This window comes from Somniosus microcephalus, chromosome 4, assembly GCF_052327205.1.
Source record: "Somniosus microcephalus isolate GS21.2 chromosome 4, FLI_Smic_1.0, whole genome shotgun sequence".
Taxonomy (NCBI): Eukaryota; Metazoa; Chordata; class Chondrichthyes; order Squaliformes; family Somniosidae; genus Somniosus; species Somniosus microcephalus.
Genome location: NC_140990.1, coordinates 145,321,524 through 145,465,702, shown reverse-complemented (window position 1 = coordinate 145,465,702; position 144,179 = coordinate 145,321,524). Strand labels below are relative to the sequence as shown.

Here is a 144,179-nt window from a genome sequence, read left to right as displayed (position 1 = left end):
TTGGATCCTTACCGGACTTCGCCTTGAGGGCCTCGTACAAGGGCTGCATAAGCAGAGCCACCTTAGGGACGAACCGGTGATAAAAATTGACCATCCCGAGGAACTCCTGTAGGGCCCTGATGGTCTGCGGGCGCGGGAAACATGTAACCGCCTCAACCTTCATCTGTAAGGGAATTGCGCCATCTGATGTGATGCGGTGGCCCAAGAAATCAATCCGCTGCAGGCCGAACTAGCACTTGGCCAGGTTGATAATCAAACCGTGTTGAATGAGACGTGTGAAGAGGTTGTGCAAATGACAGAAGTGCTCCTCTTTGCTAGGGCTGGTGATGAGGATGTCGTCAAGGTAGACGAAGAGGAATTTTAGGTGCCGAAGCATGGAGTACAGCAAGCACTGGAAAGCCTGTGCAGCGTTCTTCAAGCCAAATGGCATCCGCAGAAATTCGAACAGGCCGAATGGGGTGATGACTGCAGTTTTTGGGATTTCTTGCGGGTGCATGGGGACCTGGTGGTAACCGCGGGCGAGGTTGACTTTCGAAAAAAATGTATTTCCCGCCAAATGGGCCGAGAAATCTTGGATATGCGGGATCAGGTACCAATCAGGAGTAGTGGCGTCATTCAGGCATCGGTAGTCGCCGCATGGCCGCCATCCGCCGCCGGGCTTTGGAAAAGTGTGGAGCGGCAAAGACCAGGGGCTATTCGACCAGCGAATAATCCCCAGCCGCTCCATCGTGTCAAACTCCGCTTTTGCAGCTGCGAGATTGCTGGGTTCGTGTCGTCGGGCCCGTGCGTAAACTGGGGGGCCGGTGGTGGTGATGTGATGTTCTACACCATGGTTAGTAGCCGAGGAGGAGAAAGTGGGCCTGGTCAGATCTGGGAACTCTCCAAGGAGCCGAGTGAAGTCGTCTGGAGGTGGGAACGCACAGAAGGCTGTGCGCAGCATGGCGTTAACACAGTGGCATGGGATGGAGTGGAACGTGGCCGTTTTGAACAACCAGCGGCGCCTGACATCGACCAGGGGGCCGTTGGCGCACAAAAAATCCGCCCCAAGGATGGCCTGCGTGACTTTGGCTGTGATGAATTCCCAGTGGAAACGCTGGCCGCTGAAACACACCTGGACCCGCCGCCTTCCGAAGGTCTGAATGGCCACGCCATTAACTGCCGGGAGGGCGGGGCAGTGGTCCCCAGGTAGTATATCGAGATTTGACGCAGGTAGGATGCTATACTGTGCCCCGGTGTCGCAAAGGAAACATCGACCAGATAGGGAGTCGGTGATGAAGAGAAGCTTCCCTGAATCTCCAAAGGCCATCGCAGCTGCGGGACGCTCGTTAGACCAGGTCCTCTTTCGCCAGGGTGTCTGTAGATGTTTTTTCTGTGCGAAAAACTGCAGGGAGGGCGGCAGCATCTTGCTTTCGCGCCAAAACGGGCGTGGTAAAAGCAGGATCCTGCTGATTGAAGAGCTGGAGCAGCATCTGTGGGGGATGGGTGCCTCGTGGCTGCGCAGTGCTGTTGTGTCACCGTGAAGATCTTGTCCACTTCGGCAGCAAGCTCCACGCAGTCTGTGACTTTGGACCTGACTAGGGCAGCCTGAACTTGCTCTGGGAACATAAGAACATAAGAACATAAGAAATAGGAGCAGGAGTAGGCCAATCGGCCCCTCGAGCCTGCTCCGCCATTCAATAAAATCATGGCTGATCTGATCCTAACCGCCAATCCACTATCACAGAACCATCTCCTGAATCTAACCGAATTAGACACATGAAATAGGAGCAGGATCAGGCTACACGGCCCCTGGGCCCGCTCCGCTGCCCACAGGGCCATGACCGATCCGAACCTAGACTCATGTCCAAATTCATGCCCGCTCCCCGTAACCCTTAATTCCCTTTACTTCTAGGAAACTGTCTATTTCTGTTTTAAATTTATGTAATGATGTAGCTTCTACAGCTTTTTGGGGCAGCATATTCCATGGACCTACCACCCTCTGAGTGAAGTAGTTCCTCCTCATCTCAGTTATGAAAGAGCAGCCCCTTATTCTAAGACTATGCCCCCTAGTTCTAGTTTCACCCATCATCGGGAACATCTTCCCGGCATCCACCCGATCCGACCCCTTCACAATCTTATATGTTTCAATAAGATCGCCTCTCATTCTTCTGAACTCCAATGAGTAGAGTCCCAATCTACTCAACCTCTCATCATATGTCCATCCCCTCATCCCCGGGATTAACCGAGTGAACCTTCTTTGTACTGACTCGAGGGCAAGTATGTCCTTTCTTAAGTATGGACACCAAAACTGTACGCAGTATTCAAGGTGCGGCCTCACCAATACCTTGTGCAACTGAAGCAATACCTCCCTATTTTTATATTCTATCCCCCTAGCAATGAAAGTCAACATTCCATTGGCCTTCTTAATCACTTGCTGCACCTGCATACTAACCTTTTGAGTTTCGTGCACCAGGACCCCAGATCCCTTTGTACTTCAGTACTTTCCAGTTTCTTGCCATTAAGATAATAACTTGCTCTACGATTTTTCCTGCCAAAGTGCATAACCTCACACTTTCCAGTATTGTATTCCATCTGCCAAATCTCTGCCCACTTACTTAGCCTGTCGATGTCCCCTTGCAGGTTTTTTATGTCCTCCTCACTCACTACTTTCCCTCCCATCTTAGTATCATCTGCAAACTTTGATATATTACACTCGGTCCCCTCCTCCAAATCGTTAATATAGATTGTAAAGAGTTGGGGACCCAGCACTGACCCCTGCGGAACACCACTAGTTACTGATTGCCAGTCTGAGAATGAACCATTTATCCCAACTCTCTGCCTTCTGTTAGATAGCCAATCCTCTATCCATGCCAGAATATTACACCCAATCCCGTGATTTTTTATCTTAAGCAATAATCTTTTTTGTGGCACCTTGTCAAATGCCTTTTGGAAGTCTAAATACACTACGTCCACTGGTTCCCCTTGATCCACCCTATACGTTACTTCCTCAAAGAACTCCAGCAAATTTGTCAAACATGACTTCCCCTTCATAAAACCATGCTGAATTTGTCCTATTAAATTATGATTATCCAAATGTCCTGTTACTGTCTCCTTAATAATGGACTCCAAAATTATACCTACCACAGATGTTAGGCTAACCGGTCTATAGTTTCCAGCCTTCTGTCTACTGCCCTTTTTAAATAAGGGTGTTACATTAGCAGTTTTCCAGTCTGCTGGGACCTTTGCCGAGTCCAGGGAGTTTTGGAAAATTATTACCAATGCATCCACAATCCCTACCGCCACTTCCCTCAAGACCCTAGGATGTAAGCCATCAGGTCCAGGTGATTTATCCGCCTTGAGTCCCATTATTATACCGAGTACCACTTCCTTAGTGATTTTGATCGTGTTTAGCTCCTCCCCCCCTTTAGCCCCCTGTTTGTCCAGTGTTGGGATATTCTTAGTGTCTTCTACTGGAAAGACTGATGTAAAATATTCATTCAGTGTTTTTGCCATCTCCATATTTCCCACCATTAATTTCCCAGTCTCATCCGCTAAGGGACCAACATTTACTTTAGCCACCCTTTTTCTTTTTATATAACTATAAAAACTCTTACTGTCTGTTTTTATATTTTTTGCTAATTTACTTTCATAACCTATCTTCCCTTTCTTAATCAATCTTTTTGTTATTTTTTGCTGTCTTTTAAAGTTTTCCCAATCCTCTATCCTCCCACTAGATTTGGCTACCTTATATGCACTTGTTTTTATTCGAATACTATCCTTAATTTCTTTACTTAGCCACGGATTGCTGTCTTTTCTTTTACACCCTTTTCTTCTCAGTGGAACATATATTTTTTGGAAGTTGTAAAATAACTCCTTAAATGTACACCACTGATCATGTATCGTCTTACCCTTTAACCTATTTTCCCAATCCACTCTACTCAATTCCGCTCTCATACCTTCATAGTCTCCTTTATTCAAGCTTAGCACGCTTGTTTGAGATCCAACCTTCTCACCCTCTAATTGAATATGGAATTCAATCACTCATTCCAAGGGGATCCTTTACTAGGACATTTTTAATTAATCCCGTCTCATTACACAGGACCAGATCTAAAGTTGCTTGCCCCCTGGTCGGTTCAGTTACATACTGCTCAAGAAACCCATCCCTAGTACACTCAATGAACTCATCCTCAAGGCTGCTCTGCCCAATTTGATTTGTCCAATTAATATGATAGTTGAAATCCCCCATAATTATAGATGTTCCCTTATTACAAGCCTCAACTATTTCCTGATTGATGCTCCGTCCAACAGAGTTGCCACTGTTCGGAGGCCTATAGACTATGCCCACTAGTGTTTTTTTCCCCTTATTATTCCTTACCTCCACCCAAACTTTTGACCCGATATCATTTCTCTGTATTACAGTGATTCCTTCCTTTATTAACATAGCCACCCCACCTCCCCTTCCTTCCTGCCTGTCCTTCCTGATCGTTAAATAACCTGGTATGTTTAATTCCCAGGCATTGTCACCCTGCAGCCATGTTTCTGTAATGGCCACAAGATCATACCCATATGTAATTATTTGTGCCATTAATTCGTCTATTTTGTTACGAATGCTACGTGCATTCAGATAGAGAACTTTCAAAGATGTTTTGTGACACTTAGTTCCTGCTATTGCCCTTTTTATTACTTTACCTTTAACTCCATACCTTCTGCCCCTTCCTGACACGCTCTGGTTTTTAATTTCCCCACTGCTACCTCTGTCTATTACCTTCTCTGTTGTCATTTTTATTATTTGCTCTCTAGGAACCTCCCCCCACTAGTTAGTTTAAAGCCCTCTCTACAGCCCTAGTTATATGATCCACCAGCACTCTAGTCCCAGCACTGGCCAAGTGAAGCCCATCCCAATGGAACAGCTCCCTCCTGCCCCAGTACTGGTGCCAGTGTCCCAGGAAACAAAACCTATTTCTCCCACACCAGTCTTTGAGCCACGCATTTAACTCTCTAATTCTTATTTGTCCTAGCCAAATTCGCTCGTGGCTCAGGTAATAATCCACATATTACCCTTGTGGTTCTGCTTTTTAATTTGGCCCCTAGCTGCTCAAACTCCCTCAGCAGAACCTCCTTCCTTGTCCTATCTATGTCGTTGGTACCAACATGGACCACGACAACTGGATCCTCCCCCTCCCACTCCAAGTTTCTCTCCAGTCCAGAGGAAATGTCCTTAACCCTGGCACCGGGCAGGCAACACAGCCTTGGGACTCTCGCTCTCGGCTGCAAAGAACTCTATCTATCCCCCTAACGATACTAACCCTACCACTACAACATTTCTTTTAACTCCCCCCACTTGAATGGCCCCCTGCTCCCCGTTGCTGTGGCCAGGTTGCTCATCCTCCCTGCAGTCCCTGCTCCTGTCCCCACAGGGAGTAAGAGCCTCAAATCTGTTGGACAAGTGCAAGGGCTGCGGCTCCTCCAACACTACCTCCTGGATCCCCGTACCTGCCTCACTTCTAGTCACACCATCCTGACCCTGGCCACGGACTACATCTGAATTAATTAATCTAATTGGTGTGACTACCTCATGATACACAGAGTCCAGGTAACTCTCCCCCTCCCTCATGTGTCTCAGTGTTTGAAGCTCGGTCTCCAGCTCTTCAACACGGAGCCGGAGTTCCTCGAGCAGCCAACACTTACTGCAAATGTGATCACCGTGAGCATCAATGGAGTTCACCAGCTCCCACATATTGCAGGGAGTAGGCAGAGGAATAGCTCCCTGAAGAGGAAGCATTCTGGCTCGGACCGGAGGAGCATGAGCATCTGGCTCATAAGCTCGGACGGCTTGGAGTCCCTGAGGCTGGACATAGCGAGCAGCCAGCGGGTGCGCTCCGACTTCGTGAGCTGGAAGACCTGCAGCAACCGCGCCTTTAAGGTGTCATACTTGCGATCAGTAGACAGACTACCGAGTAGGTTGACGACCCGCAAGGCTGTGGTGCTGTCGAGGGTAGAGACCACATAATAATAACGGGTCTAATCCGCAACGATGTCCCTGATGGTGAACTGGGCTTCAGCCTGGATGAACCACGCAGCTGGTTGTTGCTCCCAGAACTGCGGTAGCTTCAAGGTAATGGCGTTCGTTTCCATGTTGATTATCTCCTGCGAAAACCATTCGCAAAAGTCGGGGTCACCAATGTAGTAATGTCTAGTTCCTATCCAAAGACTGAGGTCCACTCAGGCGCTCAAACAAAATGAAGTTTAATGGAAACTAACAGGTTTAAACAAGTAACTGCAGGAGAACATCGAGTGTAGTGTATTCAGTTCGGAGGCTCCATGAGGACTGCTGGCTGGTGGGGGATCACGTGATGTACGGTGTGACGTCACCGCGTTTACCCGCGCTGTTAAAGTAATCACGCTCTGTACAAGTAAACAGTATAAACAAAGATACAGACTCAGGCTGTAGCTAACATGTTGTTAAAGGGAATTATATACAAACGATCTGAGTCCTTTAGTGGCTCCGCCACACTGGAGAAATTATGGGACTGAGAGCCGATTAGTCCCCAGGGCATGATAATCTGCATCCCAGCGTACTAAAAGAAGTAACCATGGAAATGATGGATACATTGGTTGTCATCTTCCAAAATTCTATAGATTATGGAACAGCTCCTGCAGATTGGAGGGTGGCAAATGTAACCCCACTATTGAGAAAAGGAGGGTGAGAAAACAGGGAACTACAGACCGGTTAGCCTAACATCAGTAGTATGGAAAATGCTAGAGTCTATTATGAAGGATGTGCTAACAGGACGCTTAGAAAATATCAGCAGGACTAGACAAAGTCAACATGGATTTGTGAAAGGGAAATCGTGTTTGGCAAAACTACTGGAGTTTTTGAGGATGTAACTGGTAGACTAGATAAGGGAGAGTAAGTGGATGTGGTGTATTTGGATTTTCAGAAGGCCTTTGACAAATTCCCACATAAGAGGTTAGTGTGCAAAATTAAAGCACATGGGATTGGGGGTAATATACTAGCATGGATTCAAAATTGGTTAACAGACAGGAAACAGAGAGTAGGAATAAATGCGTCTTTTCAGGGTGGCAGGCGGTGATTAGTGGGGTACCGCAGGGATCAATGCGTGGGCCCCAGCTATTCACAATATATATCAATGATTTGGATGAGGGAACCAAATGTAATATGAGGAGAGATTGTGTCAACTAGGCCTCGAGTTTAGAAGAATGAGAGAATATTTCATTGAAACATATAAAATTCTGACAGAGCTAGACAGACTGGATGGAGGGAGGATGTTTCCCCTGGCTGTGTCATCTAGAACGACGGGTCCTCGTCTCAGGATACGGGGTAGGACATACAGGACTGAGATGAGGAGAGAGTTCTTTAGTCAGAGGGTGGTGAACCTGTGGAATTCTCTAGCACAAAAGGCTGTGGAGGCCAAGTCACTGAATATATTTAAGAAGGAGATAGATGCATTTCTAGACACAAAAGGCATCAGCGGTATGGGGAGAGAGCGGGAATATGGTATTGAGATAGAGGATCAGGCATGACCGTGTTGAATGGCGTAGCAGGCTGGAAGGGCCGAATGGTCTAATTGTGCTCCTATTTTTCTAAAATATTTACTAGAATGGTTCCATGGATGAAATAAATAAGTTACGTGAAGAGACTAGAGTAACTGGGATTGGTCTCCTTGGAGTAGAGAAGACCAGGAGGAGTTTTGATACAGGTGTTCAAAATTATGAATGACTTTGACAGACTAAAAAAGGAGAAACTGTTTCCAGTGACTGAAGGGTCGCTAACCAGAGGACACAGATTTAATGTAATTGGCAACGGAACCAGAGATGGCAGGAGGAACAATAATTTGTTTAGCGAGTAAGTATGATCTGGAATGCATTGCCTGAAATGGTAGTGGAAGTAGATTCAATAGAAACTTTCAAATAGAATTTGGATAAATACTTGAAAGGAGAACATTCGGAGAGCTACATGGAAAGAGCAGGCGGTTGGGACCGATTGGATAGCACTTTCATCGGCACGATGGGCCGAATAGCCAGCTGCTGTGCTGTATCAATCTACGATTCTATGATTCGTAACAAGTACAAAAATGATTAATGCCCAGAAGTGTTCCATTGCAGAAGTAACCTTTCTCCCACAAATGGGGGATTGTGTGTAACTGGGCCAGTTTGTGAGGCACAGTGTAAGAATATGAGCTTTTGAAGGTATTTTGAGGGATTAGCCATGGCAAGAGTTAAATGTCCCTAGGCTTTTCTCTGACAAGCTTCTTTCTGCAGAAATCATACTGCCTTTGATTCCTGCTGACTGAAGGTTCTGGGTGCGTCACAAGTTCCCTCTTTTATTATCTAAATACAAATGTTATTTGTTTTAAATTCACTTTGGGGATATGGGCGCCGCTGGCAAGGCCGGCATTTATTGTCCATCCCTAGTTGCCGTTGAGAAGGTGGTGGCGAGCTGCCTACTTGAACTGCTGCAGTCCGTGTGGTGAAGGTACTCCTACAGTGCTGTTAGGGTGGGAGTTCCAGGATTTTTCTATAAAGGCAAGGGAAAAGGACAGGGTAGGCTCAGAGCTTTCTGAGTTTTATCTCATTGGTTCCACATCTGTGGGAATGTGAAAATTAGTGAGCCATGGAATCATAATCAACTCTAAATCCATTGTTACTAATTTTCAGGATTAAGCTTTGCTAGACCGTAGTTTAATATTAAGAGTGCCAGTTTGTAGTTTTTATTAAGTTAGTATAGTTTTATTAATATAGCCTTCTTTCTCTTCTGTGAGGATTAGCAGAAATCATGTGAAAAATGAGACTCTAATTGGAAGCCCTTGTCATCAAGGTTGCGTCATCAACATGGAAACCAAGAACAGAAAGATCTTGTGCTAAGGAGATTACGGGGGCCCAAAGCCTGTGGTGGGAGGCAGAGCTTCCCGGGTTCTTGATTGGGTAGAATGCAGGGTTAAGGAAAATACATGATTAGATGGATCTTTCTGTAGTTCAGGTTCTGGGGGTATATCCCAGTGGGTTTGTGTCATTTTCAGACTAGACGGGCCAGGAAGGGCACTGATCCTGACAGGTGCAGATGCTCCTGTGAGTAGAAGGAACCAGGATTGGGCCACGCCTACTACCCAAAGGACAATGACGAGCAATTTCTGTTGCAGTAGAATGGACAAAACTGGACGCCACCGAGTTCTAAATGAAAACGCCGAATAGCTACAATGTGAGCTGAACACTGGAGTCACATTGCAATTTTCTGGTGTTTTTCCTTTAAACTTCTGCGGAAAGGAAATGTGCAGATGCTCCTGTGAGTAGAAGGAACCAGGATTGGGCCACGCCTACTACCCAAAGGACAATGACGAGCAATATAATTCTGTATCGTACTTTGTAAACTGCTGCTCCAATACTGGGTGTATTAAGTTTCACTTATGCTTAAATAAAGAAGGAAAGAAAGACTTGCATTTAGATAGTGCCTTGCACGACTATGGGACGTCCCAAAGCGCTTTACGGCCAATGAAGTACATTTTTGAAGTGTAGTCACTGTTGAAATGTGGGAAAACCATAACTGTTAACAATATGGAGCCACCTTCGAACCATTGAACAGACAGTCTAAAGGGGCTTCCATTTTCTCTTTGAACAGTTGCTACATGCTGATATCAAGTATTCTACATTTCCTTTCCGCAGAAGTTTAAAGGAAAAACACCAGAAAATTGCAATGTGACTCCAGTGTTCAGCTCACATTGTAGCTATTCGGCGTTTTCATTTAGAACTCGGTGGCGTCCAGTTTTGTCCATTCTACTGCAACAGAAATTGCTCGTCATTGTCCTTTGGGTAGTAGGCGTGGCCCAATCCTGGTTCCTTCTACTCACAGGAGCATCTGCACCTGTCAGGATCAGTGCCCTTCCTGGCCCGTCTAGTCTGAAAATGACACAAACCCACTGGGATATACCCCCAGAACCTGAACTACAGAAAGATCCATCTAATCATGTATTTTCCTTAACCCTGCATTCTACCCAATCAAGAACCCGGGAAGCTCTGCCTCCCACCACAGGCTTTGGGCCCCCGTAATCTCCTTAGCACAAGATCTTTCTGTTCTTGGTTTCCATGTTGATGACGCAACCTTGATGACAAGGGCTTCCAATTAGATTCTCATTTTTCACATGATTTCTGCTAATCCTCACAGAAGAGAAAGAAGGCTATATTAATAAAACTATACTAACTTAATAAAAACTACAAACTGGCACTCTTAATATTAAACTACGGTCTAGCAAAGCTTAATCCTGAAAATTAGTAACAATGGATTTAGAGTTGATTATGATTCCATGGCTCACTAATTTTCACATTCCCACAGATGTGGAACCAATGAGATAAAACTCAGAAAGCTCTGAGCCTACCCTGTCCTTTTCCCTTGCCTTTATAGAAAAATCCTGGAACTCCCACCCTAACAGCACTGTAGGAGTACCTTCACCACACGGACTGCAGCAGTTCAAGTAGGCAGCTCGCCACCACCTTCTCAACGGCAACTAGGGATGGACAATAAATGCCGGCCTTGCCAGCGGCGCCCATATCCCCAAAGTGAATTTAAAACAAATAACATTTGTATTTAGATAATAAAAGAGGGAACTTGTGACGCACCCAGAACCTTCAGTCAGCAGGAATCAAAGGCAGTATGATTTCTGCAGAAAGAAGCTTGTCAGAGAAAAGCCTAGGGACATTTAACTCTTGCCATGGCTAATCCCTCAAAATACCTTCAAAAGCTCATATTCTTACACTGTGCCTCACAAACTGGCCCAGTTACACACAATCCCCCATTTGTGGGAGAAAGGTTACTTCTGCAATGGAACACTTCTGGGCATTAATCATTTTTGTACTTGTTACGAATCATAGAATCGTAGATTGATACAGCACAGCAGCTGGCTATTCGGCCCATCGTGCCGATGAAAGTGCTATCCAATCGGTCCCAACCGCCTGCTCTTTCCATGTAGCTCTCCGAATGTTCTCCTTTCAAGTATTTATCCAAATTCTATTTGAAAGTTTCTATTGAATCTACTTCCACTACCATTTCAGGCAATGCATTCCAGATCATACTTACTCGCTAAACAAATTATTGTTCCTCCTGCCATCTCTGGTTCCGTTGCCAATTACATTAAATCTGTGTCCTCTGGTTAGCGACCCTTCAGTCACTGGAAACAGTTTCTCCTTTTTTAGTCTGTCAAAGTCATTCATAATTTTGAACACCTGTATCAAAACTCCTCCTGGTCTTCTCTACTCCAAGGAGACCAATCCCAGTTACTCTAGTCTCTTCACGTAACTTATTTATTTCATCCATGGAACCATTCTAGTAAATATTTTAGAAAAATAGGAGCACAATTAGACCATTCGGCCCTTCCAGCCTGCTACGCCATTCAACACGGTCATGCCTGATCCTCTATCTCAATACCATATTCCCGCTCTCTCCCCATACCGCTGATGCCTTTTGTGTCTAGAAATGCATCTATCTCCTTCTTAAATATATTCAGTGACTTGGCCTCCACAGCCTTTTGTGCTAGAGAATTCCACAGGTTCACCACCCTCTGACTAAAGAACTCTCTCCTCATCTCAGTCCTGTATGTCCTACCCCGTATCCTGAGACGAGGACCCGTCGTTCTAGATGACACAGCCAGGGGAAACATCCTCCCTCCATCCAGTCTGTCTAGCTCTGTCAGAATTTTATATGTTTCAATGAAATATTCTCTCATTCTTCTAAACTCGAGGCCTAGTTGACACAATCTCTCCTCATATTACATTTGGTTCCCTCATCCAAATCATTGATATATATTGTGAATAGCTGGGGCCCACGCATTGATCCCTGCGGTACCCCACTAATCACCGCCTGCCACCCTGAAAAGACGCATTTATTCCTACTCTCTGTTTCCTGTCTGTTAACCAATTTTGAATCCATGCTAGTATATTACCCCCAATCCCATGTGCTTTAATTTTGCACACTAACCTCTTATGTGGGAATTTGTCAAAGGCCTTCTGAAAATCCAAATACACCACATCCACTTACTCTCCCTTATCTAGTCTACCAGTTACATCCTCAAAAACTCCAGTAGTTTTGCCAAACACGATTTCCCTTTCACAAATCCATGTTGACTTTGTCTAGTCCCGCTGATATTTTCTAAGCGTCCTGTTAGCACATCCTTCATAATAGACTCTAGCATTTTCCATACTACTGATGTTAGGCTAACCGGTCTGTAGTTCCCTGTTTTCTCACCCTCCTTTTCTCAATAGTGGGGTTACATTTGCCACCCTCCAATCTGCAGGAGCTGTTCCATAATCTATAGAATTTTGGAAGATGACAACCAATGTATCCATCATTTCCATGGTTACTTCTTTTAGTACGCTGGGATGCAGATTATCATGCCCTGGGGACTAATCGGCTCTCAGTCCCATAATTTCTCCAGTGTGGCGGAGCCACTAAAGGACTCAGATCGTTTGTATATAATTCCCTTTAACAACATGTTAGCTACAGCCTGAGTCTGTATCTTTGTTTATACTGTTTACTTGTACAGAGCGTGATTACTTTAACAGCGCGGGTAAACGCGGTGACGTCACACCGTACATCACGTGATCCCCCACCAGCCAGCAGTCCTCATGGAGCCTCCGAACTGAATACACTACACTCGATGTTCTCCTGCAGTTACTTGTTTAAACCTGTTAGTTTCCATTAAACTTCATTTTGTTTGAGCGCCTGAGTGGACCTCAGTCTTTGGATAGGAACTAGACATTACTACATTGGTGACCCCGACTTTTGCGAATGGTTTTCGCAGGAGATAATCAACATGGAAACGAACGCCATTACCTTGAAGCTACCGCAGTTCTGGGAGCAACAACCAGCTGCGTGGTTCATCCAGGCTGAAGCCCAGTTCACCATCAGGGACATCGTTGCGGATTAGACCCGTTATTATTATGTGGTCTCTACCCTCGACAGCACCACAGCCTTGCGGGTCGTCAACCTACTCGGTAGTCTGTCTACTGATCGCAAGTATGACACCTTAAAGGCGCGGTTGCTGCAGGTCTTCCAGCTCACGAAGTCGGAGCGCACCCGCTGGCTGCTCGCTATGTCCAGCCTCAGGGACTCCAAGCCGTCCGAGCTTATGAGCCAGATGCTCATGCTCCTCCGGTCCGAGCCAGAATGCTTCCTCTTCAGGGAGCTATTCCTCTGCCTACTCCCTGCAATATGTGGGAGCTGGTGAACTCCATTGATGCTCACGGTGATCACATTTGCAGTAAGTGTTGGCTGCTCGAGGAACTCCGGCTCCGTGTTGAAGAGCTGGAGACCGAGCTTCAAACACTGAGACACATGAGGGAGGGGGAGAGTTACCTGGACTCTGTGTATCATGAGGTAGTCACACCAATTAGATTAATTAATTCAGATGTAGTCCGTGGCCAGGGTCAGGATGGTGTGACTAGAAGTGAGGCAGGTACGGGGATCCAGGAGGTAGTGTTGGAGGAGCCGCAGCCCTTGCACTTGTCCAACAGATTTGAGGCTCTTACTCCCTGTGGGGACAGGAGCAGGGACTGCAGGGAGGATGAGCAACCTGGCCACAGCAACGGGGAGCAGGGGGCCATTCAAGTGGGGGGAGTTAAAAGAAATGTTGTAGTGGTAGGGTTAGTATCGTTAGGGGGATAGATAGAGTTCTTTGCAGCCGAGAGCGAGAGTCCCAAGGCTGTGTTGCCTGCCCGGTGCCAGGGTTAAGGACATTTCCTCTGGACTGGAGAGAAACTTGGAGTGGGAGGGGGAGGATCCAGTTGTCGTGGTCCATGTTGGTACCAACGACATAGATAGGACAAGGAAGGAGGTTCTGCTGAGGGAGTTTGAGCAGCTAGGGGCCAAATTAAAAAGCAGAACCACAAGGGTAATATGTGGATTATTACCTGAGCCACGAGCGAATTTGGCTAGGACAAATAAGAATTAGAGAGTTAAATGCGTGGCTCAAAGACTGGTGTGGGAGAAATAGGTTTTGTTTCCTGGGACACTGGCACCAGTACTGGGGCAGGAGGGAGCTGTTCCATTGGGATGGGCTTCACTTGGCCAGTGCTGGGACTAGAGTGCTGGTGGATCATATAACTAGGGCTGTAGAGAGGGCTTTAAACTAACTAGTGGGGGGAGGTTCCTAGAGAGCAAATAATAAAAATGACAACAGAGAAGGTAATAGACAGAGGTAGCAGTGGGGAAATTAAAAACCAGAGCGTGTCAGGAAGGGGCAGAAGGTATGGAGTTAAAGGTAAAGTAATAAAAAGGGCAATAGCAGGAACTAAGTGTCACAAAACATCTTTGAAAGTTCTCTATCTGAATGCACGTAGCATTCGTAACAAAATAGACGAATTAATGGCACAAATAATTACATATGGGTATGATCTTGTGGCCATTACAGAAACATGGCTGCAGGGTGACAATGCCTGGGAATTAAACATACCAGGTTATTTAACGATCAGGAAGGACAGGCAGGAAGGAAGGGGAGGTGGGGTGGCTATGTTAATAAAGGAAGGAATCACTGTAATACAGAGAAATGATATCGGGTCAAAAGTTTGGGTGGAGGTAAGGAATAATAAGGGGAAAAAAACACTAGTGGGCATAGTCTATAGGCCTCCGAACAGTGGCAACTCTGTTGGACGGAGCATCAATCAGGAAATAGTTGAGGCTTGTAATAAGGGAACATCTATAATTATGGGGGATTTCAACTATCATATTAATTGGACAAATCAAATTGGGCAGAGCAGCCTTGAGGATGAGTTCATTGAGTGTACTAGGGATGGGTTTCTTGAGCAGTATGTAACTGAACCGACCAGGGGGCAAGCAACTTTAGATCTGGTCCTGTGTAATGAGACGGGATTAATTAAAAATGTCCTAGTAAAGGATCCCCTTGGAATGAGTGATTGAATTCCATATTCAATTAGAGGGTGAGAAGGTTGGATCTCAAACAAGCGTGCTAAGCTTGAATAAAGGAGACTATGAAGGTATGAGAGCGGAATTGAGTAGAGTGGATTGGGAAAATAGGTTAAAGGGTAAGACGATACATGATCAGTGGTGTACATTTAAGGAGTTATTTTACAACTTCCAAAAAATATATGTTCCACTGAGAAGAAAAGGGTGTAAAAGAAAAGACAGCAATCCGTGGCTAAGTAAAGAAATTAAGGATAGTATTCGAATAAAAACAAGTGCATATAAGGTAGCCAAATCTAGTGGGAGGATAGAGGATTGGGAAAACTTTAAAAGACAGCAAAAAATAACAAAAAGATTGATTAAGAAAGGGAAGATAGGTTATGAAAGTAAATTAGCAAAAAATATAAAAACAGACAGTAAGAGTTTTTATAGTTATATAAAAAGAAAAAGGGTGGCTAAAGTAAATGTTGGTCCCTTAGCGGATGAGACTGGGAAATTAATGGTGGGAAATATGGAGATGGCAAAAACACTGAATGAATATTTTACATCAGTCTTTCCAGTAGAAGACACTAAGAATATCCCAACACTGGACAAACAGGGGGCTAAAGGGGGGGAGGAGCTAAACACGATCAAAATCACTAAGGAAGTGGTACTCGGTATAATAATGGGACTCAAGGCGGATAAATCACCTGGACCTGATGGCTTACATCCTAGGGTCTTGAGGGAAGTGGCGGTAGGGATTGTGGATGCATTGGTAATAATTTTCCAAAACTCCCTGGACTCGGCAAAGGTCCCAGCAGACTGGAAAACTGCTAATGTAACACCCTTATTTAAAAAGGGCAGTAGACAGAAGGCTGGAAACTATAGACCGGTTAGCCTAACATCTGTGGTAGGTATAATTTTGGAGTCCATTATTAAGGAGACAGTAACAGGACATTTGGATAATCATAATTTAATAGGACAAATTCAGCATGGTTTTATGAAGGGGAAGTCATGTTTGACAAATTTGCTGGAGTTCTTTGAGGAAGTAACGTATAGGGTGGATCAAGGGGAACCAGTGGACGTAGTGTATTTAGACTTCCAAAAGGCATTTGACAAGGTGCCACAAAAAAGATTATTGCTTAAGATAAAAAATCACGGGATTGGGTGTAATATTCTGGCATGGATAGAGGATTGGCTATCTAAGAGAAGGCAGAGAGTTGGGATAAATGGTTCATTCTCAGACTGGCAATCAGTAACTAGTGGTGTTCCGCAGGGGTCAGTGCTGGGTCCCCAACTCTTTACAATCTATATTAACGATTTGGAGGAGGGGACCGAGTGTAATATATCAAAGTTTGCAGATGATACTAAGATGGGAGGGAAAGTAGTGAGTGAGGAGGACATAAAAAACCTGCAAGGGGACATCGACAGGCTAAGTAAGTGGGCAGAGATTTGGCAGATGGAATACAATACTGGAAAGTGTGAGGTTATGCACTTTGGCAGGAAAAATCGTAGAGCAAGTTATTATCTTAATGGCAAGAAACTGGAAAGTACTGAAGTACAAAGGGATCTGGGGGTCCTGGTGCACGAAACTCAAAAGGTTAGTATGCAGGTGCAGCAAGTGATTAAGAAGGCCAATGGAATGTTGACTTTCATTGCTAGGGGGATAGAATATAAAAATAGGGAGGTATTGCTTCAGTTGCACAAGGTATTGGTGAGGCCGCACCTGGAATACTGCGTACAGTTTTGGTGTCCATACTTAAGAAAGGACATACTTGCTCTCGAGTCAGTACAAAGAAGGTTCACTCGGTTAATCCCGGGGATGAGGGGATGGACATATGATGAGAGGTTGAGTAGATTGGGACTCTACTCATTGGAGTTCAGAAGAATGAGAGGCGATCTTATTGAAACATATAAGATTGTGAAGGGGTCGGATCGGGTGGATGCCGGGAAGATGTTCCCGATGATGGGTGAAACTAGAACTAGGGGGCATAGTCTTAGAATAAGGGGCTGCTCTTTCATAACTGAGATGAGGAGGAACTACTTCACTCAGAGGGTGGTAGGTCCATGGAATATGCTGCCCCAAAAAGCTGTAGAAGCTACATCATTACATAAATTTAAAACAGAAATAGACAGTTTCCTAGAAGTAAAGGGAATTAAGGGTTACGGGGAGCGGGCATGAATTTGGACATGAGTCTAGGTTCGGATCGGTCATGGCCCTGTGGGCAGCGGAGCGGGCCCAGGGGCCGTGTAGCCTGATCCTGCTCCTATTTCATGTGTCTAATTCGGTGTGGCGTGGCCATTCAGACCTTCGGAAGGCGGCGGGTCCAGGTGTGTTTCAGCGGCCAGCGTTTCCACTGGGAATTCATCACAGCCAAAGTCACGCAGGCCATCCTTGGGGCGGATTTTTTGTGCGCCAACGGCCCCCTGGTCGATGTCAGGCGCCGCTGGTTGTTCAAAACGGCCACGTTCCACTCCATCCCATGCCACTGTGTTAACGCCATGCTGCGCACAGCCTTCTGTGCGTTCCCACCTCCAGACGACTTCACTCGGCTCCTTGGAGAGTTCCCAGATCTGACCAGGCCCACTTTCTCCTCCTCGGCTACTAACCATGGTGTAGAACATCACATCACCACCACCGGCCCCCCAGTTTACGCACGGGCCCGACGACACGAACCCGGCAATCTCGCAGCTGCAAAAGCGGAGTTTGACACGATGGAGCGGCTGGGGATTATTCGCTGGTCGAATAGCCCCTGGTCTTTGCCGCTCCACACTTTTCCAAAGCCCGGCGGCGGATGGCGGCCATGCGGCGACTACCGATGCCTGAATGACGCCACTACTCCTGATTGGTACCTGATCCCGCATATCCAAGATTTCTCGGCCCATTTGGCGGGAAATACATTTTTTTCGAAAGTCAACCTCGCCCGCGGTTACCACCAGGTCCCCATGCACCCGCAAGAAATCCCAAAAACTGCAGTCATCACCCCATTCGGCCTGTTCGAATTTCTGCGGATGCCATTTGGCTTGAAGAACGCTGCACAGGCTTTCCAGTGCTTGATGGACTCCATGCTTCGGCACCTAAAATTCCTCTTCGTCTACCTTGACGACATCCTCATCACCAGCCCTAGCAAAGAGGAGCACTTCTGCCATTTGCACAACCTCTTCACACGTCTCATTCAACACGGTTTGATTATCAACCTGGCCAAGTGCTAGTTCGGCCTGCAGCGGATTGATTTCTTGGGCCACCGCATCACATCAGATGGCGCAATTCCCTTACAGATGAAGGGTGAGGCGGTTACATGTTTCCCGCGCCCGCAGACCATCAGGGCCCTACAGGAGTTCCTCGGGATGGTCAATTTTTATCACCGGTTCGTCCCTAAGGTGGCTCTGCTTATGCAGCCCTTGTACGAGGCCCTCAAGGCGAAGTCCGGTAAGGATCCAATCAGCGGATGGTCGAAATGGGCCGGGCATTGGTCGACAACAAAGGTGTCTTGGCCAATGCAACCATGCTGGTGCACCTGCTTCCAGGTGCCACCATTGCCCTAACCACCGACGCGTCAGACTACGTAATCGGCGCAGTGCAGGAACAGTGGGTGAATGGGACGTGGCAACTGCTGGCATTTTTCAGCTGTTAACTATAGTGAAACGAAAGAAAGTACAGCACTTTCGACCGGGAGTTGCTGGCCCTTTTTCTAGCCATCCGCCATTTCCGGTTCTTACTAGAGGGACGTCCGTTCACTGCTTGTGTGGACCACAAGCCATTAACGTAGACTATGGCCAAGACCGCTGAACCGTGGTCAACTCGGCAACAACGTCACCTGACGTTCATTTCAGAATTCACCACGGATATTCAGCATTTGTCCGGCAAAGACAACCTGGTGGCAGATTGCCTCTCCCGTGCGCCTGTGCATGCAGTCCAACTCGGAATCGACTATGCCCTCATGGCTGTGGATCAAGCCTTGGACCCAGACGTCCAAGCATACAGGACCAGACCCTCTAGCTTCCAAGCAGCTGATGTCAAATTCCATGCCACAGGCAACATGCTACTTTGCAACGTCTCCATGGGAGCTCCCCGCCCTATAGTTCCAGTCGCCTGGTGCTGAAAAGTATTCGACACCATACACGGGTTGTCACACCCTGGCATGAAGGCCTCGCAAAGGCTAATGTCATCAAAATTCTTCTGGAGGGGTATGCACCTGGATGTCCACGACTGGGCCAACACCTGCATCATCTGCCAAAAGGCCAAGGTACAGCATCATGTCAAAGCTCCATTGGCCACTTTCGCTGTCCCGGAGCATCGATTCGAGCATGTGAATGTGGACCTCGTGCTGCCGCTTCCACCTTCTCAAAGTTTTACATACATCCTCACAATGGTAGACCGCACCACTAGATGGCCAGAGGCAGTTTCTTTGGTTTCCACCTCTTTGGCAGACGTGGCCAGAGCTTTCATCTCCTCTTGGGTTGCTCATTTCAGGGTACCAGCGGACATCTCTTCCGATCGTGGACCGCAGTTTTCCTCTGAGCTCTGGAATGCTGTGGCTCAGGGGCTCAGCACCAAACTACATCGCACCACCGCCTACCATCCACAGGTGAACGGCCTGTGCGAGCGATTCCACAGCTAACTCAAAGCCGCTCTGCGGGCCAGTCTTTAAGGCACGGGATGGGTGGACAGACTTCCCTGGGTCCTTTTGGGTCTTCGTACAGTGCCAAAAGAATATTTACAATCGTCCTCGGCGGAACTTGTATATGGCCAACAACTACGAGTACCAGGGGATTTCCTCCCGTCTCCAACAGAGCCATGGTCCACATCCCATCAATTCGTCAGCCACCAGGAAGCGGCCAGATGTTTCGCTCCAGTGCCTACGTCGCATCACGGCTTATAGAGCTCCCACGTCCCAACTGAGCTGAAAAGCGCTGAGTACGTGTTTATCCGCCACGACGCTCACCGGGACCCACTCAAGCCTCCTTACACTGGTCCCTTCTGCATCATAGAGCCGGGAGACAAAACCTTTTTGGTCGATATCGGAGGTAAACCGGACCACATATCGGTTGACCAGCTGAAGCCGGCACACTTAGACCTGGACCGCCCAGTCGAAATCGCTCAACCACCAAAACGGGGCCGACTGCCCACAGTCACCATGCCAGATCCACCATAAGCACCCGACAGCTCAATCACCTGCCATCAGCTTCCACTCCAGGGTTACAGAAGTCGCTCGGACAGGCTTGTCAGTCCTCCTCGCTGTCTCACTTTTGCTGTTAAAGACAACTCTGGGGAGGCGCATGTGGCAGAGCCACAAAAGGACTCAGATCATTTGTATCTTAACAACATTTATCAACCCTTTAACAACATGTTATCTACAGCCTGAGTTTGTATCTTTGTTTATACAGTTTACTTGTACAGAGCGTGATTACTTTAACAGCACGGGTAAACACGATGACATCACGCTGTACATCACAAAATCCCCCACTGGCGGGAAGAACGTGATGACGTCATGACGTCAACCACGAGACCAGCCAGCAGTCCTCATGGAGCCTCCGAACTGAATAGACCTACACTCGATGTTCTCCTGCAGTTACTTGTTTAAACATGTTAGTTTCCATTAAACTTCGTTTAGTTTGAGCACCTGAGTGGACCTCAGTCTTTGGATAGGAACTAGACATTCCTATACCAGCACTCTTTTTTTTACTAATACTAATTTCCTTTAAACCCTCCTTCTCACTCGGTTCCCTAGCACTTCTGGGAAGTTATTTGTGTCCTCTTCCATGAAGTATTTGTTTAATTGCTCCACCATTGCCTTGTTCCCCATTATAAATCTCCTGTTTTTGACTGTAAGGGACCTACATTTGTTTAAACTAAACCTTTTCTTTTTACATACTTGTAGAAGCTTTTACAGTGCGCTTTTATGTTCCTTGAAAGTTTACTCTCATACTCTATTTTTTCCCTCTTAATCAATCTCTGGTCCTTTTTTGCTGAAGTCTAAACTGCTCCCAATCCTCATGCTTGCTACTTTTTCTGGCAACTTTATATGACGCCTCTGTGGATCTAATACTATCCTTAATTTCTTTTGTTAGCCATGTTTGGGCCGCTTTTCCTTTTGTGTTTTGTGCCTGAAAGGAAGGCATAACTGTTGCAATTCATGCATTCATTCATTAAATGTTAGCCATTGCCTATCCACCATCAAGCTTTTTAATGAAGCTCCCCAATCTATCACAGCCAACTCACTCCTCATACCTTCGTAGTTTCCTTTGTTTGGCTTTAGGATCCTAGTTTCGGATTTTCTGCACCCTCTCTAAGGCGTTGAGATCCTTTGTAAAGTCCGGTGCCCAGAATTCGCTACAATACTCCAGCTGGGCTTAAAACCAGTGTTTTATAAAAGATTAGCAGAACTCCCTTGCCTTGGTACCCTATGCCTCTACTGATAAAGCCAAGGATCCCGTATGCATTTTTAGTCGCCTCTTCAACATATTCTGCTAGCTAAAAGATCATTTCACCAATCTGTCTCTGTCCTCCTGAAGTCTGTTACTATCCTGATACAGAAATATAGACACACTTATATTTAACGGTTTCACTTGGTGGATTAGCAATACTACGGAACAAGAATAAAGCTACCAATAACAACAATGTAAGGCAGTTGCAGGTGTTAGCTCCTGGTCAGGTATCCTGTCTCGCCTAGATTTGGACATTTAACAAAGAGGGCGGTGCTATGCAAAGCTTTATCATCTCCTTGGGAACAAAAGGAGCTGAGCCATGGAAACAGTCATCAAGCTAAGGAGAGCAGCTTCTAAATAACTAACATATCACAACAACTGGTAGAATTGAAAGAATGCTAAGGCAATCAGAACTATGGAGGCCCACAAGGCCATAAGGAGACCTGTACATGCACGTTGTCCTACGCACACCTGAGAGGAAGAAATTGCTGTACAACCAAGATAAAGGATGATGGAGCAACAGGATGTGGCACCTCTGAAGCCGGTTATCACAGAGTCAGCATGAGGGTGGTATTCGTGACTAGGAGATAAGAATAACTTCGCATACATGCAGCCCTAGGTAGCCGAATAGCGTGAAGGTAGAACCTGTTTCCTTCAAAAGTTACAGCACTCGGAGCACTCGTGATACTGTAGAATGGTTGTATAAAAACAATACTGTTATTATTCAATTTATATTAAAGCTTGATGTTTAAAAGGCAAATGGCATTTTGGTCTTTATTGCAAGGGGGTTGGAGTATAAGAGTAAGGAAGTCTTGCTACAATTTTACAGGGCCTTGATGAGACCACACCTGGTGTACTGTGCACAGTTTTGGTCTCCTTATCTAAGGAAGGATATACTTGCCTTGGAGGCAGTACAACGAAGGTTCACTAGGTTGATTCCTGAGATGAGAGGGCTGTTCTATGATGAGAGATTGTGTAGAATGGGCCTATACTCTCTGGAGTTTAGAAGAATGAGAGGTGATCTCATTGAAACATATAAGGTTCTGAAGGGGATTGACAGGGTAGATGCTGAGAGGTTGTTTCCCATGGCTGGAGTGTCTAGAACTCGGGGGCATAGTCTCAGGGTAAGGGGTTTGCCATTTAACACCGAGATGAGGAGGAATTTCTTCACTCAGAGGGTTGTAAATCTTTGGAATTCTCTGCCCCAGAGAGCTGTGGATGCTGAGTCTTTCAGCATATTCAAGGCACAGATAGATAGATATTTGAACTCTAGGGGTATCAAGGGATATGCAGATCAGGCTGGAAAGTGGTGTTGAGCTCGATAAACAGCGATGATCTTATTGAATGGCGGAGCAGGCTCGAGGGGTCGAATGGCCTACATCTGCTCCTATTTCTTATATTCTTTATGTTCATAAAACCGCTCGGGCCAGGATCACATGGAAGTTATTGTTGCTGGACTCACAATCCTTTGCTGCTTGTAATGAGGATTTGAATTCGTAATAACCTAAGATACTGAGCTCACATGTGGAACAGGTTCGACTTCACAAGCAACAATTATCAGATGTGACTGTAAGTCTTGTCTTTTAAGTCCATTTTTAAACAGTATTGCATGCACTGTATGCTTAATGAACATAATACACATAGGCCCAGAAATTCGGGTCTCCACGGGTGAGTACGCACGGGGTACTCACCCATAGGCCCGATGGAAGTGCCGGTGTCCTGCATGTGCTGCGCATGCATGGGAAACCGGCACTTCCGTTCCTCTGAAAGCAGGGGTTCAGAGGTCGAACGCGTGCACAGGAGATGCTGCGCGTGCGCATCAAACTTAGTTTTTTTTTACAGGTTTGTCCATGAGGGTAAGTCTCCAGAATTTAGAAATGTAAAAAGCAGGCGTAAGTCCTGCTTTTTACAAGGTAGGTGTTGAATTAATTAAAATTAAAACACTTTTTCCACAGGTTTATTATTTTTAAATACTTTAAAGCAAGGTAAGTTTATTTTTAGCCCTGCTAGAAGATAAAATTATTTTTTTCAAAAATGTGTTATTCTTTAAAATAATTATTTCATGTAATTTATAGTTTATTTAAAAAATGTGACTAAAAAAAAAAATTATTTCAAGGTTTAGTGCTATTTTGGGGCCGTAGTATTTATAAGTCTTGACAGCACTTCCTGTCGAGACTTATGAATGGAGCATTCCCTGCTCCGATTGGCTCCCCATGGCCCATGTGATCCCAGGGGATGCATCGAACTGACTGCGCCCCTGGGATATGCAAGCACTGTGTGCCAGCAGCTGGACCAGGCCCCGGATCGGAATTCCATAGGAGCCCAGACCTCAACGGCTGGTGCACAAGGTAAGTGCAGATCGGGGGCCCACGAATGGCCCAGAAATTCGGGTCGAGGGCTTCCCGCGGGTGAAAACCCCCGACCTACACTTACCTATCGCACTGACATTTGAGGACTGGTCCTGCGTGGATATCTGCTCTGTGACCCGGTCCAGCTCCCAGCACGCTGTGCTTGCGTGATCCAGTGGCGTAGTTAGTTCGATGAGCCGGCTGGGATCACGTGAGCACTGGGCAACCAATCGGAGGCTGCAAAAGTTCATTCATGAGTTTGATAGTAAGAACTGTCAAGCTCATGAAAACTCAGGGCGCCCAAAACAGTACTTAAACTTCAAATAAAAGTTAAAAAAAATCCCACTAAATAAATGAACTATGAATAACTGTAAAAAACTATTTTAAACAATTAATCAAATTTTTGAAAAAAATAATTTTTTTAAAAGTCGGGCCTAAAACTACACTGACCTTACTGTAAACTCTTTAAAAATAATAAACCTGTGGAAAAAATTATTCTAAATTTTATTAATAGACCACTTACCTTTTAAAACTAAGGCCTAGAAATTCAGTTGCGTTCGCCAGCCGTTAACGCCATAAGAGGGGTAGATTTCCAGCGCTAGGCACTTAGCGCCCGGGCGCAGGCCGATCTGCGCCTACACCCAACTTCAGTTGACATTTAGCGCCGGCGCAAAGTGTTTGCGCCTGCTCAGCTGCGCGCGCAGCTTATGACATCATTTCGTCGTGCAACGCTGTTTGTGCACCCCAAACCGGAAATTCAGTGGCGCCCGCCCAATGTGGGCGTGGCGCTGTTAAGAACTGTGAACTGGAACGCCGCAGAGGCCCTGCGGGCCTTGGGGAGCGCTAATTAAAGGGCACTTAGACTGAACTATAAAGGCCAGCCATTTTGCTGCAATGACTTTAGTGCTTTGGATTTCTGGACAGAGACCAAGGAACAGACCTTACTGATTTGGGACAACATAGGAGAGGTATTTTTGGCATCTGGCCAGAGCTTTGAAATTAGACTCATTGTGATTTCACTGTTTGCAAGTTTATTATGGGGGCTGCATGGGGTTCCAACCCTCAGTTCCAGCATTATGTGCGAAGGGATCACAGACGCTGTGTGAGAGGGCCAGCCATGCCTAGACGCAAAGGGGCCATCAGGTGTCAGCAATGTAGGCCTTACCCACTCAGGGAATACCGGCAGCAGGTGTCCTATCTCACCATGACTGCCGCGCATTGTGTGAAGAGGCTGCGCTTCAGAAGGGAGGTGGTTGCAGAGATCTGCCAGCTGCTTCACAGAGATCTGCGTCCACAGCTGATGGGCAGGACGTCTCTGTCGGTGGAAGTGAAGGTCACAGTGGCTCTGAACTTTTATGCAACCGTCTCCTTCCAAGCCGCTGCTGGGGACATAGCGAACATCTCCCAGTTCGCCGTGCATCGCTGCATCCGGCAGGTCACCAATGCCCTTTTCGCAAGGAGACACCAATTCATCTCCTTCCCCATGACCCTAGAGAGGCAGGGGCAGCGTGCAGTCGGATTTGCCAGGATCGCCGACTTCCCCATTGTGCAGGGCGCCATTGACTGCACGCATGTGGCTATGCGGGCACCTATCAACAATGCCGAGGATTACCGCAACCGGAAGGGCTACCATTCCCTCAATGTACAGCTGGTGTGTGACCACAGGCAGCGCATCCTAGGTGTCAATGCCCGCTTTCCAGGAAGCAGCCACGATGCATTTATCCTGCGCCAGACTACTGTGGCTGACATGTTCGAGGCACAGCCTCCACCAAGGGGATGGCTTATTGGGGACAAGGGCTACCCTTTGTGTACATGGCTCATGACCCCGCTCCGCGCGCCCAGGACCCCTGCGGAGGAGGCATACAACGAAAGCCATCAAGCCACAAGGAACATCATAGAGCAAACGATTGGTGTCCTCAAGCAACGGTTCCACTGCCTGGATCGTTCCGGCGGATCTCTACAGTATTCGCCGGATAGAGTCTCCCAGTTCGTCGTTGTTTGCTGCATGCTGCACAACCTGGCTATCCGCAGGACTCAGGCACTGCCACCTCGCGTTGGACCACCAACTCAGGAGGACGAGCAGGAGGACCATGAGGAGGAGGAGGAGGAGGAGGAGGACCAGCCCAGGAGGGAGCCACAAGGTCCAAGGGCCGTCCGCCGGCGGCTTATTGAATGACACTTCTAGGACCCCTGTCAGGGAATGGCTTGTGGCAATGAACGCACCTGAATGCAGCTGCTCCGCAAGCCCTCAGCCGGTTAACACAACAACCACTTGAAACATGACACCTGGACAAGCTGAATAAATAAAAAGCTTTATTTAACAAACTCAGGGCACTTCCCACATGAAACAGAAAAACAGACAAGACCCCCAAAAAACAGTCAAAAACATATCTCACTCCCGCAAACTTGGGAGGAATAACAAAAATTGTCCTTCCAATTGGACTTCATCCTCGGCCTTACCAAAATAAGCCCCCCCCGTCAAGGACACAAACACCCCCTTATAAAAAAACATTTGCCTTCATCTTCGGCCTTACCAAAATAAGCACCCCCCCCGCAGAACACAAACACCCCCATAAAAAAAAAACAGTTGGCAACACACTCTACTTTGTGTGCCGAGAGGGCGAGTCCTTGTGCAGGCTTCTCCGGCCCCTGCCCGACCTGTTGCTCCGCCTCAACCTGGGCCCTGTGGGTGTTGCAAGGCTCGGGGAAGGCTCCTGAGGGGCACAATGCATGACGGCAGATGCCCTTGGGGGTTGGCCTAGACGAGGTCCGGCCCTGGAGGGGCCGGCTGCTGACTGCTGCAGCTGTGGCTGGCCAGCATCAGTCTCTCCAGCAGCTCGTCGCACCTTGGCTGGGGGAGTGGCATTGGCGGCTGCAGCAATGGGGGCAAGCTGGCTGATGCCAGGCGCTCGCTGGTCGCCAGAGACACTGGCACTCGGCCGGGCTGGCATTGCAGCAAGCGCAGCAATCTGGTGAAGGCCAGACCACTGTGCTGCAGCAGGGCGGCGGGTGCCCTGGCGATGCTTCCGTGACACAGCGAGTGTGGCAGAAGTGAGTGCGCAAACTGCCCTGGTCTGTGCCCGCATCAGATCAGCCAGTGTCTGGACGGCACCACTCATGAGCTCGCGACTCGCGTCCTGTGCTGCCGCGAGTTGGTCGACACCCCTGGCCTGTGCTGCCGCGAGTTGCTCGACACCCCTGGCCTGTGAGTCCCCGAAATTGGCCACACTATGAGCCAGGGACTCAATGGCCTGACGCAACTGTCCCACAACCCCCATGAACTCATTGTGGCGCCGCTCCAAGGCCGCGGACATTTCATCAAGGAGGCACACCTCCTGGGTGAGGACCGTCTCCGGACTGGAGGGCAGACTCTCCCTCTGGGGAGAAGGCCCCCGAGCTGCCCGACCCTTCCCACGTGCCTGGACGCCACTGGGCCCAGCAACTGCCCTCCCCTGCAAAACTTCCCCCCTCTGGGGAGAAGGCAGCCGTGCTGCCCGACCCTTCCCGCGTGCCTGGATGCCACTGGGCCCAGGAGCTACACCCCCCTGCAACACTTCCCCCTGGCTCTCCTCCAGGCAAGACGTGTCCCCTCCATTGCCATCCCCTGGCGCGGATGAGGGTTCCCCCGATGTGCCGCCTTCCTCTTGGTCCTCATCGTCCTCCTCTTCCGAGGGACTGGCACTCTCAGCTTCAGGGACCTCCTCCTCACCAGCTGAAAGCAGGAAGGCACAAGAGTAGCTTTAGAGTGAGGACAGGGCGTCAGCGAGGGAGGCATGAGTGGTGCTATTATGCGCATTGGTGGGACAGTGGCAAAGGATGTAGATCTGAAGCGCAAGGGGAACCAGAGAGGTCCAAACGGTCATGTCCTTACCATTGGGTCCCAGCACAGGGTCGGCATCTCCAATAGCAACGGGGCCAGTCACCCGGCCATGCATGAGTCGAGCCATGCTCTCCTCCAGCTGACTGAGCTCCTGGAACTGGGCACGGCCTCCCCCGGTGACAGTCTGGCTCTTCAAATTCCGCGCCAGCTTGGCCTGCAAGAGAAAGGACGGCCTCTAAGTACAGTGTGGTGCCCTGTTGTTGTGTGCACTGCCTCCCATGGTGGAATAGCTTGGCCAGTGTGGTGCCCTGTTGTTGTGTGCACTGCCTCCCATGGTGGAATAGCTTGGCCAGTGTGGTGCACTGTTGTTGTGTGCACTGCCTCCCATGGTCGATTAGCTTGGCCAGTGTGGTGCCCTGTTGTTGTGTGCACTGCCTCCCATGGTCGAATAGCTTGGGCTGTGTGTTAAGTGCAGAGAGTGCTATTGATGATCATGCCAGTGCCATAGCTGCGGGAGGAGGGCTGGCCATTAGGCCTTTGAGGTCCCTTTGCCCATAATGTGAGGTGCACATGCAAGGATGAGGAGGACACTGGAAAGGGTACTCACCCTGACCAACCGACTGAGGTCGTTGTACTTCTTGCAGCATTGGTCACCAGTCCTGGGGACATTGCTGTTGGCTGACACCCTCTGGGCGATTTCCCTCCAGGCTCTCCTGTACTGCCTCCTGGGAGCCTTCTCGCCACTGTCCGGGCACAAGATCTCTCTGTTCTTTTCCAAACCCTTAAGCAGCACCCTCAAAGCATGCTCTGAGAAGCGCTGCGCTCGTTCACGGGCCTTCTGCATGGCTTCAGGCGCTATTTGGGTCCACCAGCAGTGTTCAGGCCTAGCTGCAGGGCTCCACTATCCAGGGCGTGGCTGCAGACAAAGTCGGCCCTTCCCCCTTTAAGAGCTGGCCGGCGTCAGGGTGTCTGCTGTCAATCAAAACATGACCGCACCTGCGCTGCGCCCGGCCTCGGCGTTATCAGTTCGCACTGCCGGCTTAGCGCCTAAAGATAGGAGTGCAACGCCAGTTTCAGCGCTCGCCCAAACTCCTTGGCCAAAGCTACTGAATTTCGGCGAAGTGGCCTCCACTTTCCGGCGGGCGCTAACTTTAGCGCCCGCCTGACTTTACCGCCCCAAAAGTGGCTATACTGAATTTCTAGGCCTAAGTACTTACGTCTGCTTTTTTCACGCGTACAAACCGGAGGCCTTTACGCACGGGCAACTCTTTAAAAAAAACTGAATTTCAAAGGAGACAATGAAGGATTCATTCAGTTTCAACCTTGCCTCAGTGGCACCTCTAAGTCGGAAGGTTGCGGGTTGATTTCCCACTCTAGAGATTTGCGCACATGATTGAGGCGGACACTCCAGCGCAGTACTGAGGATGTGCTGCACTGTCGGAGGTGACATCTTCCAGAAGAAACTTAAATTAAGACCCCATCTCCTCTCTCGAGTGGATGTAAAAGATCCTATGGCACTATTCGAGAAATAGAGGGGCAGTTCTCCTGGTTTTCTGGTGTTTTATCTATTAAAAAGCATCAGCAAAAACATCTATTTTCAACCTTCTGGATTCAACATCGAGTTCAACAATTTCAGGTTAAAACCACTGCTTTCGTTTTATCGGAAAGCAGGAACTGGTAATGGAGTATAATTATGAAGTTTGCAGATGATACAAAATTGGCCATTGTGGGTGATAATGAATAAGAAGGCTGCAGACTGCAAGAAGATATCAATGGACTCGTCAGGTGGGCAGAACAGTAGCAAATGCAATTCAATCTGGAAAAGTGTGAGGTAATGTATTTGGAGAGGGCTATTAAGGCAAGGAAATACACTATACATGCTAGGACACTGAGAAGTGCAGAGGATCAGAGAGACCTTGGAGTGCATGTCCACAGATCCCTGAAGGTAGCAGGACAGGTAGATAAGGTGGTTAAGAAGGCATACAGGATACTTGCCTTTATTAGCATAGATTATAAGAGCAGGGAGATTATGCTTGAACTGTATAAAACACTAGGTAGGCCGCAGCTAGAATACTGCGTGCAGTTCTGCCACCACATTACAGGAAGGATGTGATTGCCCTAAAGGGGGTGCAAAGGAAATTTTCAAGGATGTTGCTTGAGCTGGAGAATTTTAGCTATGAGGAACGATGGATTAGGCTGGGTTGTTTCCTTTGGAACAGAGGATGCTGAGGGGAGACCTAATTTAGGTGTATAAAATTATGAGGGGCCTAGATAGAGTGGATAGGAAGGACCTATTTCTCTTAGCAGAGAGGTCAATAACCAGGGGGCATATATTTTAAGTAATTGGTGGAAGGTTTAGAGGGGAGTTGAGGAGAATTCTTTTCACTCAGAGGGTGCTAGGTTTCTGGAACTCACTGTTTGAAAGGGTGGTAGAGGCAGCTTTGTTAAAAACAACAGAAACCCTCATTACATTTAAAAAGTTACTTGGACATGCAATTGAAGAGCCGTCTCCTACACGGCTACAGACCAAGAGCTGGAAAGTGGGATTAGGCTGGATAGCTCTTTGTCGGCCGGCACGGACATGATGGGTCGAATGGCCTCCTTCAGTGCTGTAAATTTCTATGATTTTATGCTTAGCCGGAAGCCGACAGCCCGAGGCCTTTGGTCAGAAATCAGCAGCAAGAACAATTCGTGCGTTTCTTGTTCCGAGGCCGGAGCCTTTGGGGCCGATTGTTTTCCGAAGCGCTGGATGAAACTATCATTGTGGAATTTGGGTGTTTTCTTTTAAATTAAGAAACACCCATCCATTGTTATTAAAACAATGAAGTGAAACTGAGTGACGTGATCTGTTTGTTCAAATAACTGCAATTAACATAAATGGTGATTCGGACTATTTGTGTCACTGGAGGATTCCAACAAGTATAAATGAGGGACCATCGAATATTTCACACAGCAGATTCAGATTCTCGTCGACACTCGAAGCGAGCTGATAGAGGATCTGGAGAAAGGCTCGGACAAGTGACGGGGCCAGTCTACGCCATTTACTATCCTGTTCTCGCAGCTTTTGGTGTCCCGGGTAAGTCACTGCGATCACTGATTCATTTTACCGATCATTTTGAGCTGTCTCGCTGCTGTCGCCATGTAACTGGTGATGTAACGTGTGTCCTTGGTACAGAGTCCACCCATCTCTGCTATCGACTGCCCATTGCTTGTCTAAGGCGCTGTTTTAGATTTTTTTTTTAACTTTACATTCAAATATGATTAATATTATTTTAGGATTATTATTTTTCCCGTGTGTTTTAGGCCGAGTGCTGCCGGGAGATTCTAAATATGTCTTCCTGGTTTACAGTCTATTGGACAGGGAGTGGGGAAGGTCACCCGGCGGAACACACCGCTCGCCATCCATGTCCAACACCAACATTTTGAACTGTGTCTCACCTTACTCCGATTATTTTAATTGGACTGTGAGTGGGAAAGTTCACACGGCGGAACACACCGCTCGCCATCCATGTCCAAAACCAACATTTTTTACTGTGCCACACTTCATTCCGATCATTTTCATTAGACTGGTAGTGGGGAAGGCCACAGGGCGGAACACATCGCTCGCCATCCATGTCCAACACCAACATTTTGAACTGTGTCACACTTTACTCCGATCATTGTTATTAGACTGGTAGTGGGGAAGGTCACAGGGCGGAACACACCGCTCGCCATCCATGTCCAACACCAACACTTGGAACTGTGTCACACTTCACTCCGATCATTGTTATTAGACTGGTAGCGGGGAAGGTCACAGGGCGGTACCTACCGCTCGATCATTCGGTGGTTCCAGGACCGTACGCATTTACTGCCATCACCCACTCGGCAGCAGGGTCACTGCTTGTGGCTGATGATCAGCGGAATCACAAGAACTATCGAGGCTAATATCTCAACATCTTTTATATTTCGTTTATCCCCATTCATTTCTATTCAGTAAAAGTTCCAAGGAGCGGTCGCCTATTTAACCTGGGCTCAGTTTAAATCGTTTCCTCTTGGCTCTTCACGTCAATTATTTCACCTGGTTGTAACTACAGAATGTTGTAACCTATTTCAATGTAACCCAATATATCTCAGAAATCTGGGATAACTGTTTAGATTTTGAGTGTTGTGTTGGTTTTCCATTATTCGCGCCGTTACCACAGAATTTTAACTTTTTTCCAGTTTTCTTCCCTGCTCTGATGCAAAACCGAGCAGTTCCAATGGCGCCGACAGCTATCGGGTACCCGAGCCTTTCTCCCTACTAAGGTTATTTGTAGCATAATTGGTAGAGTGAAGGTGGAAATAAAGTCCCTGTAATCAGAGGGAGGAATCTCAGCCTGGAACTCCGGGATCTGAGTATCCAATCCAGGCTAACCCCCCATAACAGTAGAGTGTTGGTGGGACTACATTGTTATTTGTGTATTAAGACAGCAGCATCTCGGTATAGATCTCCGGGACTTGAGTTCAAATCTAGAGCGATCCTGCATAACAGTAGGGTGATGGTGGAAATACATTGTTAGTTGTGTATTGAGACAGCAGGATCTCAGTTTGGATCTGCGGGACTTGAATTCCCAATATAGGGCGAACCTCCATAACAATAGAGTGATGGTGGATATTGTAAAGTCTGTGGGTTGTTTTGTTAATTAATACACAGACTACCAGAGTAACTTAAAACAGGACTTTACTATTCAAAGGTCAGGGCGAATCTGCCCAATAAATCCTGACACAACACTTATATACTGGTGTGGTCACCGTCGGTATTACAGTATACAGAAGCCAAACAAAGTAGTGCCACACCTAAAATAGTTCTCTTAAAGGTGAACGGTTACATACAATAGTTCTCTTAAAGGTAGACGGGTACATACACTACAATCCTCCCTTTTTAGCTTACAACATACTTATTCCCCATTAAACATAACATATAATCAACTTCATGTAAAACAATTCACAGATATAGTCTCTGCGGAAAACAGTTCACAGATTCAGTCTCTGCGGGAACAGTTCACAGATTCAGTCTCTGGTCTTGACTCGGTCTGAACAACATCTCTGTGGTGTAGCCGGTTCACATTTCTAGTGTGACTCATCCAATAGTCTTTCCCTTGGCTTAACAGCTTGAACTTCCGTCCTGCTGAACCAGCAGTGCTGACTTTTACAAACAGCTGCACTGCCTTGGTGACTTTTCCTACTTTCCAACTGATTTGGCCCCCTTCGTAGGGCCCACGTGCATGATCTGATAGAAGTGATAATGATTTAGATGGTTATCGTCTTCTGCTTCGTCTTTTTCCTTTCTGCTTCTTGGAGACTCTCGGGGCTCCCTTATCCGCTGCCAGCTGCAGCGCCACCATCTCCCTATGTTCCTTAGGCTTTAAGTGCTTCATCCTGATTTCTGCACTTTGGCAGTTTTCATCACAAGCTGGGCAGACCAAGTCATCGTAATATTCCGTGTCACTCAACTGGTCATGGTAATATTCGGTGTCGTCCTGAGCTAGTCTAGCGAGAGGGCCTGCTACTTCTTCCTTACCCAACTGGACGTTAGCCGACTGTTGTTCCCTCCCTAGACATCTTTCCTGAAGAGACTTCTTCATGCGTTCATATTCATCCCGCTCTTCCTGGGTTTCCTGCCAATCCTTCACTAATGACCTCATTTGTGATTCCAATACTTCCCCTTCCATCGGGGATTGATTGATCGGGCTATTCAATCCTTCTACTGGAGCAGCTGTTTCAACATTCTGTAGTTCACATTGACGTGATTCAGCGTACTGTCGGCAGCCCCGTAAAATCTGTGTTGCAACCTCAACTATTCCCCAAACTTTTGAGAGCTCCGAACCCCTTCCCTTTGAAGATTGAAGCTCGTGTTCAAATGGTTCCCATTGCAGAGTCTTATCTCTCAGCATATGAAGGAGTTGGCTGACCGTTAACTCTTCCCCGGGGACCCTGTGGATCAGAGTCTTCTCCATTTCATCCACCTTTTCCTCCAATGCTTTCACCTTTTTTTCCTCTTGTACTTTGGCTTTAAGCGCTCGGAGAAGTTGTGCCTTGATGCTCTCTAGCTCATGTTCAGGGGCCATTCTTACAGTCTCTGTGTTTCTTACAGTTGCCTTTTCTTTCACTGAAAGAATTCCCAGTTGAATCTGTTCTTCAAGTTGTTGAACCTCGGTCATTGCCGCCTCTTATTTGTCTTGGGTTTCCTTCAATATTTTTATGAGTTCTTGGACATCTTGACTTTCATGTTCTGCCATGTCTTTCACCTCTAATTTCTCATCTATGGATGGAACTTCTACCGATGAGTCTGTCTTGGCCTTGAGCTCATCAAGAATTTCCTGCAGCCTTTGGGCTTCTTGCTCATGTTCAACCTTTAGTTGCTCATAAGCTTCCATTGAAACTAGCTTTTCGGAGGTTGCCGAGTTAACCCCCTCCAGGAATGTAGCCTGGGCCTGTTCATACTTTTCCTTCAACTTCTCAAACTCTGCTTGTAAGGGGTCGTAGAGAAGAACTGGAATAAAATCCTGGCTTCCTGAAGATTCCTCTTCATTTGCTTCTTTCTGCAAATATCCTAACTCCTGAACATCATAAGGGAGATGTGATCGGTGATTGGTCACGATGGCTCTATGGTCGCTCTCTGCTTGAGCTAGCTGCTTTTGTTGTCTTTCCAGATTCTCCCATTCGGTGTCATAGAACTTTTTCATTGTTTTCATCTCTTGTACGAGACGGTAACTCAATTGTTCTAATTGTTGTCGTAATTTGAAATAAAGTTGAGTCCGAGCTCGGTGTTCTTCTGTCATGGATATGTCCTTAAACTGAACAGACTCAGAATTCTCTGTCAAACTATGTTGTCGTTGTTCGGTGGAGATCTGTTCTGAAACTTTGTTCTTCTCTGGAGCATAAGCCTTTCTGCATGCCTTCGTTTTTCCAACCTTAGTCGGCAAGTCCATTTTAGCCTTGTCTTTCACATTTGGGTTGGTCTTATCGTCATCCGATTCAGAATCTGAGCTGATTGTCTGCACCGAGTCCTCACTCGTTATGGCTTTTAGATAGTGCCCTTCCATGTCTATTTTCTTGATCCACTCCCATCCTAGAAGTGGTGGTCCTCCCTCAGGTAGTACGTATAAGTTCATTCTTGGGTGTTCTTTACCCCTATCTCTCAGCTTGACTCTTATCTTTCCCATGGGGTATACTTTATGCCCTGTGTATGTCTGCAATACGAACTTGGTATCTCTTAAGGGTATATGTGAGAATAGCTGGTGGTAATCCCTTCGATTTATGACTGATAGAGCTGAGCCAGTGTCTAACTCCATTTTCACTTGGACTCCAGCTATTTTTAGCATGACCCAGATAGTTTGTAGGTCAGCTTCCTTACTCACATTGTGAATTCTCAGACTACCCAGCTCCTGGCCGTTTGGGTCTGAGTCCGAATTCTGTTCGTCTGAACTCTTCTCAGCCACCTTGTGTACCTTGTTGTACTTTTCCTGTGATGGCTTCCTTTGGTTGTTGGTCCTTTGGTTGTTGGTCTTCTTCCCTGACCGGCATACCTTAGCTATGTGACCCAGTTTGCCACATTTCCTACATTCCTGGTTCTTAAACCAGCATTGGTTCTGGTCGTGTGTGGTCTTCCCACAACGATAACATTTTGTTGTTGTCGAGGTAATTTGATCCACACTGAGTGCCGCTGTCTTTAGCTGCATTTCTGCAGTTCCCTTGGCTGCGGCTTCGTGCGATGCTGCAATAAGGACAGCCCTGTCAAGTGTAAGGTCGTTCTCTTCGAGTAGTCGCTTTTGCGTTTCTTCCTTTGCCAATCCGCACACGAACTTGTCTCGCAATGCCTCTGTCAGATCCCCTCCAAACTGGCAGTATTTCGCTAGTCTACGCAGTTCGACCAAGTATTCTGCGTTGCTTTCGTCTTTCCATTGCGTTCTCGCATAGAATTTGAATCGTTCCGCCAACATCAACGGTGTGGGGTTGAAGTGATCCTTCAGAACAGCCACAATATCATCGAAAGTCTGATCCGCCGGTTTAGCTGATGATAGTAGATGCTTCAAGGGCCCGTATGTCTTCGCGCCCATCGAGTTTAGCAAGGTTATAGCTTTGTCATCTTCTTCTATTTTATTGGCCTCACCATAGATCTCAATGCGTTCCACATACCTCGGAATTAAAATCGTTGATGTTACCACGCTTAGGCATCTTCCTCTCTTCCTGCTAAACGCCACGAATTATTTCTTTAAATTTTTTTTTTTCAAGATGGCGGTTCCCGCGAAAATGGCGGTTTCCCGCGCTTATCTTCCCTCCCCACCCACTTCAATGGCAGTTTCCTGCTTCTGTCTTCTTCCCCACCTAATGGCGGCTTCCCGCGTTTCTTCCCTGATGGGAGGGGTACACTTTCCCCACGGGCGACGGCCGCTGGCTTTCAGGTTCACAGCCTGCGCGTCGGCTTCAGTGCTTTCCCTTTTCTCGGCAGGGCAACCGGCGCTGGGTACACCCCATTGACGGTGAACAGTTTCAGCCGCTGGGCTGGCTCTTGCTCAGTTCCCCTTGCTCGGGCTCTGTCTCTCTCCTGCTCGCTCGGCTCTACCGGCGCTGGGTACACCCCGTTGATGGAGAACAGTTTCAGCCACTGGACTGGCTCTCGCTCAGTCTCCCTTGCTCGGGCTCTGTCTCTCTCCCGCTCGCTCGGCTCTACCGGTGCTGGGTACACCCCGTTGACGGAGAACAGTTTCAGCCGCTGGACTGGCTCTCGCTCAGTCTCCCTTGGTCGGCTCTGCCTCTCAGGCTCGCTCGGCTCCCAATCGCGCCTCCCAGCCCTCTCGCAGTCCGGTGCTTCCCTCCCCGGCTGTGGCTGAGTTTATCTCTTCCCGCGCCTACGTTCCCGGTCGCAGCGCTTCGTGGCTTCGGTCGCTGCCCGGCCTTCTTCGCCGGTTGCGGTCTAGCTGTCTCACGATGCCGTTGCTTCCCCCAGCCTGTCTGTACCGCGGCTTCCTTGCTCCACGCTGCCCCAGTCTCAGCGCCTCTGGACCCGACTTCTGTCCGGCTCCTTTCCCCCTTGACCGTGGTCGAGTGCACCGCCCTTATCCTCCGGTTATTCTTTTTACTTTCCCTTACTCACAGTCACCGTGGCCGCCTTGCTTCTCGTGCTGATCGGCTCACTCCTCACCGTGGCAGAAGGGACAGTCAGTGCCTGTTGCTGATGGAAGTCTTTGTCTCTAAATTCTTCCTCCTTTCTAGTTCTGCAGCCTCGAGTTTTCTCCCAGCAGAACGACGAGGGCGGTTGCCTCTTCTCGACGCTCGTTAACTGCTTCGGAAGTATTGTTGCCACAGGGTATGATCGGACTCGTCGCCACTGTAAAGTCTGTGGGTTGTTTAGTTAATTAATACACAGACTACCAGAGTAACTTAAAACAGGACTTTACTATTCGAAGGTCAGGGCGAATCTGCCCAATAAATCCTGTCACAACACTTATATACTGGTGTGGTCACCGTCGGTACTCCAGTATACAGAAGCCAAACAAAGTAGTGCCACACCTAAAATAGTTCTCTTAAAGGTGAACGGTTACATACAATAGTTCTCTTCAAGGTAGACGGGTACATACACTACAGATATACATTGTTACTTGTGTATTAAGACAGCAGGATGTCAAATTAAATCTCAGGGATTTGGGTTCCCAATCTAGAGCGATCCACAATAACAAGAGAATGGTGCTGGAAATATATTGTTATTTGTGTATTAAGACAACAGGATCGCAGTTTAGTTCTCTGGGATTTGGGATCCCAATCTAGGGCGAGCCTCCATAACAGTAGAGTGATGCTGGAAATACATTATTTGTGCATTAAGACAGAAGGATCTCAGTTTAAATCTCCGGGATCTCAGTTCCCAATCTAGGGCAATCCTCCATAACAATAGAGTGATGGTGGCAATACATTGGCCCAGAATTGGTGTCGGGGGCTTGCCGCGCGTGGAAGCCCCCGATCTGCACTCACCCTGCGCGCTGACATCTGAAGCCCGGGCCTGCTTGCATTTCCTGTCACAGGCCCGGTTCAGTACTGACCTGATCCAGCGGCGTAGTTAGTGCGATGTGCTTGGGATCAGCTGAGCAATGTACAACCAATCAGGGGAGGGGAAGGTTCTTTCATGAGTTTGAGAGTAAGAACTGTCAAACTCATGAAAACTACGGGGGCCCAAAACAATATTTAAACTTTAAATAAAAATTTAAAAAACATTCCAATCCTTAAATTAAGTATAAATAAGTTAAAAAAAATAATTTAAACAATAATTTTTTTTTTGAAAAAAATAAATTTGTAATAAAAAGGGTCTAAAACTAAACTTACCGTATTGTAGATGCTTTAAAATAATAAACCTGTGGGAAAAAAAATTCCAAATTGCACTAAAACACCACATACCTGTAAAAATAAATACTTACGTGTGCTTTTTACAAGCGTAAAGACCCAAGGCCTTTACACATGCGCAAATCCCCCAAAACAGAGGAAATCCAAGACGCACGCACTGCCCCCTACAGCGCACGCACTAGCCTCTTCAACTCTTGGGTTAGAGAGGAAATGCCGGTTTTCAGTGTTTGGGGAGGAATTACTGCCCCATTGTTATTTGTGTATTAAGATAGCAGGATTTCAGTTTCTATCTCTGGGTTTTGGGTTCACAATCTAGGGAGATCCTCCATAACAGGAGAGTGATGGTGGAAATACAGTGTTATTTGTGTATTAAGGCAACACAGTTTAATTCTTTGGGATTTGGGTTTCCAATCTAGGGCGAACCTCCATAACAAAAGAGTGATGGTGGTAATAAATTATTATTTGTGCTTTAAGACTGCAGGACCTCAGTTTACATTTCCCTCAATTGAAATCCCAATCTAGGGCGATCCTCCATAAAATAGAGTGATGGAGAAAATACATTGTTATTTTTGCATTAAGGCAGCAGGATCTCAGTTTAAATCAAGGGGATTTGGGTTCCCAATCTAGGGCGATCCTGCATAACAGTACAGTGAAGGTGGAAATATATTGTTATTTTTGCATTAAGACTGCAGAATCTCAGTTTAAATCACTGGGATTTGGTTTCCCAATCTAGGGCGATCCTCCATAACAGTAGAGTGATGGTGGAAATACATTGTTATTTGCTTATTAAGCCAGCAGGATCTCAGTTTACATCTACGGGATTTGGGTTCCCAAGCAAGGGCGGTCCTCCATAACAGTAGAGGGATGGTGGGGCTACAATATTATTTGTGTATTAATTCAGCAGGATCTCAGTGTACATCTCCGGGATTTGAGTTCAAATCTAGGGCAATTCCCCCTAACAATAGAGTGATTGTGGGGCTTAATATTTATTTTTGTATTAAGACAGCAGGATCTCAGAGTACATCTCCGGAATTTGAGATTCCAATCTAGGGCGATCCTCCATAACAATAGAGTGATGGTGGAAAGGCATTGTTATTTGTATATTAAGACAGCAGGATCTCTGTGTACATCTCCAGGATTTGAAAGCCCAAATTAGGGCGATGCTCTTTAACAATAGATTGATGGTGAAAATACATTGTTATTTGTGCGTTTAGACAGCAGGATCTCAGTGTACATCTCCGGGATTTGAAAGCCCAATCTAGGGCAATCCTCCTTAACAACAGGGTGATGATGAAAATACATTGTTATTAGTGTTTTAAGACAGCAGGGTCTCAGTTTAAATCTCTGGGAATTGGGGTCCCAATCTAGGGCGATCCTCCATCACAAGAGAGTGAAAGTGGAAGTACATTGTTATTTGTGTATTAAGATAGCAGGATAACAGATTAAATCTCTGGGATTTGAGTTCCCAATCTAGGGCGATACTCCATAACAGTAGAGTGATGGTGGAAATACATTGTTATGTGTGTATTATTTCAGCAGGATCTCAGTGTACATCTCCAGGATTTGAGTTCAAATCTAGGGCGATCCTCCACAACAGTAGAGTGATGGTGGAAATACATTATTGTTTGTGTATTGAGACAGCAGGATCTCAGTTTGGATCTGCGGGACTTGAATTCCCAATATAGGGCGAACCTCCATAACAATAGAGTGATGGTGGATATACATTGCTACTTGTGTATTAAGACAGCAGGATGTCAAATTAAGTCTCAGGGATTTGGGTTCCCAATCTAGAGCGATCCATCATAACAAGTGAATGATGCTGGAAATACATTGTTATTTGTGCATTAAGACAACAGGATCGCAGTTTAGTTCTCCGGGATTTGGGATCCCAATCTAGTGCGAGCCTGCATAACAGTAGAGTGATGCTGGAAATACATTGTTATTTGTGCATTAAGACAGAAGGATCTCAGTTTAAATCTCCGGGATCTCAGTTTCCAATCTAGTGGAATCCTCCATAACAATAGAGTGATGGTGGCAATACATTGTTATTTGTGCATTAAGACAAGAGGATTTCCGTTTCTATCTCTGGGATTTGGGTTCACAACCTAGGGCGATCCTCCATAACAGTAGAGTGATGGTGGAAATACATTGTTATTTGTGTATTAAGGCAACAGGATCTCAGTTTAAATCTTTGGGATTTGGGTTTCCAATCTAGGGCGAACCTCCATAACAAAAGAGTGATGGTGGTAATAAATTGTTTTTTATACATTAAGACTGCAGGATCTCAGTTTACATTTCCCAGAATTGAGATCCCAACCTAGGTCGATCCTCCATAACAATAGAGTGATGGAGAAAATACATTGTTATTTTTACATTAAGACAGCAGGATCTCAGTTTAAATCACGGGGATTTGTGTTCCCAATCTAGGGCGAACCTCCATAACAGTAGAGTGGTGGTGCAAATACATTGTTATTTGTGTATTAAGACAGCAGGATCTCAGTGTAAATCTCGGGGATTTGAAAGCCCAATCTAGGGCGATCCTCCAAAACAGTAGAGTGATGGTGGAAATTCATTGTGATTTGTGTATTATTTCAGCAGGATCTCAGTGTACATCTCCAGGATTTGATTTAAAATCTAGAGTGGTCCTCCCTAACAATAGAGTGATGGTGGGGCTTCATTGTGATTTCTGTATTAAGACAGAAGGATCTCAGTATAGATCTCGGGATTTGAGTTCCCAAACTTGGGCGATGCTCCATAACAATAGAGTGATGGTGGAAAGACGTTGTTATTTGTGTAATAAGACAACAGGATCTCAGTGTACATCTTCAGAATTTGAAAGCCCAATCTACGGCGATCCTTCTTAAAAACAGAATTATTGTGAAAATACATTGTTATCTGTGTATTATGACAACAGGATCACAGTTTAAATCTCTGGGATTTGAGCTCCCAATCTAGAGCGATCCTCCATAACAATAGAGTGATGGTGGAAATATACTGTTATTTGTGCATTAAGACAGCAGTATTTCGGTTTAAATCGCTGGGATTTGGGTTCCCAGACTAGGGTGATCCTCCATAACAGTAGAGTGATGGTGGATATACATTGTTACTTGTGTATTAAGACAGCAGGATGTCAAATGAAATCTCAGGGATTTGGGTTCCCAATCTACAGCGTTCCACAATAACAAGAGAATGATGCTGGAAATACATTGTTATTTGAGTATTAAGACAACAGGATTGCTGTTTAGATCTCTGGGATTTGGGATCCCAATCAAGGGCGAGCCTCCATAACAGTAGAGTGATGGTGGAAATACATTGTTATTTGTGTATTAAGGCAACAGGATCTCAGTTTAATTCTTTGGGATTTGGGTTTCCAATCTAGGGCGATCCTCCATAACAGTAGAGTGATGGTGGAAATTCATTCTTATTTGCGTATTAAGCCAGCAGGATCTCAGTTTAAATCTACGGGATTTGGGATCCTAAACTAGGGCGGTCCTGCATAACAGTAGAGTGATGGTGGGGCTACAATATTATTTATGTATTAATTCAGCAGGATCTCAGTGTACATCTCCGGGATTTGATTTCAAATCTAGGGCGATTCCCCCTAACAATAGAGTGATGGTGGGGCTTCATATTTATTTTTGTATTAAGACAGCAAGATCTCAGTGTAGACCTCCGGAATTTGAGTTTCCAATCTAGGGCGATCCTCCATAACAATAGAGTGATGGTGGAAAGGCATTGTTATTTGTATATTAAGACAGCAGGATCGCAGTGTACATCTCCAGGATTTAAAAGCCCAAATTAGGGCGATGCTCTTTAACAACAGATTGATGGTGAAAATACATTGTTTTTTGTGCATTAAGAAAGCAGGATCTCAGTGTACATCTCCGGGATTTGAAATCCCAATCTAGGGCGATCCTCCTTAACAACATGGTGATGATGAAAATACATTGTTATTGGTGTTTTAAGACAGCAGGGTGTCAGTTTAAATCAATGGGAATTGGGGTCCCAATCTAGGGCGATCCTCCATCACAAGAGAGTGATAGTGGAAATACATTGTTATTTGTGTATTAAGATAGCAGGATAGCAGATTAAATCTCTGGGATTTGAGTTCCCAATCTTGGGCGATCCTCCATAACAGTAGAGCGATGGTGGAAATACATTGTTATTTGTGTATTGAGACAGCAGGATATCAGTTTGGATCTGCGGGACTTGAATTCGCAATATAGGGCGAACCTCCATAACAATAGAGTGATGGTGGATATACATTGCTACTTGTGTATTAAGACAGCAGGATGTCAAATTAAACCTCAGGGATTTGGGTTCCCAATCTAGAGCGATCCACCATAACAAGTGAATGATGCTGGAAATACATTGTTATTTGTGTATTAAGACAACAGGATCGCAGTTTAGTTCTCTTGGATTTGGGATCCCAATCTAGGGCGAGCCTGCATAACAGTAGAATGATGCTGGAAATACATTGTTATTTGTGCATTAAGACAGAAGGATCTCAGTTTAAATCTCCGTGATCTCAGTTCCCAATCTAGGGCAATCCTCCATAACAATAGAGTGATGGTGGCAATACACTGTTATTTGTGTATTAAGACAAGAGGATTCCCGTTTCTATCTCTGGAATTTGGGTTCACAATCTAGGGAGATCCTCCATAGCAGCAGAGTGATGGTGGAAATACATTGTTATTTGTGTATTAAGGCAACAGGATCTCAGTTTAAATCTTTGGGATTTGGGTTTCCAATCTAGGGCGAACCTCCATAACAAAAGAATGATGGTGGTAATAAATTGTTTTTTATACATTAAGACTGCAGGATCTCAGTTTACATTTCCCTGAATTGAGATCCCAATCTAGGTCGATCCTCCATAACAATAGAGTGATGGAAAAAATACATTGTTATTTTTGCATTAAGACAGCAGGATCTGTTTAAATCACGGGGATTTGGGTTCCCAATCTAGGGCGATCCTCCATAACAGTAGAGTGATGGTGCAAATACATTGTTATTTGTGTATTAAGACAGCAGGATCTCAGTGTAAATCTCGCGGATTTGAAAGCCCAATCTAGGGCGATCCTCCATAACAGTAGAGTGATGGTGGAAATTCATTGTTATTTGTGTATTATTTCAGCAGGATCTCAGTGTACATCTCCAGGATTTGAGTTCAAATCTAGAGTGGTCCTCCCTAACAATAGAGTGATGGTGGGGCTTCATTGTGATTTCTGTATTAAGACAGCAGGATCTCAGTATCGATGTCGGGATTTGAGTTCCCAAACTTGGGCGATGCTCCATAACAATAGAGTGATGGTGGAAAGACGTTGTTATTTGGGTATTAAGACAACAGGATCTCAGTGGACATCTTCAGCATTTGAAAGCCTAATCTACGGCGATCCTCCTTAACAACAGAATTATCGTGAAAATACATTGCTATCTCTGTATTATGACAACAGGATCACAGTTTAAATCTCTGGGATTTGAGTTCCCAATCTGGAGCGATCCTCCATAACAATGGAGTGATGGTGGAAAGACAGTGTTATTTGTGCAATAAGACAGCAGTATTTCGGTTTAAATCGCTGGGATTTGGGTTCCCAGACTAGGGTGATCCTCCATAACAGTAGAGTGATGGTGGAAATACATTGTTACTTGTGTATTAAGACAGCAGGATGTCAAATGAAATCTCAGGGATTTGGGTTCCCAATCTACAGCGGTCCACAATAACAAGAGAATGATGCTGGAAATACATTGTTATTTGAGTATTAAGACAACAGGATCGCAGTTTAGATCTGTGGGATTTGGGATCCCAATCTAGGGCGAGCCTCCATAACAGTGGAGTGATGCTGGAAATACATTGTTATTTGTGTATTAAGGCAATACGATCTCAGTTTAATTCTTTGGGATTTGGGTTTCCAATCTAGGGCGAACCTTCGTATCAAAAGAGTGATGGTGGTAATAAATTGCTTTTTGAGCATTAAGACTGCAGGATCTCAGTTTACATTTCCCTCAATTGAGATCCCAATCTAGGGCGATCCTGCATAACAATAGAGTGATGATGGAAATATATTGTTATTCTTGCATTAAGACTGCAGAATCTCAGTTTAAATCACGGGGATTTGGGTTCCCAATCTAGGGCGATCCTCCATAACAGTAAAGTGATGGTGGAAATACATTGTTATTTGTGTATTGAGACAGCAGGATCTCAGTTTGGATCTGCGGGACTTGAATTCGCAATATAGGGCGAACCTCCATAACAATAGAGTGATGGTGGATATACATTGCTACTTGTGTATTAAGACAGCAGGATGTCAAATTAAACCTCAGGGATTTGGGTTCCCAATCTAGAGCGATCCACCATAACAAGTGAATGATGCTGGAAATACATTGTTATTTGTGTATTAAGACAACAGGATCGCAGTTTAGTTCTCTTGGATTTGGGATCCCAATCTAGGGCGATCCTCCATAACAGTAAAGTGATGGTGGAAATTCATTGTTATTTGCGTATTAAGCCAGCAGGATCTCAGTTTAAATCTACGGGATTTGGGTTCCTAAATTGGGCGGTCCTCCATAACAGTAGAGTAATGGTGGGGCTACAATATTATTTGTGTATTAATTCAGCAGGATCTCAGTGTACATCTCCGGGATTTGACTTCAAATCTAGGGCGATTCCCCGTAACAATAGAGTGATGGTGGGGCTTCATATTTATTTTTCTATTAAGACAGCAAGATCTCAGTGTAGATCTCCGGAATTTGAGTTTCCAATCTAGGGCGATCCTTCATAACAATAGAGTGATGGTGGAAAGGCATTGTTATTTGTATATTAAGACAGCAGGATATCAGTGTACATCTCCAGGATTTGAAAGCCCAAATTAGGGCGATCCTCTTTAACAACAGATTGATGGTGAATATACATTGTTATTTGTGCATTAAGACAGCAGGATCTCAGTTTACTTCTCTGGGAATTGGGTTCCCAATCTAGGGCGATACTACATAGCAGTAGAGTGATGGTGGAAATGCATTGATATTTGTGTATTAAGACAGCAGGATCTCAGTGTACATCTCCGGGATTTGAAAGCCCAATCTAGGGCGATTCTGCTTAATAACAGATTTATGGTGAAAACACATTGTTATTTCTGTATTAAGACAGCAGGATCTCAGTTTAAATCTCTGGGATTTGGGTTCCCGATCTACGGCTATCCTCCATAACAATAGAGTGATGGTGAAAATACATTGTTATTTGTGCATTAAGACAGCAGGATCTCCGTGCACATATCCGGGATTTGGGTTCCCAATCCAGGGCGATCCTCCATAACATCAGAGTGATGATGGAAATACATTGTTATTTGTGTATTATGACAGCAGGAGCTCAAAATAAATCTCTGGGATTTGGGTTCCCTATCTACGGCAATCCTCCATAACAATAGTGATGGTGGAAATACATTGTTATTTGTGTATGAAGACAGCAGGATTTCAGTTTAAATCTCTGGGATTTGTGTTCACAGTCTGGGGCGATCCTCCATAACTGTAGAGTGATGGTGGAAATACATTGTTATTTGTGCATTAAGAGAGCAGGATCTCCATGTACATATCCGGGATTTGAGTTCCCAATCTAGGGCAATCCTCCATAACAACAGAGTGATGGTGGAAATACATTGTTATTTGTGTATTAAGATAGCAAGATCTCAGCATAAATCTCTGGGATTTGAGTTCCCAATCTAGGGCGATCCTCTATAACAGTCGTGTGATGGAGAATATACATGTTTATTTGTGTATTAAGACAGCAGGATCTCAGTTTAAAGCTTTGGGGTTTGAGTTCCCAATCTACTGCGATCCTCCATAACAGTAGATTGATGGTTAAAATAGATTGTTATATGTGCATTAAGGCAACAGGATCTCAGTTTAAATCTCTGGGATTTGGGTTCCCAATCAATGGTGATCCTCCATAACATCAGAATGATGGTGGAAATATATTGTTATTTGTGAATTAAGACAGCAGGTTCACAGTGTAGGCCTCTGGGATTTGTGTTACCAATCTAAGGTGATTACCATAACAACAGAGTGATGGTGGAAATACGTTGTTATTTGTGTATTAAGGCAGCAGGATCTCAGTTTACTTCTCTGGGAATTGTGTTCCCAATCTAGGGCGATACTACATAACAGTAGAGTGATGGTGGAAATACATTGTTATTTGTGTATTAAGACAGCAGGGTCTCAGTGTATTTCTCCGGGATTTGAAAGCCCAATCCAGGGCGATCCTCCTTAAGAACAGAATGATGGTGAAAATTGTTCTGTATTTTGAATGTGTATTAGAATTGTCCACAGGGGATACCGTAGTTGTGATTTGCAATGCACTATGGGAAATGTAGTGCATTGACTGAAGAAGCACATTGTAAATAAAATGGCCGTTAACTAAACTCTCCACCCCGGAGTCCTTCTTAATTGTTATATAGATAAGGGTATAAAACCCCTTGAGACACAATATAAAGCCCCTTGAGACACAACAAAGAACTGGCAATGAGGACGATGGACTTGCGTATCACTTTGCAATGGAATCGGCAATGTTTAAAGTAAGAAGTTCCTGTCTTTTCTTAATGGCAGTTTAGGGCTGATGCAATCACCTCGTAATAGTGGCGGTTCGGGTGTTACACAAATCAGAAGGGGGAGAGTAATGATACAGTGAAACGAAGGGGCGAAAAAGGACTGTGAAAAACAAAAGAATTGGAGGAAAAAGGCCTGGAAAAAATAAAGAAAAAATGGCTATGCTAACCGGACCGTTTGGACCATTTGATGAAATGGCAGAGCAATGGAGGGCTTATACAGAGCGTTTCGCATTTTTCGTGACTGCAAATGGCATTAAAGGTGATGTGAAAGTGGCGATGTTGCTCAGTGTGATCGGAGCAAAAACATTTAGCTTGTTACGGAGTTTGATGCACCCACATAAGCCCAGCGCTAAGACATATGATCAGATTGTGGAAGTTTTGGAAAAACATTTCACACCCAAGCCGCTGCTGATTGCCGAGAGGTTCAGGTTTCACCAACGAAACCAAGGGGAGGGTGAGTCCACAGCCGAATATGTTGCAGTGCTAAAGAAGCTAACTGAGCATTGTGAGTTTGGTGCAACTCTAAATGACACTGTCCGTGATAGGTTTGTGTCTGGATTAAGATGTGAAACAACACAGAAGCGCTTACTCACGACTGACATACTGATGCTGAAGTCAGCAGTGGAGCTCGCTGTGTCTATGGAGTTAGCAGCTAAAGATGCACAGCTGTTGGGGACTGCTACGAGAGTGCACAGGGTAGCAGCTACACCGGATAAGATTGCAAGGGGCGCCAGAGAGTGTTACAGATGTGGGAGGTCAGTTCATCAGCCATCTGACTGCTGGTGTAAAGACCTGACCTGTCGGAAATGTGAAAAGCAAGGACACATTGAACGTGTGTGTAAAGGGCAAAGCAAACAATCCTACACAGAGACACACAAAAACAAATAAGGAAACACATCCATCTGGCGTTCTAAAAAGAAAAACCTACACATGGTGAAACAAGAACAGGAAGACAGTAACACAGACTCTGATGGGGAGTTGAATCTCCATGTGTTAACAGTGAATGGAGGCTCATCAGGCTATGGAGTCACTCCACTACTGGAGGGAATACCGGTCAAAATGGAGCTGGATACGGGGGCCGCTGTCTCCTTGATCTCAGAGAAGCTATTCAAAGAAAAACTGAACCACCTATCACTGACGCCAGCCAAGCTCATCTTAAAGGCCTACACTGGGGAAACAGTCCCAATGCTGGGTAAGACGGAGGTCAAGGTGGAGCTTAATGTACAAACCGTGATGCTGCCAGTTTACGTCGTCAAGCGTGCCTATCCATCCCTGATGGGCAGGCCATGGTTGGAGAAAATCCATCTAGATTGGGAAAAAGTGAATGCGGTGTCAGTCGAAGAGGCGGGGCTAGCAGCAGTGTTGATAATGCACACGGCTGTCTTTGATGGAGAATTGGGGAGTATGAAGGGGATTACGGTCAAACTCAAGGTGAAGCCTGACAGCCAGCCGCAATTCCTGAAGGCCAGGAACGTTCCCTACGCCCTCAGACCAAAGGTGAAGGCTGACCTGGAGCGTCTGGTCAAGATACGGGTCCTGGTGCCGGTTTCGCGCCGTGAGTGGGCCATGCCCATGGTACCAGTGATGAAGAGTGATGGCGTGGTTTGCTTATGTGGAGATTTCAAACTAACAGTGAATCCTGTGCTCTCAGCTGAACAGTGCCCCCTCCCCATCATTGAACATCTTTTCGCAGGTCTAGCAGGCAGTCAGAAGTTTATCAAGATTGATCTATGCCAACCCTACTTGCAGATGCATGTAGAAGAGGACTCACAGAAATACCTCAACATCACCACCCACAAGGGCCTCTACAGGCACTGCTGCCTACCTTTTGGTATAACGTCAGCACCAGCTTTGTTTCAGTGGGCTATGGACCAGATTTTAAGTGGCGTTCCAGGGGTACAATGTTATCTCAACGATATCCTTGTCACAGGAAAGGATGACAATGAGCATCTGTAGAACCTGGCGAAGACACTGGGAAGACTTGAAGAATATGGCTTACACATTCGCAAGGACAAATGCGAATTTTTCAGGCCACCAGTGGAGTACCTAGGCCATGTCACTGACACTGATGGCCTACACACAGCACCGTCGAAAGTGAAAGCCATTGCCGACGCTCCTGCACCTACAAATGTCGGCCAGCTGCGGTCATTCTTAGGTCTCCTGAACTATTACGGAAAGTTTATTCCACAGCTGGCATCACTGTTGAAGCCATTACATGAGTTGTTGTGTCAGGGCAAGGCCTGGGCATGGACAAAGGAGTGCGAATCTGCATTCAAGAAAGCCAAAGCAGCTTTTACTGACCAAAGAATGTTGACGCACTTTGGCCCATCGTTGCAGATTCAGCTGGCCTGTGACGTGTCACCTTATGGCATCGGCGCGGTCGTGTCCCACATCTTTCCCTCAGGCAAAGAGAAGCTGATTGCATTCGCGTCAAGGTCCCTGAGCAAGGCAGAGGTGAAATACCCGCAGATCGGAAAAGAGGTTTTGGGCATCATCTTTGGAATCAAATAGATCCATCACTACTTGTTCGGAAGGAAATTCACCTTGCTGACGGATCATCGTCCTCTGACATCCATCTTTGGTCCACACACAGGAATACCCTCCCTGGCAGCGTGCAGGATGCAGCACTGGGCGCTGATGTTAAGCGCTCACAATTACAACATCAAATACCGGAGGTCAGCAGCACATGGCAATGCGGACGGGTTGTCAAGACTTCCGCTGCCTGTGCCCTCTGAAGGCTCTGAGCAGAAGATTTTCTACTTTGACATGGTGAGCAATGCCGCTGTCATGGCCCGGCAGGTCAAGAAAGAGACCAGAGTGGACCCTACACTATCCAAGGTGCTGGATCGGGTGATGCGAGGAGATGGATCACGGGTTTCAGATGAACCACCTGAGCTCCTACCTTACATGTCAAGAGGGAAGGAGTTGTCTGTCACGTCAGGATGCCTCGTTTGGGGCATGCGAGTGATCATACCACCAAAGCTGCGGAGACATGTCCTCAACCAGCTGCACTCGGGACATTGTGGTATTTTCCGGATGAAGGAGCTGGCATGAAGCTACTTCTGGTGGACCGGTCTGGATCATGAAATTGAAGTTGAAGCGAAATCATGCCCATCATGTGAGACAACCAGGGGTATGCCAAGAGCAGTGCCACTGCATCCATGGGAGTGGCTGACGACACCGTGGCAACGGATCCATCTGGAATTCGCAGGACCAGTGGAAGGAGTGATGTTCCTGGTCGCGGTGGACCCCCATTCCAAATGGCCGGAGGCCGCAGTAATGTCCACTACGACTACGGAGAAAACCATCAAGACTCTGAGAGAGATGTTTGGGCGATTTGGTCTGCCGGAGCAGATCGTAACCGACAATGGAACACAGTTCACATCCCAGGAGATGGAGGAGTTCCTCAAGAGCAATGGAATCCAGCACACATTCTCCGCGCCTTATCATCCATCCACGAATGGATTGGCGGGGAGATTTGTGAGAACGCTGAAACGCGCCTTGAAAGCTGTGAGAAGTGATGCTCCTCTAAAGCAGTGCCTGAATGCTTTCTTGCTGAAATACTGAAACACGCCTCATGCTACGACAGGAGCATCTGCAGCTTACCTACTCATGGGAAGGCAGCTACGGACACGCCTTGACCTGCTGATCAAATGACCACAGAAGCAGTGGTGCACGCCAATCAGAAGGAACAGGTCAGCAGACGAGCTCAGAGGTCCAAAGAATGACACTTTGTGGTAGGGGACAAAGTCCTCGTGCGTAACTACACCACCTCGGAGTGGTGGGCCCCGGCTATGGTCATTCAAAAGACCGGCCCCATTTCATACCGAGTCCGCACCGGAGACAACCGAACATGGAGACGACATGTAGACCACTTACTGCCAAGACAGTCGCCACAGGTAACCCAAGAAACAGAGGATCAAGGACCTGTTGGGGGCTCCAGCAGGGACTGGTCATCCGACCCTGAGACGGTGGCACCATTCACTCTTGTGCCATCCAGGGAGGAAGCCACGCCTGCAGGGTCACGGGAGAGCCAGCCAGAGCCTGCTCCTGAGGCTAGGCATTACCCCCAAAGAGAAGGGCAGCATCCGGATCGCCTTCGTTACAGTTAGTGCTAACCTGTGTGCATGGGGCAGAATAATCCCCAGGGTTAGTGGAATGTAGAGGCAGTCTACCCTCTCTTCCAAAATTATAGTCATTTTCAGTTATTCTGTTTTGTGGACATTCTATTTTAAGGGGTAGGAAATATGTTGTGTATTTTGAATGTGTTTTAGAATTGTCCACAGGGGATACCATAGTTGTGATTTGCAATGCACAATGGGAAATGTAGTGCATTGACTGAAGAAGCACATTGTAAATAAAATGAACGTTAACTAAATTCTCCACCCCGGAGTCCTTCTTCATTGTTATATAGATAAGGGTATAAAACCCCTTGAGACACAATATAAAACCCTTTCAGACACAACAAAAATACTTTGTTATTTGTGCGTTAAGACAGCAGGATCTCACTGCACACCTCCGAGGTTTCATAGCCCAATCTAGGGCGATCCACATTAAAAACAGAATGATGATGAAAATACATTGCTTTTTGTGTATTAAGACAGCAGGATCTCAGTTTGAAGCTCTGGGAATTGGGGTCCCACTCTAGGGCGACCATCCATAACAATAGAGTGATGGTGGAAATACATTGTTATTTGTGTATTAAGACAGCAGGATCTCAGTGTACATCTCCGGGATTCGAAAGCCCAAACGAGGGCGATTCTGCTTAACAACAGATTTATGGTGTAAACACATTGTTATTTGTGTATTAAGACAGCAGGAACTCAGTTTATATCTCTGAGATTTGGGTTCCGAATCTACGGCGATCCTCCATAACAATAGAGCGATGGTGGAAATATATTGTTATTTGCGCATTATGACAGCAGTTTCTCAAATTAAATCTCTGGGTTTTGAGTTCAAATCTAGGGCGATCATCCATAACAACAGAGTGGTGGTGGAAGTACATTGTTATTTTGTATTAAGACAGCAGCATTTCATTTTATACTTCTGAGGTTTGGGTTCCCAATCTATGGCGATCCTCCATAATAATTGTGATGGTGGAAATACAGAGTTATTTGTGTATTAAGACAGCAGGATTTCAGTTTAAATCTCTGGGATTTGGGTTCACATTGTAGGGCGATCCTCCATAACAGTAGAGTGAAGGTGGAAATACATTGTTATTTGTGTATTAAAACAGCAGGATCTCAGTTTAAATCTCTGAGGTTTGAGTTCCTAATCTAGGGCAATCCTCCATAGCAGTAGTGATGGTGAAAATACACTGTTATTTGTGCATTAAGACAGCAGGGTCTCAGTTTATATCTCTGAGATTTGTGTTCCCAATCTACGGCGATCCTCCATAACAATAGAGTGATCGTGGAAATACATTGTTATTTTTGTATTAAGACAGTAGGATTTCAGTTTAAATCTCTGGAATTTGGCTTCACAATCTAGGGCGATCCTCCATAACAGTAGAGTGTTGGTGGAAAAACATTGTTATTTGTGTATTAAGACAGCAGCATCTCAGTTTAAATCCCTGGGATTTGAGGTCCCAATCTAGGGCGATCCTCTATAACAGTAGAGTGATGGAGAAAATACATGTTTATTTTGTATTAAGACAGCAGGCCCTCAGTTTAAATCTCTGGGGTTTGAGTTCCCAATCTAGTGCGATCCCCCATAACAGTAGAGTGATGGTGAAAATACATTGTTATTTATGCATTGAGACAGAAGGATCTCAGTCTAGCCCTCCGGGATTTGAGTTCCCAATCTACGGCGATCCTCCATAACAACAGAGTGATGGTGGAAATACATTGTTATTTGTGTAAAAAGACAGCAGGATTTCAGTTTCAATCTCTGGGATTTGGCTTCACAATCTAGGGCGATCCTCCATAACAGTAGAGTGATGGTGGATATACATTCTTATTTGTGTATGAAGACAGCAGGATCTCAGTTTAAATGTCTGGGATTTGAGCTCCCAATCTAGGGCGATGCTCCATAACAGTAGAGTGATGTTGAAAATACATTGTTATTTGTGCAGTAAGACAACAGGATCTCAGTTTAAATCTCTGGGATTTGGGTTACCAATATTCGGTGATCCTCCATAACAACAGAATGATGGTGCAAATACATTGTTATTTGTGCATTAAGACAGCAGGTTCACAGTGTAGACCTCCGGGATTTGTGTTCCCAATCTAGGGCGGCCCTCCATAACAATAGAGTGATGCAGAAAGTATATTTTTATTTGTGTATTATTTCAGTAAGGATCTCATTGTACGTCTCCGGGCTTTCAGTTCAAATTTAGAGTGGTCCTCCCGAACAATAGAGTGATGGTGGGGCTTCTTTGTTATTTCTGTATTAAGACAGCAGGATCTCAGTGTAGGTCTCGGGATTTGAGTTCCCAATCTTGGGCGAACCTCCATAATAATAGTGATGGTGGAAGGGCGTTGTTATTTGTGTATTAAGACGGCAGGGTCTCAGTGTTCATCTCCGGGATTTGAATGCCGAATCTAGGCCGATCCTTCTTAACAACAGAATGATGGTGAAAATTCATTGTTATTTGTGCATTAAGACAGCAAGCTCTCAGTGTAAATCTCCGGCATTTGATAGCCCAAACTAGGGCGATCCTCCTTAACAACAGAGTGATGATGAAAATACATTGTTATTTGTGTATTAAGACAGCAGGTTCTCAGTTTAAAGCTCTGGGAATCGGGGTCCCAATCTAGGGCGATCCTCCATAACAATAAAGTGATGGTGGAAATACATTGGTATTTGTGATTAAGACAGTAGGTTCACAGTGTAGACCTCCGGGATTTGAAAGCCCAATCTAGGGCGATCCTCCATAACAACAGAATTATGGTGAAATCACGTTGTTATTTTTGTATTAAGACAGCAGGATCTCAGTGTACATCTCTGGGATTTCAAAGCCCAATCTAGGGCGATCCTCCATAACAATAGAGTGATGGTGGAAATACATTGTTATTTGTGTATTAAGACAGCAGGATAACAGTTTAAATCTCTGAGATTTGAGTTCATAATCTAGGTCGATCCACCATAACAACAGAATGAAGGTGGAAATACCTAGTTATTTGTCTATTATGACAGCAGGATCTCAAATTAAATCTCTGGGACTTGATTTCAAAGCTAGGGCGATCATCCATAACAATAGGGTGATGCTAGAAATACGTTGTTAGTTGTGTATTAGGAGAGCAGGATTTCAGTTTCAATTTCTGGGATTTGGGTTCACAATCTAGGGCGATTCTCCATAACAGTAGAGTGATGGTGGAAATACATTTTAATTTGTGTATTAAGACAGCAGGATCTCAGTTTAAATGTCTGGGATTTGAGTTCCCAATATAGGGCGATCCTCTATAACAGTAGAGTGATGGTGAAAATACAATTTTATTTGTGTATTAAGACAGCAGGATCTCAGTTTACATATCTGGGGTTTGAGTTCCCAATCTCGGGTGATCCTCCATAACAATAGCGTGATGCTGGAAATACATTGTTATTTGTGTATTAAGACAGCAGCATCTCAACGTACATCTCCCGGATTTGAAAGCCCAATCTTGGGCTATCCTCCTCAACAACAGAATGATGGTGAAAATTCATTTTTATTTGGCATTAAGACAGCAAGATCTCAGTGTACATCTCTGGGATTTGATAGCCCAATCTAGGGCGATCCTCCTTAACAACAGAGTAATGATCAAAATACATTGTTATTTGGGTATTAAGACAGCAGGATCTCGGTTTAAAACTCTGGGATTTGCGTTCCCAATCTATGGTGACCCTCCATAACAATAGAGTGATGATGGAAATACATTTTTATCTGTGTATTAAGACAGCAGGATTTCAGTATAAATCTCTGGGATTTGGGTTTACAATCTAGGATGATTCTCCATAACAGCAGAGTGATGGTGGAAATACATTGTTATATATGTATTCAGACAGCAGGATCGCAGTTTAAATCTCTGGAATTTCAGTTCCCAATCTAGGGCGATCCACTACAACAGTAGAGTGATGGAGAATATACATTTTTATTTGTGTATTAAGGCAGAAGGATCTCAATTTATTTCTCTGGGGTTTGAGTTCCCAATCTAGTGCGATCCTCCATAACAGTAGAGTGATGGTGAAAATACATTGTTATTTGTGCATTAAGACAACAGGATCTCAGTTTAATTCTCTGGAATTTGGGTTCCCAATCTGCGGTGATCCTCCATAACTAAAGAATGATGGTGGATATACATTGTTATTTTTGAATTAAGACAGCAGGTTCACAGTGTAGACCTCCGGGATTTGTGTTCCCAATCTAGGGCGATTCTCCATAGCAGTAGAGTGATTGTGGAAATGCATTGTTATCTGTGTATTAAGACAACAGGATCTCAGTTTAAATCTCTGGGATTTGAGTTCCCTATCTAGGGCGATCCTCCATAACAATAGAATGATTCTGAAAATACATTGTTATTTGTGCATTTTGACAGCAGGATCTCAGTGTACATCTCCGGGATTTGAAAGCCCAATCTAGGTTGATCCTCCTTAACAACAGAATGAAGATGAAAATACATTGATATTTGTGTATTAAGACAGCAGGATCTCAGTTTAAAGCTCTAGGTATTAGGGACCCAATCTAGGGCGATCCTGCATAACAGTAGACTGATGGTGGAAATATATTGTTATTTGTGCATTAACACAGCAGGATCTCAGTGTACATATCCGGTATTTGAGTTCCCAATCTAGGGCGATCCTCCATAACATCAGAGTGATGGTGGAAATACATTGTTATCTGTGAATTAAGACAGCAGGATCTCAGTTTAAATCTCCGGGGTTTGAGGTCCCAATCTAGGGCGATCCAGCATAACAGTAGAGTGTTGGTGGAAATACATTGTTATTTGTGTATTAACACAGCAGTATCTCAGGTTAAATCTCTGGGATTTGCTTTCCCAATCTACTGCGATCCTCCATAACAATGGATTGAAGTGGAAATACATTGCTTTTGTGCATTAAGACAGCAGGATCTCTGTGTACATATCCGGGATTTTGGTTCCCAATCCAGGGCGATCCTCCATAGCAATAGAGTGATGATGGAAATACTTTGTTATTTGTGTATCATGAGAGCAGGGTCTCAAATTAAATCTCTGGGATTTGATTTCAAATCTAGAGCGGTCATCCATAACAATTGAGTGATGGTGGAAATACTTTGTTTTTTGTGTATTGAGGCAGCAGGATCTCAACTTAACTCTCTGGGATTTGAGTTCAAATCTAGAGTGGTCCTCCCTAACAATAGAGTGATGGTGGGGCTTCATTGTTATTTCTGTATTAAGACAGCAGATTCTCAGTTTAACTCTCTGAGATTTAGGTTCCCAATCTAGGGCGATCCTCCTTAACGACAGAATGATGGTGAAAACACAACTTTATCTGTGTATTAAAACAGCAGGATCTCAGTTTAACTCTCTGGGCTTGTAGCTCAAATCTAGAGTGGTCCTCCCTAACAATAGAGTGATGATGGGGCTTCATTGTTATTTGTGTATTAAGACAGCAGGATCGCAATGTATATCTCCTGGATTTGAAAGCCCAATCTAGGGCGATCCTCCGTAGCAACAGAATGAAGGTGAAAATTCATTGTTATTCGTGTATTAAGACAGCAGGACCTCAGTTTAAATCTGTGGGATTTGATTTCAAATCTAGGGCGATCCTCCATAACAATAGAATGATGGTGGAAAAACTTGTTATTTGTGCATTAAGACAGCAGGTTCACAGTGTAGACCTCCGAGATTTGTGTTCCCAATCTAGGGCGATTCTCCATAGCAGTAGAATGATGGTGGAAATACATTGTTGTTTGTGTATTAAGACAGCAGGATCTCAGTTTAAATCTCTGGGATTTGGGTTCCCAATCTAGGGCGATCCAGCATAACAGTAGATTGTTGGTGGAAATACATTGTTATTTGCAGATTAACACAGCAGGATCTCATGTTAAATCTCTGGCATTTGGGTTCCCGAACTAGGGTGATCCGGCTTAACAGTAGAGTGTTGGTGCAAATACATTGTTATTTGTGTATTATTTCAGCAGAATCTCAGTGTACATATCCGGGATTTGAGTTCAAATCTAGCGTGGTCCTCACTAACAATAGAGTGATGCTGGGGCTTCATTGCTATTTCTGTATTGAGACAGCAGGATCTCAGTGTAGATCTCGGGATCTGACAGCTCAATCTAGGGCGATCCTCCTTAAGAGCAGAATTATGGAGAAAACACATTGCTATTTGTGTATTATGACAGCAGGATATGAGGATAAATCTCTGGAATTTGGGTTCGCAATCTAGGGCGATCCTCCATAGCAATAGAGTGATGGTGGAAATACTTTGTTATTTGTGTATTATGACAGCAGGATCTCAAATTAAATCTCTGGGATTTGAATTCAAATCTAGAGTGGTCTTCCCTAACAATAGAGTGATGGTGGGGCTTCATTGTTATTTCTGTATTAAGACAGCAGATTCTCAGTTTAACTCTCTGAGATTTAGGTTCCCAATCTAGGGCGATACTCCTTAACGACAGAATGATGGTGAAAACACATCGTTATCTGTGTATTAAAACAGCAGGATCTCAGTTTAACTCTCTGGGATTGTAGCTCAAATCTAGAGTGGTCCTCCCTAACAATAGAGTGATGGTGGGGCTTCATTGTTATTTGCGTATTAAGGCAGCAGGATCTCAATGTATATCTCCTGGATTTGAAAGCCCAATCTAGGGCGATCCTCCGTAGCAACAGAATGATGGTGAAAATTCATTTTTATTTGGCACTAAGACAGCAAGATCTCAGTGTACATCTCCGGGATTTGATAGCCCAATCTAGGGCGATCCTCCTTAACAACAGAGTGATGATCAAAATACATTGTTATTTGTATATTAAGACAGCAGGTTCAAAGTGTAGACCTCCGGGATTTGAAAGCCCAATCTAGCGCGATCCTCCATAACAATAGAGTAAGGATGGAAATACATTGTTATTTGTGTATTAAGACAGCAGGATAACAGTTTAAATCTCTGAGATTTGAGATCATAATCTAGGTCGATCCACCATAACAACAGAGTGAAGCTGGAAATACATTGTTATTTGGGTATTATGACAGCAGGATCTCAAATTAAGTCTCTGGGATTTGATTTCAAAGCTAGGGCGATCATCCATAACAATAGAGTGATGCTGGAAATTCATTGTTATTTGTGTATTAAGACAGCAGGATCTCAATGTACATCTCCCGGATTTGAAAGCCCAATCTAGGGCGATCCTCCTTAACAACAGAATGATGGTGAAAATTCATATTTATTTGTGCATTATGACAGCAAGATCTCAGTGTACACCTCTGGGATTTGATAGCCCAATCTATGGTGATCCTCCATAACAATAGAGTGATGATGGAAAAACATTGTTATTTGTGTAGTAAGACAGCAGGAATTCAGTATAAATCTCTCGGATTTGGGTTTACAATCAAGGGCGATCCTCCATAACAGCAGAGTAATGGTGGAAATACATTGTTATTTGTGTATTAAGACAGCAGGATCTCAGTTTAAATCTGTGGGAATTGGATTCCCAATCTAGGGCGATACTCCATAACAGTAGAGTGATGGTGGAAATACATTGTTATTTGCGTGTTATTTCAGCAGGATCTCAGTGTACATCTTCGGGGTTTGCAAGCCCAATCTAGGGCTATCCTCCTTAACAACAGATTGATTTTGAAAATGCATTGTTATCTGTGTATTAAGACAACAGGATCTCAGTTTAAACCTGTGGGATTTGATTTCAAATCCAGGGCGATCCTCAATAACAACAGAATGATGGTGGAAATACTTTGTTATTTGTGCATTAAGACAGCAGGTTCACAGTGTAGACCTCCGAGATTTGTGTTCCCAATCTAGGGCGATTCCCCATAGCAGTAGAGTGATGGTGGAAATACATTGTTGTTTGTGTATAAAGACAGCAGGATCTCAGTTTAAATCTCTGGGATTTGGGTTCCCAATCTAGGGCGATCCAACATAACAGTAGAATGTTGGTGCAAATACATTGTTATTTGGGTATTATTTCAGCAGAATCTCAGTGTACATCTCCCGGATTTCAAAGCCCAAACAAGGGCGATTCTCCTTAACAACAGAATGATGGTGCAAATTCATTTTTATTTGGCATTAAGACAGCAAGATCTCAGTGTACATCTCCGGGATTTGATAGCCCAATCTTGGGCGATCCTCCTTACCAACAGAGTGATGATCTAAATACATTGTTATTTGTGTATTAAGACAGCAGAAATTCTGTTTAAATCTCTGGGATTTGAGCTCCCAATCTAGGGCGATCCTCCATTACAATAGCGTGATGGTGGAAATACATTGTTATTTGTGTATTAAGACAACAGGATCTCAATGTACATCTCTCAGATTTGAAAGCCCAATCTAGGGCGATCCTCCACAACAATAGAGTGATGGTGGAAATACATTGTTATTTGTGTATTAAGAAAGCAGGATAACAGTTTAAATCTCTGAGATTTGAGATCATAATCTAGGTCGATCCACCATAACAACAGAGTGAAGCTGGAAATACATTGTTATTTGGGTATTATGACAGCAGGATCTCAAATTAAATCTCTGGGATTTGATTTCAAATCTAGGGCGATCATCCATAACAATGGAGTGATGCTGGAAATACATTGTTATTTGTGTATTAAGACAGCAGGATTTCAGTTTAAATCTCTGGGATTTGGATTCACAATCTAGGGCGATCCTCCATAACAGTAGAGTGATGGTGGAAATACAATGTAATTTGTGTATTAAGACAGCAGGATCTCAGCTTAAATGTTTGGGATTTGAGGTCCCAATCTAGGGCGCTCCTCCATAACAATAGCGTGATGGTGGAAATACATTGTTATTTGTGTATTAAGACAGCAGGAACTCAATGTACATCTCCCGGATTTGAAAGCCCTATCTAGGGCGATCCTCCTTAACAACAGAATGATGGTGAAAATTCATTTTTATTTGTGCATTATGACAGCAAGATCTCAGTGTACATCTCTGGTATTTGATAGCCCAATCTAGGGCGATCCTTCTTAGCAAGAGAGTGATGATCAAAATACATTGTTATTTGTGTATTAAGACAGCAGGATCTCAGTTTAAATCTCTGGGATTTGCCTTCCCAATCTATGGTGATCCTCCATAACAATAGAGTGATGATGGAAATACATTGTTATTTGTGTAGTAAGACAGCAGGAATTCAGTTTAAATCTCTCGGATTTGAGTTTACAATCAAGGGCGATCCTCCATAACAGCAGAGTGATGGTGGAAATACATAGTTATTTATGTATTGAGACAGCAGGATCTCAGTTGAAATCCCTGGGATTTGAGTTCCCAATCTAGGGCGATCCGCTATAACAGTAGAGTGATGGAGAAAATACATTTTTATTTGTGTATTAAGGCAGAAGGATCTCAATTTAACTCTCAGGTGTTTGAGTTCCCAATCTAGTGCGATCCTCCATAACAGTAGATTGATGGTGAAAATACAATGTTCTTTATGCATTTAGACAACAGGATCTCAGTGTATATCTTCGGGATTTGCAAGCCCAATCTACGGTGATCCTCCACAACAAAAGAATGATGTTGGATATACATTGTTATTTGTGAATTAAGACAGCAGCTTCACAGAGTAGAGCTCCGGAATTTGTGTTCCCAATCTAGGGCGACCCACCTTAACAACAGAGCGATGGTAGAAATACATTGTTATTTGTGTATTAAGACAGCAGGAACTCAGTTTAAAACTCTGGGAATTGGGTTCCCAATCTAGGGCGATACGCCATAACTGTAGAGTCATGGTGGAAATACACTGTTATTTGCGTGTTATTTCAGCAGGATCTCAGTGTACATCTTCGGGATTTGCAAGCCCAATCTAGGGCTATCCTCCTTAACAACAGATTGATTTTGAAAATACATTGTTATCTGTGTATTAAGACAACAGGATCTCAGTTTAAATCTCTGGGATTTGAGTACCCTATCTAGGGCGATACTTCATAACAATAGAGTGATGGTGGAAATACATTGTTATTTCTGTATTAAGACAGCAGGATCTCAGTGTACATCTCCGGGATTTGAAAGCCCAATCTAGGGCGATCCTCCTTAACAACAGAGTGATGATCAAAATAGATTGTTATTTGTGAATTAAGACAGCAAAAATTCAGTTTAAATCTCTGGGATTTGAGCTCCCAATCTAGTGCGATCCACCATAACAATAGCGTGATGGTGGAAATACATTGTTATTTGTGTATTAAGACAGCAGGATCTCAATGTACATCTCCCAGATTTGAAAGCCCAATCTAGGGCGATCCTCCACAACAATAGAGTGATGGTGGAAATACATTGTTATTTGTGTATTAAGAAAGCAGGATAACAGTTTAAATCTCTGAGATTTGAGATCATAATCTAGGTCGATCCATCATAACAACAGAATGAAGCTGGAAATACATTGTTATTTGGGTATTATGACAGCAGGATCTCAAATTAAATCTCTGGGATTTGATTTCAAAGCTAGGGCGATCATCCATAACAATGGAGTGATGCTGAAAATACATTGTTATTTGTGTATTAAGACAAGCAGGATTTCAGTTTAAATCTCTGGGGTTTGGATTAACAATCTAGGGCGATCCTTCATAACAGTAGAGTCATGGTGGAAATTCATTGTAATTTGCGTATTAAGACAGCAGGATCTCAGCTTAAATGTTTGGGATTTGAGGTCCCAATCTAGGGCGATCCTCCATAACAATAGCGTGATGGTGGAAATACTTTGTTATTTGTGTATTAAGACAGCAGGAACTCAATGTACATCTCCCGGATTTGAAAGCCCAATCTAGGGCGATCCTCCTTAACAACAGAATGATTGTGAAAACTCATTTTTATTTGTGCATTATGACAGCAAGATCTCAGTGTACATCTCTGGGATTGGATAGCCCAATCTAGGGCGATCCTTCTTAACAACAGAGTGATGATCAAAATACATTGTTATTTGTGTATTAAGACAGCAGGATCTCAGATTAAATCTCTGGGATTTGCGTTCCCAATCTATGGTGATCCTCCATAACAATAGAGTGATGATGGAAATACATTTTTATTTGTGTATTAAGACAGCAGGAATTCAGTTTAAATCTCTGGGATTTGGGTTTACAATGTAGGGCGATCCTCCATAACAGCAGAGTAATGGTGGAAATACATTGTTATTTATGTATTCAGACAGCAGGATCTCAGTTTAAATCTCTGGGATTTGGGTTCCCAATCTACGGTGATCTTCCATAACAAAAGAATGATGGTGGATATACATTGTTATTTGTGGATTAAGACAGCAGATTCACTGTGTAGACCTCTGGGATTTGTGTTCCCAATCTAGGGCGATTCTCCATATCAGTAGAGTGATGGTAGAAATGCATTGTTATCTGTGTATTAAGACAACAGGATCTCAGTTTAAATCTCTGGGATTTGAGTTCCCTATCTAGGGCGATCCTCCATAACAATAGAGTGATGGTGGAAATACATTTTTATTTGTGTATTAAGACAGCAGGATATCAGTGTACATCTCCGGGATTTGAAAGCCCAATCTAGGGCGATCCTCCTTAACAACAGAATGATGCTGAAAATACATTGTTATTTGTGCGTTTTGACAGCAGGATCTCAGTGTACATCTCCGGGATTTAATAGCCCAATCTAGGGCGATCCTCCTTAACAACAGAATGATGATGAAAATTCATTGATATTTGTGTATTAAGACAGCAGGGTCTCAGTTTAAAACTCTGGGTATTAGTGTCCCAATCTAGGGCGATCCACCATAACAATAGAGTGATGGTGCAAATACATTTTTATTTGTGTTTTAAGACAGCATGATATCAGTGTACTTCTCCGGGATTTGAAAGCCCAATCTAGGGCGATCCTCCTTAAAACAGAATGATGCTGAAAATACATTGTTATTTGTGCATTTTGACAGCAGGATCTCAGTGTACATCTCCGGGATTTGATAGCCCAATCTAGGGCGATCCTCCTTAACAACAGAATGATGATGTAAATACATTGATATTTGTGCATTAAGACAGCAGGATCTCCGTGTACATATTCGGGATTTGGGTTCCCAAACCAGGGCGATCTACCATAACAACAGCGTGATGGTGGAACTACATTGATATTTGTGTATTATGACAGCACGGTTTCAAATTAAATCTCTGGGATTTGAGTTCAAATCTAGGGCGATCATCCATAACAATAGAGTGATGGTGGAATTACATTGTTATTTGTGTATTAAGACAGCAGGATCTCAATTTAAATCTCTGGGATTTGGGTTCACAATCTAGGGCGATCCTCCATAACAGTAGAGTGTTGGTGGAAAAACATTGTTATTTGTGTATTAAGACAGCAGCATCTCAGTTTAAATCCCTGGGATTTGAGGTCACAATCTAGGGCGATCCTCTATAACAGTAGAGTGATGGAGAAAATACATGTTTATTTTGTATTAAGACAGCAGGACCTCAGTTTAAATCTCTGGGGTTTGAGTTCCCAATCTAGTGCGATCCCCCATAACAGTAGAGTGATGATGGAATTACATTGTTATTTGTGTATTAAGACAGCAGGATCTCAGTTTATATCTCTGAGATTTGTGTTCCCAATCTATGGCGATCCTCCATAACAACAGATGTGATGGTGGAAATACATTGTTATTTGTGTAAAAAGACAGCAGGATTTCAGTTTCAATCTCTGGGATTTGGGTTCACAATCTAGGGCGAACCTCCATAACAATAGAGTGATGATGGAATGGCGTTGTTATTTGTGTATTAAGAGGGCAGGGTCTCAGTGTTCATCTCTGGGATTTCAATGCCCAATCTAGGCCGATCCTTCTTAACAACAGAATGATGGTGAAAATTCATTGTTATTTGTGCATTAAGACAGCAAGATCTCAGTGTAAATCTCCGGCATTTGATAGCCCAATCTAGGGCGATCCTCCTTAACAACAGTGTGATGATTAAAATACATTGTTATTTGTGTATTAAGACAGCAGTGTCTCAGTTTAAACCTCTGGGAATCGGGGTCCCAATCTAGGGCGATCCTCCATAATAACAGAATTATGGTGAAAGCACGTTGTTATTTTTGTATTAAGACAGCAGGATCTCAGTGTACATCTCTGGGATTTCAAAGCCCAATCTAGGGCGATCCTCCATAACAATAGAATGATGGTGGAAATACATTGTTATTTGTGTATTAAGACAGCAGGATAACAGTTTAAATCTCTGAGATTTGAGTTCATAATCTAGGTCGATCCACCATAACAACAGAATGAAGGTGGAAATACCTTGTTATTTGTCTATTATGACAGCAGGATCTCAAATTAAATCTCTGGGACTTGATTTCAAAGCTAGGGCGATCATCCATAACAATAGGGTGATGCTAGAAATACGTTGTTAGTTGTGTATTAGGAGAGCAGGATTTCAGTTTCAATTTCTGGGGTTTGGGTTCACAATCTAGGGCGATTCTCCATAACAGTAGAGTGATGGTGGAAATGCATTGTTATCTGTGTATTAAGACAACAGGATCTCAGTTTAAATCTCTGGGATTTGAGTTCCCAATCTCCGGCGATCCTCCATAACAATAGCGTGATGGTGGAAATACATTGTTATTTATGTATTAAGACAGCAGCATCTCAATGTACATCTCCCGGATTTGAAAGCCCAATCTCGGGCTATCCTCCTTAACAACAGAATGATGTTGAAAATTCATTTTTATTTGGCATTAAGGCAGAAGGATCTCAATTTATTTCTCTGGGGTTTGAGTTCCAAAGCTAGTGCGATCCTCCATAACAGTAGAGTGATGGTGAAAATACATTGTTATTTGTGCATTAAGACAACAGGATCTCAGTTTAATTCTCTGGGATTTGGGTTCCCAATCTATGGTGATCCTCCATAACAAAAGAATGATGGTGGATATACATTGTTATTTTTGAATTAAGACAGCAGGTTCACAGTGTAGACCTCCGGGATTTGTGTTCCCAACCTAGGGCGATTCTTCATAGCAGTAGAGTGATGGTGGAAATGCATTGTTATCTGTGTATTAAGACAACAGGATCTCAGTTTAAATCTCTGGGATTTGAGTTCCCTATCAAGGGCGATCCTCCATAACAATAGAATGATGCTGAAAATATATTGTTACTTGTGCATTTTGACAGCAGGATCTCAGTGTACATCTCCGGGATTTGATAGCCCAATCTAGGTTGATCCTCCTTAACAACAGAATGAAGATGAAAATACATTGATATTTGTGTATTAAGACAGCAGGATCTCAGTTTAAAGCTCTGGGTATAAGGGACCCAATCTAGGGCGATCCTGCATAACAGTTGACTGATTTGAGAAATATATTGTTTTTTGTGCATTAAGACAGCAGGCTCTCCATGTACATATCCGGTATTTGAGTTCCCAATCTAGGGCGATCCTCCAAAACATCAGAGTGATGGTGGAAATACATTGTTATCTGTGTATTAAGAGAGTAGGATCTCAGTTTAAATCTCCGGGGTTTGAGATCCCAATGTAGGGCGATCCAGCATAACAGTAGAGTGTTGGTGGAAATACATTGCTCTTTGTGTATTAACACAGCAGGATCTCAGCTTAAATCTCTGGGATTTGCTTTCCCAATCTACGGCGATCCTCCATAACAATGGATTGATGGGGGAAATACATTGTTATTTGTGCATTAAGACAGCAGGATCTCCGTGTACATATCCGGGATTTTGTTTCCCAATCTAGGGCGATCCTCCATAACAGTAGAGTGTTGGTGGAAAAACATTGTTATTTGTGTATTAAGACAGCAGCATCTCAGTTTAAATCCATGGGATTTGAGGTCACAATCTAGGGCGATCCTCTATAACAGTAGAGTGATGGAGAAAATACATGTTTATTTTGTATTAAGACAGCAGGACCTCAGTTTAAATCTCTGGGGTTTGAGTTCCCAATCTAGTGCGATCCCCCATAACAGTAGAGTGATGATGGAATTACATTGTTATTTGTGTATTAAGACAGCAGGATCTCAGTTTATATCTCTGAGATTTGTGTTCCCAATCTATGGCGATCCTCCATAACAACAGATGTGATGGTGGAAATACATTGTTATTTGTGTAAAAAGACAGCAGGATTTCAGTTTCAATCTCTGGGATTTGGGTTCACAATCTAGGGCGAACCTCCATAACAATAGAGTGATGATGGAATGGCGTTGTTATTTGTGTATTAAGAGGGCAGGGTCTCAGTGTTCATCTCTGGGATTTCAATGCCCAATCTAGGCCGATCCTTCTTAACAACAGAATGATGGTGAAAATTCATTGTTATTTGTGCATTAAGACAGCAAGATCTCAGTGTAAATCTCCGGCATTTGATAGCCCAATCTAGGGCGATCCTCCTTAACAACAGTGTGATGATTAAAATACATTGTTATTTGTGTATTAAGACAGCAGTGTCTCAGTTTAAACCTCTGGGAATCGGGGTCCCAATCTAGGGCGATCCTCCATAATAACAGAATTATGGTGAAAGCACGTTGTTATTTTTGTATTAAGACAGCAGGATCTCAGTGTACATCTCTGGGATTTCAAAGCCCAATCTAGGGCGATCCTCCATAACAATAGAATGATGGTGGAAATACATTGTTATTTGTGTATTAAGACAGCAGGATAACAGTTTAAATCTCTGAGATTTGAGTTCATAATCTAGGTCGATCCACCATAACAACAGAATGAAGGTGGAAATACCTTGTTATTTGTCTATTATGACAGCAGGATCTCAAATTAAATCTCTGGGACTTGATTTCAAAGCTAGGGCGATCATCCATAACAATAGGGTGATGCTAGAAATACGTTGTTAGTTGTGTATTAGGAGAGCAGGATTTCAGTTTCAATTTCTGGGGTTTGGGTTCACAATCTAGGGCGATTCTCCATAACAGTAGAGTGATGGTGGAAATGCATTGTTATCTGTGTATTAAGACAACAGGATCTCAGTTTAAATCTCTGGGATTTGAGTTCCCAATCTCCGGCGATCCTCCATAACAATAGCGTGATGGTGGAAATACATTGTTATTTATGTATTAAGACAGCAGCATCTCAATGTACATCTCCCGGATTTGAAAGCCCAATCTCGGGCTATCCTCCTTAACAACAGAATGATGTTGAAAATTCATTTTTATTTGGCATTAAGGCAGAAGGATCTCAATTTATTTCTCTGGGGTTTGAGTTCCAAAGCTAGTGCGATCCTCCATAACAGTAGAGTGATGGTGAAAATACATTGTTATTTGTGCATTAAGACAACAGGATCTCAGTTTAATTCTCTGGGATTTGGGTTCCCAATCTATGGTGATCCTCCATAACAAAAGAATGATGGTGGATATACATTGTTATTTTTGAATTAAGACAGCAGGTTCACAGTGTAGACCTCCGGGATTTGTGTTCCCAACCTAGGGCGATTCTTCATAGCAGTAGAGTGATGGTGGAAATGCATTGTTATCTGTGTATTAAGACAACAGGATCTCAGTTTAAATCTCTGGGATTTGAGTTCCCTATCAAGGGCGATCCTCCATAACAATAGAATGATGCTGAAAATATATTGTTACTTGTGCATTTTGACAGCAGGATCTCAGTGTACATCTCCGGGATTTGATAGCCCAATCTAGGTTGATCCTCCTTAACAACAGAATGAAGATGAAAATACATTGATATTTGTGTATTAAGACAGCAGGATCTCAGTTTAAAGCTCTGGGTATAAGGGACCCAATCTAGGGCGATCCTGCATAACAGTTGACTGATTTGAGAAATATATTGTTTTTTGTGCATTAAGACAGCAGGCTCTCCATGTACATATCCGGTATTTGAGTTCCCAATCTAGGGCGATCCTCCAAAACATCAGAGTGATGGTGGAAATACATTGTTATCTGTGTATTAAGAGAGTAGGATCTCAGTTTAAATCTCCGGGGTTTGAGATCCCAATGTAGGGCGATCCAGCATAACAGTAGAGTGTTGGTGGAAATACATTGCTCTTTGTGTATTAACACAGCAGGATCTCAGCTTAAATCTCTGGGATTTGCTTTCCCAATCTACGGCGATCCTCCATAACAATGGATTGATGGGGGAAATACATTGTTATTTGTGCATTAAGACAGCAGGATCTCCGTGTACATATCCGGGATTTTGTTTCCCAATCCAGGGTGATCCTCCATAGCAATAGAGTGATGGTGGAAATACTTTGTTATTTGTGTATTATGACAGCAGGATCTCAAATTAAATCACTGGGACTTGAGTTCAAATCTAGAGCGGTCATCCATAACAATTGAGTGATCGTGGAAATACTTTGTTTTTTGTGTATTCAGGCAGCAGGATCTCAATTTAACTCTCTGGGATTTGAGTTCAAATCTAGAGTGGTCCTCCCTAACAATAGAGTGATGGTGGGGCTTCGTTGTTATTTCTGTATTAAGACAGCAGGTTCTCAGTTTAACTCTCTGAGATTTAGGTACCCAATCTAGGGCGATCCTCCTTAACGACAGAATGATGGTGAAAACACATTGTTATCTGTGTATTAAAACAGCAGGATCTCAGTTTAGTTCTCTGGGATTGTAGCTCAAATCTAGAGTGGTCCTCCCTAACAATAGAGTGATGGTGGGGCTTCATTATTATTTGTGTATTAAGACAGCAGGATCTCAATGTAGATCTCCTGGATTTGAAAGCCCAATCTAGGGCGATCCTCCGTAGCAACAGAATGAAGGTGAAAATTCATTGTTATTCGTGTATTAAGACAGCAGGACCTCAGTTTAAATCTGTGGGATTTGATTTCAAATCTAGGGCGATCCTCCATAACAATAGAATAATGGTGGAAATACTTTGTTATTTGTGCATTAAGACAGCAGGTTCACAGTGTAGACCTCCGAGATTTGTGTTCCCAATCTAGGGCGATTCTCCATAGCAGTAGAGTGATGGTGGAAATATATTGTTGTTTGTGTATTAAGACAGCAGGATCTCAGTTTAAACCTCTGGGATCTGGGTTCCCAATCTAGGGCGATCCAGCATAACAGTAGAGTGTTGGTGGAAATACATTGTTATTTGTGTATTATTTCAGCAGAATCTCAGTGTACATATCCGGGATTTGAGTTCAAATCTAGCGTGGTCCTCACTAACAATAGAGTGATGCTGGGGCTTCATTGCTATTTCTGTATTGAGACAGCAGGATCTCAGTGTAGATCTCGGGATTTGACAGCACAATCTAGGGCGATCCTCCTTAAGAGCAGAATTATGGAGAAAACACATTGCTATTTGTGCATTATGACAGCAGGACATCAGGATAAATCTCTGGAATTTGGGTTCCCAATCTGGGGCGATCCTCCATAACAATAGAGTGATGGTGGAAATACATTGTTATTTGTGCATTAAGACAGCAGGATCTCTGTGTACATATCCAGGATTTTGGTTCCCAATCCAAAGCGATCCTCCATAACAACAGAGTGATGGTGGAAATATATTATTATTTGTGTATTATGACAGCAGAATCTCAAATTAAACCTCTCGGATTTGAGTTCAAATCTATGGCGATCCTCCATAACAATAGAGTGATGGTGGAAATACATTGTTATTTGTGTATTATGACAGCAGGATCTCAGTTTAACTCTCTGGGATTTGAGTTCAAATCTAGAGTGGTCCTCCCTAACAATAGAGTGATGGTGGGGCTTCATTGTTATTTCTGTATTAAGACAACAGGTTCTCAGTTTATATCTTTGGGATTTGGGATCCCAATCTACGGCGATTCTCCTTAATGACAGAATGATGGTGAAAATTCATTGTTATTTGTGCATTAAGACAGCAAGATCTCAGTGTACATCTCCCGGATTTGATAGCCCAATGTAGGGCGGTCCTCCTTAACAACAGATTGCTCGTGGAAATACATTGTTATTTGTGTATTAAGACAGCAGGATCTCTAATTAAATCTCTGGGATTTGAGTTCCAATCTAGGGCAATCATCCATTACAATAGAGTGATGGTGGAAATACATTGTTATTTGTTTATTAAGACAGCAGGATCTCAGATTATATTTGGGATTTGGGATCCCAATCTACGGCGATCCTCCATAACAATTGAGTGATGGTGGAAATACATTGCTTTTTCTGTATTCAGACAGCAGGATCTCAGTTTAAATCTCTGGGATTTGGGTTCACTCTCTGGGGCGATCCTCCATAACAGTAGAGTGATGGTGGAAATACTTTGTTATTTGTGTATTTAGACAGCACAGGATCTCAGCTTAAATCTCTGGGATTTGAGCTCCCAATCTAGGGCGATCCTGTATAAGGGTAGAGTGATGGAAAAAATACATTTTTATGTGTGTATTACGACAGCCGGGTCGCAGTTTAAATCTTTGGATTCTGAGTTCCCAATCTAGTGCGATCCTCCATAACAGTAGAGTGATGGTGAAAATACATTTTTATTTGCGTATTAAGACAGCAGGATCTCAGTTTAAATCTCTGGGATTTGAGGTCCCAATCTCGGGCGATCCTCCATAACAATTGCGTGATGGTGGAAATATTTTGTTATTTCTGTATTAAGACAGCAGGATCTCAATGTACATCTCCCAGATTTGAAAGCCCAAACTAGGGCGATCCTCCTCAACAACAGAATGATGGGGAAAATTCATTTTTATTTGGCACTAAGACAGCAAGGTCTCAGTGTACATCTCCAGGATTTGATAGCCCAATCTAGGGCGATCCTCCTTAACAACAGAGTGATGATCAAAATACATTGTTATTTGTGTATTAAGACAGCAGGTTCAAAGTGTAGACCTCCGGGATTTGAAAGCCCAATCTAGCGCGATCCTCCATAACAACAGAATTATGGTGAATGCACATTGTCATTTTTGTATTAAGACAGCAGGATCTCAGCGTACATCTCTTGGATTTCAAAGCCCAATCTTGGGCGATCCTCCATAACAATAGAGTGATTGTGGAAATACATTGTTATTTGTGTATTAAGAGAGCAGGATCTCAATGTCCATCTCCTGGATTTGAATGCCCAATCTCGGGCGATCCTCCTTAACAACAGAATGATGGTGATAATTCATTTTTATTGTGCATTATGACAGCAAGATCTCAGTGTACGTCTCTGGGATTTGACAGCCCAATCTATGGTGATCCTCCATAACAATAGACTGATGATGGAAATAGATTGTTATTTGTGTAGTAAGACAGAAGGAATTCAGTTTAAATCTCTCGGATTTGGGTTTACAATCAAGGGCGATCCTCCATAAGAGCAGAGTGATGGTGGAAATACATAGTTATTTATGTATTGAGACAGCAGGATCTCAGTTTAAATCTCTGGGATTTGAGTTCCCAATCTAGGGCGATCTGCTATAACAGAAGCGTGATGGAGAAAATACATTTTTATTTGTGTATTAAGACAGAAGGATCTCAATTTAATTCTCTGGTGTTTGAGTTCCCAATCTAGTGCGATCCTCCATAACAGTAGAGTGATGGTGAAAATATAATGTTCTTTCTGCATTTAGACAACAGGATCTCAGTTTAAATCTCTGGGATTTGGGTTCCCAATCTACGGTGATCCTCCACAACAAAAGAATGATGGTGGATATTCATTGTTATTTGTGAATTAAAACAGCAGGTTCACAGTGTAGAGCTCCGGAATTTGTGTTCCCAATCTAGGGCGACCCACCTTAACAACAGAGCGATGGTGCAAATACATTGTTATTTTTGTATTAAGACAGCAGGATCTCAGTTTAAATCTCTGGGAATTGGGTTCCCAATCTAGGGCGATACTCCATAACAGTAGAGTGTTGGTGCAAATACATTGTTATTTGCGTGTTATTTCAGCAGGATCTCAGTGCACATCTTCGGGGTTTGCAAGCCCAATCTAGGGCTATCCTCCTTAACAACAGTTTGATTTTGAAAATACATTGTTATCTGTGTATTAAGACAACAGGATCTCAGTTGTGGGATTTGATTTCAAATCTAGGGCGATCCTCCATAACAATCGAATGATGGTGGAAATACTTTGTTATTTGTGCATTAAGACAGCAGGTTCACAGTGTAGACCTCCGAGATTTGTGTTCCCAATCTAGGGCGATTCTCCATAGCAGTGGAGTGATGGTGGAAATACATTGTTGTTTGTGTATTAAGACAGCAGGATCTCAGTTTAAATCTCTGGGATTTGGGTTCCCAATCTAGGGCGATCCAGCATAGCAGTAGCGTGTTGGTGGAAATACATTGTTATTTGCAGATTAACACAGCAGGATCTCAGATTAAATCTCTGGGATTTGGGTTTCGAATCTAGGGCGATCCAGCATAACAGTAGAGTGTTGGTGCAAATACATTGTTATTTGTGTATTTTTTCAGCAGAATCTCAGTGTACATCTCCCGGATTTGAAAGCCCAAACTAGGGCGATCCTCCTTAACAACAGAATGATGGTGAAAATTCATTTTTATTTGGCATTAAGACAGCAAGATCTCAGTGTACATCTCCGGGATTTGATAGCCCAATCTAGGGCGATCCTCCTTAACAACAGAGTGATGATCAAAATACATTGTTATTTGTGTATTAAGACAGCAGAAATTCAGTTTAAATCTCTGGGATTTGAGCTCCCAATCTAGGGCGATCCTCCATAACAATAGCGTGATGGTGGAAATACATTGTTATTTGTGTATTAAGACAGCAGGATCTCAATGTACATCTCCCAGATTTGAAAGCCCAATCTAGGGCGATCCTCCACAACAATAGAGTGATGGTGGAAATACATTGTTATTTGTGTATTAAGACAGCAGGATAACAGTTTAAATCTCTGAGATTTGAGATCATAATCTAGGTCGAACCACCATAACAACAGAGTGAACCTGGAAATACATTGTTATTTGGGTATTATGACAGCAGGATCTCAAATTAAATCACTGGGATTTCATTTCAAAGCTAGGGCGATCATCCATAACAATAGCGTGATGGTGGAAATACATTGTTATTTGTGTATTAACACAGCAGGAACTCAATGTACATCTCCCGGATTTGAAAGCCCAATCTAGGGCGATCCTCCTTAACAACAGAATGATTGTGAAAATTCATTTTTATTTGTGCATTATCACAGCAAGGTCTCAGTGTACATCTCTGGGATTTGATAGCCCAATCTAGGGCGAGCCTTCTTAAAAACAGAGTGATGATCAAAATACATTGTTATTTGTGTATTAAGACAGCAGGATCTCAGTTTAAATCTCTGGGATTTTGCGTTCCCAATGTATGGTGATCCTCCATAACAATAGAGTGATGATGGAAATACATTGTTATTTGTGTAGTAAGACAGCAGGAATTCAGTTTAAATCTCTCGGATTTGGGTTTACAATCAAGGGCGATCAGCTATAACTGTAGCATGATGGAGAAAATACATTTTTATTTGTGTATTAAGGCAGAAGGATCTCAATTTAATTCTCTGGTTTTTGAGTTCCCAATCTAGTGCGATACTCCATAACAGTAGAGTGATGGTGGAAATACATTGTTATTTGCGTGTTATTTCAGCAGGATCTCAGTGTACATCTTCAGGATTTGCAAGCCCAATCTAGGGCTATCCTCCATAACAGCAGAGTGATGGTGGAAATACATAGTTATTTATGTATTGAGACAGCAGGATCTCAGTTTAAATCTCTGGGATTTGAGTTCCCAATCTAGTGCGATACTCCATAACAGTAGAGTGATGGTGGAAATACATTGTTATTTGCGTGTTATTTCAGCAGGATCTCAGTGTACATCTTCAGGATTTGCAAGCCCAATCTAGGGCTATCCTCCTTAACAACAGATTGCTTTTGAAAATACAGTTTTATCTGTGTATTAAGACAACAGAATCTCAGTTTAAATCTCTGGGATTTGAGTTCCATATCTAGGGCGATACTTCATAACAGTAGAGTGATGATGAAAATACATTGTTATTTGTGCGTTAAGACAACGGGATCTCAGTTTAATTCTCTGGGATTTGGGGTCCCAATCTACGGTGATCTTCCATTACAAAAGAATGATGGTGGATATACATTGTTATTTGTGGATTAAGACAGCAGATTCACAGTGTAGACCTCTGGGATTTGTGTTCCCAATCTCGGGCGATTCTCCATAGCAGTAGAGTGATGGTAGAAATGCATTGTTATCTGTGTATTAAGACAACAGGATCTCAGTTTAAATCCCTGGGATTTGAGTTCCCTATCTCGGGCGATCCTCCATAACAATAGAGTGATGGTGGAAGTACATTTTTATTTGTGTATTAAGACAGCAGGATATCAGTGTACATCTCCGGGATTTGAAAGCCCAATCGATGGCGATCCTCCTTAACAACAGAATGATGCTGAAAATACATTGTAATTTGTGCATTTTGACAGCAGGATCTCAGTGTACATCTCTGGGATTTGATAGCCCAATCTAGGACGATCCTCCTTAACAACAGAATGATGATGAAAATACATTGATATTTGTGTATTAAGACAGCAGGGTCTCAGTTCAAAACTCTGGGTCTTAGGGTCCCAATCTAGGGCGATCCTGCATAACAGTAGACTGATGGTGGAAATACATTGTTATTTGTGCATTAAGACAGCAGGATCTCCATGTACATTTCTGATATTTGAGTTCCCAATCGAGAGCGATCCTCCATAGCATCAGAGTGATGGTGGAAATACATTGTTATCTGTGTATTAAGGCAGCAGGATCTTAGTTTAAATCTTCGGGGTTTGAGGTCCCAATCTAGGGCGATCCTCCATAACAGTAGAGTGAGGTGAAAATACATTGTTGTTTGTGTATTAAGACAGCAGGATCTCAGTTTAAATCTCTGGGATTTGGGATCCCAATCTAGGGTGATCCAGCATAACAGTAGAATGATGCTGGAAATACATTGTTATTTGTGTTTTAACAAAGCGGGATCGCAGGTTAAATCTCTGGGATTTCCTTTCCCAATCTAGGGCGATCCACCATAACAAAAGAGTGATGGTGGAAATACGTTGTTATTTCTGTATTAAGATAGCAGGATCTCAGTTTACATCTCTGGGAATTGGGTTCCCAATCCAGGGCGATACTCCATAACAGTAGAGTGATGGTGGAAATACATTGTTATTTGTGTATTATTTCAGCAGAATCTCAGTGCACATCTCTGGGATTTGAGTTCAAACCTAGAGTGGTCCTCACTAACAATAGAGTGATGGTGGGGCTTCATTGTTATTTCTGTATTGAGACAGCAGGATCTCAGTATAGATCTCTGCATTTGACAGCCCAATCTAGGGCGATCTTCCTTAACAGCAGAATTGTGGTGAAAACAGATTGTTATTGTGTATTAAGACAGCAGGATCTCAGTGTACAATTCCGGGATTCAAAATCCAATCTAGGGCGATCCTCCTTAACAACAGATTTATGGTGAAAACACATTGCTATTTGTGTATTAAGACAGCAGGATTTCAGGATGAATCTCTGGAATTTGGGTTCCCAATCTAGGGCGATCCTCCATAATAGTAGAGTGATGGTGGAAAGACATTGCTTTTTTTGTATTAAGACAGCAGGATCTCAGTGTACATTTCTGGGATTTGGGTTCCCAATCTACGGCGATCCTCCATAACAAAAGATTGATGGTGGAATTACATTGTGATTTGTGCATTAAGACAGCAGGATCTCCGTGTACATATCCGGGATTTTGCTTCCCAATCCAGGGCGATCCTCCATAGCAATAGAGTGATGGTGGAAATACATTGTTATTTGTGTATTATGACAGCAGGATCTCAAATTAAATCTCTGGGATTTGAGTTCAAATCTAGGGCGGTCATCCATAACAATTGAGTGCTGGTAGAAATATTTTGTTTTTTGTGTATTAAGGCAGCAGAATCTCAATTTAACTCTCTGGGATTTGAGTTCAAATCTAGAGTGGTCCTCCCTAACAATAGAGTGATGGTGGGTCTTCATTGTTATTTGTGTATTAAGACAGCAGGATCTCAATGTACATCTCCGGGATTTGAAAGCCCAATCTAGAGCGATCCTCCTTAGCAACAGAATGAAGGTGAATATTCATTGTTATTCGTGTATTAAGACAGCAGGATCTCAGTTTAAAACTGTGGGATTTGAGTTCAAATCTAGGGCGATCCTCCATAACAATAGAATGATGGTGGAAATACATTGTTATTTGTGCATTAAGATAGCAGGTTCACAGTGTAGACCTCCGAGATTTTTGTTCCCAATCTAGGGCGATACAGCATAACAGTAGTGTTTTGGTGGAAATACATTGCTATTTGCGTATTAACAAAGCAGGATCTCTGGTTAAATCTCTGGTATTTGCTTTCCCAATCTAGGGCCATCCACCTTAACAACAGAGTGATGATGGAAATGCATTGCTATTTGTGTATTAAGACAGCAGGTTCTCAGTTTACTTCTCTGGGAATTGGGTTCCCAATCTAGGGCGATACTCCATAACAGTAGAGTGACGGTGCAAATACATTGTTATTTGTCTATTATTTCAGCAGAATCTCAGTGTACATATCTGGGATTTGAGTTTAAATCTAGTGTGGTCCTCACTAACAATAGAGTGATGCTGGGGCTTCATTGTTATTTCTGTATTGAGACAGCATGGTCTCAGTGTAGATCTCGGAATTTGACAGCCCAGTCTAGGGCGATCCTCCTTAACAGCAGAATTATGGTGAAAACAGATTGTTATTGTGTATTAAGACAGCAGGATCTCAGTGTACAATTCCGGGATTCGAAAGCCCAATGGAGGGCGATCCTCCATAACAACAGATTTATGGAGCATACACATTGCTATTTGTGTATTAAGACAGCAGGTTCTCAGGATAAATATCTGGACTTTGGGTTCCCAATCTAGGGCGATCCTCCATAACAATAGAATGATGGTGGAAATACATTGTTATTTGTGTATTATGACAGCAGAATCTCAGTTTAACTCTTTGGGATTTGAGTTCAAATCTAGAGTGGTCCTCTCTAAAAATAGAGTGATGGTGAGGCTTCATTGTTATTTCTGTATTAAGACAGCAGGATCTCAGTTTATATCTTTGGGATTTGGGATCCCAATCTACGGCGATCCTCCTTAACGACAGAATGATGGTGAAAATTCATTGTTATTTGTGCATTAAGAGAGCAAGATCTCAGTGTATATCTATCGCATTTGATAACCCTATCAAGGGCGGTCCTCCTTAACAACAGAGTGATCGTGGAAATGCATTGTTATTTGTGTATTAAAACAGCAGGATCTCTAATTAATCTCTGCTATTTGACTTCACATCTAGGGCGATCATCCATTACAATAGAGTGATGGTGGAAATACATTGTTATTTGTTTATTAAGACAGCAGGATCTCAGTTTATATCTTTGTGGTTTAGGATCCCAATCTACGGCGATCCTCCATAACAATTGAGTGATGGTGGAATTACATTGCTTTTTGTGTATTCAGACAGCAGGATCTCAGTTTAATTCTCTGGGATTTGGGTTCCCAATCTACGGTGAGACTCCGTAACAAAAGAATGATGGTGGATATACATTGTTATTTGTGGATTAAGACAGCAGATTCACAATTTCGACATCTGGCATTTGTGTTCCCAATCTAGGGCGATTCTCCATAGCAGTAGAGTGATGGCGGAAATGCATTGTTATCTGTGTATTAAGGCAACAGGATCTCAGTTTAAATCTCTGGGATTTGTGTTCCCTATCTAGGGCGATCCTCCATAACAATAGAGTGATGGTGGAAATACATTTTCATTTGTGCATTTTGACAGCAGGATCTCAGTGTACATCTCCGGGATTTGATAGCTCAATCTAGGGCGATCCTCCTTAACAACAGAATGATGATGAAAATACATTGATACTTGTGTATTAAGACAGCAGGGTCTCAGTTTAAAACTCTGGTTATTAGGGCCCTAATCTAGGGCGATCCTGCATAACAGTAGACTGATGGTGGAAATACATGGTTATTTGTGCATTAAGACAACAGGATCTCAGTTTATATCTTCGTGATTTAGGATCCCAATCTACGGTGATCCTCCATAACAATTGAGTGATGGTGGAATTACATGGCTTTTTGTGTATTAAGACAGCAGGATCTCTGTTTAAATCTCTGGGATTTGGGTTCCCAATCTAGGGCGATCCAGCATAACAGTAGAGTGTTGGTGGAAATACATTGTTACTTGTGTATTAACACAGCAGGATCTCAGCTTAGATCTCTGGGATTTGCTTTCCCAATAAGGGCGATCCACCATAATAACAGAGTGATGGTGGAAATACGTTGTTATTTCAGTATGAAGACAGCAGGATCTCAGTTTACTTCTCTGGGAATTGAGTTCAAACCTAGAGTGGGCCTCACGAACAATAGAGTGATGGTGGGGCTTCATTGTTATTTCTGTATTGAGACAGCAGGATCTCAGTGTAGATCTCGGCATTTGACAGCCCAATCTAGGGCGATCCTCCTTAACAGCAGAATTATGGTGAAAACAGATAGTTATTGAGTATTAAGACAGCAGGATCTCAGTGTACAATTCCGGGATTCGAAAGTCCAATCTAGGGCGATCCTCCTTAAGAACAGATTTATGGTGAAAACACATTGCTATTTGTGTATTAAGACAGCAGGATTTCAGGATGAATCTCTGGAATTTGGGTTCACAATCTAGGGCGATCATCCATAACAGTAAAGTGATGGTGGAAAGACATTGCTTTTTTTGTATTAAGACAGCAGGATCTCAGTGTACATCTCTGGGATTTGGGATCCCAATCTACGGCGATCCTCCATAACAATAGATTGATGGTGGAAATACATTGTGATTTGTGCATTAAGACAGCAGGATCTCCGAGTACATATCCGGGATTTTGCTTCCCAATCCAGGGCGATCCTCCATAGCAATAGAGTGATGGTGGAAATACATTGTTATTTGTGTTTTATGACAGCAGGATCTCAAATTAAATCTCTGTGATTTGAGTTCAAATCTAGGGCGGTCATCCATAACAATTGAGTGCTGGCAGAAATATTTTGTTTTTCGTGTATTGAGGCAGCAGGATCACAATTTAACTTTCTGGGATTTGAGTTCAAATCTAGAGTGGTCCTCCCTAACAATAGAGTGATGGTGGGTCTTCATTGTTATTTGTGTATTAAGACAGTAGGATCTCAATGTACATCTCCGGGATTTGAAAGCCCAATCTAGGGCGATCCTCCTTAGCAACAGAATGAAGGTGAAAATTCATTGTTATTCATGTATTAAGACAACAGGATCTCAGTTTAAATCTGTGGGATTTGAGTTCAAATCTAGGGCGATCGTCCATAACAATAGAATGATGGTGGAAATACATTGTTATTTGTGCATTAAGACAGCAGGTTCACAGTGTAGACCTCCGAGATTTGTGTTCCCAAACTAGGGCGATTCTCCATAGCAGTAGAATGATGTAGGAAATACATTGTTGTTTGTGTATTAAGACAGCAGGATCTCGGTTTAAATCTCTGGGATTTGGGTTCCCAATCTAAGGCGATCCAGCATAACAGTAGAGTTTTGGTGGAAATACATTGCTATTTGCGTATTAACACAGCTGGATTTCAGGTTAAATCTCTGGGATTTGCTTTCCCAATCTAGGGCCATCCACCTTAACAACAGAGTGATGGTGGAAATGCATTGCTATTTTTGTATTAAGACAGCAGGATCTCAGTTTACTTCTCTGGGAATTGGGTTCCCAATCTAGTGCGATACTCCATAACAGTAGAGTGACGGTGCAAATACACTGTTATTTGTGTATTATTTCAGCAGAATCTCAGTGTACATATCTGGGATTTGAGTTGAAATCTAGTGTCGTCCTCACTAACAATAGAGTGATGCTGGGGCTTCATTGTTATTTCTGTATTGAGACAGCAGGATCTCAGTGTAGATCTCGGAATTTGACAGCCCAATCTAGGGCGATCCTCCTTAACAGCAGAATTATGGTGAAAACAGATTGTTATTGTGCATGAAGACAGCAGGATCTCAGTGTACAATTCCGGGATTCGAAAGCCCAATCTACGGTGATCCTCCTTAACAACAGAATGATGGTGAAAATTCATTTTTATTTGTGCATTCTGACAGCAAGATCTCAGTGTACATCTCTGGGATTTGATAGCCCAATCCAGGGTGATCCTCCATAGCAATAGAGTGATGGTGGAAATACATTGTTTTTTGTGTATTATGACAGCAGGGAGCAGCGAGGAGGAGCCCGGCTTAAAAACCGGCGGCAGTTGCGAGGCCCGACCACTCGGAGCAGCAGGGAGCAGCGAGGAGGAGCCCGGCTTAAAAACCGGCGGCAGTTGCGAGGCCCGACCACTCGGAGCAGCAGGGAGCAGCGAGGAGGAGCCCGGCTTAAAAACCGGCGGCAGTTGCGAGGCCCGACCACTCGGAGCAGCAGGGAGCAGCGAGGAGGAGCCCGGCTTAAAAACCGGCGGCAGTTGCGAGGCCCGACCACTCGGAGCAGCAGGGAGCAGTGAGAAGGAGCCCGGCTTAAAAACCGGCGGCAGTTGCGAGGCGTACCAAATCAACAGCAGAGGAGAGAGGTAAAAAGTAATCAGTGTGTGACGTCACCAGGGAGCAGGTAAGTGATTGGTTGGTGAGTATTTCTCTTTTTTAAACTTTAACTCTGTAGTTTATAGTGGCTAGGGTCTTTTCTGGTGTAGCAGGGACTGTAGGTAGACTATACAAGCGCCTTAGAGGTATGTTTAATTGGTGATAGTGAATTTAATTTCGAGGGCTTTTTCTTTCACAGCTGGTGCAGTCGGCAGAGCAGGAGGCCAGTAACTCTTATATAGGTGGAGCTGTTGCTAAACCCGAAACACTACAGTGTAGTGTCTCCCACCCTTCCACCTCCTCTAACCTTTTAGGGGTTAGGGGAAGTTGAAAAGGTAGGTTCAATTTATTTTATTTCAGGAGCCTAACCTAGGTGGAAAAGGTTCCAGGACAGGAGGCGGCAGTGAAAATACAACACCAGAAAACAGGTAGGTGACTGGTTGGTGAGTACTTTCACAAACTTATTCTAAGTAGAATTCAATAATTAAGCTAAATCGTAGTAAATAAAAGGGTATTGTAAGGGTTAAGTCATGGAAGGGCAGCTCGGACCCGTGTCATGCTCCTCCTGTGCCATGTGGGAAATGAGGGACACTGTCCCTGACAACTATGTGTGCAGGAAGTGTGTCCAGCTGCAGCTCCTAGCGGACCGCATGGCGGCGCTGGAGCTGCGAATGGACTCACTCTGGAGCATACGCGATGCTGAGGATGATGTGGATAGCACATTCAGTGAGTTGGTCACACCGCAGGTAAAGGCTAGCTCAGACAGTAAATGGGTGACCAAAAGGCAGGGTAAAGGCAGGAAGGTAGTGCAGGAGTCACCTGCGGTCATCTCCCTCCAAAACAGGTTTACCGTTTTGGGTACTGTTGGGGGAGATGACTTATCAGGGGAAGGCACCAGCAGCCAGGTTCAGGGCACCATGACTGGCTCTGCTGCACAGAAGGGCGGGAAAAAGAGGGATAGGGCTATAGTGATAGGGGATTCAATTGTAAGGGGGATAGATAGGAGTTTCTGTGGCCGAGACCGAGACTCCAAGATGGTATGTTGCCTCCCTGGTGCAAGGGTCAAGGATGTCTCGGAGCGGGTGCAGAGCATTCTGAAGGGGGAGGGGGATCAGCCAGTTGTCGTGGTACATGTAGGTACCAACGATGTAGGTAAAAAGAGGGAGGAGGTCCTACAAGCTGAATTTAGGGAGTTAGGAGCTAAATTGAAAAGTAGGACCTCAAAGGTAGTAATCTCTGGATTGCTACCAGTGCCACGAGCTAATAAGTTCAGAGAGAGTAAGATAGATAAGCTAAATACGTGGCTTGAGCAGTGGTGCAAGGGAGAGGGATTTAAATTCTTGAGGCATTGGAACCAGTTCTTGGGGAGTAGTGACCTGTACCAAGGGGACGGTCTACACCTGAACTTTGAGGGAGCCGATGTCCTCGGGGTAATATTTTCTAGGGCGGTTCGGGAGGATTTAAACTAATTTGGCAGGGGGATGGGAACCCAGGTAGTGGAAAAGAGGGAAGTCATATGAAGTCAGAAATAGATGGTAGAAAGGTGAGAAGCAATAAGCAAAGGAGAGAAACACAAAGGGCCAAACTAATTCATAATGAGAGTGTGAAAAAAGCAAGCCTGAAGGCTTTGTATCTTAATGCTAGAAGCATTAGGAACAAGGTGGATGAATTAGTTGTGGAAATAGAGGTAAACAAGTATGATTTGATTGGGATTACAGAAACGTGGCTGCAGGGTGGGCAAGGCTGTGAACTTAACATCCAGGGATATACAATATTTAGGAAGGATCGGCAAAAAGGTAGGGGAGGTGGGGTAGCATTGCTGGTAAAGGAGGGGATTAATGCAATGGAAAGGAAGGATATTAACTCGGATGAAACGGAATCTGTATGGGTAGAAATGAGAAATAGCAAGGGGAGGAAAACGTTAGTGGGTGTGATATATAGGCCTCCAAATAGTAATATGGAGGTGAGGGAAGGCATAAAAAGGGAAATTAGAGAAGCGTGCGATAAGAGCACAGCTGTCATCATGGGTGACTTTAATTTACATATTGGTTGGACTACCCAAATTAGTAAAAATTCTGAGGAGGAGGAATTCCTGGAATGTTTTCGGGACGGTTATCTGGACCAATATGTCGAGGAGCCGACTCGAGATCAGGCCATTTTAGACTGGGTATTGTGCAATGAGAAGGGACTTATCAGCAATCTTCTTGTACGAGGCCCCTTCGGTCAGAGCGATCATAATATGATCGAGCTCTCAGTCGAGATGGAGAGTGAGGAAATTGAATCAGAGACTAAGGTCCAGAACTTAAATAAAGGGAATTACGAGGGTATGAGACGGGAATTGGGTAAGATTGATTGGGTGGTGTTTCTGGGGGGATTGACAGTGGATAGACAATGGCAAGCATTCAAAGATAGAATGGAAGAATTCCAGAACATGTTTATACCGGTTTGGCATAAAAATAAACCTAAAAAGGTGACTCAACCGTGGATAACGAGGGAAATTAGGGACAGCATAAAATCAAAAAAAAGGGCATATCAACTGGCAAAAAAAAGCACCAGACCGGAAGATTGGGGGCAGTACAGGATACAGCAAAAGAGGACAAGGGGATTAATCAGGAAGGGGAAAATAGAATACGAAAGTAAACTTGCAGCAAACATAAAGACAGACTGCAAAAGCTTTTATCGGTATATCAGGAGGAAAAGACTGGTAAAATCCCAAGTCGGTCCCTTGCAGTCCGATTCGGGAGAATATATAATGGAGAATAAGGAAATGGCAGACCAATTAAACTCATACTTTGGTTCTGTATTCACAAAGGAGGACACAAATAACCTCCCAGGAATATCGGCAAACATAGGGACTAATGAGAGGGAGGAGCTGACAGAAATTAGTATCTCTAGGGATATGGTGTTGGGTAAGTTGAGGGGACTGAAGGCCGACAAATCCCCGGGGCCTGATAAACTACATCCTAGGGTACTTAAGGAGGTGGCCCTGGAGATAGCAGATGCTCTAAGGATCATCTTCCGGAACTCCATTGACTCGGGAACAGTACCCGTGGATTGGAGGGTAGCTAATGTTACCCCAATATTTAAAAAGGGGGGTAGAGAGAAAGCAGGGAATTATAGACCAGTAAGCCTTACATCGGTTGTGGGCAAAATGCTAGAGTCCATTATTAAGGATAAAATAGCGGAGCACTTGACAAATGGGGAAAGGATCGGACAGAGTCAACATGGATTTACAAAGGGTAAATCGTGTTTGACTAATCTGCTGGAATTTTTTGAGGAAGTAACTGGTAAAATAGATGGGGGAGAGCCAGTGGATGTGGTGTACCTTGACTTCCAGAAAGCCTTCGATAAGGTTCCACACAAAAGATTATCATGCAAAATTAAGGCTCATGGGATTGGGGGCAAAGTATTAACGTGGATAGAGAACTGGCTGGCGGATAGAAAACAGAGAGTTGGAATAAACGGCTCGTTTTCGGAGTGGCAGGCAGTGACCAGCGGGGTGCCGCAAGGATCTGTCCTGGGACCCCAGCTGTTCACAATATATATAAATGATCTGGATCAGGGAATTGGATGCAATATTTCCAAATTCGCTGACGACACTAAGCTAGGAGGAGGGGTGGGCTCTGATGAGGATGTCAGGAGGCTACAGTGCGATTTGGACAGGTTGGGGGAATGGGTGGATACGTGGCAGATGCACTATAATGTGGATAAATGCGAGGTTATCCACTTTGGGGGTAAAAACAGGAGGGTAGATTATTATCTAAATGGCAATAGATTGGGAGATGGGGAAGTGCAGAGGGACCTGGGTGTTCTTGTGCACCAGTCACTGAAGGAGAGCATGCAGATGCAACAGGCGATTAAGAAGGCAAATGGTATGTTGGCCTTCATATCAAGGGGGTTCGAGTATAGGAATAGGGATACCTTACTACAGCTGTACAAGGTGCTGGTGAGACCGCATCTGGAGTATTGTGTACAGTTTTGGTCGCCCCATCTGCGGAAGGATGTTCTTGCCATGGAAAGAGTGCAACGGCGATTCACCAGGCTGATACCTGGAATGGCGGGAATGACCTACGAAGAGAGATTAAATAGTTTGGGCTTGTACTCACTGGAGTTTAGAAGATTGAGAGGGGATCTCATCGAAACATATAAAATTATGGCAGGCCTCGACAGGCTGAATTCAGAGAGAATGTTTCCAATGGCCGGGGAGCACAGAACCAGGGGCCACAGTCTAAAAATAGCGGGCAAATCATTTAAAACAGAGATGAGGAAGAATTTCTTCACTCAAAGAGTGGTGAGCCTGTGGAATTCCCTGCCACAGAGGGCTGTGAAGGCTAATTCAATAAATATTTTCAAGAGAGAATTGGATATATTTCTGAAGGCTAAGGGGGTTAAGGGTTATGGAGAAAAGGCGGGGACGGGGTACTGAACTGGTAAGATCAGCTATGATCTCAGACGAAGATCAGCCATGATCTCATTGAATGGCGGAGCAGGCTCGAAGGGCCGAATGGCCTACTCCTGTTCCTATCTCTATGTTTCTATGTTTCTATGATCTCTAATTAAATCTCTGGGATTTGAGTTCAAATCTAGGGCGGTCATCCATAACAATTGAGTGCTGGTAGAAATATTTTGTTTTTTGTGTATTAAGGCAGCAGGATCTCAATTGAACTCTGGGATTTGAGTTCAAATCTAGAGTGGTCCTCCCTATCAATAGAGTGATGGTGGGTCTTCATTGTTATTTGTGTATTAAGACAGCAGGATCTCAATGTACATCTCCAGGATTTGAAAGCCCAAACTCGGGCGATTCTCCTTAGCAAAAGAATGAAGGTGAAAATTCGTTGTTATTCGTGTATTAAGACAGCAGGATCTCAGTTTAAATCTGTGGGATTTGAGTTCAAACCTAGGGCGATCCTCCATAACAATAGAATGATGGTGGAAATACATTGTTATTTGTGCATTAGGACAGCAGGTTCACAGTGTAGACCTCCGAGATTTGTGTTCCCAATCTAGGGCGATCCAGCATAACAGTAGAATTTTGGTGGAAATACATTGCTATTTGCGTATTAATGCAGCAGGATCTCAGGTTAAATCTCTGGTATTTGCTTTCCCAATCTAGGGCCATCCACCTTAACAACAGAGTGATGATGGAAATGCATTGCTATTTGTGTATTAAGACAGCAGGACCTCAGTTTACTTCTCTGGGAATTGGGTTCCCAATCTTGGGCGATACTCCATAACAGTAGAGTGACGGTGCAAATACATTGTTATTTGTGTATTATTTCAGCAGAATCCAATGTCCATATCTGGGATTTGAGTTTAAATCTAGTGTGGTCCTCACTAACAATAGAGTGATGCTGGGGCTTCATTGTTATTTCTGTATTGAGACAGCATGATCTCAGTGTAGATCTCGGAATTTGACAGCCCAATATAGGGCGATCCTCCTTAACAGCAGAATTATGGTGAAAACAGATTGTTATTGTGTATTAAGACAGCAGGATCTCAGTGTACAATTCCGGGATTCGAAAGCCCAATCTAGGGCGATCCTCCATAACAACAGATTTATGGAGAGAACACATTGCTATTTGTGTATTAAGACAGCAGGATCTCAGGATAAATCTCTGGAATTTGGGTTCCCAATCTAGGGCGATCCTCCATAACAATAGAGTGATATTGGAAATACATTGTTATTTGTGCATTAAGACAGCTGGATCTCCGTGTACATATCCGGGATTTTGGTTTCCAATCCAGGGCTATCCTCCATAACAATAGAGTGATGGTGGAAATACATTGTTATTTGTGCATTATTACAGCAGGATCTCAAATCAAATCTCTCGGATTTGAGTTCAAATCTAGGGCGATCCTCCATAACAATAGAGTGATGGTGGAAATACATTGTTATTTGTGCATTATGACAGCAGAATCTCAGTTTAACTCTCTGGGATTTGAGTTCAAATCTAGAGTGGTCCTCTCTAACAATAGAGTGATGGTGGGGCTTCATTGTTATTTCTGTATTAAGACAGCAGGATCTCAGTTTATACCTTTGGGATTTGGGATCCCAATCTACGGCGATCCTCCTTAACGACAGAATGATGGTGAAAATTCATTGTTATTTGTGCATTAAGACAGCAAGATCTCAGTGTACATCTCCCGGATTTGATAGCCCTATCAAGGGCGTTCGTGCTTAACAACAGAGTGATCGTGGAAATGCATTGTTATTTGTGTATTAAAACAGCAGGATCTCTAATTAAGTCTCTACTATTTGAGTTCACATCTAGGGCGATCCTCCATAACAGTAGAGTGATGGTGGAAAGACAGTGCTTTATTTGTATTAAGACAGCAGGATCTCAGTGTACATCTCTGGGATTTGGGTTCCCAATCTACGGCGATCCTCCATAACAATAGATTGATGGTGGAAATACATTGTTATTTGTGCATTAAGACAGCAGGATCTCCGTGTACATATCCAGGATTTTGCTTCCCAATCCAGGGCGATCCTCCATAGCAATAGAGTGTTGGTGGAAATACATTGTTATTTATGTTTTATGACAGCAGGCTCGCAGTTTATATCTTTGGGATTTGGGATCCCAATCTACGGCGATCCTCCTTAATGACAGAATGATGGTGAAAATTCATTGTTATTTGTGCATTAAGACAGCAAGATCTCAGTGTACATCTCCCGGATTTGATAGCCTAAACCAGGGCGGTCCTCCTTAACAACAGAGTGATCGTGGAAATACATTGTTATTTGTGTATTAAGACAGCAGGATCTCTAATTAAATCTCTGGGATTTGGGTTCACAATCTAGGGCGATCCTGCATAACAGTAGAGTGATGGTAGAAATACATTGTTATTTGTGTATTTAGACAGCAGGATCTCAGTTTAAATCTCTGGGATTTGAATTCCCAATCTAGGGCGATCCTCTATAAGAGTAGAGTGATGGAGAAAATACATTTTTATGTGTGTATTAATACAGCCGGGTTTCAGTTTCAATCTTTGGGTTTTGAGTTCCCAATCTAGTGCGGTCCTCCATAACAGTAGTATGATGGTGAAAATATATTTTATTTGTGTATTAAGACAGCAGGATCTCAGTTTTAAATTCTGGGGTTTGAGTTCCCAATCTCGGGCGATCCTCCATAACAATAGCATGATGGTGGAAATACATTGTTATTTGTGTATTAAGACAGCAGGATCTCAATGTACATCTCAGGGATTTGATAGCCCAATCGAGGGCGATGCTCCTTAACAACAGAGTGATGATCAAAATACATTGTTATTTGGGAATTAAGACAGCAGGATCTCAGTTAAAATCTCTGGGATTTGCGTTCCCAGTCTATGGTGATCATCCATAACAATAGAGTGATGATTGAAATACATTGTTATTTGTGTATTAAGACAGCAGAAATTCAGTTTAAATCTCTGGGATTTGAGTTCCCAATCTAGGGCGATCCTTCATAACAATAGCGTGATGGTGGAAATACTTTGTTATTTGTGTATTAAGACAGCAGGATCTCAATGTACATCTCCCAGATTTGAAAGCCCAATCTAGGGCGATCCTCCACAACAATAAAGTGATGGTGGAAATACATTGTTATTTGTGTATTAAGACAGCAGGTTTACAGTGTAGACCTCCGGGATTTGAAAGCCCAATCTAGCGTGATCCTGCATAACAACAGAATTATAGTGAAAGCACACTGTTATTTTCGTATTAAGACAGCAGGATCTGAGTGCACATCTCTGGGATTTCAAAGCCCAATCTAAGGCGATCCTCCATAACAATAGAGTGATGGTGGAAATACAAGGTTATTTGTGTATTAAGACAGCAGGATAACAGTTTCAATCTCTGAGATTTGAGTTCATAATCTAGGTCGATCTACCATAACAACAGAATGAAGGTGGAAATACATGGTTATTTGTGTATTATGTCAGCAGGATCTCAAAATGAATCTCTGGGATTTGATTTCAAAGCTAGGGCGATCCTCCATAACAATAGCGTGATGGTGGAAATACGTTGTTATTTGTGTATTAAGACAGCAGGACCTCAATGTACATCTCCCGGATTTGAAAGCCCAATCTAGGGGTATCCTCCTTAACAACAGAATGATGGTGAAAATTCATTTTTATTTGTGCATTCTGAAAGCAAGATCTCAGTGTACATCTCTGGGACTTGATAGCCCAATCTAGGGCGATCATCTACAACAATAAAGTGATGGTGGAAATACATTGTTATTTGTGTATTATTTCAGCAGAATCTCAGTGCACATCTCTGGGATTTGAGTTCAAACCTAGAGTGGTCCTCACTAACAATAGAGTGATGGTAGGGCTTCATTGTTATTTCTGTATTGAAACAGCAGGATCTCAGTGCAGATCTCGGCATTTGTCAGCCCAATCTAGGGCGATCCTCCTTAACAGCAGAATTATGGTGAAAACAGATTGTTATTGAGTATTAAGACAGCAGGATCTCAGTGTACAATTCTGGGATTCGAAAGTCCAATCTAGGGCGATCCTCCTTAATAACAGATTTATGGTGAAAACACATTGCTATTTGTGTATTAAGACAGCAGGAAAGACATTACTTTTGTTGTATTAAGACAGCAGGATCTCAGTGTACATCTCTGGGATTTGGGTTCCCAATCTACGGTGGTCCTCCATAACAATAGATTGATGGTGGAAATACATTGTTATTTGTGCATTAAGACAGCAGGATCTCCGTGTACATATCCAGTATTTTGCTTCCCAATCCAGGGCGATCCTCCATAGCAATAGAGTGATGGTGGAAATACATTGTTATTTGTGTTTTATGACAGCAGGATCTCAGTTTATATCTTTGGGATTTAGGATCCCAATCTACGGCGATCCTCCTTAACGACAGAATGACGGTGAAAATTCATTGTTATTTGTGCATTAAGACAGCAAGATCTCAGTGTACATCTCCCGGATTTGATAGCTCAAACTAGGGCGGTCCTCCTTAACAACAGAATGATCGTGGAAATACATTGTTATTTGTGTATTAAGACAGCAGGATCTCTAATTAAATCTCTGGGATTTGGGTTCACAATCGAGGGCAATCCTCCATAACAGTAGAGTGATGGTGGAAATACATTGTTATTTGTGTATTTAGACAGCAGGATCTCAGTTTAAATCTTTGGATTTGAATTCCCAATCTAGGGCGATCCTGTATAAGAGTAGAGTGATGGAGAAAATACATTTTTATGTGTGTATTAATACAGCCGGGTTTCAGTTTCAATTTTTGGGTTTTGAGTTCCCAATCTAGTGCGGTTCTCCAAAACAGTAGTGTGAAGGTGAAAATAAATTTTATTTGTGTATTAAGACAGCAGGATCTCAGTTTTAATCTCTGGGGTTTGAGTTGCCAATCTCGGGCGATCCTCCTTAACAATAGCGTGATGGTGGAAATACATTGTTATTTGTGTATTAAGACAGCAGGATCTCAATGTACATCTCCCAGATTTGAAAGCCCAATCTAGGGCGATCCTCCTTAACAACAGAATGAGGGTGAAAATTTATTTTTATTTGGCATTAAGACAGCAAGATCTCAGTGTACATCTCAGGTTATTTCATAGCCCAATCTAGGGCGATGCTCCTTAACAACAGAGTGATGATCAAAATACATTGTTATTTGGGACTTAAGACAGCAGGATCTCAGTTTAAATCTCTGGGATTTGCGTTCCCAAACTATGGTGCTCATCCATAACAATAGAGTGATGATGGAAATACATTGTTATTTGTGTATTAAGACAGCAGAAATTCAGTTTAAATCTCTGGGATTTGAGTTCCCAATCTAGGGCGATCCTCCATAACAGTAGCGTGATAGTGGAAATACATTGTTATTTGTGTATTAAGACAGCAGGATCTCAATGTACATCTCCCGGATTTGAAAGCCCAATCTAGGGCGATCCTCCACAACAATAAAGTGATGGTGGAAATACTTTGTTTTTTGTGTATTAAGACAGCAGGTTTACAGTGTAGACCTCTGGGATTTAAAAGCCCAATCTAGCGCGATCCTGCATAACAACAGAATTATGGTGAAAGCACATTGTTATTTTTGTATTAAGACAGCAGGATCTGAGTGTACATCTCTGGGATTTCAAAGCCCAATCTAAGGCGATCCTCCATAACAATAGAGTGATGGTGGAAATGCATGGTTATTTGTGTATTAAGACAGCAGGATAACAGTTTAAATCTCTGAGATTTGAGTTCATAATCTAGGTCGATCCACCATAACAACAGAATGAAGGTGGAAAATACATTGTTATTTGTGTATTATGAAAGCAGGATCTCAAAATAAATCTCTGGGATTTGATTTCAAAGCTAGGGCGATCCTCCATAACAATAGCGTGATGGTGGAAATACATTGTTATTTGTGTATTAAGACAGCAGGACCTCAATGTACATCTCCCGGATTTGAAAGCCCAATCTAGAGCGATCCTCCTTAACAACAGTATGATGGTGAAAATTCATTTTTATTTCTGCATTCTGACAGCAAGATCTCAGTGTACATCTCTGCGATTTGATAGCCCAATCTAGGGCGAAGCTCTACAACAATAAAGTGATTTTGGAAATACATTGTTATTTGTGTATTATTTCAGCAGAATCTCAGTGCACATCTCTGGGATTTGAGTTCAAACCTAGAGTGGTCCTCACTAACAATAGAGTGATGGTGGGGCTTCATTGTTATTTCTGTATTGAAACAGTAGGATCTCAGTGTAGATCTCGGCATTTGACAGCCCAATCTAGGGCGATCCTCCTTAACAGCAGAATTATGGTGTAAACAGATCGTTATTGTGTATTAAGACAGCAGGATCTCAGTGTACAATTCCGGGGTTAGAAAGTCCAATCTAGGGCGATCCTCCTTAATAACAGATTTATGGTGAAAACACATTGCTATTTGTGTATTAAGACAGCAGGATTTCAGGATGAATCTCTGGAATTTGGGTTCCCAATCTAGGGCGATCCTCCATAACAGTAGAGTGATGGTGGAAAGACATTGCTTTTTTTATATTAAGACAGCAGGATCTCAGTGTACATCTCTGGGATTTGGGTTCCCAATCTACGGCGATCCTCCATAACAATAGATTGATGGTGGAAATACATTGTTATTTGTGCATTAGGACAGCAGGATCTCCGTGTACATATCCGGGATTTTGCTCCCCAATCCAGGGCGATCCTCCATAGCAATAGAGTGATGGTGGAAATACATTGTTATTTGTGTATTATGACAGTAGGATCTCAAATTAAATCTCTGGGATTTGAGTTCAAATCTAGGGCAGTCATCTATAACAGTTGAGTGCTGGTAGAAATATTTTGTTTTTTGTGTATTAAGGCAGCAGGAACTCAATTTAGCTCTCTGGGATTTGAGTTCAAATCTAGAGTGGTCCTCCCTAACAATAGAGTGATGGTGAGTCTTCATTGTTATTTGTGTATTAAGACAGCAGGATCTCAATGTACATCTCTGGGATTTGAAAGCCCAATCTAGGGCGATCCTACATAGCAACAGAATGAAGGTGAAAATTCATTGTTATTCGTATATTAAGACAGCAGGATCTCAGTTTAAATCTGTGGGATTTGAGTTCAAATCTAGGGCGATCCTCCATAACAATAGAATGATGGTGGAAATACATTGTTATTTGTGCATTATGACAGCAGGTTCACAGTGTAGACCTCCGAGATTTGTGTTCCCAATCTAGAGCGATCCAGCATAACAGTAGAATTTTGGTGGAAATACATTGCTATTTGCGTATTAACTCAGCAGGATCTCAGGTTAAATCTCTGGTATTTGCTTTCCCAATCTAGGGCCATCCACCTTAAAAACAGAGTGATGATGGGAATGCATTGCTATTTGTGTATTAAGACAGCAGGATCTCAGTTTACTTCTCTGGGAATTGGGTTCCCAATCTAGGGCGATACTCCATAACAGTAGAGTGACGGTGCAAATACTTTGTTATTTGTGTATTATTTCAGCAGAATCTCAGTGTACATATCTGGGATTTGAGTTTAAATCTAGTGTGGTCCTCACTAACAATAGAGTGATGCTGGGGCTTCATTGTCATTTCTGTATTGAGACAGCATGATCTCTGTGTAGATCTCGGAATTTGACAGCCCAATCTAGGGCGATCCTCCTTAACAGCAGAATTATGGTGAAAACAGATTGTTATTGTGTATTAAGACAGCAGGATCTCAGTGTACAATTCCGGGATTCGAAAGCCCAATCTAGGGCGATCCTCCATAACAACAGATTTATGGAGAAAACACATTGCTATTTGTGTATTAAGACAGCAGGATCTCAGGATAAATCTCTGGAATTTGGGTTCCCAATCTAGGGCGCTCCTCCATAACAATAGAGTGATGGTGGAAATACATTGTTATTTGTGCATTAAGACAGCAGGATCTCCGTGTACATATCCGGGATGTTGGTTCCCAATCCAGGGTGATACTCCATAACAATAGAGTGATGGTGGAAATACATTGTTATTTGTGTATTATGACAGCAGGATCTCAAATCAAATCTCTCGGATTTGAGTTCAAATCTAGGGCGATCCTCCATAACAATAGAGTGATGGTGGAAATACATTGTTATTTGTGTATTATGACAGCAGAATCTCAGTTTAACTCTCTGGGATTTGAGTTCAAATCTAGAGTTTTCCTCTCTAACAATAGAGTGATGGTGGGGCTTCATTGTTATTTCTGTATTAAGACAGCAGGATCTCAGTTTATATCTTTGGGATTTGGGATCCCAATCTACGGCGATCCTCCTTAACGACAGAATGATGGTGAAAATTCATTGTTATTTGTGCATTAAGACAGCAAGATCTCAGTGTACATCTCCCGGATTTGATAGCTCAAACTAGGGCGGTCCTCCTTAACAACAGAGTGATCGTGGAAATTCATTGTTATTTGTGTATTAAGACATCAGGATATCTAATTAAATCTCTCGGATTTGGGTTCACAATCTAGGGCGATCCTCCATAACAGTAGAGTGATGGTGGAAATACATTGTTATTTGTGTATTAAACAGCAGGAAATCAGTTTAAATCTCTGGGATTTGAGTTCCCAATCAAGGGTGATCCTCTATAACAGTAGAGTGATGGAGAAAATACATTTTTATGTGTGTATTAATACAGCAGGGTCTCAGTTTAAATCTTTGGGTTTTGAGTTCCCAATCTAGTGCGGTCCTCCATAACAGTAGTGTGATGGTGAAAATACAGTTTGTTGTGTATTAAGACAGCAGGATCTCAGTTTCAATCTCTGGGGTTTGAGTTCCCAATCTCGGGCGATCCTCCACAACAATAGCGTGATGGTGGAAATACATTGTTATTTGTGTATTAAGACAGCAGGATTTCAATGTACATCTCCCAGATTTGAAAACCCAATCTAGGGCGATCCTCCTTAACAACAGAATGATGGTGAAAATTCATTTTTATTTGGCATTAAGACAGCAAGATCTCAGTGTACATCTCCGGGAATTGATAGCCCAATCTTGGGCGATGCTCCTTAACAACAGAGTGATGATCAAAATACATTGTTATTTGGGAATTAAGACAGCAGGATCTCAGTTTAAATCTCTGCGATTTGCATTCCCAATCTATGGTGATCATCCATAACAATAGAGTGATGATGGAAATACATTGTTATTTGTGTATTAAGACAGCAGGATCTCAATATACATCTCCCGGATTTGAAATCCCAATCTAGGGCGATCCTCCACAACAATAAAGTGATGGTGGAAATACTTTGTTAATTGTGTATTAAGACAGCAGGTTTACAGTGTAGACCTCCGGGATTTGAAAACCCAATCTAGCTCGATCCTGCATAACAACAGAATTATGGTGAAAGCACGTTGTTATTTTTGTATTAAGACAGCAGGATCTGAGTAGACATCTCTGAGATTTCAAAGCCCAATCTAAGGCGATCCTCCATAACAATAGAGTGATGGTGGAAATACATTGTTATTTGTGTATTAAGACAGCAGGATAACAGTTTAAATCTCTGAGATTTGTGTTCATAATCTCGGTCGATCCACCATAACAACAGAATGAAGGTGGAAATACATTGTTATTTGTGTATTATGATAGCAGGATCTCAAAATAAATCTCTGGGATTTGATTTCAAAGCTAGGGCGATCGTCCATAACAATAGCGTGATGGTGGAAATACATTGTTATTTGTGTATTAAGACAGCAGGACCTCAATGTACATCTCCCGGATTTGAAAGCCCAATCTAGAGCGATCCTCCTTAACAACAGAATGATGGTGAAAATTCATATTTATTTGTGCATTATGACAGCAAGATCTCAGTGTCCATCTCTGGGATTTGATAGCCCAATCTAGGGCGATCCTCCTTAACAACAGTGACGATCAAAATACATTGTTATTTGTGTATTAAGTCAGCAGGATCTCAGTTTAAATCTCTGGGATTTGCATTCCCAATCTATGCTGATCCTCCATAACAATAGAGTGCTGATGGAAATACATTGTTATTTGTGCAGTAAGACAGCAGGAATTCAGTTTAAATCTCTGGGATTTTGATTTACAATCAAGGGCGATCCTCCATAACAGCAGCGTGATGGTGGAAATACATAGTTACTTATGTATTGAGACAGCAGGATCTCAGTTTAAATCTCTGGGATTTGAGTTCCCAATCTAGGGTGATGCGCTATAACAGTCGAGTGATGGAGAAAATACATTTTTATTTGTGTATTAAGGCAGAAGGATCTCAGTTTAATTCTCTGGGGTTTGAGTTCCCAATCTAGTGCGATCCTCCATAACAAAAGAATGATGTTGGATATACATTGTTATTGTGAATTATGACAGCAGGTTCACAGTGTAGACCTCCGGAATTTGTGTTCCCAATCTAGGGTGACCCACCTTAACAACAGAGCGATGGTGGAAATACATTGTTATTTGTGTATTAAGACAGCAGGATCTCAGTTTAAATCTCTGGGATTTGAGTTCCCTATCTAGGGTGATCCTCCATAACAATAGAGTGATGGTGGAAATACATTGTTATTTGTGTATTAAGACAGCAGGATCTCAGTTTAAATCTCTGGGATTTGCGTTCCCAATCGATGGAGATCCTCCATAACAATAGAGTAATGATGAAAATACATTTTTATTTGTGTCTTAAGACAGCAGGATTTCAGTTTAAATCTCTGGAATTTGGGTTTACAATCTAGGGCGGTCCTCCATAACAGCAGAGTGATGGTGGAAATACATTGTTATTTGTGTATTAAGACAGCAGGATCTCAGTTTAAATCTCCGGGATTTGAGTTCCCAATCTAGGGCGATCCACTACAACAGTAGAGTGATGGAGAAAATACATTTTTATTTGTGTATTAAGGCAGAAGGATCTCAATTTAATTCTCTGGGGTTTGAGTTCCCAATCTAGGGCGATCCTCCATAACAGTAGAGTGGTGGTCAAAATACATTGTTATTTGTGCATTAAGACAACAGGACCTCAGTTTAATTCTCTGGGATTTGGTGTCCCATTCAAGAACGATCCTCCATAACAGTAAGGTGATGGTGGAAATACATAATTGTTTGTGTATTAAGACAGCAGGATCTCAGTTTAAATCTCTGGGACCTGGGTACACCAATCTAGGGCGATCCTGCATAACAGTAGAGTGATGGTGGAAATACATTATTATTTGTGTATTGAGACAGCAGGATCTCAGATTTAATCTCTGGGATTTGCTTTCCCAATCTAGGGCGATCCAACATAATAACAGAGTAATGGTGGAAATAAATTGTTATTTGTGTATTAAGACTGCAGGATCTCAGTGTACATCTCTGGGATTTGGGTTTCCAATCTACGGCAATCCTCCATAACAATACAGTGATGGTGGAAATACATACTTATTTGTGCATTAAGACAGCAGGATCTCCATTTACATATCCGGGATTTGGGTTCCCAATCCAGGGCGATCCTCCATAACAAAAGAGTGATGGTGGAAATACATTGTTATTTTTGTATTATGACAGCAGGATCTCAGTTTAAATCTCTGGGATTTGTGTTCCCAATCTAGGGCCGATACTCATTAACATGAGAGTGATTGTGGAAATACGTTGTTATTTCTGTATTATTTCAGCAGGACCTCAGTGTGCGCCTCGGGGATGTGGATTCCCAATCTAGGGCGATACTTCATAACAGTAGAGTGATGGTGAAAATACATTGTTATTTGTGTATTCGTTCAGCATGATCTCAGTGTACATCTCGGGGATTTGAGTTCAAATCCAGAGCGATCCTCCCTAACAATAGAGTGATGGTGGGTCTTCATTGTTATTTCTGTATTGAGACAGCAGGATCTCACTGTAGATCTCGGGATTTTACAGCCTAATCTAGAGCGATCCTCCTTAACAGCAGAATTATGGTGAAAACAGATTGTTATTGTGTATTAAGACAGCAGGATCTCAGTGTACAATTCCGGGATTCGAAAGCCCAATCTAGGGCGATCCTCCTTAATAACAGATTTATGGTGAAAACACATTGCTATTTGTGTATTAAGACAGCAGGATCTCAGGATGAATCTCTGGAATTTGGGTTCCCAATCTCGGGCGATCCTCCATAACAATAGAGTGATGGTGGAAAGACATTGCTTTTTTTGTATTAAGACAGCAGGATCTCAGTGTACATCTCTGGGATTTGGGGTTCAAATCTATGGCGATCCTCCATAACAGTAGATTGATGGTGGAAATACATTGGTATTTGTGCATTAAGACAGCAGGATCTCCGTGTACATATCCAGGATTTTGGTTCCCAATCCTGGGCGATCCTCCATAGCAATAAAGTGATGGTGGAAATATATTTTTATTTGTATATTATGACAGCAGGGTCTCAAATAAAATCTCTCGGATTCGAGTTCAAATCTAGGGCGGTCATCCATAACAATTGTGTGATGGTGGGGCTTCATTGTTATTTCTGTATTAAGACAGCAGGTTCTCAGTTTAACTCTCTGGGATTTGGGTTCCCAATCTAGGGCGATCCTCCTTAACGACAGAATGATGGTGAAAATACATTGTTATCTGTGTATTGAGACAGCAGGATCTCAATTTAACTCTCTGGGATTGGAGTTCAAATCTAGAGTGGTCCTCCCTAACAATAGAGTGATGGTGGGGCTTCATTGTGATTTGTGTATTAAGACAGCAGGATATCAATGTACGTCTCCGGGATTTGAAAGCCCAATCTAGGCTGATCCTCTTTAGCAACAGAATGAAGGTGAAAATTCATTGTTATTCGTCTATTAAGACAGCAGGATCTCCGTTTAAATCTGTGGGATTTGAGTTCAAATCTAGGGCGATCCTCCAAAACAATAGAATGATGGTGGAAATACATTGTTGTTTGTGCATTAAGACAGCAGGTTCACAGTGTAGACCTCCGAGATTTGTGCCCCAATCTAGGGCGATTCTCCATAGCAGTAGAGTGATGGTGGAAATACATTGTTGTTTGTGTATTAAGACAGTAGGATCTCAGTTTAAATCTCTGAGATTTGGGTTCCCAATCTAGGGCGATCCAGCATAACAGTAGAGTGTTGGTGGAAATACATTGTTATTTGCGTATTAACACAGCAGGATCTCAGGTTAAATCTCTGGGATTTCCTTTCCCAATCTAGGGCGATCCACCTTAACAACAGATTGATGGTGGAAATACATTGTTATTTATGTATTAAGACAGCAGGATCTCAATTTACTTCTCTGGGAATTGGGTTCCCAATCTAGGGCGATACTCCATAACAGTAGAGTGACGGTGCAAATACAGTGTTATTTGTGTATTATTTCAGCAGAATCTCAGTGTACATACCCGAATTTGAGTTCAAATCTAGCGTGGTCCTCACTAACAATAGAGTGATGCTGGGGCTTCATTGTCATTTCTGTATTGAGACAGCATGATATCAGTGTAGATCTAAGGATTTGACAGCCCAATCAAGGGCGATCCTCCTTAACAGCAGAATTATGGTGAAAACAGTTTGTTATTGTGTATTAAGACAGCAGGATCTCAGTGTACAATTCCAGGATTCTAAAGCCCAATCTAGGGCGATCCTCTATAACAACAGATTTATGGAGAAAACACATTGCTATTTGTGTGTTATGACAGCAGGATCTCAGTTTAACTCTCTGGGATTTGAGTTCAAATCTAGAGTGGTCCTCCCTAACAATAGAGTAATGGTGGGGCTTCATTGTTATTTCTGTATTAAGACAGCAGGATCTCAGTTTATATCTTTGGGATTTGGGATCCCAATCTACGTCGATCCTCCTTAACGACAGAATGATGGTGAAAATTCATTGTTATTTGAGCAATAAGACAGCAAGATCTCAGAGTACAACTCCCGGATTTGATAGCCCAAACTAGGGCGGTCCCCCTTAACAACAGAGTGATCATGGAAATACATTATTATTTGTGTATTAAGACAGCAGGATCTCGAATTATATCTCTGGGATTCGAGTTCAAATCAAGGGCGATGATCCATTACAATAGAGTGATGGTGGAAAAACATTGTTATTTGTTTATTAATACAGTAGGATCTCAGTTTATATCTTTGGGATTTGTGATCCCAATCTACGGCGATCCTCCATAACAATTGAGTGATCGTGGAAATACATTGCTTTTTGTGTATTAAGACAGCAGGATCTCAGTTTAAATCTCTGGGATTTGGGTTCACAATCTAGGGCGATCGTCCATAACAGTAGAGTAATGGTGGAAATTCATTGTTATTTGTTTATTTAGACAGCAGGATCTCAGTTTAAATCTCTGGGATTTGAGTTCCCAATCTAGGGCGATCCTCTATAAGAGTAGAGTGATGGAGAAAATACATGTTTATTTGTGTATTAAGACAGCCGGGTCTCAGTTTAAATCTTTGGGATTTGAGTTCCCAACCTAGTGCGATCCTCCATAACAGTAGAGTGATGGTGAAAATAAATTGTTTTTTTTGCATTAAAACAGCAGGATCTCAGTTTAAACCTCTGGGATTTGGGTTCCCAATCTAGGGTGGTCCTCTATAACAAGAGAGTGATGGTGGGGCTTCATTGTTATTTGTGCATTAAGACAGCAGGATCTCAGTGTAGATATCGGGATTTGAAAGCACAATCTAGGGCGATCCTCCAAAACCGTACAGTGATGGTTAAAATACATTGTTATTTGTGCATTAAGACAACAGCTTCTCAGTTTAAATCTCTGAGAATTGGGTTCCCAATCTTGGGAGATCCTCCATAACAATGGAGTGATGGTGGAAATACATTGTTATCTGTGTATTAAGACAGCAGGATCTCAGTTTAAATCTCTGGGATTTGGTTCCCAATCTAGGGCGATACTCCATAACAATAGAGTGATAGTGAAAATACATTGTTATTTGTGTTTTAAGACAGCAGGATCTCAATTTAAATCTCTGGGATTTGGATTCCCAATCTAGGGCGATACTCCATAACAGTAGAGTGATGGTGAAAATACATTGTTATTTGTGTATTCGCTCAGCAGGATCTCAGTGTTAACTCTGGGATTTGAGTTCAAATCTAGAGCGATCCTCCCTAACAATAGAGTGATGGTGGGGCTTCATTGTTATTTCTGTATTAAGACAGCAGCTTCTCAGTGTAGATCTCGGGATTTGAGTTCCCAACCTAGGGCGATGCTCCATAACAATAGTGTGATGTTGGAAAGATTTTGTTATTTGTGTATGAAGACAGCATTATCTCAGTGCACATCTCTGGGATTTGATAGCCCAATCTTGAGTGATCCTCCTTAACAAAAGAATGATCGTGAAAACACATTGTTATTTGTGCATTAAGATAGCAGGATCTCAGTGTACATCTCTGGGATTTGTGATCCCAATCTAGGGCGATCCACCTTAACAAAAGAGTGATCTGGAAATTCATTGTCATTTGTGCATTAAGACAGCAGGATCTCAGTTTACTTCTCTGGGAATTGGGTTCCCAATCTAGGGCTATACTCCAGAACAGTAGAGTGATGGTGGAAATACATTGTCATTCGTGTATTATTTCAGCAGGATCACAGTGTACAACTCCGGGATTTGATTTCAAATCTAGAGTGGTCCTCCCTAACAATAGAGTGATGGTGGGGCTTCATTGTTATTTGTGCATTAAGACAGCAGGATCTCAGTGTAGATATCGGGATTTGAAAGCACAATCTAGGGCGATCCTCCAAAACCGTACAGTGATGGTTAAAATACATTGTTATTTGTGCATTAAGACAACAGGTTCTCAGTTTAAATCTCTGAGAATTGGGTTCCCAATCTTGGGCGATCCTCCATAACAATGGAGTGATGGTGGAAATACATTGTTATCTGTGTATTAAGAAGGCAGGATCTCAGTATAAATCTCTGGGATTTGGTTCCCAATCTAGGGTGATACTCCATAACAATAGAGTGATAGTGAAAATACATTGTTATTTGTGTTTTAAGACAGCAGGATCTCAATTTAAATCTCTGGGATTTGGGTTCCCATTCTTGGGCGATCCTCCATAACAGTAGAGTGATGGTGAAAATACATTGTTGTTTGTGTATTAAGACAGCAGGATCTGAGTTTAAATCTGTGGGATTTGGGTTCCCAAACTCAAGCGATCCTCCATATCAGTTGAGTGATGGTGGAAATACATTTATATTCTGCATTAATACAGCAGGTTCTCAGTGTTGACCTCCGGGATTTGAAAACCCAATCTAGTGAGCTCGTCCATAACAAAAGAGTGATGATGAAAATACATTGTTACTTGTGTATTAAGACAGCAGGATTTCAGTTTATGTCTTTGGGATTTGGGATCCCAATCTACGTCGATCCTCCTTAACGACAGAATGATGGTGAAAATTCATTGTTATTTGTGCAATAAGACAGCAAGATCTCAGTGTACAACTCCTGGATTTGATAGCCCAAACTCGGGCGATCCTCCTTAACAACAGAGTGATCGTGGAAATACATTGTTATTTGTGTATTAAGACAGCAGGATCTCTAATTATATCTCTGGGATTCGAGTTCAAATCAAGGGCGATGATCCATTACAATAGAGTGATGGTGGAAAAACATTGTTATTTGTTTATTAATACAGCAGGATCTCAGTTTATATCTTTGGGATTTGTGATCCCAATCTACGGCGATCCTCCATAACAATTGAGTGATCGTGGAAATACATTGCTTTTTGTGTATTAAGACAGCAGGATCTCAGTTTAAAACTCTGGGATTTGGGTTCACAATCTAGGGCGATCGTCCATAACAGTAGAGTGATGGTGGAAATTCATTGTTATTTGTTTATTTAGACAGCAGGATCTCAGTTTAAATCTCTGGGATTTGAGTTCCCAACCTAGTGCGATCCTCCATAACAGTAGAGTGATGGTGAAAATAAATTGTTTTTTTTGCATTAAAACAGCAGGATCTCAGTTTAAATCTCTGGGATTTGGGTTCCCAATCTAGGGTGGTCCTCTATAACAAGAGAGTGATGTTGGAAATACATTGTTATTTGTGTATAAGACAGCAGGATCTCTGTTTAAATCTCTGGGACCTGGGTTCCCAATCTAGGGCGATCCTGCATAACAGTGGAGTGATTTTGAAAAGCCATTGTTATTTGTGCATTAAGACAGGGGGATCTCAGTGTACATCTCTGGGATTTGGGTTCCCAATCTAGGGCGATCCTCCGTAACAATAGAGTGATGGTGGAAATACATTGTTATTTGTGCATTAAGACAGCAAGATCTCAAATTAAATCTCTGGGATTTGAGTTTAAGCCTAGGGCGATCATCCATAACAATTGAGTGATGGTGGAAATACATTGTTATTTTTGTATTAAGACAGCAGGATCTCAGTTTAAATCTCTGGGATTTGGGTTCACAATCTATGGCGATCCTCCATAACAATAGAGTGATGGTGGAAATATATTGTTATTTCTGTATTATTTCAGCAGGATCTCAGTGTACATCTCGGGGATGTGGGTTCGCAATATAGAGCGATACTCCATAACAGTAGAGTGATGGTGGAAATACGTTGTTATTTCTGTATTATTTCAACAGGATTCCAGTGCACATCTCGTGGATGAGGGTTCAAACCTGGAGCGATCCTCCCTAACAATAGAGAGATGGTGGGGCTTCATTGTTGTTTCTGTATTAAGACAGCAGCTTTTCAGTGTAGATCTCCGGATTTGAGTTCCCAATCTAGGGCGATGCTCCTAACAATAGAGTGATGTTGGAATGATTTTGTTATTTGTGTATTAAGACAGCATTATCTCAGTGCACATCTCTGGGATTTGAAAACCCAATCTTGAACGATCCTCCTTAACAACAGAATGATCATGAAAATACATTGTTATTTGTGCATTATGATAGCAGGATCTCAGTGTACATCTCTGGGATTTGTGTTCCCAATATATGCGATCCACCTTAACAACAGAGTGATGATGAAAATACATTGTTATTTGTGTATTAAGACAGTGGGATCTCAGTGTACATCTCTGAGATTTGGGATCCCATGCTAGAGCGATCCTCCCTAACATTGGAGTGATGGTGGAAATACATTGTTGTTTGTGTATTAAGACAGCAGAATCTCAGTTTAATTCTCTGGGACCTGGGTTCCCAATCTAGGGCGATCCTGCATAACAGTAGAGTGATGGTGGAAATACATTGTTATTTGTGTATTAAGACAGCAGGATCTCAGGTTTCATCTCTGGGATTTACTTTCCCAATCTAGGGCGATCCACCATAAAGCAGTTTAATGGTGGAAATACATTGTTATTTGAGTATTAAGACAGCAGGATCTCAAGATAAATCTCTGGAATTTGGGTTCCCAATCTAGGGCAATCCTCCATAACAATAGTGATGGTGGAAATACATTGGTGTTTGTGTATTAAGACAGCAGGATCTCAGTGTACATCTCTGGGATTTGGGTTCCCAATCTATGGCAATCCTCCATAACAATACAGTGATGCTGGAAATATATTGCTATTTGTGCATTAAGACAGCAGGATCTCCATTTACATATCCGGGATTTGGGTTCCCATCCAGGGCGATCCTCCATAACAAAAGAGTGATGGTGGAAATACATTGTTATTTGTGTATTATGACAGCAGGATCTCAAATTAAATCTCTGGGTTTTGAGTTCAAATCTAGGGCGATCATCCATAACAATTGAATGATGGTGGAAATACATTGTTATTTGTGTATTAAGACAGCAGGATCTCAGTTTAAATCTCTGGGATTTGGGTTCCCAATCTATGGCCATCCTCCATAACAATAGAGTGATGGTGGAAATATATTGTTATTTGTGTATTAAGACAGCAGGGTCACCGTTTAAATCTCTGGGATTTGGGTTCCCAATCTAGTGCGATACGCCCTAACAGTAGAGTGATTGTCGAAATCCGTTGTTATTTCTGTATTATTTCAGCAGGATCTCAGTGTGCACCTCGGGGATGTGGATTCCCAATCTAGGGCGATACTCCATAACAGTAGAGTGATGGTGAAAATACATTGTTATTTGTGTATTAGTTCAGCAGGATCTCAGTGTACATCTCTGGAATTTGAGTTCAAATCTAGAGCGATCCACCCTAACAATAGAGTGATGGTGGGGCTTCATTTCTATTTCTGTATTAAGACAGCAGCTTCTCAGTGTAGATCTCGGAATTTGAGTTCCCAACCTAGGGCGAGGCTCCATAACAATAGAGTGATGTTGGAAAGATTTTGTTATTGGTGTATTAAGACAGCATTATCTCAGTGCACATCTCTGGGATTTGATAGCACAATCTTGAGTGACCCTCCTTAACAACAGAATGATCGTGAAAACACATTGTTATTTGTGCATTAAGACATCTAGATCTCAGTTTAAATCTGGGATTTGGTTCCCAATCTATGGCGAACCTCCATAACAACAGAATGATGGTGGAAATTCATTGTTATTTGTGCATTAAGACAGCAGGATCTCAGTGTAAAAATCTGGGATTTGGGTTCCCAATCGAGGGCGATCGTCCATAACAATAGAATGATGGTGAAAATACATTGTTATTTGTGTATTAAGACAGCAGGATCTCAATGTAGACCTCCGGGATTTGAATTCCCAATCTTTGTCAATCCTCCATAAGAATAGCGTGATGGTGGAAATACATTTTTATTTGTGTATTAAGACAGCAGGATCTCAGTTCAAATCTCTGGGAGTTGGGTTCCCAATCTACGGCGATCCTCCATAACAACAGAATGATGGTGGAAATACATTGTTGTTTTTCCATTAAGAAAACAGGATCTCAGTGTAGACCTTCGGGATTTGAAAACCCAATCTAGTGAGCTCGTCATTAACAAAAGAGTGATGATGAAAATACATTGTTATTTGTGTATTAAGACAGCAGGATCCCTGTTTAAATCTCTGAGAATTGAGGTCCCAATCTAGGGCGATGCTCCATAACAATAGAGTGATGGTGGATATACATTGTTATTTGTGCATTATGACAGCAGACTCACAGTTTAAATCTCTCGGATTTGGGTTCCCAATCTAGGGCGATCCTCCATAACAATAGAGTGATGGTGGAAATACATTGTTATTTGTGTATTAAGACAGCAGGATCTCAATGTAGACCTCCGGGATTTGAGTTCCCAATCTAGGGCAATCCTCCATAACTATAGCGTGATGGTGGGAATACATTTTTATTTGTGTATTAAGACAGCAGGATCTCAGTTCAAATCTCTGGGAGTTGGGTTCCCAATCTACGGCGATCCTCCATATCAACAGAATGATGGTGGAAATACATTGTTATTTGTCCATTAAGACAACAGGATCTCAGTGTAGAACTCCGGGATTTGAAAACCTAATCTAGTGCGCTCGTCCTTAACAAAAGAGTGATGATGAAAATACATTGTTGTTTGTGTATTAAGACAGCAAGGATCCCTGTTTAAATCTCTGAGAATTGAGGTCCCAATCTAGGGCGATACTCCATAACAATAGAGTGATGGTGGATACACATTGTTATTTGTGCATTATGACAGCAGACTCACAGTTTAAATCTCTGGGATTTGGGTTCCCAATCTCTGGCAATCCTCCATAACAATAGCGTGATGGTGGAAATATATTGTTATTTTTGTATTAAGACAGCAGGATCTCAGATTAAATCTCTGGGATTTGGGTTCCCAATCTAGGACGATCCTCCATAACAATAGAGTGATGGTGGAAATACATTGTTAGTTGTGTATTAAGACAGCAGGATCTCAGTGTACATCTCTGGGATTTGGGTTCCCAATCTCTGGCAATCCTCCATAACAATAGCGTGATGGTGGAAATATATTGTTACTTCTGTATTAAGACAGCAGGATGTCAGTTTAAATCTCTGGGATTTGGGTTCCCAATCTAGGGCAAAACTCCATAACAATAGAGTGATTGTAGAAATACGTTGTTATTTCTGTATTATTTCAGCAGGATCTCAGTGTGCACTTCGGGGGATATGGATTCCCAATCTAGGGCGAAAATCCATAACAGTAGCGTGATGGTGAAAATACATTGTTATTTGTGTATTAGTACAGCAGGATCTCAGTGTTATCTCTGGGATTTGAGTTCAAATCTAGAGCGATCCTCCCTAACAATAGAGTGATGGTGGGGCTTCATTGTTATTTCTGTATTAAGACAGCAGCTTCTCAGTGTAGATCTCGGGATTTGAGTTCCCAACCTAGGGCGATGCTCCATAACAATAGTGTGATGTTGGAAAGATTTTGTTATTTGTGTATGAAGACAGCATTATCTCAGTGCACATCTCTGGGATTTGATAGCCCAATCTTGAGTGACCCTCCTTAACAACAGAATGATCGTGAAAACACATTGTTATTTGTGCATTAAGGTAGCAGGATCTCAGTGTACATCTCTGGGATTTGAAAGCCCAATCTTGAGTGATCCTCCTTAACAAAAGAATGATCGTGAAAACACATTGTTATTTGTGCATTAAGATAGCAGGATCTAAGTGTACATCTCTGCGATTTGTGATCCCAATCTAGGGCGATCCACCTTAACAAAAGAGTGATCTGGAAATTCATTGTCATTTGTGCATTAAGACAGCAGGATCTCAGTTTACTTCTCTGGGAATTGGGTTCCCAATCTAGGGCGATCCTCCATAACAATGGAGTGATGGTGGAAATACATTGTTATCTGTGTATTAAGACAGCAGGATATCAGTTTAAATCTCTGGGATTTGGTTCCCAATCTAGGGCGATACTCCATAACAATAGAGTGATAGTGAAAATACAATGTTATTTGTGTTTTAAGACAGCAGGATCTCAATTTAAATCTCTGGGATTTGGGTTCCCATTCTTGGGCGATCCTCCATAACAGTAGAGTGATGGTGAAAATACATTGTTGTTTATGTATTAAGACAGCAGGATCTCAGTTTAAATCTGTGGGATTTGGGTTCCCAATCTCAGGCGATCCTCCATATCAGTTGAGTGATGGTGGAAATACATTTATATTCTGCATTAATACAGCAGGTTCTCAGTGTTGACCTCTGGGATTTGAAAACCCAATCTAGTGAGCTCGTCCATAACAAAAGAGTGATGATGAAAATACATTGTCACTTGTGTATTAAGACAGCAGGATCCCAATGTAGACCTCCGGGATTTGAGTTCCCAATCTAGGGCAATCCTCCATAACAATAGCGTGATGATGGAAATACATTTTTATTTGTGTATCAAGACAGCAGGATCTCAGTTCAAATCTCTGGAAGTTGGGTTCTCAATCTACGGCGATCCTCCATAACAACAGAATGATGGTGGAAATACATTGTTATTTGTCCGTTAAGACAACAGGATCTCAGTGTAGACCTCCGGGATTTGAAAACCCAATCTAATGCGCTCGTCCTTAACAAAAGAGTGATGATGAAAATACATTGTTATTTGTGTATTAATACAGCAGGATCCCTGTTTAAATCTCTGAGAATTGAGGTCCCAATCTAGGGCGATGCTCCATAACAATAGAGTGATGGTGGATATACATTGTTATTTGTGCATTATGACAGCAGACTCACAGTTTAAATCTCATGGATTTGGGTTCCCAATCTAGGGCGATCCTCCATAACAATAGAGTGATGGTGGAACTACATTGTTATTTGTGTATTAAGACAGCAGGATCTCAGTTTAAATCTCTGGGATTTGAGTTCCCAATCTCTGGCAATCCTCCATAACAATAGCGTGATGGTGGAAATATATTGTTATTTGTGTATTAAGACAGCAGGATCTCAGTTTAAATCTCTGGGATTTGGGTTCCCAAACTAGGGCGAAACTCCATAACAGTAGAGTGATTGCAGAAATACGTTGTTATTTCTGTATAATTTCAGCAGGATCTCAGTGTTATCTCTGGGATTTGAGTTCAAATCTAGAGCGATCCTCACTAACAATAGAGTGATGGTGGGGCTTCATTGTTATTTCTGTATTAAGACAGCAGCTTCTCAGTGTAGATCTCGGGATTTGAGTTCCCAACCTAGGGCGATGCTCCATAACAATAGTGTGATGTTGGAAAGATTTTGTTATTGGTGTCTTAAGACAGCATTATCTCAGTGGACATCTCTGGGATTTGATAGCCCAATCTTGAGTGACCCTCCTTAACAACAGAATGATCGTGAAAACACATTGTTATTTGTGCATTAAGTTAGCAGGATCTCAGTGTACATCGCTGGGATTTGAAAGCCCAATCTTGAGTGATCCTCCTTAACAAAAGAATGATCATGAATACACATTGTTATTTGTGAATTTAGACAGCTGGATCTCAGTTTCAATCTCGGGATTTGGTTCCCAATCTACGGCGAACCTCCATAACAACAGAATGATGGTGGAAATACATTATTATTTGTGCATTAAGACAGCAGATTCACAGTTCAAATCTCTGGGATTTGGGTTCCACATCTAGGGCGATCCTCCAAAACAATAGAGTGATAGTTGAAATACATTGTTATTTGTGTATTAAGACAGCAGGATCTCAGTGTACAAATCTGGGATTTGGGTTCCCAATCTAGGGCGATCGTTCTTAACAATAGAATGATGGTGGAAATACATTTTTATTTGTGTATTAAGACAGCAGGGTCTCAGTTCAAATCTCTGGGAGTTGGGTTCCCAATCTACGGCGATCCTCCATAACAACAGCATGATGGTGGAAATACATTGTTATTTGTTCATTAAGAAAACAGGATCTCAGTGTAGACCTCCGAGATTTGAAAACCCAATCTATTGAGCTCGTCCTTAACAAAAGAGTGATGGTGAAAATACATTGTTATTTGTGTATTAAGACAGCAGGATCCCTGATTAAATCTCTGAGAATTGAGGTCCCAATCTAGGGCGATGCTTCTTAACAATAGAGTGATGGTGGATATACAAAATTATTTGTGCATTATGACAGCAGACTCACAGTTTAAATCTCTCGGATTTGGGTTCCCAATCTAGGGCGATCCTCCATAACAATAGAGTGATGGTGGAAATACATTGTTATTTGTGTATTAAGACAGCAGGATCTCAATGTAGACCTCCGGGATTTGAGTTCCCAATCTAGGGCAATCCTCCATAACAATATCGTGATGGTGGAAAAACATTTTTATTTGTGTATTAAGACAGCAGGATCTCAGTTCAAATCTCTGGGAGTTGGGTTCCCAATCTATGGCGATCCTCCATAACAACAGAATGATGGTGGAAATACATTGTTATTTGTCCATTAAGACAACAGGATCTCAGTGTAGTCCTCCGGGATTTGAAAACCCAATCTTGTGCGCTCGTCCTTAACAAAAGAGTGACGATGAAAATACATTGTTATTTGTGTATTAAGACAGCAGACTCAGTTTAAATCTCTTGGATTTGGGTTCCCAATCTAGGGCGATCCTGCATAACAATAGAGTGATTGTGGAAATACATTGTTATTTTTGTATTAAGACAGCAGGATCTCGGTTTAAATCTCTGGGATTTGGGTTCCCAATCTCTGGCAATCCTCCATAACAATAGCGTGATGGTGGAAATATATTGTTATTATTGTATTAAGACAGCAGGATCTCAGTTTAAATCTCTGGGATTTGGGTTAGCAATCTAGGGCGAAACTCCATAACAGTAGAGTGATTGTAGAAAAACGTTGTTATTTCTGTATTATTTCTGCAGGATCTCAGTGTGCACTTCGGGGGATATGGATTCCCAATCTAGGGCGATACTCCATAACAGTAGAGTGATGGTGAAAATACATTGTTAATAGTGTATTAGTACAGCAGAATCTCAGTGTTATCTCTGGGATTTGAGTTCAAATCTAGAGCGATCCTCCCTAACAATAGAGTGATGGTGGGGCTTCATTGTTATTTCTGTATTAAGACAGCAGCTTCTCAGTGTAGATCTCGGGATTTGAGTTCCCAACCTAGGGCGATCCTCCATAACAATAGAGTGATGGTGGAAGTACATTGTTATTTGTGTATTAAGACAGCAGGATCTCAATGTAGACCTCTGGGATTTGAGTTCCCAATCTAGGGCAATCCTCCATAACAATAGCGTGATGGTGGAAAAACATTTTTATTTGTGTATTAAGACAGCAGGATCTCAGTTCAAATCTCTGGGAGTTGGGTTCCCAATCTATGGCGATTCTCCATAACAACAGAATGATGGTGGAAATACATTGTTATTTGTCCATTAAGACAACAGGATCTCAGTGTAGTCCTCCGGGATTTGAAAACCCAATCTAGTGCGCTCGTCCTTAACAAAAGAGTGACGATGAAAATACATTGTTATTTGTGTATTAAGACAGCAGACTCACAGTTTAAATCTCTTGGATTTGCGTTCCCAATCTAGGGCGATCCTCCATAACAATAGAGTGATTGTGGAAATACATTGTTATTTGTGTATTAAGACAGCAGGATCTCGGTTTAAATCTCTGGCATTTGGGTTCCCAATCTCTGGCAATCCTCCATAACAATAGCGTGATGGTGGAAATATATTGTTATTATTGTATTAAGACAGCAGGATCTCAGTTTAAATCTCTGGGATTTGGGTTAGCAATCTAGGGCGAAACTCCATAACAGTAGAGTGATTGTAGAAAAACGTTGTTATTTCTGTATTATTTCAGCAGGATCTCAGTGTGCACTTCGGGGGATATGGATTCCCAATCTAGGGCGATACTCCATAACAGTAGAGTGATGGTGAAAATACATTGTTAATAGTGTATTAGTACTGCAGAATCTCAGTGTTATCTCTGGGATTTGAGTTCAAATCTAGAGCGATCCTCCCTAACAATAGAGTGATGGTGGGGCTTCATTGTTATTTCTGTATTAAGACAGCAGCTTCTCAGTGTCGATCTCGGGATTTGAGTTCCCAACCTAGGGCGATGCTCCATAACAATAGAGTGATGTTGGAAAGATTTTGTTATTTGTGTATTAAGACAGCATTATCTCAGTGCACATCTCTGGGATTTGATAGCCCAATCTTGAGTGACCCTCCTTAACAAAAGAATGATCGTGAAAACACATTGTTATTTGTGCATTAAGGTAGCAGGATCTCAGTGTACATCTCTGGGATTTGAAAGCCCAATCTTGAGTGACCCTCCTTAACAAAAGAATGATCGTGAAAACACATTGTTATTTGTGCATTAAGGTAGCAGGATCTCAGTGTACATCTCTGGGATTTGAAAGCCCAATCTTGAGTGATCCTCCTTAACAAAAGAATGATCGTGAAAACACATTGTTATTTGTGCATTAAGATAGCAGGATCTCAGTGTACATCTCTGGGATTTGTGATCCCAATCTAGGGTGATCCACCTTAACAAAAGAGTGATGTTGGAAATTCATTGTCAGTTGTGTATTAAGACAGCAGGATCTCAGTTTACTTCTCTGGGAATTGGGTTCCCAAACTAGGGCGATACTCCATAATAGTAGAGTGATGGTGGAAATACATTGTTATTCGTGTATTATTTCAGCAGGATCTCAGTGTACATCTCCGGGATTTGAGTTCAAATGTAGAGTGGTCCTCCCTAACAATAGAGTGATGGTAGGGCTTCATTGTTATTTGTGCATTAAGACAGCAGGATCTCAGTGTAGATATAGGGATTTGAAAGCCCAATCTAGGGCGATCCTCCAAAACCGTACAGTAATGGTCAAATACATTGTAATTTGTGCATTAAGACAACAGGTTCTCAGTTTAAAACTCTGAGAATTGGGGTCCCAATCTAGGGCGAAGCTCCATAACAATAGAGTGATGGTGAAAATACATTGTTATTTGTGCATTAGGACAGCAGACTCACAGTTTAAATCTCTCGGATTTGGGTTCCCAATCTAGGGCGATACTCCATAACAATAGAGTGATAGTGGAAATACATTGTTATTTGTGTTTTAAAACAGCAGGATCTCAATTTAAATTTTCGGTATTTGGGTTCCCATTCTTGGGCGATCCTCCATAACAGTAGAGTGATGGTGAAAATACATTGTTGTTTGTGTATTAAGACAGCAGGATCTCAGTTTAAATCTGTGGGAATTGGGTTCCCAATCTCAGGCGATCCTCCATATCAGTTGAGTGATGGTGGAAAAGCATTTTTATTCTGCATTAATACAGCAGGTTCTGAGTGTAGAGCTCCGGGATTTGAGTTCCCAAACTAGTGCGATCCTCCTTACCAACAGAGTGATGATGAAAATACATTGTTATTTGTGGATTAAGACAGCAGGGTCTCTGTATAAATCTCTGGGAATTGGGGTCCCAATCTAGGGCGATACTCCATAACAATTCAGTGATGGTGGAAATACATTTCTTTTTGTGCATTAAGACAGCAGGATCTCCGTGTATATATCCGGGATTTGGGTTCCCAATCCAGGGCGATCCTCCATAACAAAAGAGTGATGGTGGAAATAGATTGTTATTTGTGTATTATGACAGCAGGATCTCAAAATAAATCTCTGCGATTTGGTTCCCAATCTCAGGCGATCCTCCATATCAGTTGAGTGATGGTGGAAATACATTTTTATTCTGCATTATTACAGCAGGTTCTCAGTGTACATCTCCGATTTTCAGTTCCCAATCTCGGCCGGTCCTCCTTACCAACAGAGTGATGATGAAAATACATTGTTATTTGTGGATTAAGACAGCAGGGTCTCTGTTTAAATCTCTGGGAATTGCGATCCAAATCTATGGCGATGCTCCATAACAATAGAGTGGTGGTGGAAATACGTTGTTAGTTATGTATTAAGACAGCAGTATAACAGTTTAAATCTCTGGGACTTGAGTTCCCAATCTAGGGCGATCCTCCATAACAATAGACTGATGGTGCAAATTCATTGTTATTTGTGTATTAAGACAGAAGGGCCAAGTGTACATCTCCGGGATTTGAAAGCCCAATCGAAGGCAATCCTCGTTAACGGCAAATTTATGTTGAAAATACATTGTTATTTGTGCATTAAGACAGCTGGATCTCAATTTAAATCACGGGATTTGGTTCCCAATCTATGGCAAACCTCCATAACAACAGAATGATGGTGGAAATACATTGTTATTTGTGCATTAAGACAGCAGGTTCACAGTTAAAATCTCTGGGATTTGGGTTCCCCATCTAGGGCGATCCTCCATAACAATAGAGTAATAGTGGAAATACATTGTTATTTGTGTATTAAGACAGCAGGATCTCAGTGTATAAATCTGGGATTTGGGTTCCCACTCTAGGGCGATCCTCCATAACAATAGAATGATGGTGGAAATACATTGTTATTTGTGCCTTAAGACAGCAGGATATCAGTTTAAGTCTCTGGATTTGTGTTCCCAATCTAGGGCGATCCTCCATAACAACAGAATGATGGTGAAAATACTTGTTACTTGTGTATTAAGATGGCAGGATCTCAATGTAGACCTCCGGGATTTGAGTTCCCAATCTAGGGCAATCCTCCATAACAATAGCTTGATTGTGGAAATACATTTTTATTTGTGTATTAAGACAGCAGGATCTCAGTTCAAATCTCTGGGATTTGGGTTCCCAATCTAGGGCGATCCTACATAACAGTAGTGTGATGGTGGAAGTACATTGTTGTTTGTGTATTAAGATAGCAGCATCTCAGTTTAGATCTCTGGGATTTGGGTTCCCAATCTAGGGTGATCCTGCATAACAGTAAAGTGATGGTGGATATACATTGTTATTTGTGTATTAAGACAGCACGATCTCAGTTTAAATCTCTGGGAATTGGGGTCCCAATCTAGGGCGATGCTCCATAACAATAGAGTAATGTTGGAAATACATTGTTATTTCTGTATTAAGACAGCAGGATAACAGTTAAAATCTTTGGGTATTGAGTTCCCAATCTAGGGCGACCCCAATCTAGGGCGATCCAGCTTAATAACAGAGTGATGTAGAAAGAAGGATCTCAGTGTAATTCGCTGGGGTTTGGTTCCCAATCTATGGCGATCCTCCATAACAACAGAATGATGGTGGAAATACATTGTTATTTGTGCATTAAGACAGCAGGTTCACAGTTTAAATATATGGTATTTGGAATCACAATCTAGGGCGATCGTCCATAACAATAGAGTGATGTTGGCAATATATTGTTATTTGTGTATTAAGACAGCAGGATCCCTGTTTAAATCTCCGGGATTTGGGTTCCCAATCTAGGGCGATCCTCCATGACAACAAAATGATGGTGGAAATACATTGTTGTTTCTGTATTAAGACAGCAGGAACTCAGTTTTAATCTCTGGGATTTGGGTTCCCAATCTAGGGCGATCCTCCATAATAATAGTGATGGTGGAAATACATTGTTATTTCTATATTAAGATAGCAGGATCTCAGTTTAAATCTCTGGGATTTGGGTTCCCAATCTAGGGCGATCCTCCATAATAATAGTGATGGTGGACATACATTGTTATTTGTGTATTAAGGCTGCAGGATCTCAGTTTAAATCTCTGGGATTTGCGTTCCTAATCTACGTCGATCCTCCTTAACGACAGAATGATGGTGAAAATTCATTGTTATTTGTGCAATAAGACAGCAAGATCTCAGTGTACAACTCCCGGATTTGATAGCCCAACCTAGGGCGGTCCTCCTTAACAACAGAGTGATCGTGGAAATACATTGTTATTTGTGTATTAAGACAGCAGGATCTCTAAATATATCTCTGGGATTCGAGTTCAAATCAAGGGCGATGATCCATTACAATAGAGTGATGGTGGAAAATCATTGTTATTTGTTTATTAATACAGCAGGATCTCAGTTTATATCTTTGGGATTTGTGATCCCAATCTACGGCGATCCTCCATAACAATTGAGTGATCGTGGAAATACATTGCTTTTTGTGTATTAAGACAGCAGGATCTCAGTTTAAAACTCTGGGATTTGGGTTCACAATCTAGGGCGATCGTCCATAACAGTAGAGTGATGGTGGAAATTCATTGTTATTTGTTTATTTAGACAGCAGGATCTCAGTTTAAATCTCTGGGATTTGAGTTCCCAATCTAGGGCGATCCTCTATAAGAGTGGAGTGATGGAGAATATACATGTTTATTTGTGTATTAAGACAGCCGGGTCTCAGTTTAAATCTTTGGGATTTGAGTTCCTAATCTAGTGCGATACTCCATAACAGTAGAGTGATGGTGGAACTACATTGTTATATGTGTATTATTTCAGCAGAATCTCAGTGTACATCTCCGGGATTTGAGCTCAAATCTATAATGTCCTCGCTAACAATAGAGTGATGGTGGGGCTTCATTGATATTTCTGTATTAAGACAGCAGGATCTCAGCTTAAATCTCTGGGATTTGAGTTCCCAATCTAGGGCGATCCTCTATAAGAGTGGAGTGATGGAGAAAATACATGTTTATTTGTGTATTAAGACAGCCGGGTCTCAGTTTAAATCTTTGGGATTTGAGTTCCCAACCTAGTGCGAACCTCCATAACAGTAGAGTGATGGTGAAAATAAATTGTTTTTTTTGCATTAAAACAGCAGGATCTCAGTTTAAATCTCTGGGATTTGGGTTCCCAATCTATGGTGGTCCTCTATAACAAGAGAGTGATGTTGGAAATACATTGTTATTTGTGTATAAGACAGCAGGATCTCTGTTTAAATCTCAGGGACCTGGGTTCCCAATCTAGGGCGATCCTGCATAACAGCAGAGTGATTTTGAAAAGCCATTGTTATTTGTGCATTAAGACAGGGGGATCTCAGTGTACATCTCTGGGATTTGGGTTCCCAATCTAGGGCGATCCTCCATAACAATAGAGTGATGGTGGAAATACATTGTTATTTGTGCATTAAGACAGCAAGATCTCAAATTAAATCTCTGGGATTTGAGTTTAAGTCTAGGGCGATCATCCATAACAATTGAGTGATGGTGGAAAAACATTGTTATTTGTGTATTAAGACAGCAGGATCTCAGTTTAAATCTCTGGGATTTGGGTTCACAATCTATGGCGATCCTCCATAACAATAGAGTGATGGTGGAAATACATTGTTATTTCTGTATTATTTCAGCAGGATCTCAGAGTACATCTCGGGGATGTGGCTTCGCAATATAGAGCGATACTCCATAACAGTAGAGTGATGGTGGAAATACGTTGTTATTTCTGTATTATTTCAACAGGATTCCAGTGCACATCTCGTGGATGAGGTTTCAAACCTGGAGCGATCCTCCCTAACAATAGAGAGATGGTGGGGCTTCATTGTTATTTCTGTATTAAGACAGCAGCTTTTCAGTGTAGATCTCGGGATTTGAGTTCCCAATCTAGAGCGATGCTCCTAACAATAGAGTGATGTTGGAATGATTTTGTTATTTGTGTATTAAGACAGCATTATCTCAGTGCACATCTCTGGGATTTGAAAGCCCAATCTTGAACGATCCTCCTTAACAACAGAATGATCATGAAAATACATTGTTATTTGTGCATTATGATAGCAGGATCTCAGTGTACATCTCTGGGATTTGTTTTCCCAATATATGCGATCCACCTTAACAACAGAGTGATGATGAAAATACATTGTTATTTGTGTGTTAAGACAGTAGGATCTCAGTGTACATCTCTGAGATTTGGGATCCCATTCTAGAGCGATCCTCCCTAACATTAGAGTGATGGTGGAAATACATTGTTGTTTGTGTATTAAGAAAGCAGAATCTCAGTTTAATTCTCTGGAACCTGGGTTCCCAATCTAGGGCGATCCTGCATAACAGTAGAGTGATGGTGGAAATACATTGTTATTTGAGTATTAAGACAGCAGGATCTCAAGATAAATCTCTGGAATTCGGGTTCCCAATCTAGGGCAATCCTCCATAACAATAGTGATGGTGGAAATACATTGTTGTTTGTGTATTAAGACAGCAGGATCTCAGTGTACATCTCTGGGATTTGGGTTCCCAATCTACGGCAATCCTCCATAACAATACAGTGATGCTGGAAATACATTGTTATTTGTGCTTTAAGACAGCAGGATCTCCATTTACATATCCGGGATTTGGGTTCCCATCCAGGGCGATCCTCCATAACAAAAGAGTGATGGTGGAAATACATTGTTATTTGTGTATTATGACAGCAGGATCTCAAATTAAATCTCTGGGTTTTGAGTTCAAATCTAGGGCGATCATTCATAACAATTGAATGATGGTGGAAATACATTGTTATTTGTGTATTAAGACAGCAGGATCTCAGTTTAAATCTCTGGGATTTGGGTTCCCAATCTAGTGCGATACGCCCTAACAGTAGAGTGATTGTCGAAATCCGTTGTTATTTCTGTATTATTTCAGCAGGATCTGAGTGTGCACCTCGGGGATGTGGATTCCCAATCTAGGGCGATACTCCATAACAGTAGAGTGATGGTGAAAATACATTGTTATTTGTGTATTAGTTCAGCAGGATCTCAGTGCACATCTCTGGAATTTGAGTTCAAATCTAGAGCGATCCTCCCTAACAATAGAGTGATGGTGGGGCTTCATTTCTATTTCTGTATTAAGACAGCAGCTTCTCAGTGTAGATCTCGGAATTTGAGTTCCCAACCTAGGGCGATGCTCCATAACAATAGAGTGATGTTGGAAAGATTTTGTTATTGGTGTATTAAGACAGCATTATCTCAGTGCACATCTCTGGGATTTGATAGCACAATCTTGAGTGACCCTCCTTAACAACAGAATGATCGTGAAAACACATTGTTATTTGTGCATTAAGACATCTGGATCTCAGTTTAAATCTGGGGATTTGGTTTCCAATCTATGGCGAACCTCCATAACAACAGAATGATGGTGGAAATTCATGGTTATTTGTGCATTAAGACAGCAGGATCTCAGTGTAAAAATCTGGGATTTGTGTTCCCAATCTAGGGCGATCCTCCATAACAATAGCGTGATGGTGGAAATACATTTTTATTTGTGTATTAAGACAGCAGGATCTCAGTTCAAATCTCTGGGAGTTGGGTTCCCAATCTACGGCGATCCTCCATAACAACAGAATGATGGTGGAAATACATTGTTGTTTTTCCATTAAGTAAACAGGATCTCAGTGTAGACCTTCGGGATTTGAAAACCCAATCTAGTGAGCTCGTCATTAACAAAAGAGTGATGATGAAAATACATTGTTATTTGTGTATTAAGACAGCAGGATCCCTGTTTAAATCTCTGAGAATTGAGGTCCCAATCTAGGGCGATGCTCCATAACAATAGAGTGATGGTGGATATACATTGTTATTTGTGCATTATGACAGCAGACTCACAGTTTAAATCTCTCGGATTTGGGTTCCCAATCTAGGGCGATCCTCCATAACAATAGAGTGATGGTGGAAATACATTGTTATTTGTGTATTAAGACAGCAGGATCTCAATGTAGACATCCGGGATTTGAGTTCCCAATCTAGGGCAATCCTCCATAACTATAGCGTGATGGTGAGAATACATTTTTATTTGTGTATTAAGACAGCAGGATCTCAGTTCAAATCTCTGGGAGTTGGGTTCCCAATCTATGGCGATCCTCCATATCAACAGAATGATGGTGGAAATACATTGATATTTGTCCATTAAGACAACAGGATCTCAGTGTAGAACTCCGGGATTTGAAAACCTAATCTAGTGCGCTCGTCCTTAACAAAAGAGTGATGATGAAAATACATTGTTGTTTGTGTATTAAGACAGCAGGATCCCTGTTTAAATCTCTGAGAATTGAGGTCCCAATCTAGGGCGATACTCCATAACAATAGAGTGATGGTGGATACACATTGTTATTTGTGCATTATGACAGCAGACTCACAGTTTAAATCTCTGGGATTTGGGTTCCCAATCTCTGGCAATCCTCCATAACAATAGCATGATGGTGGAAATATATTGTTATTTTTGTATTAAGACAGCAGGATCTCAGATTAAATCTCTGGGATTTGGGTACCCAATCTAGGACGATCCTCCATAACAATAGAGTGATGGTGGAAATACATTGTTATTTGTGTATTAAGACAGCAGGATCTCAGTGTACATCTCTGGGATTTGGGCTCCCAATCTCTGGCAATCCTCCATAACAATAGCGTGATGGTGGAAATATATTGTTACTTCTGTATTAAGACAGCAGGATGTCAGTTTAAATCTCTGGGATTTGGGTTCCCAATCTAGGGCAAAACTCCATAACAGTAGCGTGATGGTGAAAATACATTGTTATTTCTGTAAAATTTCAGCAGGATCTCAGTGTTATCTCTGGGATTTGAGTTCAAATCTAGAGCGATCCTCACTAACAATAAAGTGATGGTGGGGCTTCATTGTTATTTCTGTATTAAGACAGCAGCTTCTCAGTGTAGATCTCGGGATTTGAGTTCCCAACCTAGGGCGATGCTCCATAACAATAGTGTGATGTTGGAAAGATTTTGTTATTTGTGTATGAAGACAGCATTATCTCAGTGCACATCTCTGGGATTTGATAGCCCAATCTTGAGTGACCCTCCTTAACAACAGAATGATCGTGAAAAAACATTGTTATTTGTGCATTAAGGTAGCAGGATCTCAGTGTACATCTCTGGGATTTGAAAGCCCAATCTTGAGTGATCCTCCTTAACAAAAGAATGATCGTGAAAACACATTGTTATTTGTGCATTAAGATAGCAGGATCTCAGTGTACATCTCTGGGATTTGTGATCCCAATCTAGGGCGATCCACCTGAACAAAAGAGTGATCTGGAAATTCATTGTCATTTGTGCATTAAGACAGCAGGATTTCAGTTTACTCCCCTGGGAATTGGGTTCCCAAACTAGGGCTATACTCCATAACAGTAGAGTGATGGTGGAAATACATTGTCATTCGTGTATTATTTCAGTAGGATCACAGTGTACATCTCCGGGATTTGAGTTCAAATCTAGAGTGGTCCTCCCTAACAATAGAGTGATGGTGGGGCTTCATTGTTATTTGTGCATTAAGACAGCAGGATCTCAGTGTAGATATCGGGATTTGAAAGCACAATCTAGGGCGATCCTCCAAAATCGTACAGTGATGGTTAAAATACATTGTTATTTGTGCATTAAGACAACAGGTTCTCAGTTTAAATCTCTGAGAATTGGGTTCCCAATCTAGGGCGATCCTCCATAACAATGGAGTGATGGTGGAAATACATTGTTATCTGTGTATTAAGACAGCAGGATCTCAGTTTAAATCTCTGGGATTTGGTTCCCAATCTAGGGCGATACTCCATAACAACAGAGTGATAGTGAAAATACATTGTTATTTGTGTTTTAAGACAGCAGGTTCTCAATTTAAATCTCTGGGATTTTGGTTCCCATTCTTGAGCGATCCTCCATAACAGTAGAGTGATGGTGAAAATACATTGTTGTTTGTGTATTAAGACAGCAGGATCTCAGTTTAAATCTGTGGGATTTGGGTTCCCAATCTCAGGCGATCCTCCATATCAGTTGAGTGATGGTGGAAATACATTTATATTCTGCATTAATACAGCAGGTTCTCAGTGTTGACCTCCGGGATTTGAAAACCCAATCTAGTGAGCTCGTCCATAACAAAAGAGTGATGATGAAAATACATTGTCACTTGTGTATTAAGACAGCAGGATCTCAATGTAGACCTCCGGGATTTGAGTTCCCAATCTAGGGCAATCCTCCATAACAATAGCGTGATGGTGGAAATACATTTTTATTTGTGTATCAAGACAGCAGGATCTCAGTTCAAATCTCTGGAAGTTGGGTTCTCAATCTACGGCGATCCTCCATAACAACAGAATGATGGTGGAAATACATTGTTATTTGTCCGTTAAGACAACAGGATCTCAGTGTAGACCTCCGGGATTTGAAAACCCAATCTAATGCGCTCGTCCTTAACAAAAGAGTGATGATGAAAATACATTGTTATTTGTGTATTAATACAGCCGGATCCCTGTTTAAATCTCTGAGAATTGAGGTCCCAATCTAGGGCGATGCTCCATAACAATAGAGTGATGGTGGATATACATTGTTATTTGTGCATTATGACAGCAGACTCACAGTTTAAATCTCATGGATTTGGGTTCCCAATCTAGGGCGATCCTCCATAACAATAGAGTGATGGTGCAACTACATTGGTATTTGTGTATTAAGACAGCTGGATCTCAGTTTAAATCTCTGGGATTTGTGTTCCCAATCTCTGGCAATCCTCCATAACAATAGCGTGATGGTGGAAATATATTGTTATTTGTGTATTAACACAGCAGGATCCCAGTTTAAATCTCTGGGATTTGGGTTCCCAAACTAGGGCGAAACTCTATAACAGTAGAGTGATTGCAGAAATACGTTGTTATTTCTGTATAATTTCAGCAGGATCTCAGTGTTATCTCTGGGATTTGAGTTCAAATCTAGAGCGATCCTCACTAACAATAAAGTGATGGTGGGGCTTCATTCTTATTTCTGTATTAAGACAGCAGCTTCTCAGTGTAGATCTCGGGATTTGAGTTCCCAACCGAGGGCGATGCTCCATAACAATAGTGTGATGTTGGAAAGATTTTGTTATTGGTGTATTAAGACAGCATTATCTCAGTGGACATCTCTGGGATTTGATAGCCCAATCTTGAGTGACCCTCCTTAACAACAGAATGATCGTGAAAACACATTGTTATTTGTGCATTAAGTTAGCAGGATCTCAGTGTACATCGCTGGGATTTGAAAGCCCAATCTTGAGTGATCCTCCTTAACAAAAGAATGATCATGAAAACACATTGTTATTTGTGCATTTAGACAGCTGGATCTCAGTTTAAATCTCGGGATTTGGTTCCCAATCTACGGCGAACCTCCATAACAACAGAATGATGGTGGAAATACATTATTATTTGTGCATTAAGACAGCAGATTCACAGTTCAAATCTCTGGGATTTGGGTTCCACATCTAGGGCGATCCTCCAAAACAATAGAGTGATAGTTGAAATACATTGTTATTTGTGTATTAAGACAGCAGGATCTCAGTGTACAAATCTGGGATTTGGGTACCCAATCTAGGGCGATCGTTCATAACAATAGAATGATGGTGAAAATACATGGTTATTTGTGTATTAAGACAGTAGGATCTCAATGTAGACCTCCGGGATTTGAATTCCCAATCTTGGTCAATCCTCCATAACAATAGCGTGATGGTGGAAATACATTTTTATTTGTGTATTAAGACAGCAGGGTCTCAGTTCAAATCTCTGGGAGTTGGGTTCCCAATCTACGGCGATCCTCCATAACAGCAGCATGATGGTGGAAATACATTGTTATTTGTTCATTAAGAAAACAGGATCTCAGTGTAGACCTCCGGGATTTGAAAACCCAATCTCTTGAGCTCGTCCTTAACAAAAGAGTGATGGTGAAAATACATTGTTATTTGTGTATTAAGACAACAGGATCCCTGTTTAAATCTATGAGAATTGAGGTCCCAATCTAGGGCGATGCTCCATAACAATAGAGTGATGGTGGATATACAATATTATTTGTGCATTATGACAGCAGACTCACAGTTTAAATCTCTCGGATTTGGGTTCCCAATCTAGGGCGATCCTCCATAACAAAAGAATGATGGTGGAAATACATTGTTATTTGTGTATTAAGACAGCAGGATCTCAATGTAGACCTCCGGGATTTGAGTTCCCAATCTAGGGCAATCCTCCATAACAATAGCGTGATGGTGGAAAAACATTTTTATTTGTGTATTAAGACAGCAGGATCTCAGTTCAAATCTCTGGGAGTTGGGTTCCCAATCTATGGCGATCCTCCATAACAACAGAATGATGGTGGAAATACATTGTTATTTGTCCATTAAGACAACAGGATCTCAGTGTAGTCCTCCGGGATTTGAAAACCCAATCTAGTGCGCTCGTCCTTAACAAAAGAGTGACGATGAAAATACATTGTTATTTGTGTATTAAGACAGCAGACTCACAGTTTAAATCTCTTGGATTTGGGTTCCCAATCTAGGGCGATCCTCCATAACAATAGAGTGATTGTGGAAATACATTGTTATTTTTGTATTAAGACTGCAGGATCTCGGTTTAAATCTCTGGGATTTGGGTTCCCAATCTCTGGCAATCCTCCATAACAATAGCGTGATGGTGGAAATATATTGTTATTATTGTATTAAGACAGCAGGATCTCAGTTTAAATCTCTGGGATTTGGGTTAGCAATCTAGGGCGAAACTCCATAACAGTAGAGTGATTGTAGAAAAACGTTATTTCTGTATTATTTCAGCAGGATCTCAGTGTGCACTTCGGGGGATATGGATTCCCAATCTAGGGCGATACTCCATAACAGTAGAGTGATGGTGAAAATACATTGTTAATAGTGTATTAGTACAGCAGAATCTCAGTGTTATCTCTGGGATTTGAGTTCAAATCTAGAGCGATCCTCCCCAACAATAGAGTGATGGTGGGGCTTCATTGTTATTTCTGTATTAAGACAGCAGCTTCTCAGTGTAGATCTCGGGATTTGAGTTCCCAACCTAGGGCGATCCTCCATAACAATAGAGTGATGGTGGAAGTACATTGTTATTTGTGTATTAAGACAGCAGGATCTCAATGTAGACCTCTGGGATTTGAGTTCCCAATCTAGGGCAATCCTCCATAACAATAGCGTGATGGTGGAAAAACATTTTTATTTGTGTATTAAGACAGCAGGATCTCAGTTCAAATCTCTGGGAGTTGGGTTCTCAATCTACGGCGATTCTCCATAACAACAGAATGATGGTGGAAATACATTGTTATTTGTGTATTAAGACAGCAGCTTCTCAGTGTAGATCTCGGGATTTGAGTTCCCAACCTAGGCCGATGCTCCATAACAATAGAGTGATGTTGGAAAGATTTTGTTATTTGTGTATTAAGACAGCATTATCTCAGTGCACATCTCTGGGATTTGATAGCCCAATCTTGAGTGACCCTCCTTAACAAAAGAATGATCGTGAAAACACATTGTTATTTGTGCATTAAGGTAGCAGGATCTCAGTGTACATCTCTGGGATTTGAAAGCCCAATCTTGAGTGACCCTCCTTAACAAAAGAATGATCGTGAAAACACATTGTTATTTGTGCATTAAGGTAGCAGGATCTCAGTGTACATCTCTGGGATTTGAAAGCCCAATCTTGAGTGATCCTCCTTAACAAAAGAATGATCGTGAAAACACATTGTTATTTGTGCATTAAGATAGCAGGATCTCAGTGTACATCTCTGGGATTTGTGATCCCAATCTAGGGTGATCCACCTTAACAAAAGAGTGATGTTGGAAATTCATTGTCAGTTGTGTATTAAGACAGCAGGATCTCAGTTTACTTCTCTGGGAATTGGGTTCCCAAACTAGGGCGATACTCCATAATAGTAGAGTGATGGTGGAAATACATTGTTATTCGTGTATTATTTCAGCAGGATCTCAGTGTACATCTCCGGGATTTGAGTTCAAATGTAGAGTGGTCCACCCTAACAATAGAGTGATGGTAGGGCTTCATTGTTATTTGTGCATTAAGACAGCAGGATCTCAGTGTAGATATAGGGATTTGAAAGCCCAATCTAGGGCGATCCTCCAAAACCGTACAGTAATGGTCAAATACATTGTAATTTGTGCACTAAGACAACAGGTTCTCAGATTAAAACTCTGAGAATTGGGGTCCCAATCTAGGGCGAAGCTCCATAACAATAGAGTGATGGTGAAAATACATTGTTATTTGTGCATTAGGACAGCAGACTCACAGTTTAAATCTCTGGGATTTGGTTCCCAATCTAGGGCGATACTCCATAACAATAGAGTGATAGTGGAAATACATTGTTATTTGTGTTTTAAAACAGCAGGATCTCAATTTAAATTTTCCGTATTTGGGTTTCCATTCTTGGGCGATCCTCCATAACAATAGAGTGATGGTAAAAATACATTGTTGTTTGTGTATTAAGACAGCAGGATCTCAGTTTAAATCTGTGGGAATTGGGTTCCCAATCTCAGGCGATCCTCCATATCAGTTGAGTGATGGTGGAAAAGCATTTTTATTCTGCATTAATACAGCAGGTTCTGAGTGTAGAGCTCCGGGATTTGAGTTCCCAAACTAGTGCGATCCTCCTTACCAACAGAGTGATGATGAAAATACATTGTTATTTGTGGATTAAGACAGCAGGGTCTCTGTATAAATCTCTGGGAATTGGGGTCCCAATCTAGGGCGATACTCCATAACAATTCAGTGATGGTGGAAATACATTTCTTTTTGTTCATTTAGACAGCAGGATCTCCGTGTAAAAATCGGGATTTGGGTTCCCAATCCAGGGCGATCCTCCATAACAAAAGAGTGATGGTGGAAATAGATTGTTATTTGTGTATTATGACAGCAGGATCTCAAATTAAATCTCTGCGATTTGGTTCCCAATCTCAGGCAATCCTCCATATCAGTTGAGTGATGGTGGAAATACATTTTTATTCTGCATTATTACAGCAGGTTCTCAGTGTACATCTCCGATTTTCAGTTCCCAATCTAGACCGGTCCTCCTTACCAACAGAGTGATGATGAAAATACATTGTTATTTGTGGATTAAGACAGCAGGGTCTCTGTTTAAATCTCTGGGAATTGCGGTCCAAATCTATGGCGATGCTCCATAACAATAGAGTGGTGGTGGAAATACGTTGTTAGTTATGTATTAAGACAGCAGTATAACAGTTTAAATCTCTGGGACTTGAGTTCCCAATCTAGGGCGATCCTCCATAACAATAGACTGATGGTGCAAATTCTTTGTTATTTGTGTATTAAGACAGCAGGACCAAGTGTACATCTCCGGGATTTGAAAGCCCAATCGAAGGCAATCCTCGTTAACGGCAAATTTATGTTGAAAATACATTGTTATTTGTGCATTAAGACAGCTGGATCTCAATTTAAATCATGGGATTTGGTTCCCAATCTATGGCGAACCTCCATAACAACAGAATGATAGTGGAAATACATTGTTATTTGTGCATTAAGTCAGCAGGTTCACAGTTAAAATCTCTGGGTTTTGGGTTCCCCATCTAGGGCGATCCTCCATAACAATAGAGTAATAGTGGAAATACATTGTTATTTGTGTATTAAGACAGCAGGATCTCAGTGTATGAATCTGGGATTTGGGTTCCCACTCTAGGGCGATCCTCCATAACAATAGAATGATGGTGGAAATACATTGTTATTTGTGCATTAAGACAGTAGGATATCAGTTTAAGTCTCTGGATTTGTGTTCCCAATCTAGGGCGATCCTCCATAACAACAGAATGATGGTGAAAATACTTGTTACTTGTGTATTAAGACAGCAGGATCTCAATGTAGACCTCCGGGATTTGAGTTCCCAATCTAGGGCAATCCTCCATAACAATAGCTTGATGGTGGAAATACATTTTTATTTGTGTATTAAGACAGCAGGATCTCAGTTCAAATCTCTGGGATTTGGGTTCCCAATCTAGGGCGATCCTACATAACAGTAGTGTGATGGTGGAAGTACATTGTTGTTTGAGTATTAAGATAGCAGCATCTGAGTTTAGATCTCTGGGATTTGGGTTCCCAATCTAGGGTGATCCTGCATAACAGTAAAGTGATGGTGGATATACATTGTTATTTGTGTATTAAGACAGCACGATCTCAGTTTAAATCTCTGGGAATTGGGGTCCCAATCTAGGGCGATGCTCCATAACAATAGAGTAATGGTGGAAATACATTGTTATTTCTGTATTAAGACAGCAGGATAACAGTTAAAATCTTTGGGTATTGAGTTCCCAATCTAGGTCGACCCCAATCTAGGGCGATCCAGCTTAATAACAGAGTGATGTAGAAAGAAGGATCTCAGTGTAATTCGCAGGGGTTTGGTTCCCAATCTATGGCGATCCTCCATAACAACAGAATGATGGTGGAAATACATTGTTATTTGTGCATTAAGACAGCAGGTTCACAGTTTAAATATATGGGATTTGGAATCACAATCTAGGGCGATCGTCCATAACAATAGAGTGATGTTGGCAATATATTGTTATTTGTGTATTAAGACAGCAGGATCCCTGTTTAAATCTCCGGGATTTGGGTTCCCAATCTAGGGCGATCCTCCATGACAAAAAAATGATGGTGGAAATACATTGTTGTTTCTGTATTAAGACAGCAGGAACTCAGTTTTAATCTCTGGGATTTGGGTTCCCAATCTAGGGCGATCCTCCATAATAATAGTGATGGTGGAAATACATTGTTATTTCTATATTAAGACAGCAGGATCTCAGTTTAAATCTCTGGGATTTGGGTTCCCAATCTAGGGCGATCCTCCATAATAATAGTGATGGTGGACATACATTGTTATTTGTGTATTAAGGCTGCAGGATCTCAGTTTAAATCTCTGGGATTTGCGTTCCTAATCTACGTCGATCCTCCTTAACGACAGAATGATGGTGAAAATTCATTGTTATTTGTGCAATAAGACAGCAAGATCTCAGTGTACAACTCCCGGATTTGATAGCCCAAACTAGGGCGGTCCTCCTTAACAACAGAGTGATCGTGGAAATACATTGTTATTTGTGTATTAAGAGAGCAGGATCTCTAATTATATCTCTGGGATTCGAGTTCAAATCAAGGGCGATGATCCATTACAATAGAGTGATGGTGGAAAATCATTGTTATTTGTTTATTAATACAGCAGGATCTCAGTTTATATCTTTGGGATTTGTGATCCCAATCTACGGCGATCCTCCATAACAATTGAGTGATCGTGGAAATACATTGCTTTTTGTGTATTAAGACAGCAGGATCTCAGTTTAAAACTCTGGGATTTGGGTTCACAATCTAGGGCGATCGTCCATAACAGTAGAGTGATGGTGGAAATTCATTGTTATTTGTTTATTTAGACAGCAGGATCTCAGTTTAAATCTCTGGGATTTGAGTTCCCAATCTAGGGCGATCCTCTATAAGAGTGGAGTGATGGAGAAAATACATGTTTATTTGTGTATTAAGACAGCCGGGTCTCAGTTTAAATCTTTGGGATTTGAGTTCCTAATCTAGTGCGATACTCCATAACAGTAGAGTAATGGTGGAACTACATTGTTATATGTGTATTATTTCAGCAGAATCTCAGTGTACATCTCCGGGATTTGAGCTCAAATCTATAATGTCCTCCCTAACAATAGAGTGATGGTGGGGCTTCATTGTTATTTCTGTATTAAGACAGCAGGATCTCAGTTTAAATCTCTGGGAATTGAGATCCCAATCTAGGACGATCCTCCTTAACAACAGAATGATGGTGGACATACATTGTTATTTGTGTATTAAGGCTGCAGGATCTCAGTTTAAATCTCTGGGATTTGCGTTCCTAATCTAGTGCGATACTCCATAACAGTAGAGTGATGGTGGAACTACATTGTTATATGTGTATTATTTCAGCAGAATCTCAGTGTACATCTCCGGGATTTGAGCTCAAATCTATAATGTCCTCCCTAACAATGGAGTGATGGTGGGGCTTCATTGTTATTTCTGTATTAAGACAGCAGGATCTCAGTTTAAATCTCTGGGAATTGAGATCCCAATCTAGGACGATCCTCCTTAACAACAGAATGATGGTGAAAATACATTGTTATTTGTGTATTAAGACAGCAGGGTCTCAGATTAAAACTCTGGGATTTGGGGTCCCAATCTAGGGCGATCCTCCATAACAATAGAGTGATGGTGGAAATACATTGTTATTTCTGCATTAAGACAGCTGGATCTCCGTGTACATATCCGGGATTTGAGTTCAAATCGAAGGCGATCCTCCTAAACAACAGAATGATGGTGAAAATACATTGTTATATGTGTATTAAGACAACAGGATCTCAGTTTAAATCTCTGGGATTTGGGTGCCCAATCTACAGCGATCCTCCATAACAATAGTGTGATGGTGGAAATACATTGTTATTTGTGTATTAACACAGCAGGATCTCAGTTCAAATCTCTGTGATTTGGATTCCCAATCTACAGCGATCATCCATAACAGTAGAGCGATGGTGGAAATACATTGTTTTTTGTGCATTAAGACAGCAGGTTCACAGTGTAGACCTCCGGGATTTGGGTTCCCAACCTAGGGCGATCCTCCTAACAGTAGAGTGATGGTGTAAATACATTGTTGTTTGTGTATTAAGGCAGCAGGATCTCAGTTTACATCTCTGGGATTTGGGTTCCCAATCTAGGGCGATCCTGCATAACAGTAGAGTGATGGTGGAAATACATTGTTGTTTGTGTATTAAGACAACAGGATCTCACGTTAAATCTCTGGGATTTGTGTTCCCAATCTACATCGATCCTCCATAACAGTAGAGTGATGGTGGAAAAACATTTTTGTTCTGCATTAATACAGCAGGATCTCAGAGAAGAACTCTGGGATTTGAGTTCCCAATCTATGGCGATCCTCCATAACAATAGAGCAATGGTGAAAATACATTGTTTTTTGTGCATTAAGACAGCAGGGTCTCAGTTTAAACCTCTGGGAATTGGGGTCCCTATCGAGGGCGATGCTCCATAACAATAGAGTAATTGTGGAAATACATTGTTATTTTTGTATGAAGACAGCAGGATCTCATTGCAAGTCTCTGGGATTTGGGTTTCCAATCTACGGCGATTCTCCCTACCAACAGAATGATGGTGGAAAGACATGTTATTTGTGTATTAAGACAGCAGGATCTCATTTTATGTCTCTGGGATTTGGGTTTCCAATCTAGGGCGATCCACCATAACGACAGAATGATGGTGGAAATACATAGTTATTTGTGAATTAAGACAGCAGGATCTCAGTTTAAATCTCTTGGATTTGGGTTCCCAATCTAGGGCGATCTACCATAACATCAGAACATAAGAACATAAGAAATAGGAGCAGGAGTAGGCCAATCGGCCCCTCGAGCCAGCTCCGCCATTCAATAAGATCATGGCTGATCTGATCCTAACCGCCAATCCACTATCACAGAACCATCTCCTGAATCTAACAGAATTAGACACATGAAATAGAAGCAGGATCATGCTACACGGCCCCTGGGCCCGCTCCGCTACCCACAGGGCCATGACCGATCCGAACCTAGACTCATGTCCACATTCCTGCCCGCTCCCCGTAACTCTTAATTCCCTTTACTTCTAGGAAACTGTCTATTTCTGTTTTAAATTTATGTAATGATGTAGCTTCTACAGCTTTTTGGGGCAGCATATTCCATGGACCTACCACCCTCTGAGTGAAGTAGTTCCTCCTCATCTCAGTTTTGAAAGAGCAGCCCCTTATTCTAAGACTATGCCCCCTAGTTCTAGTTTCACCCATCATCGGGAACATCTTCCCCGCATCCACCCGATCCAAACCCTTCACAATCTTATATGTTTCTTTAAGATCGCCTCTCATTCCCCACCAATGTATTTCCACCATCACTCAACTGAACTCCAATGAGTAGAGTCCCAATCTACTCAACCTCTCCTCATATGTCCATTCCCTCATCCCCGGGATTAACCGAGTGAACCTTCTTTGTACTGACTCGAGAGCAAGTATGTCCTTTCTTAAGTATGGACACCAAAACTGTACGCAGTATTCCAGGTGCGGTCTCACCAATACCTTGTACAACTGAAGCAATACCTCCCTATTTTTATATTCTATCCCCCTAGCAATGAAAGCCAACATTCCATTGGCCTTCTTAATCACTTGCTGCACCTGCATACTAACCTTTTGAGTTTCGTGCACCAGGACCCCCAGATCCCTTTGTACTTCTGTACTTTCCAGTTTCTTGCCATTAAGATAATAGCTTGCTCTACGATTTTTCCTGCCAAAGTGCATAACCTCACACTTTCCAGTGTTGTATTCCATCTGCCAAATCTCTGCCCACTTACTTAGCCTGTCGATGTCCCCTTGCAGGTTTTTTATGTCCTCCTCACTCACTACTTTCCCTCCCATCTTAGTATCATCTGTTGGACAAGTGCAAGGGCTGTGGCTCCTCCAACACTACCTCCTTGATCCCCGTACCTGCCTCAATTCTAGTCACACCATCCTGACCCTGGCCACGGACTACATCTGAATTAATTAATCTAATTGGTGTGAATACCTCGTGATACACAGAGTCCAGGTAACTCTCCCCCTCCCTGATGTGTCTCAGTGTTTGAAGCTTGGACTCCAGCTCTTCAACACGGAGCCGGATTTCCTCGAGCAGCCAACACTTACTGCAAATGTGATCACCGTGAGCATCAATGGTGTTCACCAGCTCCCACATATTGCAGCAGCAACACATCACCTGATCACCCATTCTATGTAATTAATTAAATTTATTAATATTATTCTTAAATACCCTCTGCCCCGATTCTAGATGGTGAATATCACACCTTAGAATCTATAAACCAAAGAGATTTAAGCTTAAAAAGGGAGAAATACTTACCAACCATTCACTTACCCGCTTTCTGGTGACGTCACACTTGGATTACTTTTTACCTCTCCTTCCCTCCGAGTTCCCAGACTGGAGACTGGTATGCCTTAACTGGTCTCTGGGGCCTTTTATAGCCCCGCTCTGCCGCTCGAGATTCCCGCCGACGCTGTGAGGCCTTACCTGGTCTCTGGGGACTTTTATAGCCCCACTCTGCCGCTCGAGATTCCCGCTGATGCTGTGAGGCCTCACCTGGTCTCTGGGGACTTTTATAGCCCCGCTCTGCCGCTCGAGATTCCAGCCGACGCTGTGAGGCCTTACCTGGTCTCTGGGGACTTTTATAGCCCCGCTCTGCCGCTCGAGATTCCCGCCGACGCTGTGAGGCCTTACCTGGTCTCTGGGGACTTTTATAGCCCCGCTCTGCCGCTCGAGATTCCCGCCCACGCTATGAGGCCTTACCTGGTCTCTGGGACTTTTATAGCCCCGCTCTGCCGCTCGAGATTCCCGCCGACGCACTGAGGCCTTACCTGGTCTCTGGGACTTTTATAGCCCCGCTCTGCCGCTCGAGATTCCCGCCGACGCACTGAGGCCTTACCTGGTCTCTGGGGACTTTAAAAGCCCCGCTCTGCAGCTCGAGATCCCCGCCGACGCACAACAGAGTGATGATGGAGATACATTGTAATTTGTGTATTAAGAAAGCAGGATCTCAGTGTACATCTCCGGTATTTGAAAGCCCAATCTCGGGCGAGCCTGCATAACAATAGAGTGCTGGTGGAAATACATTGTTATTTGCGCATTATGACAGCAGGATCTCAGTTTAAATCTCTGGGATTTGAGTTCCCAATCTAGGGCGATCATCCATAACAATAGAGTGATGGTGGAAATACATTGTTATTTGTGTATTAAGGCAGCAGATTCTCAGTGTACATCTCCGGGATTTTGGGACCCAATCTAGGGCGATCCTCCATAACAGTGGAGTGATGGTGGAAATTCATTGTTATTTGTGCATTAAGACAGCAGGGTCTCAGTTTAAATCTCCAGGATCTGAGGTCCCAATCTCGGGCGATTCACCATAACAGTAGTGTGATGGTGGAAATACATTGTTATTTGTGTAATAATTAAGCAGGATCTCAGTTTAAATCTCTGTGCTTTGAGTTCACAATCTCGGGCGATCCTCCATAACAACAGAGTGATGGTGAAAATACATTTTTATTTGTGTATGAAATCAGCAGGATCTCAGTTTAAATCTCCGGGATTTGAGTTCCCAGTCAAGGGCGATCCTCCATAACAACAGAGTGATGGTGAAAATATATTATAATTTGTTTATTAAGATAGCAGGATCTCAGTGTAGATCTCTGGGATTTGATTTCCCAATCTAGGACGATCCTCCATAACAACAGAGTGATGGTGAAAATATATTATAATTTGTTTATTAAGATAGCAGGATCTCAGTGTAGATCTCTGGGATTTGATTTCCCAATCTAGGACGATCCTCTCTAACAACAGAGTGATGGTGGGATTACACTGTAATCTGTATACACAGAGAGAAGACTCTCAGCCTGGACCTCTGGGATTTGAACTTCCAATCTCGGCAGACCGTCCAGTACACTGCTGACGGTGAGCGGCATTATCAGAGCTGCTATTCATTGGATGAGATGTTATGATCTCAGCCTCGATCCCCTATTACTTTGAGTCAGGGGCCCCTTAAAAATTCTCAGGCTCTATTTAAAGATCAGTTGGCGCTCCTGAGGTTTTGACAAAAATCTCTATCTCAATTCATATGAAACCAACCCTTTGATGTCTCTGACATACAATCCGGATATACGGCGTCTGATTCCGTGTATTCCCATTAAAGGTGTGAGGCGTCATACTGCACGGGCTTTGGAAAGTAGTTTATTACTCACTAATGTGCAGCTATAATATTGACCTGGTTTAATCATCAATTAACTAATTGATTTCTAAAATGATTACCATTTTTACTAGCTCCATTTCCGCCCAGAGGATATATTCAATTAACTAAATACCTACAGAGCGGGCTGATTTCAAAAACTTATAATAATGGGAACTGGATGTAATAATAAAGGAAATATTATTGCATTTAATGGTTATTATTTATTGAAGACACGTAACATGCCAATCAGCTGTTGGTAAAAGTTAATGAACATCAAATAGTTAGTTAGTTAGTTAGTTAGTTAGTAAGCTGCATCGACCCTACTATCCGGCCTATTTCCCGAAATCCTTGCTGTTCTTTTGTGGTCATTCCTTCTTTCGGTTGAAGTTCTCTGGATCTTGATCCGGCGATTGACTCTGACACTGCTCTTCCAACACGGTTCTCTCAGCCTCCTGCCAGCCAGCGCTGTTCAACACCCCGTGCACTTTCCACCCCTCACTCCGCTCACTGTCACTGGCTCGTCCGGTCTCTTTGTTTCCGGAAGCTCACTCCGCCCGGCAAATGCACGATCATTGTCTGGAAACCTGTTCCTGATGAGGGCTATGTCCGGCTATGGCCAGCGCCCTATCTGTTGGGGTCACCTTCCTCGCAAACAGATCAGTTGGGGCCTAGCTCCGTTTAGGGATCCGCTCCGGACGGAAATCAATGGTGAGCCTCAGTGAGTGCTCAGGCGACGCGTCAGTAGAAGTGTAAAATCGGGTGTTAGAACCGCGACTGCATGGCGGTAAAAGTAAAAACTCACCCAGTTTTTACGTCGTATGCTGAATGTTATTTAAATTCAAATTGAGTCCATAGGTAACGAGTGACAACTTCCGAGTAAAACACTGTTTGAGTCACCTGTTCTTTTCCACCCACAGCTAACCTGGTGACGATTGTGACCCTGTCCCGAGGAAGGTGCGGTCTCTCCAAATGTGTCACTCGGTACCTGGTGTCCATGCCGGTAACGGATCTCCTGGTCATTATCACCGCTGTGATATTAAACCGGATCAGTGTCATTTATTTTCCAGTTCTTTTCCTGTCTATCACTCCAGTCTGTAGCCTAAAAATCGCTCTACTCTATGCAGCCAGGGACAGCTCTGTCTGGCTGACGGTCGTTTTCACCTTCGATCGATTTGTGGCCATTTGTTGCCAGAAGCTGAGAACAAAATATTGCACCGACAAAACGGCTGCCATTGTAATAGGAGCGATCTGTGCCGTGAGCTGTGTAAAAAACATCCCCTGGTACTTTGTATATGAGCCTTTGTATATAATTAACTGTGTCCCGTGGTACTGCAAAATTAAGCAAAGTTTTATTTCTGAACTTGCATGGGCAGCGTTTGACTGGATTGACCGTATTTTAAACCCCTGTGCCCCGTTCCTCCTGATGTTACTGTTCAATGCTCTGACCGTCAGACACATTCTAGCGGCCAATAGAGCACGCAGGAGACTCCGGGCCCACAGCAATGGAGAGACTCAGAGCGACCCAGAGATGGAGAGCCGGAGAAAGTCCATCGTTTTACTCTTCGCCATCTCGGGAAGTTTCATCCTGTTATGGATGACCTATTTTGTAAATTTCCTGTATGTGCGAATGACGAACGTTTATAAGATCTCGGGATTCAATGATCCAAAGTTCATTCTCCAGGAAAGCGGAAAAATGCTCCAGCTCCTGAATTGCTGCACCAACACTTGTATTTATGGAGTGACCCAGACTAAATTCAGAGAGGAGTTCATGAAAATGTTCAAATCTCCAGTGAACCTGACCATTAAAAGAGTTAAATAATGATAACAGTCGAATGAGTTTCTCCATTAGCGCAAGGTTAATTTTCACAGTCCATCCTGGACTGTCTCTCTCTACACCCCGCCACCCTGGAACACACCAACAGACACACATTCACAGGCCATCCTGAACTGTCTCTCACTGCACCCCGCCACACTGGAACACAGCAACAGAAACAGTTTCACAGTCCATCCTGAACTGTCCCTCACTGAACCACACCACCCTGGAACACACCAACAGACACTGTTTCACAGTCCATCCTGAACTGTCCCTCACTGCACCCCGCCACCCTGGAACACACCAACAGACACTGTTTCACAGTCCATCCTGAACTGTCCCTCACGGCACCCTGCCACCCTGGAACACACCAACAGACACTGTTTCACAGTCCATCCTGAACTGTCCCTCATTCCAACCCCGCCACCCAGGAACACACCAACAAACTCTGTTTCGCAGTCCATCCTGAACTGTCCCTCACTGCACCCCGCCACCCTGGAACACACCAACAGACACTTTTTCACGGTCCATCCTGAACTGTCCCTCACTGCACCCCGCCACCCTGGAACACACCAATAGACACTGTTTCACGGTCCATCCTGAACTGTCCTTCACTGCACCTCGTCACCCTGGAACACACCAACAGACACTGTTTCACAGGCCATCCTGAACTTTCCTTCACTGCACCTCGTCACCCTGGAACACACCAGCAGACACTGTTTCACGGTCCATACTGAACTGTCTCTCACTGCACCCGCCACCCTGGAACACACCAACAGACGCTGTTTCACAGCCCGTCCTGGATTGACTCTCACTGCACCCCGACACTCTGGAACACACCAACAGCCACTTCCCCAACACTGGACGGCAGCCCAACTGGAGAAAACTCTGAACGTTAGCGTTTGTTAAATATCTGATCGTGTTAGAATATCTCAAATCCTCCAGTGAAGCTCATCCTGATTTCATCCAATTCCAGCGAGGCCAGAACGTTTGTCGACTAAAATGTGGCAGGTGTTGAGAGTTGTTGGGTTATAATGAGTGGAATTCCTCATTGTCATGAAGGACATCAGGCCTGTTGTTGCGTTCCCTCTGTGGTTATTTTACTCTCCCAATGGGAACACGTGGGGTTAATATTAACTTACAGCGATGGTGTAAAATGGGCAATGTGTAATTAGCCACCCAAGGTACACTACGCTCGATTTTGTATTCCGTTGAATTCTATGAAGGGGAAATCAGGCGGATGTTTACTGGGCCGCCAATTAGATTTCACCCATTTTACACTATCGTACAAAGTTAAAATTACTGCCATATGTTGGCCTCGGAGCCGATCACCGTGCATTGTAAGGTGGCTAGACAGTTTCCTCCAAGTGACCTGGAAACCCCGTCCTCGCTACCCACCCCACCCCCCGGCCTTTGAGGACTGTACTTTATGCCATTCCTCACAGGGAGGATCCTTCCATACACTTGACAAAGGAGCAAATCTGTGTGGATAAGATCACAGAGATCAGCGTGAGAGAGTAAATCTGCATGCGGCTAGTGGGGAATTTGTGGTGGAGTGGAATTTTTCTCATTAATGGTTGGGTCAGTGTTAAATAGTATTTTATCATTAATGGCGGGGTTTGGGTGAGATGCTTAACACTTTGCAATGAAACCTACTGCAGTCAGACATCTCCTGCTAAAGTAGGCAGCTGGGTACTTCCTCCCCTGCGTCTGCCATTATTGTCCCTGAACCTATCATGGGGAGCTATTGTGGATATTAACAACTTTGCATTGTTACCTGGATCTTATCCACCGGATTTGTTCCGAATGTGCAGCCTCCACTCGTTGACGCTTTGTAAGCAGAGATTTCTCACCGCGGCCCTCTCTGTGAATAGAGGAACTAGAATTGCATCGGTCTGCTCAGAGGTTTCAGTTAATAAAGAGAACACTTGAATTATTTTAATGTCCTCTTTAATGTGTTTCAAGGAAGTGCTTCTTGAGATGATTATTAATTGAGAAGCGACGAGGTGTTGACTAAAACATTTGTAGAACTTCTGTGCCAGTGACGTAAACTTCCCATTTCAATTTACCAGTAAGGTCTCCAATAGCAGAGAGGCTGTTTAGGGCTTGCAGTTGCTAGAGATTGTGAGATTCTGAAGATAATTTGACGGGAATGTGGGCAAATTATTGGAAAACATTCTGAAGGACAGTATTAATTGTCTTGTAGAAAGGCAGGGATTAATCCAGGGCAGTCAGCTTAGATTTGTTAAGGGAAGGTCGTGTCTGACGAACTTGATTGAATTTTTTAAGACGGTAACAAGCAGGTTCGATGAGGGTAGTGCGTTTGTTGTTGTCTGCATGGATTTAGCAAGGCTTTTCTCCAGGTCCCATATGGCAGACTGGTCAGAAAAGTGAAGGCCCATGGAATCCAATGGAAAGTGCTAAGTTGGATCCAAAATGGCTCAGTGGCAGGAAGCAAAGGGTAATGGTCGACGGGTGTTTTTGTGACTGGAAGGCTGTATACAGTGGGGTTCCGCAAGGCTCAGAACGAGGTCACTTGCTTTTTGGGGTGTACATCAATAATTTGAAATTCAATGTAAGGGGCATGATTAATAAATTTGCAGATTATACAAAAAATTGATAGTGAGGAGGAAATCTGCAGACTGCAGGAAGATATCAATGGACTGGTAAGAAGGGTAGAAATGTGTCAAATGGAATTCAATCCAGAGAAGTGTGAGATAATGCATTTGGGGAGAGCTAAACAAGAAATGGTGGGACATTGAGAAGTGTAGAGGGACCTTGGAGTGCATGAACAGGTAGGTAGATAAGTTGGTTGAGAAGGCATACAGGGTACTTTCCTTTATTAACTGAGGCATAGAGTATAAAATAGCAAAATACTGCAGATGCTGGATATCTGAAATAACAACAGAAAGTGGTGGAAACAATCAACCAGTCAGGCAGCATCGAGGAGAGGAGAAACAGAATCAACGTTTCAGGTCAAACATTTTGTCATAGAATATAAAAGCCGGGAGGGTATTCTTATTAGGTCACAGCTAGAGTACTGCATGCAGTTCTGGTCATCACATTACAGGAAAGATGTGATTGCGCTAGAAAGGGTACAGAGGAGTTCTACGAGGACATTGCCGGGTTTGGAGAATTTTAGCTGTCAGGAAAGATTGGATAGGCAGGGATTGTTTTATTTGTAACAGTGGAGACTCAGGGGCGACTTGATTGAGGTGTATAGAATCATGAGGGCCCCAGATAGAGTGGATAGGAAGCACCAATTTCCACGAGCAGAGAGGTCAATAAACTGGGACATCGATTTAAAGTAATTGGTCGGAGATTTAGACGGGAGCTGAGGAGAACTTTTTTCACCCAGGGTGTGGTGGGGGTTTGGAACTCATTCCAGAAAGGGTGGTAGAGGCTGAAACCCTCATCACATTTAAAAAGAACTTGGATATGCACTTGAAGTGCTTTAACCAACAAGGCTACAGACCAGGAGCTGGAAAGTGAGATTAGGCTGGATAGCTCTTTTTCGGGCAGCACAGACGCGAATGGCCTCGTTCTGTGCCGTAAGTTTCTATAATTCTGTGGAGAGAGGCTCCCTTTTCGTGTACTGTGGGTGAGCAGTTAATCCAGGGGTAATCCTCAGCCTCTAACACCTGGCAATCTGCTCATTGGAGGCCGAGACCCCCCATTGCACACCCCCCACAAACTCGCTCGGGCTCGCTTGATTTTAGGAGCCGGTATACAAGCAACAAACAGAGCCATTTGGCGTACTGACCTCTACCTAGCGGAAGCTGAACGCCAACTCTCCGACACCTCCTCCTACCTCCACCAGGACCATGACCCCACTACCGAACATCAAACCATCGTTTCCAAGACTGTCACTGACCTCATCTCCTCTGGAGATCTTCCCCCCGCTGCCACCAACCTCATAGTTCCCCAACCCCGCACAGCCCGCTTCTACCTCCTTCCCAAGATCCACAAACAGGACTGCCCTGGTAGACCCATCGTTTCAGCCTGTTCTTGCCCTACGGAACTTATCTCTTCCTATCTTGACTCTATCTTTTCTCCCCTTGTCCAGTCTCTTCCCACCTACATCCGCGAATCTTCGGACGCCCTCCGCCACTTTAACAGTTTCCAGTTTCCTGGCCCCAACCGCTTCCTTTTCACCATGGACGTACAATCCCTCTACACCTCCATCCCCCACCCGGATGGCCTGAGGGCACTCCGCTTCTTCCTTGAACAGAGGCCCGACCAGTCCCCATCCACCACGACCCTCCTCCGTCTGGCTGAACTTGTTCTCACATTGAACAACTTCTCCTTTAACTCCACTCATTTCCTCCAAATCAAAGGCGTTGCCATGGGTACCCGCATGGGTCCTAGCTATGCCTGCCTTTTCGTGGGCTATGTGGAACAATCTTTGTTCCAGTCCTACTCGGGTCCCCTCCCTCACCTCTTTTTCCGATACATTGATGACTGTATCGGTGCCGTTTCCTGCTCTCGCCCCGAACTTGACAATTTCATTCACTTTGCCTCCAATTTCCACCCTTCCCTCACCTTCACATGGTGCATCTCTGACTCTTCCCTTCCCTTCCTCGACTTCTCCGTCTCCATCTCTGGGGATAGGTTATCGACCAATATTTACTACAAGCCCACTGACTCCCACAGCTACCTGGACTACACTTCCTCCCACCCCGCTTCCTGTAAGGACTCTATTCCATTCTCCCAGTTTCTCCGCCTCCGCCGTATCTGCTGCGACGATGCCACCTTCCACACCAGTGCTTCAGACATGTCTTCCTTTTTCCGCAACGGAGGATTCCCCTCTACCGTGGTGGACACTGCCCTCGACCGTGTCAGTTATATCTCCCGCACCTCTGCCCTCACCCCTGCCCCTCCCTCCCGGAACCACGATAGGGTTCCCCTTGTCCTCACCTTTCACCCCACCAGCCTCCACATTCAACGGATCATCCTCCGGCATTTCCGCTACCTCCAAAGTGATCCCACCACCAAACGCATCTTCCCCTCCCCTCCCCTTTCAGCATTCCGCAGGGACCGCTCTCTCCGAGACACCCTAGTCCACTCCTCTATCACCCCAAACAGCCCTTCCCCTTCGCCTGGCACCTTCCCGTGCAAGCGGAGGAGGTGTAACACCTGCCCCTATACCTCCCCCCTCCCCACTGTCCAGGGCCCCAAACACCCCTTCCAGGTGAAACAGCGATTTACTTGTACTTCTCGCAATCTAGTATACTGTATTCGCTGCTCACGATGCGGTCTCCTCTACATTGGGGAGACCAAACGCAGATTGGGTGACCGCTTTGCGGAACACCTCCGTTCAGTCCGTAAGGGTGACCCCGAGCTTCCGGTCGCCTGTCATTTCAATTCACCGCTCCATTCCCATTCGGACCTCACCGTCCTTGGCCTCTTGTACTGTTCCACGGAAGCTCAACGTAAGCTCGAGGAACAGCACCTCATCTTCCGATTAGGCACTCTGCAGCCTTCCGGTCTCAATATCGAGTTCAACAATTTCAGATCATAACCTCGGCCCCTATTTCATTTTTACTTATATTTTTCCACTCCTTTCCTCCCCCCCCTTTCCTTTTGTTTCTCTCTCACACCTGGCAGCTATCTTTTGCCCTGCCAGTACACTTTGCACCTAATCCCAGCCTATTACCATCTTGTCTAGCTTCTAATCTCTTTTACTTCTTTTGGTTCTTTTATTCTTTTGTCCGATCGCAGCCCTGCCTTCGATCTAGTTCCTTTTCTCTCCAGTTTTGAAGAAGGGTCAAACCCGAAACGTCAACTCAAATTTCTCTCCACGGATGTTGCCTGACCTGCTGAGTTTTTCCAGCATTTTCTGTTGTTATTTCGGATTTCCAACATCTGCAGTATTTTGCTATCAAACAGACCCATTATATAGTAATCTGGGATGTTATGATTAAGGTTATCCACCAGGTGGTGCTGTAGCCAGTGCTGCCACTAGTTAAGGTCAGGGGGTTGCTTCCTGTCAAGGTCAGCAAAGGTGGAATGCCAGGATGCAGGCCTGTTTTGTTTGCTACACAGTTGCTAATAAAATACTCGTGCTAATTCTAAGATATCGCCTCTTCGAGTTCTTGCTCCACTAAATGGATTTATCACATTTGGCGACAAGGTAAAAAGGACCCTGAATAAAGAAGAGAAGTCTGCCGGGACTTTTAAACAACAAAATCACGAGCTAAAGTTAGCTACCAGTTGGAAGAGAGCATGGCTGCCATGATAGGAACGGTTTCTGCTTTTGATATTAGAGCACAAACCTGGGAGGAATACTGTGAAGTGTTGGGTTATTTCTTCGAAGCAAATGAAAGAAATGATGCCGGAAAAAGGAAAGCCATTCGGCTTAGTTCAGTGGGAAGCCAGTCCTACAGTTTGATGAGGAATCTGCTCAGTCCTGAAAAGCCTGGAGACAAATCATTTGTTGAATTAGTGGCCTTGCTCAAAGAACATTTCAACCCCAAGCCTAGTGAGACTGTACAGCGGTTCAAGTTTAATTCAAGGAACAGAAAAGAGGAAGCGAGTGTAATGGACTATGTTGCGGTGTTGTGTAAATTAGCACAAGATTGCAATTATGGGAACAACCTGAAGGAAATGCTGATAGATAGGCTAGTTGGCGTAATAATGGACGACCGAATGCAGTGTAGATTAATATCCGAGACTGGGCTTACTTATGAAAAAGCATTGGAACTTGCTCAAGCCACAGAGACAGCGAACCGAGATGTAAAAGAAATACAGGGTTCAGACAGGGCTAATGCTAAGCAAGTTGGTCAGGTTGTTGTGCACAAGTTAAACATGCATCAGAAACCACAACGTGGGCATGGGAAGGCATGTTATAGATGCAAGGGCGATCACCTGGCGAGTGAATGCCGGTTTCTGAAGCAAAAGTACCACAAATGTGGGAAACAAGGACACATAAAACGAGCATGCAGTGCAAAATCACCTGTGGAGGAATCCAAACAAAAAGGGGGAGGAAAGCAAAACCAAGGAAGAGAAGTGAAAAAACAGGGAGCACACCACATCAGCGGGGAAGCTGGGGAAGAAGAGGACATGTTCATAATGTATAGCATGTTAGAGAACATTCCAAAAGTGGCTCATATCACATTGCAACTGACAGTAAATGACTCTAAGGTGAACTTTGAAGTCGATACAGTGTGCAGTGCAACCGTAATGAACAAGGCAGAGTACTCAAAATTGTGGAACCATGCAAAAGTTCCAGAGTTAAAGTCTTGCTCTCTGCATCTTAAAACATATACAGGTGAACGAGTAGCGACATTAGGTGCAGCTAATGTAACTGTGCAGCACAGGGACATTGTAGAACAGCTACCTGTAGTTATAGTATCGGGTACCAGACCAAATGTGTTAGGTAGGGGCTGGATAAAAGAAATTAAATTAGACTGGGGAGCAGTAAATCAAATAGATGAGGGCAAACAGTTGACTTTGCAAGAAGTGTTGAGTGAACATGAGAATGTGTTCAAGGAGGAACTTGGCACATTTAATGGCCCCCCAGCTAAGATTTATGTAGACAAGGAGGCACCGCCAAGGTTTTTTAAACAACGACATGTGACTTATGCCATGAAGCCAAAGGTAGAGGCTGAGCTTGACCGTCTATTGAGAGAGAACATACTGGAGCTGGTGAAATGTTCGGAATGGGCAGCTCCCATAGTACCTGTTTTGAAACCGGACAATTCGGTAAGACTCTATGGAGATTATAAATAGACAGTCAATCGGGTGTCCAAACAAGAGCAGTATCCTATTCCCAAAACAGAGGATCTCTTTGCAAACCTGGCTGGAGGAAAGAAATTCACAAAGTTGGATATGAGTCATGCATACTTGCAGATTACACTGGATGACGAATCAAAGAAGTATGTCACCATAAATACACACAAGGGCTTGTTTACATATAACCGCTTACCGTTTGGTGTCTCATCTAGTCCAGCTATCTTCCAGAGGACAATCGAAGGTGTACTGCAAGGGATTCCACATGTTTCCATCTATCTGGATGACATTCTGGTGATGGGAAGAACCGACCAGGAGCATCTGAGCACTCTGAGAGAGGTACTACAGAGATTGGAGAGGGCAGGGTTCTGACTCAAGAGGAGTAAGTGCACTTTCCTAGGGAATGAGGCAGTGCTCCTGGGACACAGAGTGGACGTCGCCGGGCTCCATCCACTCAAGGAGAAGGTACAAGCACTGCAGGACGCCCCTGCTCCTACCAATGTGGCTGAGTTAAAAGCTTACCTGGGACTGCTGAATTATTATAACTTGTCAACAGTGTTAGCACCGCTTCACAAACTACTGCACAAGGAGACACAGTGGCAGTGGGGAGAGGAGCAGGGGGTTTCATTTGAACAGTCCAAAAAATTGATGCTGTCGTCGGATGTGCTGGTTCACTACAATGAAGAGAAAGACATTATTCTCTCTTGTGATGCTTCACCTTACCGGGTGGGGGCAGTTCTTTCACACCGCATGGAAGATGTAACTGAATGACCAACAGGGTTTATGTCCCGAACTCTAACACCAGCGGAAAAAACTATTCCCAGTTAGACAAAGAGGGGTTAGCAGTAATGTTTGGGTTACAGAGGTTCCACAAGTACATATATGGCAGGAAGTTCGCCATATGCACCGATCATAAACCTCTTATCTCTCTTTTCAATGAAATGAAAGCTGTTCCACAGATGGTGTCACCCCGGATCCAGAGGTGGGCTATGACGTTGAGGGCATATGAGTAAGTCATTGTCTACAAGGCGGGCAAGTACCATGGGAATGCAGATGCCTTGAGCCATCTTCCACTGCCAGGAACAGCTATCTGTGCAGCTCCAGAGGACAAAGTTTTGATGTTGGAGGATACTGACACGGCACTTGTGACTGCAGAGCAAGTAAGAACATGGACAGGTAAATATCCAGTACTTTCTAGTGTTCGAGAAGATGTGGTGAGGGGATGGCCACAGCATCCGGAAGGGGCTGACTTCACACCCTACAGTGTCAGGAACACAGAGCTGAGTGTGCAGGATGGTTGCGTGTTGTGGGGAGCATGAGTGATTATTCCACAGCCAGCACGACAGTCTATCCTAGGGCAACTATATCAGTGTAATCCTTGGGTCTCACGTATGAAAGCCTTGGCTAGGAATTACTTGTGGTGGCCAAAGCTAGATGAGGAGATAGGAAATCTAGTCAAGACATGCAGCACTTGTCAGGCATACAGGAAGGCACCAGCAGTGGCTCCTCTCCACCCCTCAGAGTGGCCGGATAAACCATGGAGAAGATTGCACTTAGATTAAGCGGGCCCATTCATGGGGAAGATGTTCCTCATAATCATTGATGCACATTCCAAATGGATGGATGTTTATCCTGTTAATTCTGCTTCCTCCACTACTAGTTTAGACTGCCTGTGTCAGAGCTTTAGTAATCAAGGGCAACCGGAGTACGTGGTAAGTAACAATGCCACTTGTTTTGTGAGTACAGAGACAAAAGAGTTCATGAGAAAAAATGGCATAGTGCAGGTGACCTCGGCTCCATATCATCCATCCTCAAATGGACTTGTGGAGAGAGCCGTACAAATGGACTTGTGGAGAGAGCCGTACAAACATTTAAAGAGATGATGAAAAAAAGTGCAGAAGGGAGTTTAGCAGCCAAAGTGTCACGGGTTCTGTTCAGCTACAGAATAACACCTCAATCCACCACAGGACTCTCTCCT

General features: G+C 43.0%; 1 protein-coding gene across 1 annotated transcript; it reads left to right on the top strand.

Moving 5' to 3' along the window:
* The first annotated feature begins 30,406 nt into the window (after window positions 1-30,406).
* On the top strand, window positions 30,407-134,476 carry LOC147119889 (putative G protein-coupled receptor 139). The gene is made up of 2 exons (XM_085984175.1): window positions 30,407-30,557; window positions 133,575-134,476. Exons 1-2 carry the CDS (start codon window positions 30,407-30,409, stop codon window positions 134,474-134,476), a joined length of 1,053 nt encoding a protein of 350 aa, XP_085840301.1.
* Window positions 134,477-144,179: the final 9,703 nt, after the last annotated feature.

What these genes read in the sequence shown, in the direction of transcription:
- LOC147119889 (XM_085984175.1), top strand. Translation starts at nt 30,407, where the DNA reads ATGAGGGACCATCGAATATTTCACACAGCAGATTCAGATTCTCGTCGA. An exon ending in CGCAGCTTTTGGTGTCCCGG is followed by an intron (nt 30,558 to 133,574) that starts GTAAGTCACTGC and finishes TTCCACCCACAG; the next exon opens with CTAACCTGGTGACGATTGTG.